The 139,683-nt window shown below is 62.6% G+C and overlaps 2 protein-coding genes across 4 annotated transcripts in view; one reads left to right on the plus strand and one right to left on the minus strand.

Moving 5' to 3' along the window:
• Positions 1–22,406: 22,406 nt before the first annotated feature.
• Positions 22,407–91,637, minus strand: ADGRB1 (adhesion G protein-coupled receptor B1; the record flags this gene model as incomplete). Of its 3 annotated transcripts, none has more annotated exons than XM_082674873.1 (30): positions 22,407–22,626; positions 23,184–23,294; positions 23,477–23,512; positions 24,692–25,380; positions 27,778–27,817; positions 29,447–29,542; positions 32,452–32,623; positions 37,810–37,895; positions 40,237–40,303; positions 41,728–41,779; positions 42,222–42,372; positions 43,004–43,106; positions 44,417–44,520; positions 50,566–50,707; positions 68,893–68,936; positions 69,818–69,920; positions 70,025–70,100; positions 70,562–70,705; positions 73,935–74,043; positions 74,753–74,821; positions 74,963–75,157; positions 75,369–75,475; positions 77,058–77,159; positions 77,373–77,537; positions 77,846–78,010; positions 78,372–78,536; positions 78,680–78,844; positions 79,200–79,310; positions 80,266–80,427; positions 90,866–91,637. In XM_082674873.1, 30 exons carry the CDS (start codon positions 91,635–91,637, stop codon positions 22,429–22,431), a joined length of 4,701 nt encoding a protein of 1,566 aa, XP_082530999.1. In that variant the 3' UTR covers positions 22,407–22,428. The 3 variants fall into 3 exon arrangements, with proteins under 3 accessions (XP_082530999.1, XP_082530998.1, XP_082530997.1); XM_082674872.1 differs by having other exon boundaries at positions 41,710–41,779; XM_082674871.1 differs by having other exon boundaries at positions 27,763–27,817; positions 41,710–41,779.
• A 41,171-nt stretch (positions 91,638–132,808) lies between these two features.
• The window catches only part of TSNARE1 (t-SNARE domain containing 1), a gene marked incomplete at its 3' end in the record, with an annotated part of 79,827 nt that continues 72,952 nt past the window's right edge, over positions 132,809–139,683 (plus strand). Inside the window, exon 1 of the mRNA XM_082675309.1 lies at positions 132,809–132,838. The remainder of the gene's footprint in view (positions 132,839–139,683) is intronic.

A 139,683-nucleotide genomic window follows, 5' to 3' on the forward strand; every position in this document is an offset into this window, starting at 1 on the left:
GCTGGCTGGGGAAGCGTGGGGCCCTGCAGAAGGTGGGCGACACTCGCACCTGGCCACAGGTGGTAGCTGAGAGGGCGGGGCCCGTGTTGCACCTGACCACCTGACTTGTTTCCATTCCCAGCGGGACACTGGCTTCACAGCCCTGTTTTTTTTTTTTTTTTTGGATCAAAGAAATATTGATTATCTTTGTGAAAGTGAGGGACAATTAGAAACCCGTCCTCACCGTTATAGAGCTTCCAGGCTTTCTTCTGTCCATGAGAGAGGAATCCTATCAGCTGAGTGGTCTGAACATGCTTTTTATTTGCATTTGAGAACGGTTGCTAAATTATCTTTCAAACGAATGGTTCCTCCTCCCACCCCCAGCCGCATGAGGAGGTCTGTCTTCACACTGGTTCATCTTTGTCTCGCTGACAAGAAAAGAGCCTCTCTCCTCATTCCAGTTTGTGTTTCTTTCCTCACTGGTGAGGGGACCCCCTTTTGGTTTAATTATTGGCCAGCAGGATTTCTTCTGGAAGCGTCCTCTCCATCCCCTTTGCCTGAGTTTGAAATGATGGTGCAAATCCTTACCAACTGAGAGATAGGAGCCTTTTATAGATTGGTAGTAATCCTTTGTTATAGATGTCACAAACATTTTTTCAGTGTTTAACCAGTAAACACTGAATATAAGGCTTGCTTGGGCCCCAAGTTCACGTCGCCAGCTCTACAAGTTCCTTCCCTTCGGTTTCTGCCTTTGCGCCATATTTAGAAAGCCTTTCTCTATCCCAGGATTCAGAGATACAAACCCCTTGGTCTCCTCTGAACATTCACGGTTGTAGTTCGGAAATTCAGATATCAGGACGGTCTGCTGTTTACTTTGGTGCGAGGAGCAGGGTTGGGATCCAGGTTAATTTGGGCCCCAAATGATTAGCAAGTCCTTGGCACCCCCTTCTCCCCTTCATCGGAGGTTCTGAGTTCCTGCCCTGCGCCGTGTCCCCCTTTCCTGGACTGGGTGCTGGTTCGGCACCGCGCCTCCTGATTGAGTCTCAGCATCTGGGGAGGCGTGGGCCCTCTGATGCTGTGTTTAGAGTTTCCTGGCTACATTCACAGCAGATGCCTTGTGCACCAAGCAGCTGGGCTGCTGTGACTTGGGGCTCCAGCTGGAGCTGGAGCCGGGAGGCCTGGCTCCTCCTCGGTGCCCCCAGCACTGCCGCTCTGCTTCTCTGGGCTCTGCAGACCACTCGGGCAGCGTGACTCTGCACAGGCCCCTGAGCGGCAGCCCGCCCGGGGAGGAAGCCCTCGTCAACGAGATCAGGACCCGGTCAGCCGTGGAGAGGAGCTGGTGTCGGAGTGCAATCTCTGCTGCGTCCAGCAGCGCGGCCAGGTGGGCCGCTGAGAGAGGCCTGTGCCCTCGCGGAGGCTCACACCCCCCCCCCCGCCACTGAGGGTGGGGTCTTCTGGGCCTCAGGGTCCACTCTGCCCCTTGGCTACCACTGGCCTCTGCAGTTCCTGAAGCCCCTGACCTCCTGGCACATGCAGGGGAAGGTTCCCCAAGGCAGGAGGGAGTCAGGGCACGAGTGGAGGGCAGGTGGGCACACGACCCCACACGTCAGTGCCCATCAGCCGGGCGAGGGCCTGGGCGCCACCTGGAGCCAGGGCCCCGGGGCCCTGGGGGCTCCCGACGACTGGGCGGCACTGGCCCACCTCTGCAGCGCGCAGGAGACTCCTCGGCTCGGGCCTCCTGCGGCTGCTCTCAGACCGACGCGAGGGGACGCCGCCCGCGCTCCGGCCCTCTGTCCAGCGTGAAGGCCTGGGCTGCCGCCGGACTTCATTCCTGTCCCAGATTCTCTGGGGGTCTGGGGCTGATGGACAGGACCAATGGGGAGGGGTCACAGCAGGGCACGTGTGCTTACAGAGGGGGACAGGCTCCAAGCATAGCTCGGCTCTGCCTCAGGGGAACCTGGCTGACGGCTGACCCAGGCACAGGAGATCTGGCTCGGGGTGGGGAGAGCTGTCCAGCCATGGGAACAGCCTGTGCAAAGGCCGTGAGGCTCGAGACAGCAGCACAGAGTGGGGGGAGTACTCTCTGCAGATACTGCAGGGCCAGGCCGGTCTCACCAGCCACATCAAGGGACTGGGCCTCTGTCCTATGGGTAGCTGGCTGCCAGGGGTCAGGCAGGGGTGGGCATGGCCAGAATCCACTTAGAATGAGCGCCCTGGAGGGTTGCTGGAGGGGTAGCATCCCGGCCCTCGCCTTACCCGTTCTGGGAACAAGTTGTGTGTTCTTTGCCTGCCCAGGGGTGACTGCTGGCCCTGGAGATTCCCAGCGGACTTGGCCTCCAGCTCCCTGTCTCAGTCCTGGTGGGGCCCTGGCTGCCCTGTGCACTCTGGTCTCTGTCCCGCCAGCCTTGGGGGTGGGGGGTCTGAGCACTGCGCTCTGCCTGCAGCTCATCAGGAGGGAGAAGGTTCTAGATGCCAGCATCCAGGAGCTCCTGGAGCCCTTGAACCTGGACTTCAAGTCTCCTTTGGAGAAGGTCGGTGCCCAGGTGGGGCTGCCAGGGCTTCCCACGGGTGTGGCTCGGAGACCCCTGGGGGGCTGTGACTGCACAGATCACCCCCCCGTTCCCAAATGCCAAGCCCGGCCCGGAAAGTGCTGGAAAGAGAACGGAGAGGCGTTGCTCATACCTTGGCAGCTCCAGGACACCCAGACCCAACCAGCGGGGCAGGCCACCACTTTCTTTGACGTTCAGATCTGTGAAAACAAAGCCAGCCAGCCATAAACCCTGCTCTGGCCTTCCCCATCCTAGGAGCCCCCATCACTGAGAGACAGCAGATGGGGAGGCAGCCAAGCAGGCACCTGGGCTGGGCCCCTGGGAGCAGACTGTGAGCTGGGAGGCAGGTGTAGATGTTAGAAGACAGGTGGGGTCCCAGGAGAAATGGGCCACCTCTGGCCCAGGGGACACTCAACTGGGGCATTGTCCAGCCCCTGAGCTGACCAGTCACTGGCTATGGCTCCCTCGGTAAAGGGGCATAATACTGAAGGGCAAGTCCGAGCTGTCGGCAGCCAGGAGTGGGTGCCTGGATCCTGGAGGGGGCCTGGGCCAGCACGCACGTTCACCCGTGTGTCTAACTGGAGCCAGTCCTGGCGCATCGGAGGAAGGGCCACGGGACGTGACACTGGGCAGGCACTGGTTTTGGTTTTTTAACAGATTTGACAGTTGAGGTATAACTGGCATACCCAAACTGGACATATTTGAAACGTACGATTTCGCACGTTTTGACCTATCACTGTGAAATTATCAGCCAAATCAAGATAATGAGCAGATCCACGACCCCCAAAACTTCCTTGTGCCACTGTGGAACCCCTCCTTCTCCCCCCCTCGCCAGTGAAACCACTATCTGATTGCTGTCACTATAGATCAGCTTGCATTTTATAGAAGCCTGTACTCATGGAATCGCACACACACAGTTACCCTTGCCTGGGGTCTTCTTACTCGGCACAATGAATTTGAGACTCGTCCATGTTGTACGTGCATCAATATCCATAGTTCACTCCTTTTATTGCTGAGCAGTATTTGATTTTATGGCTTTACCACCATTTGCCGATCCACTCGCTGGATCATGGGCGTTGGTTTTGCTCCCAGTTTGGGGCTGTTACACACAACGCTGCCGTGGGATTCATGTAAGGTCTCTGTAGAGACATATGTTTTCACCTTTGTTGGGTGAGTCCCTAGGGGTGAAATGGCTGGGTCATTTCAACCAGTTGCCAAGTGTCCTCCCACCCCTCAGGAGCGAGACTTCCTGCAGCTCCAAATCCTCACTGAGACGCGGTAAGGTGGGTCTTTTAAATTTGAGCCGTTCTAATGGGCTTGTAGTGGTGTCTCGTTGTGGTTTAAATTTTCATTTCTCTACTGACTAATTTGGGGAACATCTTTCCATGTGCGTTTTATATCCTTATATCTTCTTTGGTGAGGTGTATGTTCAAATTTTATGCCTAAGTTTTAAGTCGCTTTATTTGTTTGGCTATAATCTCTACGTGAGCCCTAATCAGTTATGTGATTTGAAAGTATTTTCTCCCAATTAGTGGCTTGTCTTTTTATTCTCTCACTGTCTCCTCTGAAGAGCAGAAGTTCTTAATTTTGAGGAAGTTCAATTCATCTATTTTGGTTTTTGGTATCGTACAGTTGACCCTCTGCATCCATGGGTTCCACATCTGCAGATTCAACCAAACTCAGATAGAAATTATTTGGGGAAAAAAATTCCATAAAGTTCCAATAAGCAAAACTTGAATTCGCCAGGCTGGCAACTATTTCTATAGCATTTACACAGCATTAGGTTACTTATTACTTATAAGTAATCTAGAGACGATGTCCAGTGTATGAGAGGATGTTCATAAGTTGTGTGCAAATCCTGCACCATTTTATACACTAAGGGACCTGAGCATCTGCGGGGGTCCTAGAACCAATCTCCCACGGATACCAAGGGATGAATCTATCTAGGAAATCTTTGCTGAACCCAAGACGAGAGATTTTCTCTATATTTTCTAAATTACGTTTTCTTCTACAAGTTTTGTAGTTTTAGGTTTAACACTTAGGTCCGTGATCTGTTTTTTTTTTTTTTTTTTGCGGTACATGGGCCTCTCACTGTTGTGGCCTCTCCGCTGCGGAGCACAGGCTCCGGACGCGCAGGCTCAGCGGCCATGGCTCACGGGCCCAGCCGCTCCGCAGCACGTGCGATCTTCCCAGACCGGGGCACAAACCCGTGTCCCCTGCATCGGCAGGCGGACTCTCAACCACTGCGCCACCAGGGAAGCCCCCGTGATCTGTTTTGAATTAGTTTTTATATGGTATATGGTATGGGTTGAGGATGAATTTTTTGCACGTGGATACCTAGTTGTTCCAGAAGCCCACTTCTCTATTGAATTAACTCTGCACCTGTGTCAAAAATCAATTGACCACTTGTCTGGTTCTGTTTCTGACCTCTTTATTCCGTTCCACTGATCTAGAACTGTCTTTATGCCAACACCACATTGTCTGCTCATGGCAGCTTTACGATAAGTCTTGGAAGTTGAGCGCTATGAGTCCTTCAACTTTGTTCATCTTTTTCAAAGCTCCTTCTGCTATTGTAGGTTCCTTGCGTTTCCATATGAATGAGAATCAGCAGACTGGCCGCTACTGAACAGCATGCTGGAATTCTGTTTCACCTCTAGATCAGTTTGGGGATAACTGACATCTCAACATTGTTTTACCTTGTGCTCTGTGACCTCTATCCACCTCTCCAGTTACTCAGGCTTCTTTAATTCCTCCAGACCATGCTTCTCATTTTTTGCATATCTTTTGTCAGATCTTTCCAACGTATTTCATGCTTTTTAGACTTTGCTGATGATATTTAAAGTTTTTATTTTCCATAAAAATTAAAAAAAGAAGAAATATTTTAATTTCCAGTTGTGCCCTGTTGGTATATACAAATGCAACTGATTTTTGTATATTGATCTTGTACCTTCCTGCAACCTTGCTCAACTCACTTATTAGCTTTTTGGATTTCCTGTAGATTCCATAGGATTTGATGCATGACTTCTGTGCGTAAAGGCAGTTTTATTTAATAAAGTCTTCCTCTCCAATCTCAGTGCCTTTTCTGTCCCATTCTTAACTTCCTGCACACGCTAGAACCTCGAGCACAGTGCTGGCCAGCAGTGGTGAGAGCAGACCTCCCATCTTGCTCCTGATCTGATGGAGAAGGCACCTGTCTTTCCGCTCAAGCATCTGCTAGTTGTGGTTTGTGGTGGGTTTTTAGAAGCTCCTCGTCAGGTTGAAAAACTTCCCTTCTGTTCTTAATTTGCGGAGAGCGTTTATGAGGGTGGAGGTTGGACTTTGTCAAATGCTTTTGCTGTATCTACTGTGATGATCGATTTTGATATGTTGTACTTTCCTTTTCACTTAGTTCAAAATACTTTCTAAATTCAGTTTAGATTTTTAAAAATTTGTTCTATGACTTATTTAGAAGTACGTTAATTAGGTTCTAGTTTAATTCCTTTTTTTGTCAAGGAAAACACTTTATACAAGTGTGAATCTTTTAAAATGTATTGGCCCAGACTACAGCCTCTGTCGGTAAACATGCTGGGCAGGCTGACAAGGGCGGTGCCTCCCACTCTCCCTGGGGCAAGCCCACGAACGCCAGCCAGGTGAAGGCGGGGGTAGCGCTGTTTAAATCTTCTGTGTACTCACCAGTTTTGTCTCTTCTATCGGTGACCGAAAGGGGTGTGGGAATCCCAGTACAGCTGTAGATTGTCTCTTTCCTGTAGCGGCATCAGGTTTGCTCCGTTTACCTTGAAGCTCTGTTCCACAGGTGTCTTAGGACACCTGTCCTCTTGGAGTAGGGACCCCAGAACCATTAGGGAACCACCATCCTCACTACGGTTCTGTTCTTTGCTCTGGAGTCAACTTTGTCTAGAGTTAATGTAGCTTCTGATGGTGTCAGCATCACAGGCCTTTTTCCTTTTAACCTATCTGTGTCTTAGAGTGGGTTTTTTTTCATGGGAAGCATAGAGTTGGGTCTTTGCTCTTCGGATGAACTGCCCGTACGGGGAGGGGAAAGAGGGTCCTCCTGTGATCAGGAGGTGCTGGAGAGGAGGTGGCCCTCCCCTGAGGAGCACTGCCTCCCGGGGACAGAGGTGTGAGCCCCACAGCACCCTGGCAGCATGAACTCAGCGGGAGAGGCTGAGGGCTTTGCAGAGCGAAGACCAGTCAGGTTGTTCCCAACTCAGCAAGGAGGGAGAGGCCAGGCTTGGGAATGGGGCCTGTCTTAGCCAGCTTGGGTCGCCGTAATGAACCACCACAGATATTGCCACTGAGATCCAGACCTCGGCAGGGCTGGTTCTCCTGAGGCCTCTCTCTTTGGCGTGTAGACAGCCATCTCCTCCCTGTGTCCTCACGTGGTCATCTCTCTGTGCGTGTCTGTGCCCTGATCTCCTCTTCTTATAAGGGCACTAGTCATACTGGATTAGGGCCGCTCTCATGACCTTGCTTTAACTTAATCACCTATTTAAAGACCTTTTCTCCAAATACATTCATATCCCGAAGTACCGGGGGTTAGGACTTCAACACAGGGGTCTTGGCGACACAATTCTGCCCATCACGGAGATGCAGGGACTCTCTAAAGGGGTCGTGAGTCCAGGGCCCGTGGCTGTTGGGGACTGGTGAGTGAAGGGCCAGCACTCTTTCCTTGGGCGCCCGTCCCCTGGACCTTGAGAGAGGCCGTCGGGGTTGGGAAGGAAGTCTCCGTGGCCAGGGCGCCACTAGCCTCTCTGGAATCTTCCTGTGAATCGGAACAGGATACCCACGGGGCTTGGGGAGTGCAGACTGTCGTCGGGGCACCGCTTCCACCCTCGCGAGCACAGCTGCGAGTGGGGTGCTTGCCGGGCCCGGGGCCTCAGGCAGGGCCAGGGGGCACGTGGGCCCCCGCCCGATGCCGACCCCATCTCTCCTCCCCCCCGGGTGGAAAGCAACTGCAGCAGCTACCAGCAGTTTCTCATGCAGGCGCTGGTGCCCCTGGACAGCCCCGACAGGCGCCTGAAGCTCACGGCCATGCAGTTCATCGGTAGGTGCCGGCCATCACCCCGCCTACGTGGCAGCCACACTTCTGGGCCCTGGGGTCCACTCCAGCGGGCAGTCCCATCAGCCAAACACCAGCCTCCTGTCCGTGCCCGGCTCGCCTGCAGGGGCACCACACCTCCACCCTCCCTCCCCGCAGGGGGAATCCTGCAGGACTGCTTCACCGATCTCTGCTTCTGCCTGAAGAAGGGTGACGTGAAGACCCTCAAGAAACGTAAGCACGGGGCCACCCTGAGCCGGGCTGGGACCCCACACAGGGCCTCTCGTCTGACGCTGGGGGGCCTCTGCTGGCTTGTGTCCAGCCTCAGCCTCTCCCGCGGGCAGGCCAGCATCTTGTCCTTGAGAACTGCTTCCGGGACAGGCCGTGACCATCCCCCGACACACACACCCCACGTGGGCCCGGGGACAGGCCGGGACTCCCCCATGGACCCCTGAGACGGAGCCCCCTGGAAGGGCAGTGTCTGCACAGACCGAGGTTTCCCGTCCCTCCATCCGTGCCTGCCCTCGGCACCACAGCAGGCCGCGCTGCGGCGGGAGTGGCCGTGCAGTTGGGCACTTGGGTCTCCACTGCAGACTTTGAGATGCTCGAGCAGGACCCAGGCTCCGTGAGCCGTAAGTTCTATAAGAGCTTCTTCGACGACATCGTGGAACCGTCCCAGCATGTGCGGATCTTCTGAGTCCGTGGCTGCTGATGGCTGCGGTTGATTTCGTCGTGTTGCGTTGTTTTTTGGTTCGGTATTAAACGTGACAAATTCCCTCCGGCCTCCCTGGGCTCTTCCCCCGCGCCCTCCTGCTGCCCCTTCCTCAGCCAGGCCCTGGCGGCCTCCCCTCCAGACCCAGACACTAACTGGCCCTGGGGCCCAAAGGGCCTTGCGACACAGGGTCCTCAGCAGCTCGGCTGGGTGTTTCCTTTGGTCGCACGAGCCAGGGACCCACCCGCGGGCACTGGGCCCAGAGCCTTGGGGGTCATCGTTGGCACCCATTCCCTGCCCCTCCCCGGCCTTTCCAGATCCAGGGATGCTTTCTCCCAACTGCTAGAAGCTTCCCACATGCTTCACGTTGGTCCAGGGCCACGAGCCTCCTGCCCTGCCCCCATGCATTTCCAAATGCACGTCCCACCCACGCCTGTCCTGCCCTCAGGGTCCTGTCTGACTCTGGAGCGTGGCCCTGGGACCCTTGGCGATCTGGTGCCCGCCTTCCACTGCCTTCTGGCCTGAGGTCTTCTCCCTGCCTCCCCAGTGCCCAGTGGGCAGTGCCCGGCCCTTTCCAGAGCGGTCCTGCTGCCCGACCTAGGCTCCACCACTTCCAGTTCGGGGTCTTCCCTCCTGCCCCAGGCCCAGGTGGGGGGCCCTCGAGCAGTGCCCCACGGCCCCTGAGCTCCCCGAGGCTGGTCTGGGAATGGCTTCTACAGCTGCTCCGAAAGCTCCTGGCCCGAGGTCATCCCTCAGTGAACGCGAATCCAATGAACGAGTGAGGACGGTGCCCGGGACGCGGTTCGTGTCTGCACGGGGCACCACAGGCCCTTTTGGGGAGAAGCACAGACGCGCCCCGGACAGCTGTGGGGAATGGACCGTGTCGAGGCCCCGGCATCCCCAGAGACTTCCACATCCAGCCAGGGCAGGGAGGGAGCTCGGTGGGAAGGGCCTGCTGTCCCCGGCCTGGAGGAGGCCCACACTGAGGGACAGGGGGTGCTGGAAGGCGCTGAGCTGGGAGCCCGTCTTGCTGCTTGAGGGGAGGGGAGGGTGGATTGTGGGAGGCCGGCTGGAAGGGCAGCTGAGGATGCCTGCCTGGGGGGTCTGGACCTGCGTCTGCTGAGGATGTGGGCCCGTGTGGGCGCTGGGCAGGAGAAAATCCCCCCACAGCCCTTCCCCAATGGAGGCCAGAGTGCTCCTCCTAACAGCGCTGGTCCTTGGGTGCTCGGCCGGCCCCACTGCGGCATCCAAGCTCCGTGTGAAGGTGGTGCGGAGGGGCGGGGGCACCAGTGCACCTGGCCGGGCAGAGAAGCTGAGGGCAGCAGGTGTGGGCCTGGCGAGGGAGCTGTGGAGAGGCGCCTGCAGCACCAGTGCACCTGGGCCCCAAGGAGGAGCAGGCCGGCCAGCGTCTGAGGAATTCCTGCTTGTCAGGGCTGGATGGAGGAGAGCAGCCCAGCGGGGACGCTGCCTGAGAGAGGAGGGAGCGGGGCAGCGTGGGGCCTCAGGAGCCGCTAACGGACGCATCTTCAGCCAGACGGGGGGCGGGCTGTGCGGAGCGCTCCCGAGGCTGGGGATGAGGAAGGCGAAAGGGCTGAGCTCTTCCCGAGGTCACTTCGGGCTCAGCAGGTGGGGACGGAAGTTTCCCAACTCCGCGGTGCACAGACTAGATGCTCTGAAGATGCCTCCCACCAAAATACAGCCAGATCTTGGATAAAGTACAGTAACTGTACTTTTTAATGTATTGCTGCCTCTCAGAAACACTGGTGTGGGCAAGTGGAGAGCAATCTGACCCCTGGACCAAACTAAGAACACACATATCTGATAACCCAGGGATTCCACTTCTGAGTTTACAAAACAAAGCAATCCCTGTCCAAGTCCAAAAGGGGCTCGTTGTGAGGATATACGGCACAGCAGTGCTGGTGATGGTGAAGCGTTTGAGAAGTGGACAGACGGAACACAGGGAAAGCGTGCCACGTAGATCCCCGCCCGAGACAGTAAGAAATAATGGACGAGAGCCAGCCCCGATCTGGGCAAGAGGGGATGAGCGCCCTCCACACTGCTGTCCTGTGAATGCAGCTGAAACTCCTGGACCACGTGCGTGGGGCAGCTCTCTGAGGACTTTGCAAAGTAAATACCAGCATGTGGATTGTGGAGCTCCAAGTACCGCTGAACTGGTGATAAATGTCCTGCTTTATCCTCTGGTATTTCCAGACCTGGATGCGTTCACCAGGTGTAGACAGAAAGAGCTTCAAGAGAAACCCTCGAGGTCTGGTCCAAAGAGCTGGAAATTGGGTTCCTACGTGGCAGGGGAAGAGGTGGGGACGTCTTAGGCTTTTGTTTGTTTTCTGTTCTCTGCCCCAGGCCCCAGAAAATCTGCAATGAGGCCGTGGTTGTGACCGAGCCTCTGGCAGTACAGGCACCTAAAAGCGAGTGTGGGGAGAGAGGGCCCATTGCGTTTTTGTTTTGCTCTTTCTATTGTCTTGGCACTTGGTGTGGGAGAAAGAACCACTCGCAGAAGGTGCACAGCAGGGCGGGAAGCTAAAAGCCCAACTTTCTAACCAGAAGGCCAGGATGGGGGTGGGGGTGGGTCCCCTAAGAGCCAGAAAGTATAGGGAAATCACACAGAGGGTGGAGTTCAGGGGAGCAAACACACGAAGTTGCATGTGCACCCTTGGGCTCCCCCGATCTCACTGTTTGCATCCGACCCTAAACAACGTACCATAGCCTTTCAGAATTGATCTAAAGGGTAGACTACTGCTCAGGTCCCAGACTTGCCAGTGGGTGATGCATACATAAGACACATCTGAATAGCTCTGGAAACCTCTCTGAACTGAAAGTGGGACCACAGCTCACAGAAAGTGGGACCAGCAGCTGATTGCCCACAAAAACAAACCCCCAAATCAACATTCTTCATGGAATCTGAACAAGACCCAGAGTCTCACAACCAAATATTTACAATGTCCAGGATGCAGTCCAAAATTACTAGGCATATGAAGAACCAAGAACATCTCAACTGCAAGAGAAAAGGCGTGCAACAGATACCAACTAAGAGATGACACGGACGTTAAAATTGTCAAAGACTTTAAAGCAACTGTTGTAACCATGATCTAAAAAGCAGTGCCGCGAACAGAAACCTAGAACAGAGAAATGGAAGACAGACGAGAGTAACATGCCAAGACTGTGGTATTGGCGGAAGAATCCACACACGGGTCAACAGAACAGAACAGAGGGCCCAGAAACAGACCCACCCAATCACACTCAGCTGAGACTCGATAAAGGGGAAAGGTCAGTGCAACAGAAAAATGATAGTCTTTTCAATAAATTGTGCTGGAACAATTGGACATCCATAGCAAAAAAAAAGAAAGAAAAGAATCCAGACACAGCCATTCACAAAAATGAACTCAAGTGGATCTTGGAGCTAAATGTAAAACACAAAACTATAAAACTTCTAGAAGTTTACATAGAGGAAATCTGGATGACCTTGGACGTGACAATGAGTTTTTAGGAAGAACGCGAGAAGCGCAATCCATGAAAGAAAAGAATGATGTTAGAGTTGTTTTTAAAATTAAAAAATCCTGCTCTGCAAATATACTGCCGGAAGATTGACGAGACCAGCCAGGGACTGGGAGAAAATACCGGCAAAACATATATCTGATGAAGAGTGTTGCCCAAAATATACGAGGAACTCAAACTCAACAATGAGAAAACTGACGCTTCCGGGCCCCACTTGTGTGAAGGTTATGAGTGACTCCCTCTAGGCCCCACCCCAGTCCTAATGGCTGCGAGAGTTATACGTTGTCAAAACTCATCAGATCCTTAAAATGGGTGAAACTTCTTATATATACATTGTACCTCAACGAAGCTGAATAAAAAAATGTAAAATTCAAGGATATACATCAGCATTAGTTATTATGCACAGAGAATGCCGTTATGTACAGCTCCATGTAATCTGTGCTACACGTTTGGCAGGATTTTTTATTAAAAGAAACTATGTCAAGAAAAAAAAAGAAAAAGAAATAACAGATCAGATGCACACATAGCAACCCAGATGGATCTTTAAGAAAAGAAGTGCTTGGTGGAAAAAAAGTAAAAAACAGAATGAGATATATAATTTAGATAAATTTAAAATATATCCCCTTGGTCATTGTACTGTGGTTATAGGAGATGCTCACATTAGACGAAGCTTGCAAAGGGTGTAAGGAAACTCTCTATACTATCTCTGCAACTCTTCTTTTTTTTTGGTTAAAGAAGAATAGTTTTTAATATTAATTAATTAATTAATTTTGCTGCATTGGGTCTTCGTTGCTGCATGTGGGCTTTCTCTAGTTGTGGTGAGCGGGGGCTACTCTTTGTTGTGGTGCGTGGGCTTCTCATCGTGGTGGCTTCTCTTGTTGCGGAGCACGGGCTCTAGGCATGTGGGCTTTAGTAGTTGTGGCGCTTGGGCTCAGTAGTTGTGGCGCATGCGTTTTGTTGTTCCACAGCATGTGGGATCTTCCCGGACCAGGGCTCGAACCTGTGTCCCCTGCATTGGCAGGCAGATTCTAAACCACTGCACCACCAGGGAAGTCCTATCTCTGCAACTCTTCTGTAAGCTAAGATTATTTCAGAATAAAAAACTTTCAGAAAACACTTCTTTTTTTTCCCCAAGAGCACTTACAAACCAAAAAAGGCACATTAACTAAATTAGGATAGTTGCTTATAGGTTGGTGGGAGGATTACGGGGATAAAAGAGAATAAATAAACACATAAATAAGCCGGAATGGGACACGCGTGGGCCAACGGTGATAACGCGCCAGACTCCAATCCTCTATTTGCGGAAAGAAGAGAGCGTTTACCGTCAACAGACTGAAGGACTCAGAAAAATGCACTTCAGGAAGAAGGAAGGAGGCATGAGATGTATCAATAAGATGACGTGCTGTGATACGGTGATTTATAGTAAGAAACATATATTTGGTCTTCCTCCTTTTCCTGGCACAGAGTTCCCCAAACCCTTGGAAATTACTAAGTGATGACAGCTTAGAGGAGTCTTTCGTATGCTAAAGAGGTGACTTTTGGACCACCAGAGGATGGGGCTGGTTGCCAGGAGAACTAACCTTGGTATCAGAGGGCTGGAACTTTCAATCCCACCCCCATCTCGGGAAGGGAGACGGACTGGAGGGTGAATCTTCTGCCAAAGGCCAGAGAGTTAATCAGTCCTGTCTCTGTAATGAAGCCTCCACACAAACCCCAAAGGATGGGATTTGGAGAGCTTCCACGCTGGTGAACACGTGGAGATTTGGGAAGAGCAGGTGTTGAGAGAGACCTTGAGAGCTCCAGGCCCTTTTCCCGTGCTTTTCCTCTGCACCTTCCAGCTGGCTGTTCCTGAGCCTTTCCCTTTTATCACAAACCAGTGATCCAGCGAGTGAAATGTCTCTCTGAGTCCTGAGAGCCGCTCTAGCGCATTAATCAAACCCGAGGTGGGGGCGTGGCAACGCTCAATCTGCAGCCGGTGGTCAGAAGCACAGGTGATGCCCTGGACTTGAGATGGGCGCCTGCAGTGTGGGTTGAGGGGGCAGCCTTGTGGGCCCGGGCCCTTAACCTGTGGGAGCTGGTGCCATCCCAGATAGATGGTCAGAACTGAGTTGAATCAGGACACCCAGCTGCTGTCTGGAGCATAGCTTGTTGGTGGTGTGGGGAAACACCCCCCTACACACCCACAAATCGGAACTGGGTGCAGAACCCGGTTAAATGGTGAGCAAAGAAACTGTTACACACATAAGCAAATATAACCAAATGTTGCTTATTGTTTTACAAAGATGATAATAGTGTCTAACTGATGGCAGTAAAAAAAAAAAAAATACAGGACGAAAATCATAGAAAACGTTACCATGTAAGCCCCAAGAAAATTATTTAAATGTTCTGAGGTCCTTGTATTGTATGAAAGGGGGTAATATATTGATAAATTTTAGTCCTTGTTAAGTTATATAACTGGTTAAATTTCAAAGGTAAGCTGAAAGAGAATAGAAAGAATCTGTACAGTTTACTGACCAATAAAAAAGTGGATTCAAACTAAATATTTTAAAAATGTAATCACTTCAAAAAAATCAAGAAAGAGGATTTTTTTTAAAAAAAGGTAGAACGAGAGCAGGGCCAATATAAAGCACTAAAGTAGATGGGACACAAGCCCAAAGAGGCCCGTGATTATAAAAAATAAGTGAAACACCAAGCCCAGAGTTCGTGCTTTATAACTGAAAAACAAGAACAAAAGAAAAGAGAGGGCGAAGGTGCGATTCAGACAACGAGGGGTGACAAAGGGGACCCAGCTACAGACACGTCAGAATCAAAAAGCAACGGGAATATTATGGGCAATTTAATTCCAATACATTTGAAAACTTAGTTGAAATAGATGAATTTCTGAAAATACCTGCCTTACTAAAAGTGACTCAGGAAGAACCAGAAAGACTGAATAGTTCTGCAATTAAATGCTGATGAGCAGGACTAGTTAAGGGAGAAGGAGAAGAGAGAGGGGGAGGGGGAGGGGAGGGAGAGGGAGGAGGAGGGGGAGGGGGAGGGAGAGGGAGGGGAGGGAGGGGAGGGTGGGGAGGGAGAAAGAGAGAGAGTGAGGGGAGAGAGAGGGAGGGAGGGGGAGAGAGAGAGAGGGAGGGGGAGAGAGGGAGGGAGAGAGAGAGAGGGAGGGAGAGAGAGGGAGGGAGAGAGAGAGGGGGACAGAGGGAGGGAGAGAGGGAGAGTCAAGAGAGGCAAATCCCTGGTGTAAAGGGCAGACAGGCGGAGTGGAGGGCGTCCGGGCACGGGGAGGGGTACGGGGAGGGGTGCGGGGAGGGGTGTGGGGAGGGGTGCGGGGTGGGCAGGTGGAGTGAAGAGAAGATGCTGTTGCCCTCCGGCCTGAGACCCGCATCAGGGCCAGGCTTGAGTGCAGGCGAAATGCACGTTCAGTTGTGCCCAGATGGCCAGCACAGTGTTGTCACTCCACTACCTGCAGGCCAGTCTTCTGTGAAGGCGGATGATAGGAGCAGCATGTGCCCCGCTGCCACCACCCCTCAGTCCCAACAGACGGTCCTGTGATGGCTCTGGTCCTCGCTGAGGTCCACCCGCTCCAGGAGCCTCTGCCAGGAGCCCTGCACTCACCGTCACCGCCCCTGCAGGCCTGGCGCACAGCAGGCACCGCGTCGATGGGCCAGTGAGACCAGCGGAGCAATTTGCCTGGACTGAGGCTGCCTTGGCTTCGAATGTCCGGAGCAGCCCATGCCCTGGAGGCCTGGACGCCGGCCTCTGCCTGTCCTGCCTCACTCTGCTGTCCCCCTCCTCTGGCGCACGCCTGGAGGCAAGTAAAGGTGGTCTGGGGACCCTCCCCAGCAGGCTCTGGGGGCTGCTCCCCCAGGTCCTCTCAGGCCCCCGCAGCTGTCGGGAGAGTGGATCCCGGGTGCCTGCTGGGGTTTGGGTTGGCCCCTGTCCTAAGGGGGACCGGACGCCCAGGCCAAAGCCTGATGCAAGACGCGGGACTCTGGAGAGACTCAGGACCAGGGAGGGGCAAGGACGGGAAACTCCAGCGAGACTGGGCCAGGAGAGCATCTGGCAGCCGAGGGCGGAGACTGCTGGGGGCTGGCGAGGGCCGGCGTGGGGACGGGACTCAGGGTTTCTGGGGCTGGCCGAGCAGCAGTCCTGGACCCAGCGTGTGACCCGGGCCACACCTCCCTCTTAGCCACTAGGTGGTGACCTGGGATGGGCCCCAGAAGGCTCCTCATTCCCCAGGGCCGGGGTCCAAGAGTGGACTTTCTGTCCTCCCAAGTGCTTGCACCCACCAGCGGGCCCCAAGCCTGTGTTCAGGCGGCCCACCTGGGTGTCCAGCTCCCGCCCCACCGCGCTGCGGGCTCAGTCTGTCCCGTCCTCCAGGAAGCCTTGGTGGCTCACGTCCCTGTCCTGGCTGCCCCCACCGGCTCTCAGGATCCCATCACCAGCCGGCCTCCCCTTCCTCTCCTCCGAAGAATCGGCACCCCAGCACCTCTCCGTCCCTCCTCTTTCCTGTCCGGGACCCCTGCCCCCCCCACCCCCCTCCGGCGCAGAGGCTGCCTTTAGGAGAGACTGGGGTAGAGTCTGTCAGCTGCTTCCCCTCTATGGGTTGGGGGACCCTTAGCCTGGAAAGGATCTAGAAGGACACAGGAGGTAAGGCGTGGGGATGGCAGATGAGGACAACTGCGAGGGGACGGGGCCCCTGAGGCCACCACCACCCACCATCTGCCACCCAAGGAACTCGCAGTGGCGGAGGGAGGAGGGAACTGCCGGAGGAGGAGGGAGCTGTCGGGGCGCTGTCTTCTGCCTCAGGCTGACTCCTGTTGGGGCGGGGTCCACATGGCTCCCGGAAAGCATTCTGAGCAACACCTCCTCCGCCTTCCTGGGCCGGCTGGGCCCCACTCCCCCGTGGCGGGCTGTCCCCATCCCTAGTCGGGGTGTCTGCTGACTGGGAGGGCGGCTGGGGCTGTGGGTGTGGGGAGGGGGCAGGAGAGGAGCCCTCCTGTCCCCTGAGCTGGGGTGAGGGGTCTGAACTTGATGGTGCTAAGATTCCACAGTGTAAAGGCAGGTTTCCAGACCAGTCAATGTAGGTTCTGTGTTTTAAATTCCGGGAGCCAGTGCTTTTTCATCAAGCAGTGGTGCCCAGCCCAGGCAGCCTCTGGGCATCCAGCCTGAGCCCGACTTCCAGGACCCCTGGGCCGCACCCCGCCCCAGGCCTGACCGCCTTCTGGGAGAGCCCCGGGGCTGGCATCCCTGGGAGGAAGTTTCTGGAGCTGCACAGCTGGGAGCTGACGTGAGCAGTGCCAGCTGGGGGCTCGCTTCCGATTCTGCTGAGGCCTTATTTGGAGGTGCTTCCGCTCCGAGTGGGGCAGCGACTGGCACAGTCAAGAGTGTTCAGAGACACCCCTCCTCTCCTGGTTATTTTTAGGGCCTGACAAAATAACTCGGGAGCTGCTGCTACCCACGCGCGGAGACGCATGGAGTCAGACTGCGGGCCCAGAGGGGTCTCAGCAGCTCAGCCCTGCTCCCCACACCGCTGCGGGGGAGACCGGGCCTCTCTGAGCAGACCCGGCCAGGGGAACGGACGCCCCAGTGGGCAGGGGTGCAGCAAGCGAGGATGCATCGGAGGACGTCCTGCAGGGGCCAGACTCACCCCCACCATCTCCTATGGGTCTGCAGGGAGGGGGCTGCGGAATTCCCGCTCTGCGGGGCGTGAGAGACCTCCCCGGCCGCAGACAGCAGGTGGCAGAGCTGAACCCTCACTTCCCTGACTGGTGCACTCTGAGGTCCGGGGGCAGCTCCAGGCAGGGCCTTGATGCCCAGCGCCTGGGAGTGAGAGGATAATGCCTTGAGCCAGGACACTTGTTGGGGCCTGGGAAGGATGGCAGGCAGCTCAGGCCTCCAATTTTACGTTTATCAGAAAGAGCGGCCTGGTCGCCTCCCAGGGCGGCAGATGGCCGAGATGTGGCACTTTCCGGGCTTCTTCAGTGTGACCCCAGCTGCCTTGTCACCTTGGGGTGTCACACAGAGAAGGTGCAGGGAGGTGGCAGCTCTCCCAGCCCTACATTCTCCCACACAGGGCCTGGTTTCAGGAGGTCACGGTGAGCTGGGGACGGATGGAGCAGGGCTGGGAAGGACACTCCCAGCTAGTGGAAGATTCTGGAACAAGTCCTGGAGCATGAAGCGCACGTGGATTTGCTGTGGGAAGCCTTGGGGGTTCCGTCTTTCCTCTTGAATGAGACCTAGAGGAGCCAGCAGAGGCTGTGGGGTGCCCTACTGGTGGTCACGGAGCAGCCCAGACGGCACTGAGGGACTGGTTGCCAGGCTGCGGGGAGGGTGAGAACTGAGTGCATGTCATCTAATGCGGACATGAAGCTTTCCCACTGCGGCATGAATTTAGACCACAGGAAGGACTTCCCGACAGAGAGTGTATTTGTGACTGCGTTGGGGCCAGAAGTAGGCACGGAGAGGCGGGTGACCAGGTTTGGCCAGAAAATGTCTCTACCTGCCTGGAGGGAGGGCCGCCCCAGGGAAGGGGGGGGGACTTCTTGGGTCTCCCTCTGCTCCTGCACTGTTGGCGTCGGTGACACGAAAGGGAGTGAGCAGGTGGAAGCCAGGTGAGGAGCTGCCTCCCGTCTCAGGAGTGTGGGTGCTGATGGAATGCCAGCACCTGGCAGCTGCCACTCCTGGTGGCTCCACCCCCAGGTGACTCAGAGGCTCTAGTCACTGTCCTTATGCATCCCTCCTTCCACCTACCAACCCATTCACCCTCCACATGCTCCCAGTCTGTGGGCGTTGGGGACAAGGTGACCTGGTGAGATCCTATTTTCAATCCCAGAAGCCTCACCATCAGCAACATAGATCATGGTGGCTGCCATCTTAGGCATAATCAGCACCAAGATCACTCAGCACCATCACTACTTCCATCTGCAGCTCCACCAGCACCACCACCATCACCAGCACCACCAGCACCACCAGCACCAGCACCACCACCATCACCACCATCACCACCACCACCACCACCACCACCACCACCACCACCATCACCACCATCACCACCACCACCACCACCACCACCACCACCATCACCACCACCACCACCATCACCACCACCACCACCACCATCACCACCATCACCACCACCACCACCACCACCACCATGACCACCATCACCACCACCATCACCACCACCATCACCATCACCACCACCACCACCACCACCACCACCACCACCACCATCACCACCACCACCACCACCACCACCACCACCACCACCACCACCATCACCACCACCACCATCACCACCATCACCACCATCACCACCATCACCACCATCACCACCACCACCACCATCACCACCACCACCACCACCACCATCACCACCACCACCACCATCACCACGACCACGACCACCACCACCACCACCACCATCACCATCATCACCTTCACCACCACGACCACCACCAGGCCCCCACCACCACCACCACCATCACCACCACCACCACCACCACCATCACCACCACCACCATCACCATCACCATCACCACCACCTTCACCACCACGACCACCACCACCACCATCACCACCACTACCACCATCAGCAGCATCACCACAACCAGCATGACCACCAAGACCTGCAGCTCCATCCACAGAACTGTTACCACCACCCTGGGCTGCACATGTCCCTGCTCGTCATGGTAACCACACCACACTTAGCCCCCCCCCCCCTTGGGCATGATGGTGCTGCTGATGGCAGATGAAGGGTAGCAGAGGACGTGTTCTCAGCTTCACCAGTGACAGGTGGCGTGGCTGCCCTTGGGTAGTCTACCCATTGAGGGGAGGATCCAGGAATTAGAACCAGGAGAGCTGGGTTCAGACGCAGTCCCACCCTCACTACACGTGAAGCACTGGCAGCATCCCCTCGCCGCCATGAGTTTCAGCCTTCTCATCTGCACATCCATCAGGACCAATGCCCTTGTCCTGCGTCGGGAGCCCAGCAGTCTGAACAGCTGGATGAATACAGAGGCAAACCTCAACCTGCAGTGGTCCCTGCCCCAGCACTGAGCACCTCACTGTCTCTGGCCCGAAATGCTGCCCAGCACAGGGCTCACCACCAGAAGGTGATGGAGGACCCGAGGCAGGGCCCGAGGGTTTTGGCAAGTCTTGTGGGAACATCCCTGGCAGGCTTCTTGCAGTGAGAGCAAGAGAGCAGAGAGCAACTTCTGTGACTGGTCACCATGCCAGGCTGTCACAGAGCATTGAACCGCTGTGAACGTGGGGCCCAGGCAGAACAAAGTGTGTGGCCTATCTCAGAAAGACACAGTCTTCTTGCAAAGAGGACCTAGGATGGAGGGGAGATTGGAGTCTGGTCACAGAATGATTCTGACCTGGTCACACCCTGAGCCCTGACCCTGGTCACATGCTGACCCTGACTTTTGTTCCATGCTGAGCCCTGACCCTGGTCACATGCTGAGCCTGACCTTTGTTCCACGGTGAGCCCTGACCCTGGTCACATACTGACCCCTGAGCCTGGCCTCTCACTAAATCCTGAGGCTGGTCCCACGCCAAAGCCCTGACACCAGCGGTTCACACCACCGGAGTCACTCCTTTTGGAGGCAGGGAGTGTGTGGTTTGGGTGCCTCTTGTCTTTTTCGTTTTTCTTTCCGTTTTTCTTTTGCACGTGGTGCTGGGCACGAACAGGGCAAGGGAGGTCAGGGAGCTGGCAAGACCTCGCGCTGGTCACTCCGCAAGGACGGTGGCGAGCCCTCTGCAGGAAGCCAGCCTCGCAGACCCTGGCCTGGTGCTCTGTGCTACCTTAGCAGAGGGCGTCGCTGGGGGCTCGGGACATCGTCCACCTGGACCCTCTGCTCCTAGGTACCCTCTGGCTTCCTTCTGTAACAGCCAGAGGACGAGGAAGCCAGCGCAGGCCACGGCCCTCATCTGAATCCCCCAGACCAGATGGGCTTGGGTTTAGAGCTAGTACAGCGCACGTGTGAGATTTCACCGAACACCCCGGGGGGAACACGCTAAAATGTGCATGCGTGCGTTTAGTGGTTCAGATGAGCTATACAAGCTTCAGTTTGGGTCAGGTCTTGCTGCCAAATCTCACCGATTTTGGCTTTTTGAAGTGTTGAGAATCGGACTCAGACATCATGTGCCCTCGTGAAGCGCTGGTTCCCGAGCGCTGGCCGCGTGTGACCGGAGGGCTTAGCATCACGTCCTCCTGCTGCTGCTGCTGTGGCCACACTTCCCTCCCTCGCTGTTGTCCACTCATGTAGGGCCACTTGTGGTCACGGTCACTCAGCCCCTCCCAGGCACGCGTGGTCACCAGTGTCTCTCTCCATCCTCGGTCATTCGTGATCACCCGCGGGCACTGTGGTCACTCACGCAGGAGGCAGCACCCAGCGGGCCCCTCCCCATCCCATCGTCACCTGCTGGTGAGGACTCTGGATGGGGGGTGGGTCACAGGCGCATCCACGCCCGGTGAGATTCCCTCAAGCTGAGCCCTGAATGGGGAGAGCAAGGCCGCCATGGGAACCCCGTGCTAGGCAGTGCCCCCGGCCTTTCTGCTGGGCCTGCCATCGGTTTCATCTTGGATCACATGGTTGGGGGCCCATAATCTCGGGGTGCTGGGCCTCCAGATGGCCCACCTGCACACCTCCTCTTTGGACAGGCGGCCTCTGTCTGTTGCCTCTCGGAGCCCAGGGGTTCTGTCTGGCTTCCCGGGGCGGGGTGCACAGCCTGAGGGGAGGGGATCTGCATAGCCGCCCTCCACCCCCAAGCCTGGAAGTTCTCCAGCCAGCTCCCTGCAGCGGCTCCGGCTGCCCCCTGCTGGAAGCACGGAGGAGAGGTGGGATCCCGCACTTGCACTCTTGGCGAGCATTTCAGAGCTCAGGCTCAGAAATGGGCCTGACCGCAGGCGGGGCGCAGTGCCCACTAGGCCTCCCCAGCCCCCCCAGACCCAGGGACCGAGGTCAGCAAAGACCACCCCCAGCCCGCCAGGGTGCTGGCTTGCGTGCTGGACAGAGGAGGGCCACACAGTGAGGACGTGGGTTTTTAATTCTTTTTATTGAAGAAAAGAAAAGGAGAGAAAAAATAGATTCCCCACCCCTGCTTCTTCCCGGAGTGGGCTTCTGGTCCTGCCCCTGGGGTGGTGTAGGTGGGAGGGCTGTGCTCTCCGCCTGGGTCTGGGGAGGGGCCCCTGGGCCCTGGAAGGGTGCGGGGGGGCTGGCTGCTTCCCGAGGGGTGGGGGGGTCTAAAAAACGGTGCCAGGCTGGCCAGGCCAAGCAGGCTGGTCCTCTGCTGCAGCAGCTCAGGTGGGCACCCCAGGGATGCTGGCCGCACCCGGCCTGGCCATTGTCCACAGCGGCCTGCCCGCCCGCCGGGGCTGGGCCGGAGGAGGGCAGAGTCTGAGGCACCTTTGGGCCTCTGGAGCCCTGTGCCCACCGGAGCCGCCGCCTCCTGTCCCGTCTGGCTCTGGTCTCAGCACTGCGGGCCTCTGCCTGGCCGCCGTCCGAGCGCCCTGAGGCCGGGGCGCGGGTCTTGCCCGCCGCCCGTGAGCGTGTCTGTGCCCGTCCTGTGGCAGGAGCGGGCAGAGCAGCATCCCTCCTCCGTGGCCCGGTGCGTGGCCGCCGCCCGCCCGCTCAGACCTCGGTCTGGAGGTCAATGATGTCCTGACCCACCAGCGGGATGGTGGCGCCTGACTTCTCCCACTCCACGCTCCGCAGCTCTAGCGGTGATGGCGGCAGCGGCTCCAGCTCTTTCTTCACCCAGGCGGGGGGCCCGTGCGCTTTTCGGAGACTCTCCCAGGGCCGCTTGTTGGGCGTCTGCTGCTTTTCTGGCTGCTGGCCGGTGGGCAGCGGAGGGGGTGAGGGCCGCGACGTAGAGACACAGAGCAGAACAGATGGGGAGTGGAGAAAAGAAGGCGAATAGTGAGGAAGGGACCAGACAGGTAGGTGCGGGCGGCAAGGAGACCCCGGCACGGACGGGTGAGCGCAGGCGCAGAGCCTTTCCTGGACCGCGCGAGGGTCGCGACCCCTGCCGTTGGGTGAGTCGGGCTGGCCTGCAGGGAAGGGCAGCTGGAGGCCGCCTCCCACCCAGCACCCCTCGCTTGGCTCTGAGTCCAGCTTACCCAGGCTCCCCCAGCCCAGCCACAACCCAGCTTCTAGATGGCCCCTGGGACAGACCCATCCACCTGCCCTGTCCCTCTAGGGTCTAGCATGGGCTGGGTCAGGCCAGTCCTTGGGAAGGGTTGAGTGAAGGAACAAATGAATGAACGAAGTAGGGCCGGAGAAAGGAGAGAAGAGCTTACCTAAGGGCTGTCCCACAGCCCCGCCCAGGCTCCGCCCCTGAGACCCTGCCCCCCACCCCTCCCCACCCTCAGCCCCGCCCTCCAGACCTTGCTGTCCGGGCCCAGCGGCGCATCCTTGTCCTTCTCCGCGGCGTGCTGCAACTTCCGGTTCAGGTCCTGGAACATGTCCTGGTGCCGCTTCCGGGTGTGCATGATTTTCTGCAGGGGGAGGAGGGGCGGCGGTCCTGAGCCAGGAGAGAGGCTGCCCTGCCCCGCCCCCGCCCAGCGTAGGCTCCTGGGGACTGGCCTCCCCGTCAGGGCAGGGTCCTCCTCCCCAGCCCCTCCCTGCCTGTTGGAAGGCCTGGGCCCAGGTAATCCGGACAGGGCACACCAGGACCCACCTCGAAGTCCAGTTCCGCATAGCGCGATTTCCGCCGCTGTGGGGAGAAGGGTTCGTGCACGCTCGCAAGCAGTTCCCCAAATCCCCCAGCCCACAAGCTCCTGCCTGAGGATGAGGGAGGCCAGGGCCCCCTCACCCCCGCCCACCCTTGGTCCTGGCAGACACACCTCTGAGTACACTGAAGCTATCGGTCTCAGTGCCCAAGCCCCCTGCAGGCCAGCCCTGCCCGGAGACACCGGGAGCCCAGCCGGGGGCCCTGGAGGAAGAGGGTGGATAGAAAGAAGGGCCACTGGACGTAAGGAAACAGAAGCCCAAGGACCCAGAAGGCAGGGGCACCCTGTGGGCGAACCCTCATTCACCTTCTGTGCCACCCTGAGGCCAGTGCCAGGGCTGGGCAAGGGTGTCCAGCTCAGGCGGCCCAGGACACGCTCCCAGGCACAAGGAGACCTGGACAGAGGGCCGTGGCACTGCTGGCCGGCCACAGAACTGGTACCCGGGGCTGCATTCACCAGAGGCCATGAGCCAGGAAGTGGGAGCCCAGCCTGGGGAGGGTGGGGCTCCCCGAGGGTGCTGGGCCTGGCTGCTCCCCACCCCGCCGTCTCCGAGCCCCTGTCCTACAGGCTGAGCAGGGCTCGGGGGTCAACTGCAGGTTTTAGGTTGGTCTAAGGGAGCCTTGCTGCCGCTGAGTGCCCAGCCATGGAAGGAACTAGACTCAAGCCGCTTCAAGTGTAGCTCAGTGTCCAGGCCGAAAGCTCTCGAGCCCTTAAGTGATGGGTGAGACCACCACCGAGGGCGACCACCTGACAAGTGGCCATTTCAGCACAGGCGCAAGCTCCCAGTCACGGTGGCCCAGCAGGCCCGGCGGTGCGGGGAGCGTGGCTGGAGAACAGGTAGATGCTGCCCCCTCCAGGCAGAGCCCTGCCACTCGCCCGCAGGGGAAGGGGAAGGGGAAGGGGAAGGGAAGGGATGGGGAAGGGATGGGGAAGGGGAAGGGGAGGGGGAGGGGAGGGGGGAGGCAAGTCCTCCCCTACACAGGCCTCAGGTTCCCTTCCTGCCAACAGGACTCATTCCAACAGGGGTGATGCCGGCCCCCGGGCTTCCCAGGCCTGGGCTCCTTGAGGGTGGCTGCCAGCCCCACCTGTGGAGCCACCGCCCAAACCCGCAGTGCCCACAACGCACCTGTCCCTTGTCCACTAGCCCCCAAGGCTGCCCTTACCTCCAGGGAGCTCGCGGACAAGGTGGAGACGTTCTCATTCTTCGTCCCGGCCCCCGTGCTGGGCCCCGGGTGGGCAGCGGGGTCCCCAGCCTCCCCCAGGCTGGGGGGCGCTGACTCCAGGGCGGGGGGCGGGGGCAGGGGCTGCTGAGGGGGCGGGGGCGGCGGGGGCGGGGGCGGGGGGGGCTGGGTGGGGGGCGCCTCGGGGGGCTGGCGGGAGGGCGGGCTGCGGGCGGGGAGGCCGGCGTCGGGCGCCATGTTGAGGTGGATGAGGCGCGTCTGGGGCATCTGGTCGATGTGGATGCTGTACTTGGGCTCCTCCTGGGGCTTGGGCCGCAGCACGGCTGTCGCCGTGGGCAGGATCACGTAGCTCGTGTCCAGGGCCTTCTCCTGGGCTCGGCTCAGCTCCGAGTCCAGCTTCTTGAAGATGTCCCCATCGCCGACAAAGGACGACTTGGGCACCCTGTCCTTCTTGAGGGTCAGCGAGTGGTTGGGGAAGTCGGGCAGCGGGCCGCCCGGGCAGCGGGGCGAGCCGTGCAGGTGCAGCTTGGACACGTTGGCCGGCAGGCTGTTGAAGTTGGGGGGCGCCTTGGCGTGGGCTAGCTTCAGCTTCTCTTCCTCGGGCACAGATGGCCGCTTGAGCGTGCCCGTGATGGTGGCGGTGCGGCAGGCTGCAATGTCTTTGTTCAGCACTGTAGGGACAGGCGAGGGGGGTCAGGGCGGCCGGAGGCGGAGGGGCTCCGGGTCCCGCTGGGTCTGACCTGCTGGCAGCTCTGGGCACCCGCCCTGTGCTCGGTGCTGCCGCAGCTTCTCTGTCCTTTCAAACAAGGCTGGGACGCAGGGGCGCCTCTCTGTCCTCTCCACAATCCACAAGAGGACAGACGACCTCCACCCGCAGTAGCTGGGAAGGGCAAGTGAGAGGCGGCCCGAGCCACCTGGAAGTGTGGGGACCCAGCCCCTCACTGTGGGCGGGACAGCCGTTCCCAGGGGCCAGCCTCTCTTCTGTTCAGCAGTGGGGACCAGGCTGCCTGGACCTCCGACCTGGGCTCAGGCTTGCCAACCGCCCGGCTCGCCCCTGCCAGTCAGTGCAGCCTGCACTGGCCCACAGAGGGCCCAGAGCTGCAGTCCACAGCCCACTCGGGGCTGATCCTCTGGAAACCCTCTCACGCTGGCACTGCTGGGTGGACAGGCCCCCACGTCACACCCTCGCCCGGCCTCCAGAGCTCACCAGCTGCTCCCCGCGGCCCACCTCCTCAGCACACACCCTCCGAGCTGCCCAGGCCGCTGGTCACTTGCCCGCCCTGGTCCTCCTCCTCCGCCTCCCCGATGGCCAGAGGTCTCGGGCCCCTTCTCTTCTCCACCCTCCGGATGCCAACACCAGCACCCAGGTCTGCAGTCCTGCTCTGCCCCCAGTCCCCGTGGCCCAACGAACCTACCATCTTCCCTGCCAAACCTGCTTCCCACCCCTCGCGTCAGGGTCAGGGTCAGGGTCAGAAAAGGCTCCCTCCCTCGCTGCCTCTCCCTTGTGTGTCCCTTCCTGCCGGCTGTCTAAGTCGGAGCCAGTGTCGAGCCCCGTGGGCCTTCCCTGCTCAGATCCAGCTGCAGGAGGCCTCCTGTGCGCTCGCCGGGGCCCCCAGCTGCCCCGTGCCGGTCCCTGCCTTCTCTCCACCCAGCACCACCCACCCACAGCTGCAGGCCGCTCACTCCTCTCGAGCCCAAGGGCCAGGCTGGGCCATGTTACTAATGACGGAGGAACTGGAGGCTCAGAGAGGCCGGTACTACAAAGGGCTGTGCCCAAGCCCCCAAAGGCCCCTAAGTCTTGGGGTCACCTCTCCTCTCAGGGAGGTTGGCTGGAGCACACAAGACTAAGATGGGGCAGGAAGGATGCTCTGTTCACCTCCTGTCCAGCCCAAGCCAGAGGTCACCTCCTCAACGAAGGCTTCCTGGGGTCCACCTGGCAGCAGCAGACACTCCCCACCCAGGGCTGTAAGCCCCTCCCCATGGCTATCTCTAGGAAAGATGCTCCACAAATATCTGACAGAGCAGAGGAACCCAAACCAGCTAGTCGTCCACAGCCCCAGACACGGCCTTCCACTGCCGCAAACGCCAAAACCAGCTAGTCGTCCGCAGCCCCAGACACGGCCTTCCACTGCCGCAAACGCCAAAACCAGCTAGTCGTCCGCAGCCCCAGACACGGCCTTCCTCTGCCGCAAACGCCAAAACCAGCTAGTCGTCCGCAGCCCCAGACACGGCGTTCCACTGCCGCAAACGCCAAAACCAGCTAGTCGTCCGCAGCCCCAGACACGGCGTTCCACTGCCGCAAACGCCAAAACCAGCTAGTCGTCCGCAGCCCCAGACACGGCGTTCCACTGCCGCAAACGCCAAAACCAGCTAGTCGTCCGCAGCCCCAGACACGGCCTTCCTCTGCCGCAAACGCCTGACTCATAAGAAACGACGCCTGCCAGCTTCCTGCTATTAGGCGGTTGATTCCCTTTTTGCACTTTCTTCCAAGAAGCTCATGGCTAGCCTGGGGCTCAGCAGCGGGTCCTTCTCACTGCTCTCCTCCTGCTTCCACTAACGGCCCCCAATCTGAAAGCTCGACCAAACCCTCTTCCATGGCTGGAGTAACAGTGAAGAAAAGGAGGCAACACAGAACATGGGCCCTTGAGGGAGGGCAGGCAGGGTGGGGGAGGCGGGGCAGGGGGCAGGGCAGCTCCGGGACTCACAGAGCTGGCCCAGCCTCACTGTCCCTACAAGGAGGCTGGTGGGCTGAGGGCTGGGGCGTGCTGAGGGAGAGGAGAGGGCCAGGGCTGGGGCGGGGGAGGCCCCAGGTGGTTCCTTCCAGCGCTAAGGGCTCCACCACCACTGGACGTGCCGCGCACCTGCCAGGCCTGAGCCCCAGGACAGTCTTCTGCTCCTGCCCCCACAGACCTGCCGGCAGCCTCAGGGGAGCGGCTGGGGGATGGGAGGCATGGAGGTGGTTGGCGGGGGTGGGATGAGGACAGACAAGCAGACAGACGCACGGAGAAAAGAAAAGGCAGGGGGCCCGGGGAAGGGCCACCTGTCGCTCTCACCTGTCAGGCGCTCACCTGATCTACAGGCCAGATCCACATCCTTCTCGAAGTCGGTCTGCAAGGCAGAGACGGGGCAGAGTGAGTCCGAAGGCGAGTGGGCAGGGCTGGGCTGCTGCCCCGCACACCGCGCTGTCTGTGGGCTGCGGGCAAGGGCCGCCCTGGAGCTGCAGCCACGCCTCGGAGCGGCGCGTATGATGCCGTGTGTGGGCGCGCGCGCGCACGCTCCTGAGGGCCGAGGGTGCCCACGGGCTGACGTGTTCACCCACAGCGAAGCCCCGTGCGCCGCGTGTGCACAGCTGTGGGCGTGTGAACGTGCACGCACGTGTGAGCACGCGCTCCCTCCAGTGCATTCGTGGATTAGGCAGAGCTCACTCATGCCCTTGGCCTCGAGTCCCTCCAATGGGACGGGGCACACAGAGGGCCCCACGCCAGAGGCCCTGCTGCCCAGGCCACCACCACCCACTGATGTGCCAGGAGGGGGGGCCTGTCCCACATCACCCCTTTGGTCCTCACCACAGACCTGGGGACGAGGAAATGGAGACCAGCTGGCCCAGCAGAGGCAGAGTGGGGTTGGGACGCAAGTGTCCAGTGCCAGGGTGGGACCAGCTGCCCCTGGGGCAGTGGCTGTAGTGCCTGCTCCAGCACCTGCCCCGTCCCAGGCTAGGAGCTGGGGGAGGCGGAAGCGGGTGGCCTCGGCCCCGCCCTCAGGGAGCTCGGCCGGTCGGGGAGCCCAGCTCGGGCCACCCCAGGCTGGAAGGTGGCCTTCTCCAGGGACTGTGGGGCCTCAGGGGATGGTGGGGCCCTCAGTCAAGCCTGGAAGTTCCTTCCTGGCAAACGCAGACGTCAGGTTGTCGGGAAGATCACAAGATCTTTGCCCAGAGGTCAGGGATCAGGCCAGGAGAAGTGTCAGGAGGTCCAGAACCTGGCTTCCTCCCACCGTGGGCCCCCGCCTCACCCTTGAAAACGCCTCCCTGAGCCTGGCTGCCGGCTTCTGCCAAGGCCCTGCCTGTGACCCTCACAACTGTCATGAGGTGGCCAGCAACCTAAAGACCGAAGGAGCACCTCCCACCTGTCAGGGGGCACCCAGCGGGCCGCAGGCATCAATGACAGCACAGGGAATTCCCCCAGCACGTTACCAACGTCTGAACAGGTGGCCTGATGGGGGTCAGGGAGGGCTGCCTGGAGGAGGTGACACCTACAAAGTGGGCAGCAGGAACAGACAAGGGTGTGCAGTGCCTGGGGCTGGACAGTGTGTGTAATGCCAGAAGACCAGGGAGTCAGGTCCTTAGAGGATCTGGTTGAGGACGAGGCCATGGTGGGGTGGGGAGTGAGTGGACAGGCTAGGGCCCGTCCCGGGTGGAGCGCAATGAGAAGTCTGGAAGACGTACCGAGTGGGGCAGGAGCCGAGATGAGGGCCGGACACCCAGAGAGTGGCGTCTGGCCAAAGGGCACAGCTGGTACCAGGGGGTAAGCTTGGGTGGACGCCAGCCCCGCCCAGATCCCTCGTCACCTGGACCCTGCCCATCCTCAAACCCTGGACTGGGGACTTCACCTCGGCGAGCCTCCGTTTCCCCAACCTTAAACTGGGCTTGGAGGTCCTCCTAATTGGGCTGCTGGGGCCTGGTGGAGACGCCCAGTGGGGGTGCCAAGCAGGGGCAGCCTGCGTCCCGGCCCCGAGCCCTACCATGAGCTGGGCGTGGCCATTCTGGAAGGAGCCCCCCGAGTCCCCGTTGCCCTCCTCCTGGCGATCCACCACGCGGCACTTCACAGCGTCCTGGACCTGCGGAGCAGAGCAGAGGCGGTCAATGGGCAGCCCGCCCCCCGCGACCGCGACGGCAGGAAGGGGAGGCTGAGTCCCACCAGGGCAGCATTTCAGCGAGGGGCAGCCCTGCCCCCCGGACGCACACGGGCCCACGTGCCGTGGGGAAGGGCCTGCAGTGTGGGAGGGGGTGCTCCCAAGAGCACAGGCTCATCAGCGAGCTGGAAAAGGGACAGCGGCTCGGGGCAGCCTTGCCAGCAGCCAGCCTTGGGGCCCAGCCTCTCCTCTGACCTTTGACACCCTCTCTATGCCCGTTTTGGGTGAAAACTCAAAACCATGGAGCCCTGGGCCCCTGATAATACGCTGCAGGCCCTCCTAGCCGGAATCTGCCGTTAAGAGCCCACTGTTGGCCTAAGTGGGTCACCTGGTGTCCAGACCTGTCCTGAGTCACCGTGACCTGCACATCCCTGAATGTCCGGGGCAAGCTGGGGTCAGGCCCCCACTCCCTTATCCCTGAGACCAGCGTGCTCCACCAAAGGGAAATGAACAATTACGGCCTCGGACTTTTCAGAGGGGATGGTAAGGGAGGCTCCAAGCGAGGGGCCGCGCAAGCAGCCAGCCCAGAGCTGGTCAACAGAAAGGAGCTGCCAGAGGAGGAGGAGGAGGCCCGTGTATCCAGGGACGCTGCCGGTCAATGCGGGCAAGAGCCACGGGCGGCACCTCCACCTGCCATGGAAGGCGCCGGGCACTGGGGGCAGCAGTGAGCAAAGTGCCCGTCCTCAGGGAGCCGATGCTTCAGAGGTCACCGAGGGAAGCAAAGGGAATAAACGAAGGGGCAGCCTGCTCAAGCACGGAGGGTGGGGTGGGCTGAGCACAGAGGGCTTCCTGGAGGAGGCGTCCTGAGTGAAGGTGGGGAGAGCTGAGAGGAGGGCTCCCAGTAGACCCACCATGGACCCCCGGACTTGGTCCCACTCACCCCGGCCACTGAGCCTGTGCTGCTGTGAGGGACTTGGTCAGAGGCAGGGCCAGGGTCTTGCCGGCCTCAGAGCTCCGGACACTCAGAGCAAACCCACCACAGGTGTGCCTTCCTCCCATCCTCGCACTTGCTGACCCGGCTGACAAACACCTGCTAAGCCCTGCCACGCGCCCAGCAGGGGTGGGCCTGCACCCAGGGGACGGCAGACGTGAGAGCACGTCCTACGCTGGCCTGAACAGCAGTTGGGGTTCCCCGATGCCTAGCGTCCCCACTCTGCCCCCCTCAGGACATCCAGGCTCTGCTGGCGCAGACGAGGACCCTGCTTGTCCACCTGCTGGAACGCTCCATGCCCCCGGGGCCGGCCTCTGTCTGCCCCTCCTGGCCCATCTTCCCCGGCATGGCCGAGCTGGCCCAGGCGGCAGGGCCCCTGAGCGTGGCCCCTGCACACAGGACCCTAGAGCTCACAGAGGGCAGACAGAGAAGTCTGGCCCGCGTGTCCTCTGGCCCAGCCCCCGCGGGCGTGCTTGGGGTCTTTATCCCGACCCCACCTTCTCGTTTCCCGATGGAGCGGCCCGGTGCTCCAGACACCCCCGCGTCCGTGCTGGCACCCGGCAAGCCCTCCCTCTGCACCTCCTGTTCTCGCTCGGGGCTCCTTCACCCGACCCCACCTTCTCATCACTTTCCGTTTTCCACCTTCCCTCCTTTCAGGGACACGGCCCCTGTCTGCCCCGTCTACTGAGCACTTCCATTCCTGCTCTTGTAATTCCTACAGGCTCTCTTTCCGTTCTCGGGGTGTCCTTTCGTCCCAGCTGTGGGCCTTGCTTCACAGAAGCGAGGCAGCTGAGAACCACGAGCCTGGGTCAGCCCCCCTCCCGCCCCGTCTGTCCAAGGGGAGCAGGCAGTAGCTGCTTTGGGGGGCTGTCCTGAGACTCCCTAATGCGAGGAGGTCGGGGGCCGGGGGCACGAGGGCGTCAACGTGGGTCTGTGAGGTCGCCTCCTCCTGGGCTGTCTCCGTGGCTCCAGTGCTGGCGGATCCGCGGCTTTCCCGGGGAGACTCTCCTCAGGCCCTCAGGACTTGAGAGTGGCCGCTCGGGACCGGCTGGACATTTGCAGGTGGTGGAAACGCCGTTTCCACATGAGAAACGTCAGGTCTTCACTCCTCCTGTCTTTCCTGCAATGGGAGCCCCTGGAGAGGGGTGGCCCGTCTCCCCCAGGTGTGAGCTGGGGGGACACTCAGCTGTTCCCAGCGTGGCATCCCCATCTTCAGCTGTGCAGGCCCCCAGGCCAGGGCCCTGGTGTCCACCCCCTGGACAGGAAGTTCCAGGCAGGGGAGGCTGGGTGGGCAGCGCTGGCTCAGCAGACAGATGCCCAGTCGTCCACTCCAGACTCTCCCTTGGCATCCGGGGACGCTCCGGCCTCATGCCCCTCGGCTGCCCTGTGCTCCCCGCTGCTCTCCCCACGACCCTGAAGCGGGCTCCCACGCGCCGACGTCCAGAGGCGTGGTTTTTCACATTCCCACCCGCCTCACATAGGGGCCCATCCCGAGCCATTGCTACCGGTCAGGGAGCAGTCGGGATGGTTTGGTAAAAACCTTCTCTTGAACCTCCTGGAGAAGCCCAGAAAACGCCAGAACGGGAGTCTCAGGTGCCACAAGAGCTGTTCCCACCTCCGGCGGCTCCCATGCTCCTGGGCCCCGGGAGGACAGAGCCCACCCGCTACCTTGGTCTGAGCCAGCGCGGGGCACCAGGGCATCTTCTAGAAGAAGCTGTCACCTTAATGAGTGACCATCCCTGGCAGCCGTGGCCGCGTGCTGGGCCCAAGTCCAGCCTTGCGGAAGAGTCTGGGCCAAGGAAGCAGCCCCTCCCCACTAGCGGGCCTCCTCCCAGAACCTTCCCGCTGCAGCACGTGGGGAGGTGGCGCCTGGAAAAGGCTGACTGCCCGCCCGTCGGCCCACCTCTCTCCGCAGGATGCAGTGCACCATCACGATGACGAAGCCCTCCAGTGAGTCAAAGACGGCAAAGAGGATCTGGAAGAGGGCGGATCGGCGGTCGGTGACAGCGAGCACGGCCGACATCCAGGTCAGCGCCAGCAGCGGCAGCACCACGCAGGAGCTCCACAGAGAGGCCCTGCGGACGGGGCGGCGGGCGGGCGGCATGAGGGCTGCCCTGGGCCCTGCCACCCACGCCGTGCCCCTGGGAGGGGCCACCCAGGCCGGGACCCGGCCTCAGCCCGACTCCCTCACCAGGGCCGGGGCCGGGGCCGGGGCCGGGGCCGGGGCCAGGCTGCCCGTCCCACCTGGGGCACATCTCCCTTGGGGCCCCACTGGGCCTTCCCTGCCCTGGGCTGCATCCTCTCCTCCCCATCCCCTTAGAGACCCTCTCCCACTCAGTCCTGCTGCCGCCTCTCCTGGGGAGCAGAGTTCTGCCCCAACACCCCCAGCTCGAGGGCTCCCAGGGCGGCTGGGGACTCAGGACGGTGGTCCCAATGGGCTGGGCAACAGTGAGGGTGGGGGTGAGATCTCTGGAAGACGAAGGTTCCTGACTGTCCAGGAGGCCCCAGGGAGCGAGGCACACTGGAGGGAGGGGGGACAGCTGGGGGAAGGGGGAAGAGGTTTCTCCTCCCAGAGCCCTCAGGCCCCCAGCCAGGGGTCCAGGGCCAGAACTGCAAGATGGCCACAGGGGAGGGCGTTTGGTGAGGCCTCTGAGCTCTGGACAGAGAGAAGCGGGGTGGGGGGTGGGGGGAAACCAGAGAACTCCTCAGGGAGAAGGAAGGAAGAAACCTGTGAGGAAAGAAGACAGATGACAGACAGACAGGGCCAGGCAGGGAGGGCATGGGGCGGACAGACAGACAGGAACAGAGACGACAGGCGCTTCCTCCTCTTGGCGGGCCCTGCTCTGCCCTCCCCAGGGGAGGACCTGCCTTTGCTCCGAAGCCTTTGCCCCTTCTTCCAAGTAGTGCTCCAGGAGCACCCCCAAGGCAGGCATGGCCCTCTGCAGTCGGCCCCTCCCTGCACCGCCTACACACATGGCCACTCTGAGCCTGTCTCCTGGTCCGCACAGCAGGGACACTACGCCAGCCAAGGGGCTGCGTGGGGACAGAAAGCGCACCCGCAGGATGCCTGAAGTACAGTGTCGGGAACCTGCCTGACCCACCCCAACCCTATCCCCGCTGCTACCACCAGTCTCAGGGCCACTGCTGCCTGAGGACCATAGCCAGGGTCAGCTCTGCCCCCCGGGCCGGCGACTGCCTGCAGGGGCTCCCGGCGTTCCTGGCACTATCACCGGGGGGGGGGCATCGGGACCCCCTCCTCCCTCATGGATCACCCTGGTCAAAAGGAGAGGCAGGAACAGGTGGGACAGAACCTCAGGGAGGCCACCAGGAAGGAGCTGGGGGCACCGGGGCTGGGGGGAGACAGGCTGGTATCCGGCCAGGTCAAGGACCCCCAAACCAGCGGGGCCTTGACCGGGGCGGGGGCAGAGGTCCCCCCCAGACTGTACACTCTGTTTCTCCACCCTCTCCAGCCTGGCTCAGCCACTGAAGCCGTGTCACCCCTGCAACTGGACCTGCAAGGGGCCCAGCCCCATGGGGAACTTCTGCCCTCCCGCCCCTAGGCAGGGCCCTGGGCCTCCACGTCCGCCTCAGCTCGTCTCTGTGACCCGGGTCCCCCGTCCCAGGGCCAGCCCCGTATCTCCTCCAGGACGCAGCCTCTAACCCTGCCCCTCCCAAGGCCTGCCCCAGCTCAGGGGACAGCTCTCCAGCCCCTGCCCGGCGGCTCAGGCCAGAGCCACCGCTCACCCTGAAGCACCCACGCCTCTTCCCTGGGCACAGCACGGGCCCCAGAACTAGACCGCGGACCGCTCTCCTCGCCTCCCCTTCCAGGGCCCTGCTGCCCCCCGGCACTGAGGACAGGCGATCCAGGCGGAGGCCTCCGGGGCGGGGTACCTGCACCTGCGGGCGTTCTCCCCTCCATACCTGCTGTGCCGCACCTGGCACAGGGCCTGAGAGAAGGGGGCCTTCCCGTGACGGCAGCCTGGCCTCAGTGTGCCCACCACGGCGGGTGGGGCACTGCAGTCTGTCTCCTCCCTTCCAAAGCAGGCCTGCTCGAGCCAGAGCCCTGGACACGGCTCCTCGTGTTCTGAGCAAGAGGCGCAGACCCCCCCCCCCACCCACCGAAACTTCCCATCCCACCGTGAGTCATCTTCCCTTGGGCCTGAGGCCTGGCATTTACTGCCTGATGCTGCAGCAGGCTGGCAGATGGCCGGGGCTTGGGGACCGTAAATTATTCAAATTCTTGCAGCCCAGCCTCTGCAGTTTCTGAAACATTTCTGCAGAGAGCTTTGTGGAGGGGTCACGCAGGTCCAGGCGTGACTGCTGGGGAGGACAGGAGGCGGGTGGGGGAGAGGCCCGGCAGCTGCACCACCCGCCCCCCTTTGGAAACTCAGATGCCTCTGGGGGAGGGGCTTTGAGTGTGGATGGGGGCAGGGGGGCGGGCAGGGCCGCTGGGAGGCTGTGTCCTCCACCCCACAGGCCTGCGTGTGTAACAAAGGAGACCCAGGGCGTCTGGGCCGTGGACCCCAGCACGGAGGAGCAGCCCGCCCTCCCGGAGGTTTCTGGCTCCACCGGACAAGTCCCCACCCCGGAACCGTGTCCACCTCTGCTCACTCGCTCCCCGCGGCCAGAATGCCCTCTCCACGGGGCCCCTGAATCCCAGGAAGCAAACAGGAGGGTCCCAGGGGACCTGTGTGTCTGGGGACAAGACGACCACTCTCGGGTCATCTGAGCCAAGGTCCCTCCGGATTTGGCATCCACCCTGGACCCCAGGTCGCACTGGCCCTGCCCTGCTCACAGACCCCTGGTGGCGGCCCGGGCTCAGCGAACAAGCCAGCTGCCCCAGCACGTCCTGTTTCCAAGGTCACGCCTGCCTCTCGCGCTCCCATTCAAATTCGTGACCGACACGCACACGCACACACGCCGCACCCCTGCACACTCATGCAGAGCGCTGCGACCCCAGCGTGACCACACGCTGATGACGGCCACCAGCTGACCGTGTTCTCGCGGCCCGAGGCCTGGCCCGGCTCCCTGCCCTCCGGTCAGTCTGATACCGCGAGGCCCCGGAGGATGGACGGGGGGAGCCTGGCCGGGGAGGGGTGGGGGCAGGGCAGGAAACGAGGTGCCAGAGCATGGGGAGGGTGGGCAGGGGCTGCCTAGGCCCCCTGGGGTGGACGGCAGAGATGACAGAAATGACAGAAAAAGCTTAAAACAAACAAAATGTAACTGAGGCGAGCAGAGCCCGGCGGGCGGGCGGACGGGCGGGCGATGAGCGGCACTAACATGGCGTTACTGGCGGCTTCGGAGGTGGCGGCGGCCGCAGAGAGGGCTCCACACTCGGCACATTTGAGGGCGCGCCCAAGGGGGGCCCGGGGCAGCTGACTGCAAGTGAAATTAAAAGACTGAAACGAAAGCAAAACTGTTCTCGCAGACACGGGGTGGGGGCGGGGGGCGGGGACAGCAAAAGCAACCAGATGGCGTCCAGCCCGAGCCTCCCCCGGCGGGGACAGGGTCCCGCGGCGCTGTGGGCGGGGACGGGGTCCTCGGGCCTCTTTCCACCTGACGCACCCGGAGCCCGGCGGGGGCAGGGGTGGAGAGCGGGGCGCCAGCTCTGTGGCTGGACGCGGCTGGCCTGAGGGCAGGGCAGGGCTGGGACCGTGCGCGTCCACGTCCAGCGGGAGGGTGACACTATCCGCCCACATTCACACAAAAAAGCAGGACATCTGGGCGCAGCCACTGTCCCTTCCCTCTGGTCGGCCCACATCTGGTCTGACCAGGCACTGCCCCCGCCAAGGAGCAAGGGGTTCGCCAGACGGTCAACGGGGGCGTCTGTGAGCTACCTGGGCAGTGGCCTCCCTGCCAGCCCTGAGCGTGTGCCTGTGCGCGTGGGCACAGAGAGCACGGGGTGCCTCCTGTCTGGGTGGGAGCAGGGCCGCTGCAGCCTCACGGGCGGGTCCGCGCGAGCTTCCGCGCCGTGGCACCGCTGCACCTGGGGACGGGGCCCAACGGGGCAGGGCCGCCCGGACACACTGGGCTCTGATTCAGCGCCCAGCCCGGCTCCACCAGCCGCTCCCAGGCCTCAGCCTCCGTCTGCTCGGCTGTGAGTGGGCACAAGACAGCAGACCCTGCCTCTAGAGTTACTGCAGGGAGCAAATGAGACGGTGCTGCGGGGTGGGCGCGCCGCGCCTCACTGGCGCCCTGACCCCTGCGCACCCCGGGGCCTCCTCCGTGTGTGACCCACTGTTCTGGGAGCACGTGTGGGTGGCAGTGTGCGCTGGGCTGGGGGGGCGGTGAGGCTGCCAATCCCCACTTCACAGACTCAGAGAAGAGGCCCAGAGAGTGTAGGACCCAGGCCCACAGACGGCCAGGACAGGCTCCCAGCCACCGCAGGCTCTCCAGGGTCACACTCCTCCCCCAAAGCAAGTTTCTAACCAGGACAGAACCCACCAGGGACCCAAGGGGAAGGATTCCAGAAGCTCTCGTTCCCGGGGAAAAGCAAGAGCAGGAAGACAGGGGGAGGGAGAGAGACAATGAGAGACAGAGACCAAGCAGGACTGGCACGGAGGGGTGGTGGAGGAGGGGGTGGGGACCCCCACGCAGACACCAGTCAGGGCAGAGGGACAGACAGAGCAGCGGGCAGAGGCGAGGTGAGGACGGCTCAGTGCTGGGGCAGGAGAGAGGGGGCCTGTCCCAGCCCACAGTTGGCCCCACCCGTGATGGCAGGGCCGCCGAGACCAGGGTGCTCCTGTCCCCTGGCAGCCGGAGGAGAAGCGCCCTTCCAAGCTTGCTCCTCCCCCAGGGCTGGGCACCACAGCCACTCAGGACCGCCCACCTGCAGTGCTGTGCGCCCTCTGGCCAGGCACTGCCCTCTCTGAGCTCAGCCTCCCAGGTGGGAGGAACATCCGGCCCGGCCCCTGCACTGTCCCCATGCTGAAGGCATCACAAGGATGGGCAGGCCACGTCCTGGTTCAGGGTCATCCAACCCCACGGTGGGGAAGGGAGAAGCCCGGGGCACCCTCCCCCTACTCTGGTGGGCCTGGGGTCTCCAAAAGTGATCAGTTCCACCGTTTCTGAGAACTTACGGAGGCCCTGCTCTGTCATGGGGCAGATGGGGAAAGTGAGGCACAGAGCAAGGCGGGGCTGGCCACGCAACCCTCCGCGCCTCCGTTTCCTACTTGCTTGGGAGGGGGGTGGGGCTCGAGGGTGGCTGGGCTCTGGGTCGTTTCGACTGCAGGTGGGGCGTGGCGCGGCGGCCCCGTCCTACCCTGCTCTCTCCTTCAGCTTCTTGTCAGTGATGCCGTCCTTGGACACGAGCTTGTTAAACACCAGGATGCCGATGACCATGTTCACCTGCGGGGCAGGGAGGGGCGGCTGTGGGGGGCCCCCGGGTCAGGAGAGGGACCATGTTCACCTGTGGGGCAGGGAGGGGCGGCTGTGGGGGGCCCCCGGGTCAGGAGAGGGACCATGTTCACCTGCGGGGCAGGGAGGGGCGGCTGTGGGGGGCCCCCGGGTCAGGAGAGGGACCATGTTCACCTGCAGGGCAGGGAGGGGAGGCTGTGGGGGGCCCCCAGGTCAGGAGAGGGACCATGTTCACCTGCGGGGCAGGGAGGGGCGGCTGTGGGGGGGCCCTTACGCTGTCGTCCCTTTACCCCGCCATCTCCTCCCACAGCCCCAGCCGCTAGGTGGGGTTCTCCGTGCCACACGGTCCCCCCCCACCCCGCCCAGGGCTGGGCACCGCGGCTCGAGCCTCCCACATGACCCATGGCCACTGGGGTCGGCAGTTTATGAAGCTGGGATTCCATCAGGGATGGAGTCCAGAGGTCAGAGGTCGGGCTGGGGTCACGGTGAGGCTGTCCCTGCCCGGAGTGGGACTGACCAGAGCAGTCAAACAGGCGAGCGGGCTGGCCGAACCACGCTGCTGGGGCACTTGTCCCACTCAGACCACAGAAGGGACCTCAGGGGACCTCCAGTCCAGCCGCCGCCCACGCCCAGGTTCGCCCCGCGTCCCCTCCTTAGCGCCCCTCGTGCGCCTTCCACACACGAGGTCGCCCAGCTCAAGCGGGACCTGACGCCTCGGGACACCTGTCTGGCTCTGCCGGGGCCACACTGCTCTCCGCACCGCGCAGCCCTTTCGGGACCTTAAGCCAGGGCTGCCACCCCACAGGCGTCTTCCCTCAATCCCCCACGCGGCACCCGGCCCTGGAGGTGCTTCTGGGTGTTGAGGCTACTCTCCTACTGCCCCCCAGACGGCCGCCTAGACAGAGAAGCTGCCCCAGCGTCCCAGCCATCCAGCTCCTCCACGGCCTGCAGGCCCTGGTCTCCCCTCCCCTCTGGCCTCCTCGCCTGCGTGGAGGGGGCTCCCAGCTCACACCCTCACTCCCCTAGGGCTTCCACTCTGCACAGAGGCTGCCTGACCCCCAGCCACGTTCCTGCGTCTCAGGCGGGGACGCGGACTCCATGGGTCCCTGGACCCAGAGGTCTGGGGAGGCCGACTCCCCGCAGCCCCACAGAGCCAAGCTCGTGGCCGCACACACACCCCAGCCCTGCCTCCTGGCCGTCTGGGTGAAAGCAGCTTTCCCGGGTGGCAGCGCTGGGGCGGGAGAGGGCAGGACACCAGTGGCCGCCGCCCCGCCTGCAGCAGGCTCTGTGCCTGCCTTTCCCTGCATGTCCCCGTGTTACGGGAGGAGCCCCGGGCAGGAGCGCACGGCGGGTCAGGACCAGCCCTGCCCTCCAGATGCTTTGTGGGAAGGGACCTGGGGGGCTCCTGCGTCTGACATCCCCCCTCCTGCCCCTCCTGGGGCGCCTGCCCTTAGAAGGCCCGGCCCACTGCCTAGTGGCATTCAAATGCCCCGCACACTGCCGCTTCCCTGCCCGCCGTCTTCTAGGAATAAAGGAGCTGGTGCCGGCTGGGGCTGGCCCACGGATTCTGCCCACTAACGCCACCCCCACCCGGCTCCCCCAACTCATGCCCCCTGCAGGCTCAGCCTCCCCTGGGTGCCCTGGGCTTCACTTTCCTCTGCCCTGTCCAGCCTGAGCCCAAGCCTGGCTCAGATATAGCAACAAGGAGGTGTGGCCCTGCCCGGACAGCAGGACTCTGCAGATGTGATGCCCTTTCCTGGGGGCAGGCAGGAGGGGAGGGCGAGATGGGCTCTGAGCCAGGCCTGGCAGAAGCCATCGATCTCGGGATACCCCCCAGCCTCGCCCTGCTCATCCGTAACCGGGTGACAATAACCCCGTGTGCGTGTGGCACTGTCTCTCAACCCTCACTGAGCGGACGTGGGCACAGCGGAAAAAACACCCACTGAGGGTCAAGCAAGGGGAGGTGCTTCCCTCCTCCGGGGGCGACGGGCTCCCCATCGAGGGAGAAGTCCCAGGCCCAGCCGCGCCCCTGCTGCCCCGGTCGTCCGCCTGTCCGCCTTCCCCGCCCTACGGTCACTCGCTCATCAAATCCGGAAGGCCTCCTGGCAGGTACACCGCCGGGGTCCAGCCCTCACGCAGAACGTGCTCAGAGAAGCACAAGGCCGCCAGCCCAGCCGCGCCTCCGCACCCCTGCGGCAGGTCGGGGGCGATCTGTGGACACCACCCACCCCTGGTGACCAGGGCAACCCTGATGGGGCAGCAGGTAAAACCCAAGTTCGAGCCAGGGGGAGGCGAGGGGCTCAGCCTGGGATGTCGGGACGGGGGTCAGTACCAGCACGACGGCCGCGGCCGGTCCCACGAAGGCATACAGCAGTCCCCCCTCCAGGGAGAGCCAGCAGCTGGGGAGGGAGACAGGCTGGTTAGCGGCCAGGCGTAAGCCCCCATCCAGTCACACCCTGGGCACCACCAGCTTCCCAGGAGGGCGGCGTGACGCTGAGAAGGGGCAGGAGGAAGCCAGGTGACCGCACGTTCTTTAGCTTCAGAACCCACGGGAGCCCCCAGGCAGCTGACAGACGAAGTTTACGGATGAAGAAGCAGGTCCAGAGCAGGGGACCACACAGCAGAGGGCCAGGCCGCCAGAGGAAGGGACCCTGACCGTCCCCCTCCCCCGACTCTCCCCCCAGGCCTGGGCTCCCCAACTTGCCTCACAGACCCTCCCCAATCTCACGTGCAGACCCTCTTTCCTGACGTGATGCCAAAATGTTGGGCTGGGTCCCCGGCCTGGACTTCCACCCACCCACTCAACCCAGGCCCTCTGCATCAGGGCCCCTGCTCACACCATGACCTGGGCCCTCCACCAGACTCGGTCACCAGCCCCAGCCTTACTTCCCCAAATCTCCTGGGCACCACCCAGGGCGTCCACAGGAGCCCTGATCCCAGTGAAGGCTGCTCGGTTTCCTGCACGGCCACACCACGTGCCAAGTGCACAGCTCTCCACCCTTCAGAACCCGGCTGCGACACCCCGCCTCCTCCTGACGCACCCCTGAGCCCGGCAGGCTGGGTGCTCCTTCCTGTCAGCCCTGGGGACGGTGTTCGTACTTCCTTCCCAGTACTCACCCCACGGGTCCTCATTCGAGTGCAGGGGGCGCCTCAGGGCCTGGTCGCGTCCTGTCCCCCTGGGGCTCTGCAGTGGGCCAGGCCTGCGCAGCCCTGCCGGCCCCTCCTCCTGGCTCTCGCTGCCCGTTCTTCCCCACATCCACAGCCATGGCCCCCTAGGCTTTGCCTCCTTTCCCCCCGTCTTGGGAAGCCACACGGCCTCCAGGATAACCCTGAGCTTCCTGGCTTGGCATTCGAGGCCCCTGGAACTGACCCAGCCGACCCTTCAGGGCCTCAGTGACTTCATCTGTGAAACGGGCACACCCACCTGCCCCGCCTGCCCAGGGGCCATACAGCCCCCCTTATCCCCACACCGGCGCAGGGGCGCATCCCCTATCGTGCGGATGGGGAAACTGAGGCTCTGAGAGGCTAAGGCATCTGTCCAAGGCCATGGAAGGAGGAAATGAGGCTCCAACCGCCCCAAGCCCTGTTTCTCTTCACCCCGCTGCCCACTGCCGGGAGGAGCTGGCTGATGGGAGGCAGGTGCCTCCCCAGGGCCCGGCCTCCAGCTCCCGGGGCCCTCACTCTCGCCCAACCTTGACTCTCTCATCTGTGAGATGGGCGCCCAGCCAGCCCTCACCTCCTAGGGCAGGGGGAGGGTCTGGGGGAGCCGTGCGGCCTCCACCACATCCCCACCGCCCCGACTCACTAGTTCATCGTGCTGTACCCTCTGGCCTTGGTAAATCCCACGGAAATGGCCACGACCAGCGCAGGAAGCCCTAGGGGAGGAGCAGAAAGAAAGGGTCGGTCTCCCCACTGCCCAAGGCCCCGCCCGTCTCAGGAAGGGGAACAAAACGCACCTCTGAAGCCCCTGAACAGAGGGTGACACTGAGCATGTGAGAAAGGGGACAGGAGGTGGACAGGATGAGGACCCACAGAAATGGGGGGGGCGCCGGATCAGCAAGTAAATGGGACGCCTGGCCGCGTCTGAATTTCAGATAAAAAATGGGAAAACTTTCTATCAGAAGTATAGCCCCAATACTGGATGGGGCGTCCTCATACCACAGAGTTATTCCCTCACCTGACATTCAAACACAACGAGGCAACCCCTTGGAGTGGAGGCCTGGAGGGAAGCTCAGAGGAGAGAGAGCTGCCAGGGGCCAGGAGGAGGGCCGGGTCAGAGAGGGGGGCCCCGCCGCCCGTGGGCCCCGTGGCGCTCACCCCAGCCCAGGCACAGGAAGCGCTTGCGGACCAGGCGGTTCCGGAGGCGGCCCGTCACGGCCATGTAGGACTGCCAGGCCTCGGTGAGCACCCAGCAGAAGGAGGACAGAAAGAAGAAGTGCAGGAAGGCGGCCACCAGCGTGCACACCACCTGAGCGGCGGGAGAGGCGGAGAGGTGCTCGCTCACCCGACCCCGCCTGCCCCGGCGACCCCGCCTGCCCCGGCGAGGGCCCAAGTCCAGCGTCCGCACAGTGACCAGATCAACTCCCCAGGTAGGACGCCAGCCAGCGCTCACCCGCTCCACCACCCTGCGACGGGCTGTGGTACATCGCGGTCCTGGTGGGTGCTTGCGCGACTCCACCCACCAATGCCAGGGACAGACACCCCTCTCCCCGGCTTCCTCACCCACTCACACATGCACCGAATGCCGCAGGAGCCCACCCAAAAGCCCCGGTGTGAGCCCACCCGCTCAGCAGCTGGTCCCCCGGAGGCCACACGGCGACAGCCTGGTACCGATGGTGGGCCGGGGCCGGGGCTTGAGCGGGCTCGTGTCAAAGCGCCAGTCCAGCTGGAGGCTACAGACACCGAGTCCCCACCCCTGGCCAGGTGACGGGCCCCTCCGGACTGAGCCACGCGGCTGCTGCGGCCAAAGGACAGCAAAGGGGTCCGCACGGCTGTGGCACCCTCCTCCCTAAGCTTCTGCGTGGAGGCTCACATCACCGCCACCGGCGCCCCCCAACCTGGGACGCGGGGGCGCGCGCGGCACAGCACAGGCTGCTTACCTTATTGCGGGTCTGGGTCTGCCCGATGAGGATGAGAGCGTTGGAGGAGATGATGGACAGGCAGAAGTTGATGAGGATGACGGACCGCTCTGAGCGGATGTACCTGTGCGAGAGGGTAGGCGGCCATGATCGGCGCCCGGAAGGGTCTCAGCTTCACAAGAACCGGGGTGCTGTGGCCACTAAGGCCAGCGCCCCCTCCTCCCTGCAGGCACCGCTGCCAGTACCAGCACCGTCATCCCCACCATCTCCAGCTCCACCACCACCACGTTCCCTCTCAAGGTCGCTGACTCCACGGGGTCCTGAACACAGCTCACAGGGAAGGAGGTGTTTGAAGACCGTGGGCCAAAACCTCAGAACCACAGCTGCCTCAGGGGAGGGGCTGGGCCAGGGGGCCAAGCACGCCTCCAGGGGATTCAGGATGGATGGTCTGGGCAGGGGCTGGTGGGGGGGGCACTGGATGTTTCCGGGTCGCTGACCCTCTAGTGCCTCTGACCTTGGGCAGGATGGGGTGGTGGGGGGCAGGAAAGCAGAGGCCACCCCTCCCCCAATGGCCACATCGACCCCTCCTCGCTGGCCTCTGGCTGACATCGTGCTGCCCTTGGAGCTGACACACTGGGAATCTGGCTGGGCCCAGCGGGTGGCTGCTGGGCGGGTGACCTTGGCTTGACCCTCCCTGTCCTACTGTCCCAAACCCCTGCTCCTCCGGGCCCAAAGTGGGACGCTTGGGGGAAGGGAGTCTGTACACACGTGTCCCTTGCCCCAGGGCTGGTGACCGGCAGCGACGGGGTCGCCCCACACCCCAGGGGCCAACACTGGTCAGACAGCACCCAGGGCACAGGGGTCTGTGAAGAGGCCTTGTGGCCTGGGGGAAAGGGTGTGGGGCAGGCGGCCCAGCAGAGACCCCCATCCTGACACTTGACCCCGGGCTTGGGGAGTGACCCTGCACATCCACGTGACGGAACAGACAACAGGCAGGGAAGTCATGATCTTGGGGTCCCCATGGTCACGGGGCAGGGTGCTCAGCTGGGGAGTGGGCTCGGGGCGCACCTGCCAGCCCCTGTGAGCGGTGGTGCGGGCCCAGCGCCATGCAGGAGCAGGCAGGCCTGGCATCCCTGGCCTGCACCTGTGCCCCCGCCATCAGCGCCACGCAGCCTCCACGGAGCAGCCACCAGGGCGGGCGGGGTGGTGGCGACGACGGAGTGACAGGTGCTGCTAACTGGGAAGCTGGGGAGGAAGGATGCTGGGTCCCTGCCCCCCACAGCTGCCCTTGATGGGAGAAGGGATGCGACTCGACCCCAGTCAGCCCCTTCCTGGGAAGTGCCTGCACCGCCCGCTCCCCTCCCCCCCCGCTCCCCTCCCCCCCCGCTCCCCTCCCCCCTCTGCTCCCCTCCCCTGGCCCGCCGGAAGCAGCACCTCCACACGGACACGTAGATGATGATGAGCATGAGCAGGGTCAGGGACGACACGCCGCAGCCCACGATGAGCGCCACCGACGGCACGATCGCCTTCTCCATGTTCTGGTGGGTTCCGGAGCCGGGGACAGAGAACAGGGTGAGGGGGCCCAGGCAGACATGCAGACTGAGGGTCCTGCAGGCCGTGGGGGACGCTGGGGGAGCCTTCCCCCTCCACCCCTGCATCCTCCACAGGCGCCCCTGCCCAGCAGCCCTCGGCTGCCCTCCTGCAGCGCTCTGAGCCCCCCCCAACGCCAGCACCTTCTGGCCTGGGCTGTCCCCGGCGAGGGGTCTCATCCCCTGCTGAGGGCAGGGTCTTTGTCTGTGCCCCGCCCCGGCCCCACTGGTAGAATGAGTCGTGTGCCCAGCCTGGCAATACGCCCCCCACCAATCCCAGGGAAGGACTCCCCCACCCTGAGTCACAGGTGAGATCACGGAGGCAGCAGGCCCAGCGCCCCGCCACGGACAGCTCTCCCCGGCTCCGTGGCTCTGCAGTTCCGGCCGCAGGCAGAAGCCACCGCTCTCTGAAAGGGGCCCAGAGCTCCAGCTGCATCTAACGGGGCACTCAGCGCCCACCCCTCCAGACCTGGCCCCTCCCTGACAGCCGCTCCACCCACAGCCTGCACCAGGCGCTCATCCACCTCCTCCCTCCAGCGGGGCCCTTCCGTCTGGGCTGGGCCTCTGCCCTCCATGCCCCCAGGCCAGCCCCTGGGCTCTTCCCCAAGCAGGAGCCAGTCTCAGAGTCTCCCATGCCACCCCACCACGGCCCAAGCTGTGTCCGAAGGCCCCAAAGGCCACCAGGTCTGGCCCTGCCCCCCTTCAGCTCGTGAGACCAGCCCCCCGCACTGGGCTGCCCCCTCGTTCCCACTCCGCGCCTGGCTCAGCCATGCCCTCTGCCAGGAAGCCCTGCCCAGCCGTTGCGTGGCAGTGCCTCGGGCCGTTCTGGTCTTGTCCCCTCTCAGAGGGGCCAACGGACCCCACTGCTCCCCACCACGTGGCCCAGCGCAGCCCTAAGCACCGGCTGGTCCTTGCTTACGCATCCCTGTGTGCCCCCCGACGTGACCGCGTGAACCACGGCCACACCACAGCGCAGCGCCCGGCACACACGGCAGGCGGACCGCGTGTGCTTGCCGAGGAATGACCCAGGTCCCTCTGTGTCCAAAACCCAAAGACAAATGGAGGGACTGGAGAGAGCGAGTGCCCAACGCTTCCAGGGCTGGAGATGACGGGAAAGCTCGGCCAGGGGACAAGGGGCTGCTCGTGGGCTTCCCCGCCTCAGAGCTGACACCTTCCTGCCCGTCCCAAGTCTAACTTGGCCGACACCCTTCAGACCCCCTGCTGACCCCAGCACGTGGCAGAGCGAGACTCCCACCCACTTCCTAAAGCCACGGTGGCCCTTTCCGCCCTCAGATGCGACCTTCCACCTTCCTTGGGAGCCTAAGGTCCCGGGGCTCCTGCACAGGGCACCCCAGGGCCCACCCCACTTGACACAGCTGCCTCCCCCCCCAACCACGGTGACCGTGCTGTGCTCTCCATCCGAGGCCTGGACTGCCCTTCCCCACACCGGAGGTACCACCTCCCGCCCCCAGGTCCCTCTGCTGTCCCTCTGTCCCAGCCGTGTCCCATGGCTGGGGGTGCCTGTCTGTCCCTGCAGCCCCGCCTCCTCATGTCTGTGAGCCCCCCGTGGGCAGGCCTGGCGTGGACGCTCGGTCAGTGTGACTGGCTGGATGAATGGAGACCAGGAAGGCAGAGGCTCCGGGAGAATCGAGAAAGTCGTTCAAGGTCACCCAGGCATCTGCGATCCCCGGGGGCCTGGCCCGGGTGAGGCGCCAGCACAAACTTCTGCGTTTCCATACAGGCGGTTGGAGGGCTCCGGGTTGCGGCCAGCACCCCTGAACTCACCCGGTAACCTCAGAGGCCCGGCCAGCCACGCAAGTCATGGGTGGCCGAGTAAGTGGCTCAGGCCTGCTTCGTGGCTGGCTCCGGCCCCGACCTCGGTGGCCATCTGCCTCCATCTGCCCTCATTAGGCCTGGCAGCCGCACGCCCGCCAGCTCGCCCACCTGCCCTCCCGTGCCCTCCTCCTCCTCTCCGCCTGGCTCATCCGTCACTCCTGACAGCCCTAGCCCTGCAGGTTCTCAACAATGTGGACAGGGGTGTCAGGGATCTCAAGGTCTTGTTGGGAGGGCTGGACCGGAGACCTTAAGGGTGAGAGACTGGTCCCAATCCACACAGAGATCAGGCAGAAGCAGGCCGGCCTCTTGCTGGAGACTGGCTCCCCAGCCAGGCTCCGAGCCACCCCAGGGCCTTTGCACATGCTGGTCCCGCCACCCAGCACTCTTCCCCTGATCTTCACACGGCTGGCTCTTCTCTCGCCTTGGCTGTCACCTCCGCACACAGGCTCTCGCTGGACATTCAAGCTGAGCCAGCCCCTCATCTCTCTGCCCGCCCCCTTGTCTTGAGTCTCTTCAGGGCACCAGCCCCTCCCCCCCCACCTTTACTTGTTTGTCATTTACGTGGTTGTTGTCAGTTTCCACCGCGTGAATTCCCTACCTGCAATCTTCTCCCAACTCTTACATGTCTCATGTGCCCTAAACACTGATTTCCTTCCTATGGTGCTGTCTTTATCCCGTCTGTGCTCCAACACCACACGTGGCTCACAGCTACCCACGCGGACGAGCCCTACTCCAACACTGCCTGACCCCTGACGCCGGGCACACGCTGAGCCTTGATTCCGGTCAGATCAGTAGCCCAGTTTCGGGCACGTCACAGAAGCGATGCCTCCAACAACTACGCCTTACAGACTGTTTACTACACGCCAGGCTGTGTGGCTGCTGTAAATACCTCAGCAGGTTCGGTCCCCACCAGGCTGAGGCAGGTGGCCTCGCCCCCTCAGATGTGACTCAGAGCAGTTACTCAACCCTCCGTGGTCACAGGCCTGCAGCGGCACAGCCGGGACCTGACACTCCGGCTGCACGCAGGCGGGGGATGCCTGCGTCTCATCCTCCTCCACTCCATGCCCACGGATCTAACCCTTCCCTGGCTCCTGGGCTGTGACCACAGCACCCCTTCTCTTCCGTCCTCTCTGGGGGCCTTGCTCTGGACTCTGGTCCCGAGACCACTCCATACCCCGAGATGCCAGCGGCCTCTGCCTGCTCAGACCGAATGCCCACGCCCCACGCACACACCCGACTCCGCGGGTGGAGACGGGCAGCATCCGCCCCCACCCACAGCCCAGCTCTCCGCTGCCACCACCCCACCTGCTGGTGGGTTATTCTGCCCTCATGCCTGCTGGGATCCCTCCAGGACCCAAGCCCACCACCTCCCAGCCGCCCAGCTCCCTGGACCTCGGGCTGAAGCTCTAGCTCGCCGGGCCCCCGCCCGCCCGCCCGCCCGCCCGCCGAGCTCCACCCGATCTTCCGCTTGCTCCTTGCCTTTCTCCCCGTCCCTGGGGCGACCATCCCTCCTCCCCGCCAAGCCTGCTGGGAACTCCTGCTCAACCCTCAGGGCCCTACTCCGCACCTCCTCCTCGTGCCCGTCTCCCAAGCTACTCCTGGAAGGAAGGAGGCTGGCGCTGAGCCCCCAGAGCACCTCCTCCCTCCAGCCTGGGCTTGTCTCCCCGTCAGACCCCGTGCCCCTCGAGGGCCCAGTCGCAGGCACTCAGAGGGGTCGGCACAGCGTGATGGGCTGCAGGCCAGCAGTCTCCCTCTCCCTCTCGGCCCTTGCCCACTCAGCATCTCTGGGGCCAGAGCTGGCTGGGAGAAGAGAGGAAGGTGGCGATGGCTCTGAGAGCAGGTGAGCACAGGCGAGCAACCCAGCACAGGCCAAGCCCCCCCCCCCCCCGCGCCCTCCCAGCATGCTCCTCTGAGCCACGCCCAGGCCTTCAGGGGGTCACAGGGTCAGCCAGAGCCCACTACTGTGCCATCGGACAGAGGAGGAAACCGAGGCTCCCAGCGGCCAGGCAGCCTGCCCTTGGTCCCAGGGCCAGTGGGTGGCTCTGTGGCCACTGACGGCTCCCGAACCCTCAGACTCAGCTGCCTCTTCTGGGATGTGGGGATGGGGTGCCCCGACCTGCCAGCCTGCGTCTCACCCTCCCGTGCAGATCAGGCTGACACCAGATGCCCCTCTGACTGCAGCTGCTGAGCGCCCTGCCAAGCAAAGCCTTGAACCCTTCAGAGACCAAAGCTCTGCCGGCCCATCCTGGCACAGGGCTCCCGTCCGCACACCCTCAGAGGCACCGCTACAGGTCAGCTCTTCCGAGAAAGGCCCCCTGGGCATCCCACTCCTCCACCCCCGAGTTCCACCAGCGTCAGCTGCTCACCCCTCACCCAACACGCTCTCCATGCCAGGTGGCCCTGGGCTCAGCCCCCGAGCGGGATGCCACCTCTCGAGGATGCAGTGGCCCTGCCACGCTCCAGGCCCCGTCCGGGAGGGTCCCTGTCAACCGGCGAAGCCCTCGCAGCCACCCGGAACGGCATGGGGCCATTTCCGTTTTACAGGTGAAGAAACCGAGGCTCAGAGAGATTGAAGGCCAGTCTAGGGTCACCGTGTGTAAGGGACAAGCCTGCATTTCAAGATTCGACTGGCACTGACCTCCTACAGGCCAGACCCTGGGTTGGGAGAGGGGATCTGGGCATGTGTCCCGCTCTGGAGCCCCCCCTGCCCCCCAAGGAAGGGCAGCCCCCAAGGCGGGCCCTGTCCTGCTTGCTCCGGCCTCGCAGGGGACCCAGGAAGTCCCAGCCCCACTGGTTGCTCCCCTGTGCAGAAAGCCATCTCCTCTGGGGAGCCCCCAGCATGGCCCCGGCTGCTGCCTTCAGGGGCGGGTCCCCAGAATCAGCAACACCGACAGTCCTGTCACAGGGACAGCCTGAGGGGGAGGGCACACTGGGATCTGGGCCAAGACCACAGACCCCTCCAGCAGAGTCACCCCAAGACTCTGAGCAAGCCCCCCACCCCAAGCCTCGATTTCCCTGCCTGTCGATAGAAGGGTTAGTGGCAATGACCTCTAAGGTCCTGTCCAGCTCTGACCCTCCAGGGGATCCTGGCTGACAATATCGCTCTCTCTCCCCACGTCCCAGAGGACAAAGGAGGGGGGCAGACTGTTCTCAGAGAGGCCTGGGACCATCTTCCACATGGAAACTGGGGTTCCATGAGCAGAGAGCTGCGCTACCCCCGTCTGACGAGGGCCAGCCACCTCAAACACCCCCAGATCGGTGTCCCACTCCCAGTCCGCCCTCCATATCTGCCGCCTGAGGACACTTCCACACCAGGCCGGGGCCAGGGGCCTCAATGAGCAAAGACTCCTACCCTTTCCCTCCTCGGGGGGCCTAGTGACCCGGCTGGGGGATCCGGTTTTCCTAGATCCAGCGAGTGCGGCTTGGCCCTGGGCAGGAGCGCCCACCAGCCCCAGTTGGCCGGCCCCGGCCAGCAAGCTGGCCCCAGATGCTGTCGCCATAGAAACTGGCAGCCCCCACAAGAATCACGAGAACAAAAAGGAGGCCCCTGAGATGATGGGGCCTTCCTGGGGAGGGCTGCCAACCTGGGCCAAGCCCAGCACCCTCTCCACCCCCGGGACCCGTACTTGGGGACGCAGCTGCCTCCAGAGCCCACGGTCCACTTGGGGTGGGTGGGGAAGGACTCCAAGGAAGGTGGCAGCTCCTCCCCCTCCGTGTCCCAGGCAGGCCAGGAGCCTGCAGCCAGCTGCGGGAAGGAACCCCACTAAGTGAAGGTGTCTACCCGCCTCTGCCAGGCCAAGCCTTCCTCCAGCCCCTAGGGCCGGGGGCCCAGACTGCCCGGCTCCCCTGAGGGTCGGCTTCCTCCAGGGTCCCAGGCCCCCAAAGAGATTGGGTGGGGGACTCACTCACCCATCAGTCACTCTCTGGGCCCCGGCCTGGCTCCTCCCAGGTCAGTCCCCAACTCCACATCGCCACCCACTCAGCTCCCACCCGCCCTCTCTAGAGGCCCGGGCCCCGCCGGCCAGGCCACGGGGGGCGGCGGGGCGCAGCCGCCCTTCCCCACGCCGGCCCCGGAGGCGACAGTCGGCCCCGGAAGCCCCCGCCCCGCGCGCCCCCGCCCCGTCCGCCCGCCCGCCGCGCGCCCGGCTGGGGTCTCACCGCGTCGGCGCTGAGCTGGGCTAAGATGGCGAAGGTGGAGAGCCGGTCACAGAGGCAGCGCGTCCGGAGGGCATCGAGGGGCACCGTGCGGCAGCCGCGCCACGACCAGGGCCCGAGCTGCGGGGGGGCGGGGGAGGAGGGTCTGGGGGGCGGGACACACGGGGGGAGGGGAGACAGGGGCGGCGTGAGCGGCTGCCGGCCGCGCCCGGGCCCCGCGTCCCCGGCCCGCGTCCGCACCTGCGCCCGCCGCCGCGCGCGCCCCGCCGGCCCTCGGAGCCCTGCGCCCCATGGCCGCCGCCGAGCCACGGGAGAGCGACTCGCGGGAGCGCGGGCCTGCGGGGCCGGCGGGGTGCCGAGCCCTGGCCCCGCGCCCGGAGAGCGCCCCGCCCCAGCGCCGGGCCGGGAGGGGCGCGTGGGCGCACGTGGAGCCGGGCGCCAGCTGGGGGGCGCGGCAGCCTGCGGTGCGCGCGCGGGCCGGGGCGGGATGAGGGGCGCCTCTGCGCCTCCGCCCCCCGCGTCGCGCTGGTGACCTTGGGACCACCCCGCTCCCACAGCCACCTCCCCCGGCCCCGATCGGCCTTCTCCCCGCTCCCCCTCCACCCCGGGGGTTCGGGGAAGCAGCCTGAGCGTGTCCCCTGCCGTCTGACCCAGGGCCCTCCTGCTGTCTGCCGCTGGGGTGGCTCTGGTTCCCTTGAAACCAGCGCTTGTTAGGGCCTCAGTGCGCCGCACTGAACTATTCTGCGAACCAGTCGCTGTTGATCTAAGTCCCCCACCCCCATGCCGGCCCACTTGTCTGGCAGCGTCCAGCCAGGGGCGCCCGCAGAAGGTGCCCATGGAGTGCCCTCCCCAGGGCCCTGGGCCTGCAGGCTGGAGGGCTCCAGGCTGGAGACTGAAACCGCTGTTCGGGAGCCACAGCTGTGAGTGGTCTCCTTCTGACCCCAGGGCCGAAAAAGCCCCCTCAGCCCCCAAATAACTCAGACCCGGTGTCTGCCCCGGGACTTTGGGGGGGAAATTCCAGGTCTCTGCGGCAAGGGTCCACCCCCGGCCCGCCCTAGATCCCTCAGCTCCAGCCCCAGAAGGAGGGAGCTGTCAGCCTGTCTCCCCCATCCCAGGCCCTCTGTATGGAAGGCGGGCTGGGGGTGTGCACTCCCAGGGGAGCCCTGACCCCCACACTCTGAGCGGGCGTCTGCTCAACACCTGGATTTGCAAGCAACCATCCTGGGCTACCTCCTGGCTGTGTCACCTGGGAAGTCAGCTACCGGCCCTAGCTTCAGTTTCCTCATCTCTAAAATGGGAAGGAGACGGTCGGGAGGTTGACGGTGGGACACCGTCAAGGCCCCCCCGCCCCCCAGCCCAGCACCTGCAAGAACGTCTTTAGGAAAGCTTAGGGTCTCAGCTCTGGGCATCCCAGAACCCAGAGCTGCTTCTGTTGAATTTGGGATGTTATACAATCTCCTTTCTGAGCTTCAGGCCCCAGGGGAGAAGGGACACACTCTGGGCCGGTCGAGTCTGCTTTTCTCTCTTCATTTTCCCCCCACGGGGAAGGGCCTGCCCCTGTTTTACAGAGGAGAACTGAGGCCCAAGGTGACAGCTAGGCAGAGGCTAGGCCCTGGCTCCGTGGGGTGCATCAGGGCTCTGTGGCATCCCTCTCACTAGCACTGGCCCCTGAGCCCATGGGGGCCAGGGTTTGGGGGGCCCAAAGCGCATCCATCGTAGGGGCCCTCATAAAGAATGCCACGGGACGGCCCCCACGGCTTCCACCTCTTCGGCTCCTGACCACGCCTCCGCCTGAGCCTTCCCACCTTGGCCCACCTGAACCCGTGCTGGCCCCGGGAGGAGCCGAGGTGTGCCTGACTACACAGCACAGCAGTGCCCAGGCAGGGCCAGGGCCAAGGCCACAGCCTTGACCGCAGCCCCTGGGATGGAGGCCAGGGGCTCAGCTGCCTGTGTGGTCCCACCTCCTGGGCCGCCATCCCGCACACCCGGCGTCCCTGGCGTGGAGTGGAGCAGAAGTCAAAAGCTATTAAGGGCCCGGTAGAGACCTCTTCTCCCCTTCCTTCCTCTAGAAAAGAAGACCCCAATGACCACAGAACCAGAAACAAGACCTGGGGGATGGAAGGATCAGGAAAGGGAGTGCGGGGCCCTGGAGAGTCCTGGGAGATCCAGCGTGGTCCCCCCGCACCCTCAGCTGTGCTGCGCACATCACACTCCTGTCTCCCCTCATCCCCCAGCACTACGCAGAATGGGCACAGAGTGCTGAGCCCCAGAGCACCCCATTCTCACTCCTGGGGTGCGCGTGCAAGCCACTGACCAGACGCCAAGATGGCCAAGGAAGTGCAGGCCAGGAGTCCCCAAGACCCAGGACGCTCCGGGGAGGAGGCCTGTGGGCTGTTCCGGCCTGGAGACAGCGCCTCCCTCTCTCTCAGGCTTGTCCACGACATTGGCCACGTGCCCGCTCCTAAGAGCAGGAGTCTGTGGCCGGCCGGTCCTGGGTTCAAATCTCAGCTCTAGTGTTCTCACAGTCCAGCCATGACGCTGCCTCAGCCCTCCTACTCTGAGTGAGGGGGGGGGGAGCCCGAACCCATATTTCTGCCTGCTGAAGGCTGCTGGGAGGGTTGGGAAAGGACAGCACCCCAAGGGCCGGGGTGAGGGGAGTCAGGCTGGCTGGGGCCGGTAGGCTGGCAGGTTCCCAGGCAGTGCTGGCGGGTCTGCAGGGCGCCAGGCTGACGGCTGCTGGCCACCTCCTGGGAGAAGTCCAGCCCAGGCTGCTGGTTCGCCCCACAGGACTCCTGCTATGGGCACCAATTAGCTTATCAGCCTCCCAGGGAGGCGACAACGAGGAGCAGGGCCCACCCTGCTAACGGTTCGGCCAGGGCCTGCCCCTGCAGCCTCAGGCCACGGAGGGCACGAGGAGGCGTCCGCCCCTGGTCCAGAGGACCAACTGCTGGGGCTGGCAGCCTGGGAGGTGGGCAGCTCCTGGGCTCACCCAGACCCTGCAGGACCTCTGCAAGCTCCCTGGCCTTGGCCCCTCCCCACTCCATGGTCCCCCTGGCTCTGGCAGGCCACTGACACGCGACACAGGGACAGGGACCCTCTCCTCGTCCCCTCCCCCACCTCACCTCAATATTAATCGCTTCCTGTGCATTTTATCGTTTAATCTTTGCAATAATCCTCAACTCAGCTGTGTAGATAGAGAAACTGAGGCTCTGAGAAGTGGTGTGATTGCCCGAGGCCACGCAGCAAGACAGCAGGAGGGCCAGGATTCCAGTTTTTTATCTGTCTGACCAGCCTACAAGGCCTACAGTATTTGAGCCACTGAACTCTGCGGAGCAAATCTGAAAGGGACCCTCAAGGATGGCCCAAGGCCCAGACCAGGCGGAGGGGGGGGGCCTGCCTCAGGCCCATCCCACACCAGGGCAGAGCTCGGTCAATGGAGCTCTCCCAGGCCATTAGCTGTGCTTTCTGTGCTGCGCTGGGCATCAGTTGAGGGCTGGCTGGAGCAGGACAGGTGGGCGGTGGTCCCTGACCCGTGGACCCTCGCTTGCATCGTAGGCACACCCTGAACTGGGAGAGGTCGGGGACCCTCAGCCCTCTTTCTTCAACAAGACCTCTAGGACGTATCCTCTTATACCCACAACATCTGGAAGTTCTTCACCGTGTCTGACCGAAATCCCTCCTGCTGCAGGTGACACCTGTTGCCATCTCTGCAACACGGGCAGGCTGTTCCCTCCTCACACACTCCCACATGTGGGAGACCATTGGTCGCCTCTCGACTGAGCTTCAGAAACTTGGAATATCTGGGGCACAGAGCCACGCCCCCTCCCAGGCCCAGGCCCGAGGAATCTGGGTCAGTGACACCCACCTGCGCCTCCCCACCCCCAGGTCCAGGGCGAGAGAAGGAGCTGGAGCCGGGGCCCCTGCCAGCACGAGGAGGGGGGGAGCCCCTCCCTGCCTGAGTTGACGGGAGGTTGCAGGGGGCCCTGGGCCCCTCAGATCAGAGCTCCCAGAGAAAGCCTGTGCCTCCCCCATCGACCAGGGCCCCCAGGAAGGTCCAGCCATCACCCACCCCTCTGCAGGCCATCAGTTCCTCACCACAGGCTCTTCCCACCCTGCTCCTAGCAAAGCCCCCGAGTCACCAAACCCAGGGGACAACTTCCCGTCCCTTTTGCTCCACTTCTGAGCTCTGAGCTGGCACCCCTCCACACGGGCCCCCACCGTGCGTCCTGACCCCGAGCTGAGACCTGAGTTTCCTCTGCCGCCCCCGACCCCTTGGACGCCTTGGGGTCAGTCCTGAACACACGGTGCATCCTCCCTCCACCACCACGCCACCCTCACCCACCCACCTCGCTCCCTGGGCAGCTGCCTCCTGCTCCGGCCTCCCCGGCCCCAAGTGCTCCTTGAGAAAGTGTGAGGCCAGTCACCGCCACGGTGAGCGCGGCCCCTCCGGTGGCTGTCCGTGCCCTGCACACCGGCCAGCTAGGCCTGGCCTGGACGGCTCTGCCTCCACGGCCACAGCCACGGGCCAGCGCCCTGGCTCTCACAGCGAGGCCGTCCCTGACCCGTGGCCTCCATCCGTGGGTCCTGCCGCCTCGGCCCGGTTCTCCCGCCACGTGTGATGGCCTGATGCTCCCACCTGCATCCTCCTCTGGGAGGGCAGGACTGGGGCCTGGCTGGCTCACCCCGCTGCCCGCACCCCAGTGGGGTCGGAGTGCTCAGCCAGGACTTGCTATGGGTGGACAAGCAAGGCCCCTCTTTACCGCTCCAACCTGGCGGCCGCCTCCAGGACCCTCCCTCCCTCCTTCCTTCTCATACCTACAGACCCATCTGCAACTGACCTTCCTTGCACGATGCACTGAGAGTCTCCCTTCTGCTCCCCACGCTGTGGCTGCCACCCTGGTGGGACCCACCACTGCCAGCCTCCGCCCTGCCCTCCACCGCCTGTCCCCACGCCACCATTTGAAATATCCCAGGACGCGTCATCCTCTGCTCAAGACCTTCCCCCGGCTCCCTCCTCACTCAGGGACCCACAGCCCCTGGGGACTGGCCACCCCCTCCCTGAGCCTCCCCGCTCTCCCCCTTGAGCCTCCCCTCCAGCCACACTCAGACGGTGAAGCCCAGCTCCCCGCAACTCGCGCCCAGTGCAGACCCGCCTCACTCAGCGCCTGTCCCAGAGCCACAGCCGTATCCTGGTGCCCAGGTGAGTGGCTCAGAGCAGGCAGCCGGGCCCCCGCCCCGCGCAGGAGACCCCGCAGGGACCTCCCCTGGGGCCCAGGCTGGGTGGGGGCCAGGGCATGTCGGAGGCCCTGGGAGGAGGCTCGGCCTATGGTGCCCCTCCGTCCCGGTCCCTGCCGTGCCCGGACGTGCTCGTCCATCCCCGCCCCGGGAGGAGGAACTGGGCACCTGAGGCCTGTTCCCACCTCTGGGCCAATTCCCTACCGGCCACTCAGAGCTGAGCTGCCTCCCCTATGAAGTGGGCATAAATCCTCCCCCACATGCTGTCCAGGGAGACCACAGGGACACAATGCCCAGCACAGGCCCCGGCACACTCGTGGGACATCAGGGGACAGTAACAGAGGGTGCGTGGAGAGCCCCCCGCCGGCCCGCTGAGCCAGGGCCTCCGGTGCATTCAGGATGCCTCCTGTCGGCCCACGAAGCAGGTGCTATTATGGGACTGTGTGCATCAGGGTCCCCTGGGGTTTGATGGGCTAATTCACACTGGAGTGTGAGTGACTCAGGTGTCCCCCCACACAGCAGAGAGAAGCCAGAGTGGGCACAGCTCACCCCAATGAGGGAACAGGGAGTGGGCAAGGTGTCTCTGCAGGCAGGGGCTTCTAGGAGCCCCTGAAAACTCCTCAGACTGGCCGCTGTGCTCCCCAAACCATGCATTCCAGGCACAAGCCCTGCTGAATCACACTTCACACATCCAGGGTGCCTACCTCCCACCTCCGCCTACTGACCTCTGACCCACAGACCAAGGCTTGTGCTGAGCCTCCTCTTCCAGGGAGCCTGCCTGGATAAGCCGTGAGTTCCTGAGTGCTGCACCTGGCTCCTTCAACAGGTCCTACCCTGCCGCCGTGCTGGGGCTCCCTTCTTGGGTCCTACCTCACCCAGCGGCTGGAGCTCATCATGACTCCCAAGCACCCCCTCACCCCCACTATCCCAGCCCTGGCAGCCCTGCCTCCATGCGCCAGCCCAGAGGAACCACCGGTGACTCAGAACGCAGGCGCCCTCTCCTGCCTCCAGAACTTGATCTTGACCAGTCCCTCTGACCACACACCCGCCTGCCCCCTGGCTGACTCAGCCTCGTCCTTCGGGGCTCCCCCGGGGCATTGCCATCTCCAGGAAGTCTCCTCAGCCTCCTGCTCTGTGCCCAACCCCCTGAGCTGAGACCTGAGTTTCCTCTGCCACCCCCGACCCCTTGGACGCCTTGGGGTCAGTCCTGAATACACGGTGCATCCTCCCTCCACCACCACGCCACCCTCACCCACCCACCTCGCTCCCTGGGCAGCCAGAGTGGGCACAGCTCACCCCAAGGTGAGCTGGTCACTGGCCTGTGAGAACCCCCAGGGCGAGCCCAGGTCAGCTCCATCCCCTCTTGGCTCAGGGCCCGGGGGCAATGCTTGTGGCGCTGGGGACCCTGGGGGATGGATATCCACCTGACCTGGGTCTTGCTGAGTGCATCGCCAGGTGAGAGCCATGCCCCCGCAGGCCTGCGCCCCTGCGCATGTGGGGCTGGCTCTCGCGCCGCTGATAGTGTCTCAGGCTGGCTTAGCATCTGTGGCGCTGTGACCAGGGCCTCCAGGGCTTCTCACGTTCCCCACGATGCCAATCTCCTGGCTCCCAGCTGGCACCAGCCACGCTCTGAGTCAGGGCTTCCGGCCGCAGGCCTGCCCCCAGGCTAGCAACCTGGCCATCCTCAGGGCTCAGCGGCTCTTCGCCTGACCCACCCCACCCACCTGGGCAAGGCCCCTGGGGCCCCTGAGCTCCCCAGCCTCGCAAGGAAGTCATCTGGCCTGGGAGGGCCAGGGCCCTGCTAAACCCCAGCCTACCTGCCACCTCCTCCCATCTCAGAGCCCGGCACCCCAGGAACCCTCCCTGAGCCCTTTGCCCCTCACTCAGACCCTCGCCTGGTGCACCTCTGGCCCAGCTCTGTCCAGCCTGTCACCTACCCCTACCAGCTGAGGGGCCAGCGCCTCGACACCCCACCCCCTCACGCTCCAGCCGCTGGTGCAGCTGGGGCTCAGGCTGGTCCATCACTCACTCATTCAGCAAGCGCGTCCCTCGCCCGCCTGCTTAGGCCCTGTGCTGGGCACTGGGCACCTCCACAGGCACTTCCCTGGCTCCAGGAGACCCCAAACCTCACCACCCTCAGCTGGCCCAGCTTTGCCTCCTCCAAGACACCCTCCCAGACTGCGTGGCCTCATGAGCGCTCCCCTCTACCCTCCACCCCGCCCTCTCATCTCCTCGGGCTGGCGTCTGACCCTGTCTGCTGCAGTCTACCTCCAACACTGTGCCATGGGAGCGTCCTGGTTCCCATGGGGGGGGCTTCAAATCCCCCAAAGAGCTGAGACCACCACCACCTTAACTGTCACCACAACCTCCACCCTCATGGCTCTCACTGAAACTACCACCAACATCAGTAACATCACCATCACCATCACCACCACCACCATCAACATCAATACCAGCACCACGTACCAGAGAAACGCAAATCGAAACTACAGTGAGGTATCACTTCACACCAGTCCGAATGGCCACCATCAAAAAATCCACAAACAATGCTGGAGAGGGTGTGGAGAAAAGGGAGCCCTCTCGCACTGCTGGTGGGAATGTAGACTGATACAGCCACTGTGGAGAACAGCATGGAGGTTCCTTAAAGAACTAAAAATAGAACTACCATATGACCCAGCAATCCCACTACTGGGCATATACCCTGAGAAAACCATAATTCAAAATGAGTCATGTACCACAATGTTCACTGCAGCACGATTTACCTGCTGTATAGCACAGGAAACTCTACTCAGTGCTCTGTGGTGACCTAAATGGGAAGGAAAGCCAAAAAAGAGGGGATATATGTACACGTGTAACTGATTCACTTTGCTGTGCAGCAGAAACTAACACAACAGTATAAAGCAGCTATACTCCAATAAAAATTAATATAAAAATACAATTACTACATTGAAAAAGAAACAGCATTACATTATCAACAGCCCCACCACCAGCATCAAGAATGACACAATAATACCACCACCATCCACATCATCAGACCATCATTACCACTGCGTCACCACCATTGCCACTACCAACACCACCAATATCATCAATACCACCACCACTTCCACTCCATCGCCACCATCCCCACTACCAACACCACCACCATCACCACCATCACCACCACCAACACCATTACCACCATCAGCAACATCATTAACACCGCCACCACCACCAACAGCACAATCATTACTACCACCACCACCACCAACGTCATCAGTACTGTCATTACCACACATCACTGCCATCGCCACTCCCAACACGATCAACTTCAACGCCACTATTATATTATCAACAGCACCACCATCGTCAGCATCAAGAATGACACAGTCATACTACGACCGTCACCATCATCACCATCACCATCATCACCACCACCACCATCATCACTAAGACAGTCATTACTCCCACCATCACCATCATCACCATCACCATCACCAACATCACCACAGTCATTACTCCCACCATCACCATCACCATCACCATCAATATCATCATAAGTACTGCTACCATTTCCACTCCATCTCCACTATCCCCACTACCAGCAACACCATCACCACCACCACCACCACCATTATGTTATCAATAGCATCATCATTACTACCACCCTCACCATCATCTCCACTACCAACGCTAACAGCAGCAACAATAACACAACCATTATTACCACCATTGCCACCACCACCACCAATCACACCATCAGCAGCGACACTACCATTGCACCAACATTATCATCACCACCACCGTCACCATCTTCACTACCATCAACAACACACCATTTCCAATGCCGTCACTCTCACCACCAATACTACCACCACCAACAGCACAATCATCACTGCCATGTCACCACCATTTCTCCATCTTTTTGGTCACCACAATTACATGATCATCATGGTCACCAGCCTCACCTCCGCTGTTAACAATACCACCCTGACTGCCATCACCTCTGAACCGGCACCATGTCTGTGGACCAACACTAGAGTGATGGTAACCCCCATCACCAACACTCAACCCGCCACGTCCAGGGCACCGTGTAGGCGGGACCCATCTTGCAGGAGGCCTCACCACCAGCCCCATCAACCATGATGGGCTGAACCCAGGCAACCACGCCATTGCCATTATCCATCCCACCCGTGACCACACCCCACCCTCCAGGCATCTCCTATCTCACCTGCCTCCCAGGATGAACCTCAAGTCCCCCATTTCCAGGTGCCTCTGCACCAAGGCCAAGACACCCACGGTCACCCTGCCCTCTCTGCCAAGTTTTCCTGTGTCTACCCCACATCTTGCCCTCCCGCACCCCTAGTCAGCTCCCTGCAGAGATGAGGACATTAGTCCCTGCTCTCCCAATACCACACCAGCAAACCACTGAGCCGCCTGGCAAGCTGGGTTTTTGTTTTTTTTTTTTTTTTTTGTGGTACGCGGGCCTCTCACTGCTGTGGCCTCTCCCTGTTGCGGAGCACAGGCTCCAGACGCGCAGGCTCAGCGGCCACGGCTCACGGGCCCAGCCGCTCCGCGGCACGTGGGATCCTCCCGGACTGGGGCACGAACTCGTGTCCCCTGCATCAGCAGGTGGACTCTCAACCACTGCGCCACCAGGGAAGCCCCAAGCTGGGGTTTTGATTAAGACTTTCCTGCCTCAGGAAACTAGCAACTGCACACCCCGAGCAGAGGGGAGAAAGTGTCTCGAGGGAGGAGGGTCACCGTGTGCCCTCCAGGCCCGTCCCAGTGGCAGGGACCCTGCAATCCCCCAGCCCTGTCCTCACCAGGCCTCTTCAAGATCACTGGGGCCATCCGGGTTCAGGGCTTTGCAGGGTCAGGACCCGCAAAGGGCTGTGGGACCCGCGCAAGCCTCTCGAGCACTCTGAACCTCAGGCCTCTTGCGTGAGGTCTAGGGCCTGGTCTGAACTTGGAGTGAACTTTTGGCAGAAGGACCAGGCCCAGAGCAGGTGCCCAGGAAGTGTCACTCTGTCCTTCCAAAACCCAGTCCCATTCTGCCTGTGCTTGATTACCTCAAGGCCAGAGAGCTCACCCCTCTCTGCTCCTAAAAAGAGGAGCTGGCGGAGGCCCCCAGGCCCACCTCTCACTGGACCCCTTGTACCCCAGCACCCCAAATGCTCTCTGCCTCGGTGCCTTTGCACATACTGCGCCTTGGGCATGGGGGGCCTCTACTACCCTCCTGCCCCGGGACTCCAGCTCACCCTTCACCATCAGCCCAAGCTCCCCCTCCCCAGGAAGCCCATTCCTAGAGGTGGCCCCTTATTCCCAGCACGTGGGGCAGCCGTGCCCCATCCCCCTGCCCCCGAGGGCACGTGCTTTGCCTGAGTGGCTCACTGCTGTCCCCCCCGCAGGCTTCTTGGAACGGGGCGGGGGTGGGGGTAACGACAGCGTCTACTTGCTGAGCATTTCCTGGTCCAGCTCCTTAACACAACAGCTCGTCAAGGAATCGCAGCCGCCCCTTGGACAGATGCAGAAACTGAGGCTCAAGGAGGCTAAAGGGCTCGCCCACCGTCACCCGTCAGTGAGAACAGGGCCAGGACTGGCGTCCAGGCTGGAGGTTAGAGCTCTGCCCCGTCCCCCATGTCACACAGGGCCCCGGACATGTGCCAGGTGAAGCACCTCCCATCTGACACGACCGCGCAGGGAGCGGATGGAACGACCCTGTGACACTGTGGGAAGAGCAGGGCAAAGGCCTGGCAGCCCGGGCGTGCGGGGGACTCTGGGAGGATGCGAGGCAGACGGGGGCCCTGCGGGAGGTGGCAGTGTCTGGGCAGGGGCAGCCCCCGCACTGACCCCTCCTCCTGGGAGGACGAAGGGGGCCCAAGTGCTGGGCGTGGGTGAGTGCTCAACCAAGGGCTGACGTCACTATGAAGACACGGAGCTCGGGAACATCGAAAACAGAAGGACAGACAGACAGATGAAATCCCTGCCAGGAGCGGCCTCGAGTACCTCTGTCTCCAGCCAGGCCTGGTCCTTCCCGGAGAGGCCCCTGCTCTGTCCTCACCTGCGCCCTCCCTGCACCAAGTGGCCCAACAGGCAGCTGTCCCCCTCCCCCTAGGCGGCCCCTCTTGGAGCCCCCAGGTCTCAGTGGAGGAGGGAACTGAGCACCCTCCCCACTTCCTGGCACTGCCCCGTGCGCTCAGGGCCCGGCACTGACCTCCCTGTGGGCGCCCCCTCCTCCCTGAGGGCAACGCCAGGCTCTCCTCCTTGTCTCCCCAGCGCCGCCATCACCAGTGCGGGCACAGGAGGCAAGGAGGAGGCGAGGCCTTGAAGGGGCCCCGCCCAGCCCCAGGCCCCGGCGGTGCCACACTCCGCTGACCCCTCGGCCACTTGACCAGGGAAGACAACGTGGTTGACTCAACCTGCCCCCACCCGCAGCTGCCCGGTGCACCCTGGCACCCTCCCAACACCGAGCCACCCAGCACTGCCCGGCGTGGCCCCTGCTCCCATCCAGCAGCCCCCGGGAGCTCAGGGCTGGCCACATCCTGTGCCTCCCCTGACCCATCAGCCCCGGCGCCTCACCCTCGAGTCTCCATGGACACCACGCTCATAGGGGCGCACACCCACACCACTGACACAGGGGCACCCAGACACACGGGGCCCCGCATTGGTGGGAAAGCACAGGGATGGGACGCAGCTGGACACGCCTAGCAGGAGACTCGTGGGCCCTGACTCCGCCCGGGAAAGCCCCCCACGCTCAGGAGACCCCCCCGACCCTCGAGCACACGTCTGTGATGCTCCCAGCCTGCTCCTAGCAACGGACCCTGCCCCCCTCCCCAGACGCGCCTCACCAGGGCGCCACTAGCCCAGCAGTGCTCTTTCCAGCCCAGCAGTGCTCTTTCCAGCCGGAAGAAGAAGAGGGCGAGGGCAGGGGCCGTTAGAATGAGCCCTCCCGAGGGCTTCCTGTGCGCCCGCTGGGCGGGGGAGGTGGCCGGCTGCATGAGGAGACCCAGGCCCTGCACGGCGGGCCTCACACTCTGCGGATACACGGAGTTGCTGCAAATGGGGGTCAGAGCTGGGAGGAAGGGGACAGGGCTGGGGATGCAGAAAAACAGGCAGAAAGGCCTCCAGGAGCAGGTGGCTTTTGAGGCTGGAGAAGAGCGCACGGGGACCACGGACAAAGGCGCCAAGTGTTCCAGCGGCACCAAAGCGGGGAGTGGCGAGGGGCCCATGGGGCGGCCGGCGGTGGCTGCGGAGCTGGGCTGCCAGCAAGGCAGTGGGGACGCTCACTGCCCCAGGTTCAGAGCACAGCTGCTGTCCCTGGGCCGTGACCTCATGGCTGTCTGTCCCTTCCAGCTCCCAAAGCCGGCAGGGAACACGCAGGCCCAGGGCTCAGACGCCCCTCGAAGAGAGGTCAGGCCCACCGTGGGCCTCTGCCAGCCCCCCTGCTCCCCAAGGACGAAGTAGGGGGCGGCTCAGAGAAGGGACGGGCGCTGGGGAAGGGGCTGGGCTGAGTCCAGAGCAGAGGCTAGGACGGGTGGGTGGTCTCGCCTCTGGGAGCAGCTCTGCACCCCTCCCCCCGCCCCAGCCCCCATCCAGGTGGGGGGAGCAGAGCACGTCTCCCCACCTCCCTCCCGTGCTCACTGGTGACGTGGATCCCGAGGCCCTACCCAGGCCACCAGGGAGGCCTTCTGTGTCGAGCCGTCTCCTACCCCATCCCCCTCCGTGTCCCCCTCTGCCGGCCTCCTCTGCCCCCATCAGGAACCAGCCGGCGTGGGAGAAATTGGGCTGGGAACCGGCTGCTGACAGCGACCTGGGGACCCTGCCAAGACTCCCTTCCGCTTGCCCCCCTCGGCCTAGCCCCTCACCGCCCTCTCCAAGGAAACCAAGGATGGGGGAGGGGCAAGGCTCTTAAAGGGACCAGGACACGTACTTGGGCAAGGACCCCAGGGATGGGCTGGGGCTGGGCCTGGGTCCTCAGCGTCCCCCAGGACAGCTGCACCCAGCAGGGCTGGGGGTCGGCACGGGCCGGGAGAGGGCGACCCTGGGCTTGTCACTCTGAGCCCCGGTCCTCAGCCGGACAGAAAGCTTGTGTGAGTAAACGAGAGGGTTCTGAAGGTGCCTGGAGTGGGCTCAGGTTTCGGGAAAGGACCCCACAGACTCTGCGGGAACATCACGCCCTCCACCAGCCTGTCCCAGCATCTGCTCTGCCGGCTCAAGTTACAGAGTAAGGGTGCCAAGCGCCCCAACCCGACTGAAGAGGAGGCTGTTGCAGGACTTCTCAGAGCCTTCATTGACTTGAGTGTGGGCCCAGGAGCACAACACACAGTGGGCATAGGACCCTGCCCTCCCTGGAGCCCACGCGGGACTGGTATCGGGCGAAACACCTCCCGAAAGAAACGCTGGCGCCGCAGGACGACCACCGTGGAGCGCGTGTGGCCCAGGCCTGGCCTGGCCTGGCCTGACGTCCCCACACCGGGCCTCAGCTACACCATTTCCAAGTGAGGGCGGAGCAAGTGATTCCCGAGGATCTTGCCAGCTCTGACTTTTATGCTCTATGTAACTCTTGTCTGTTTTTAAAAAGGAAACTGCAAAACATTTGCAGCTTCTACCAGTGAGAGATCCAGGGAGCTGTCCTTTCAGAACCACAGAACTTAACTCCAGGGATGTGCTCCTGCCCTTCATCAACCCCGTCACCACCAGCCCATCCTCCCTGCACCCATCCTCCATCCACCCACCCATCCTCCATCCACCCACCCATCCACCCTCCATCCATCCATCCACCTACCGACGTCCCCATCCTCCACCCCCCATCCACCCCTCCATCCCCCTAAACATTGGAGAATTCTGCAAAGTCCCCCTTTCCCTCCTTAACAGCCCTGCTCCCAAGGCCCTCATTGCCACTGGTCAGGCTGGCGTAGGGGTGAGGGGGTGGGGGGGGTGGCCTTGAGCCTCGCTGTGAGCAGTCGCCTCGGCTGTAAATGTTGAGTCTGTGTGTGTGTACAGCTGGGGGCGAGGTAGGAGGGGGTCTGCCCTGTGGGTGGAAGCCTCTGACTCAGACTTTCCAAGACGACTGTGTCACATGCTGGACTGTTATGTGTGGCTGGAAGAGGAGGCAGCCCTCCACGCACATGACACGTGAACGACTACACGTGAACATGCGTGATGACTCCAGATGAGACACAGGGTAGGGCTCAGCGTGGGACCAGGGTCAGGGATCAGAGTGTAACTAGGGTCAGGGCTCAGCAGGTGACCAGGGTCAGGGCTCAGCGTGTGACCAGGGTCAGGGCTCAGAGTGTGACCAGCGTCAGGGCTCAGAGTGTGACCAGGGTCAGGGCTCAGAGTGTGACCAGGGCCAGGGCTCAGAGTGGGACCAGCGTCAGGGCTCAGAGTGTGACCAGGGCCAGGGCTCAGAGTGTGACCAGGGTCAGGGCTCAGAGTGTGACCAGGGTCAGGGCTCAGAGTGGGACCAGGGCCAGGGCTCAGAGTGTGACCAGGGTCAGGGCTCAGAGTGGGACCAGGGTCAGGGCTCAGAGTATGACCAGGGCCAGGGCTCAGAGTGGGACCAGGGTCAGGGCTCAGAGTGTGACCAGGGTCAGGGCTCAGCGTGGGACCAGGGTCAGGGCTCAGTGTGTGACCAGGGCCAGGGCTCAGAGTGTGACCAGGGTCAGGGCTCTGAGTGTGACCAGGGTCAGGGCTCAGCGTGTGACCAGGGCCAGGGCTCAGAGTGTGACCAGGGCCAGGGCTCAGAGTGTGACCAGGGTCGGGGCTCAGAGTGTGACCAGGGTCGGGGCTCAGCGTGTGACCAGGGTCAGGGCTCAGCGTGTGACCAGGGTCAGGGCTCAGAGTGTGACCAGGATCAGGGTTCAGCAGGTGACCAGGCTCAGGGCTCAGAGTGTGACCAGGATCAGGGTTCAGCAGGTGACCAGGCTCAGGGCTCAGCGTGGGACCAGGACAAGGGCTCAGCCTGGGATTGGGAAACTAGGCTCCTTCAGTGACTGGGGCCCAGTCATGGGTCAGAGATCACTACTTCTCAGCTGATGGTCACTGACGGCTCTCACCCCCCACTGGCACGCCCCCCACACACAGAATTCTGCAGACACGTGAGACCCTTTCTCATCCAAACACACACAAACACAAGCCCACACCAGCACAGACCTGATCCCTGGGCACACTGGTGGAAACAGACCTGGGGCCCTGTCCCTGGTCCCCATTTCAGGTCACCTGGGAAACCCTTGGCTCCTTTGAGCCCATTTATGTGAGAAGTGGCCCCGCCCTGCGGTGGAAGGAGGTGCTGTCCCGCACAGAGCATGGGGGGAGGGCGGGGGAGGGGACAGAGCCAGCCACCCTCTCCCGTGGCCCCCCTCCCCCACTGTCAGCCTCTGGGTCCCAGGCTGTCCAGTCTGCATCAGATGCCTCGTCCCCACTCTGAGCTGGACCACAGTCCTTCTGGAGCCTCAGATTCCCCAGCGGTAACAGGAACAGTCAGCAGGGCTCCCAGGGCTGCACCCAGAACTGAACAGGGAGCTTGTGGGCAAAATGCACTTCAGGGGGCTTCAAACACAGCACAGCTGTTGTCACCTTCCCACTGTGCTCGGGGCCCTGGAGCGAGGTGCAGAGAGCTTAACAATCCCATCTATCCAGAGGTGACCAGTGGTGGGCAAAGCAGGCCTGGGGCAGTGGGTGGGCTCCCCACACCTGAGAGAGGAAGGGCAAGTGGAGGCCACGGCCAGGGGTGAGCACCCCATGGACCTGGCCGCTGTCCTTTCCCCCACTCTGCTCTCACACGCAAGCAGGCAGACTCCGCCACGGGGATGGAAGGCTGAGGCTTCTGGAGGGTGGAATCTGCCCCAGACTATGCAGCCCCAAAGGACAGTGAACTTGACACTGGGCTGGCCAGACCTCTCACGACCTGCTGCCCTGGGAGAGCAAAGGGGACGGGTCCACCTCTCTGGAAAGCAACTTACTACCAAGACCTTGAAATGGTCTGGGGGACTCAAAGACAAGGAAACAAAGAGAAATGTGAGCGGCGCTGTCCAAGCGAGGATGCTGGGCCGCTGGGTGAACCGGGCACCGCCGGGGAGCTGCGGGCAGCCTTTGAACAGCCTGTTGGGAGGGTTTCTGGGCTGTGGGGAGGGGCCTGTGCTGACATCAGGGATGGACTGCAGCCGCTGCACAACCTCCCACGACGGCCAGGGGGTCCAGCCTGGGTACTGTGAGAACGTGGGCCCTCTTTCTTGTTTTTTCTTTTTTCACCCTTTTCTGTTCTGATACCCCATTTTGTACAAAGAGTTTATGCCGCTTGCGAAATCCAGAGAAAAACAGTCGACGACAACCAAAGCCAGAAGGCCAGTTTCCCAGGGTTCCAGGGCCCGCCCCAGCTCTCCCCCAGCCCAGCTCCCGGCCCCAGACCCTGTCCTCACACCCTCAGAGCCAGAGTGGGAAATGGCAGTGCAGTCTGCCCTATGGCCCTGCACACTCCCTGCACACACAGGGCCTTTGCACTGCCTGTTCCTTCTGCCAAAATGCTTGTCCCCAGACACCCATGTGTACAGTGCTGTGTCAGGCCTCTGCTCAAACACCACCCTAGAGAGGTTTCTGTGAACCTGCTCCGAAAGGCACCTCGCCCCACCTGCCACTAGATCCACTGCCTCCACTTCTTGGCACGTGGCACGCCCTGACAGTTTCACAGGGATCTATACGTTCCTAATTTCCTGTTCCTACTCATCAGGCACAGGAGGAGGCTGAGGGCCAGGACCTTGTAGAGGAGTGCCTTCTCAGTGGTCAGTAATCACTGGGGGATAGGTGGGTGGGTGGATGGATGGGTGGATGGATGGATGGATGGGGGGCTGGATGGATGGGGGGTGGATGGGTGGATGAGTGAGTGGATAGGTAGATAGGTGGGTGGGAGGATAGGTAAGTGGGTAGATAGACGGATAGAAGGGTGGGTGGGTGGATGGATAGATGGATGGATAGATGAATGGGGGATGGGTGGATGGATGGGTGGGTGGAGGATGGATGGATACATGATGATCACATCCCTCCCCAACAGTTCCCATAGTTCCTGACACACTGCCCCTACAAACTGGCCCCATGGCCCTTGCAGCCTCCCTGCAGCCCTGCACCTCTCTAACTGCCTGTTCTTCCTGGCCACGGCCCGTGTTCCCCCTGTACCTTCCGACCTCCACACTTCTGCTCAAACTGTGCTTCTGCCCGAGACCCCTCCCTCACGTTCTCTTCAGGGAAAAGGTGTCCTCCTTGAGTGCCAGCCACTCCGGGAGCCCCCCCGACCTCCCGGGACGCACCTCCGTCACTGCACTGCCCATAGTACGAGGGACTCGCCGCATGTACCCCCTGGCCCGGGTGCTGGCCTGGGGACTGGCGGTGCCAGGGCTGAGAGAGGCGGGTGGTAACAATGACACGCAGCTCTCTGACTACCCCTTGGGGGGAAGGCCCAGCCCTCCCCAGGCCCACCTGGCCCGTCAGGAGCCAGACGTTAAGCTCTCTCCTGCCCGGTCTCCCCAGATTCTGACCCTCCTCCCCTCTGAGGGCCGCCCCCACTTTAGGGCCTTTGCAAACTCTTCCCTGTGAGTACACGAGACCCCACCCACCTTTCCCTCTGCCTCCTTGTGTCTGGGAGGACACCCTGCTCTGGGTGCCCACACGGCCCCGTGACCCCGAATCACAGTCCGGCCAGTCCAGACCAATGCCCCGCGCCCACCTGTACTCTCCGCACTGTGCGCAGGCCTGCGCCACGTGCCGCACAGGAAACTGGGCCCGGGACCCCAGAAGCCCCCGCCTCTGCTTCCTCTCTGACCCCTCTGGGTGTCACCCAGCTGCCCCGGTCAGTGGCGGCGCTCCTGCTCCGGGGGACTTCCACACCCCTCGGGACCCCTGACCGTGGACTTCCCTGGGAAGAGTGTGAGGCCGGCTGGGTGGGCCCCCTGCTGCCTCAGAGCCTGAACTAGGCGGGGAGAGACCGTGCTTGACAGACGGGGTCGGGGGGACGGTCGGAAGCCCGGAACCCGAAGCCCGTGTCCCTCCCCTACTGGGTCAGCCTCCTCCCCCATCCGCCCACCAAGTCGGGCCGAGGCCACAAAGCCCAGATGAACTTACACATCCGTCTCATCCCACAGGATACAGGTCTGGTTGGTGGTGCCCTGGAGAGAGGGGAGGGGTCAGGCCACCTGCCGCCCTATGAGCCGCACCCGAGGGTCACAGTGGGGTCCACCCGTGGGCGTGCCAGGCGCCCTCCCTCCGCTGTTCCCCAGAGACAGAGTTTTAGGAGGAGGAACTGAGGCCCAGAGCAGGGAGGGGACTGGCTCAGCCCCTAGCCCTGCTGTGTGGCTTTGGGTATCTTCTGTCCCCACTCTGAGCAGAGCTGGGCAGCAGTGGCCGAAGCCCAACTCTAGGCGCCCCGCTGACCAGTCCAGCTGAACGCAAAACGGGCTAACGCCGAAAGCCTGGGGCCGGGGGCACAGGTGGGGCTCAGCAGACACCCCCGTCCCGAGGGCTGCGGTGCGGTGACAGCAGGGTTCCCACTTGTAAGGGAGGGAAGCCAAGGCACAGAGAGGCTGAGCAAAGCCCCAAGGCCTCACAGCGGGAAAGGCAGGCCCGGCTCTTCCCACACCCTGGCCCGGCGCCGCCCTGTCCTGGCTGGGTAACCGGGGCGGCTCCCGGCGCTCGGCTGGTCCCAGGGCTTCGTGGCGCCGGCTGCTCTGAGGCCCGAGGGAAAGCCCCGAGGAGCAGGGTGTAGAGGGTCCGTGAGGCCGGGGCAGGTGCGTTTCTCAGCAGAGGACGACTCTCTCTTCCCCGAGGGAACGGCCAGGCCGACGGGGCTGGGTTGAGCTCCCACACGGCCCTGCTGGGTGACCCTGGGCAAGTCCCCGCAGCTCTGCCAGCCTGCACCCCCACCTGTCACTCGGGCGTAAAGGAGCTCTCCCTCAAGGCTGACGCGAGGTGGGGATGTGTGAGCACGCACCACACGTGGGATCAGGCAGAGGGGCACGCGCACGCAGACGTGCACACGGAGGGCACTCACGTTGTACATGTGGGCGAACTCGATCTCCAGGGGTGTGAGCAGGGAGCGGGGAGGGGGCTTCACGGTCACCGAGATGACCTTGGAGTTCAGGACGGTCGTGTTCCTGGGGGAGAGCCGGCGGGCCGTGTCGGGGTCGGGAGCCCTGCGCCCTCACCTCCCCCAGGCCTGGCCTCCCTGACCCCCACCCCGCGTGCCCGCGGTGCCCACCTCTGCAGCGCCAGGAAGCTGCCCAGGTTTCTGTAGAGCACGGTGCCCACCACGAACACGGACGAGTCATCAGCCTCTGGAAGAGAGCACCGCGGTCACCCTCCTCCCGGCCACCCACAAACCGGGACCCTGCTTGGGCAAGGGGAGTGTGTTTCCCCCCACCGACTGTGGACGCAGCACTGCCTGGAGCTGGGGGGACTGCCTGGGTCCCCCTGAGTGACTCCTGAGACCCGGGGGCTGGCAGGGCACAGTTCATCTTCCTGGGAACCAGAGTCACCTTCTGTGTGACCCAGGCAAGACCCTCTCCCTCCCTGTGGTGAGGGCGTCCATTGGTCCATTCAGCCAAGATTGCCTGGGAGTCTCCCAACACAGGGAGGGCAGGGGGGGCTTCCTGGAGGAGGGGGCAACCTGGGGAACACTGAGAAGAAACGGACGCCACCCTAGCTCTTGAAGCAGCAGGGCAGACTCCAGAAGGAACTTCCTGGGAGGTAGCCTCGGACTCTGGGGGGGCCCCTCCCACACCCCGAGGCTCCTCACCTGCCAGCCCCGTGGAGAAGACGCTCTTGGACACAGTGACCCTGTCCTCTGGCACCTTGGCCCAGTCGCCCGTGGCCCGCCAGCCCTTCATAGGGAAGCTGATGTCCGTGGCTCCGCTGGCCGGGAGCTTGTGGATGCTGAGAACTGGGGTTCGGGAGGGAGTGAGAGATGACAGAGACGAAGGGAGACAGACACAGTGAGACGCAAAGCCGGTTCACGAGAGGAGCCTCGGCCCTGGGACGGGGAGTGGGCCCCGGAGCCCAGGACCATGACACGCGGGTGCTCCCGGCTCAGAGTGGGTGCAGCGCGCATGGGGCCACCCAGCCAGGCGGGAGCCTGACACCAGCCTCCCCATGAGGTCCAGGGCCCGGGCGGCTTCCTGGTTCCTTCCAAGCCCTCAAATGACACTCCCACCCCAGCAGGAGTCCTATGGCCCTTATGAGGACCCAGGCCTGGACCCAGTCCCCGTGGCCCCAGAGGTGCCAGAGACGGGTTCTGCGGGCAGGTCTGCGGCCACAGAGGGACCCACAGGGCGTGGTGTCCACCTTGGTGCCCCTCCCTGGGACACTGGAGCCCAGCCCTCCCCCTTCGGGCTCTGCTCTGTAACAGGGACAGGGACAGATCCCCCCTCACAGGGCCGGGACTGTAAAGGGGCCAACAGATGGACCAAGGTGGAGTGGGGACCCGGGAAGGAAGGTGCTGGGTGTGGGGAAGGGCTCCACTCAGGGTGGAGGGGGACGGGCTGCGGGGACACAGCATGTACGGGGAGAGGCCAGGGCAGGGAGAGCTGGCAGCGTGTAGCTGTTTCTCCCAGCTGTGGGCGCCTGGCAGGCCTCCTGAAGACACCAGCCCCAGCGGGCTCTGTCCAGCCCCGCCCCAGGCTTCCCAGAGGTGGAGCGGCAGACGGGCCTGGGAGGACAGGAGGGGGTGGGGTGGGGTCCCATCGTCTCTGAGCCCCTTCATTCCAGGCCCACTCACTCCAGGCAGACACTGCTCCCCTCACCCAGCACCCACGGCCTGGGTCGGGGTCTGCACCGGGGCGGCCTTAGGTGTAGGGGGAAGGGGTAGGGGCTTAGGAACCAACAGCCTCACCTGCCCGGCTGTCACCTGGCCTTCCCCCAACCCTGGGGCCTCTTCCCCAGCAAAACCCCACTGACCAGCTGATGCCCACCTCCATACCTTTGCTTGTGCAGCGCCTGCCCGCACTCCTGTACCCCTCCAGGCCTGGCTTACCCGGCCGTGCCCCCTCCCCCACTGGCCGTGCCCTCCCTGCACCTGTGTGGTCAGCTCTGGGGCCCAGGGCACCTTCCCTGCAAGAGGGACGGGCGGCCCTCTCTGGGCGTCCAGCCCAGCACATGGCTGGCCCTCTGTGGCTGAGGTCCTCACCAAGGACAGAACGAATAGGCAAATTCATCCGCGCCACACGCTTCCGAACCCCAACCATGTGCCTGGGACTGTTGTAACGCTGAGGATGCAGAGGAAAGCGAGACCCTCTCCCAGAGCTGACAGGGAGCGGAGGAAACAGACAGTGACCAAGTAGAGAAGAAATAGATGGACTGTGGTCTGTTGGGCAGTGATGACCCCGGGGTGGGGCACTTCCAAACAAGGTGGTCAGGAAGTCCTCCCTGAGGAGTGGCCTCTGGAGGCCCCTGGAGGAGGTTAGGCTGCTTGGATTCCTGGGGCAAGTGTTCCAGCAGCAGGGCGTAGGGAGCGTATGATGTGTAGGGTGCGTGGGGTGTACAGGGCCTATGGGTGCGCAGGGTGCGTGGGGTGTGTGAGTATATGCGTGGGGTATAGGGGGTGAATGGGGGTGCATGGAGTGCACGGTGTGCGGGGTGCGTGGGGCGCACGGGGTGTAGGGTACACGGGTATGTGAGTATATGACGGGTGTAGGGGGTGAATTGGGGGTGTAGGGTACACAGGGTGCATGGGGTGCACGATGTGTAGGGTGTGTAGGCGTGTGGGGTACACGGGTGTGTGAGTATATGGGGGGGCTAGGGGGTGATCGGGGGTGTGAGGGTGCGTGGGGTGGGATGGCTAGTGAGGACTAATGGGAAGGACTCCAGGGCCTCCTTTGGTGACAAAGGGTGGGCCCTGAGCGCCCCTCCAGGGACCACGGGCGGGGCTGGGCGGCTGGGGAACCAGACTCCACAGTGAGGTCCTGGGCCAGGGGGGCTGAGAGCTGCAGTAGCCACCCGGTCCCATGCCCGCTCACGCAAGGCTGCATGAAAGCCCTCCCCTCTCTGGGCCACTCCCATCTCACCGTGAAGAAAGGCCCAGTCAGCCCAGCGAGGGAGGGAAGGAAGGCAAGGAAGTCCCAGCCGGCCTGGTGCCACCACTGATCCCACCTGCCAGGTGACCTCCATTAGCACCTGACCCCCCAGGCCCGAGTCTCCCCACCTGCGAGATGACGGCTGTCCCTGATCCCCTGGCCTCAGAGGTCTCCCCAGCTCTGGGGTCCTGAGCTCTAAGGCAGAAAGGCAGGGCCAGCCAGCACTCTGGGAACCCGCAGTTTAGCAAACGTTTGTCCCGGCCCAGGCAGGTCCCCAGGTGTGTGCTAAGGCAGCACAGCTGAGCTAGGGTGCGTCACTAGAGGCCCGAGTGTCTCTGCAAGGGATGTGACAATCTCCCTCCTTGGTGCTGTCAGGACCACAGCCGGGTCCAGCGCCCACTCCTGGGTTCCCCACCGTGAGGGGGAACCCTGACAATGGAGACTGTCGGGGGAGGCACCCCAAAACAGGGAGGACTTGACAAATGAGGCCCAAAAGAGCTATTTAAGAGGACGCGGATGACAATCGTTAAATGTAACTGCTCTAGTATTTGTGCCGACGGTCGCCACCGAGCTCTCAGGTCCCGGCCCACTTACTGCTCCTTCGGACCCACAAGGCCAGCGCCCCTGCCTTCCCATCAGAGAGAGTCGCTCAGTGCCACGGAGCTGGGTGGAGCCAGGCCCCTGTGACGAGGCACTTCGGGGAGCGGAGGACCACGGAGTCCTGCCTTCAAGGTCCCTGCACTGGGGGCCCCGGGGCGGGGTGGGGACAAGTACAAGTGGGCCCCCAGCCCCAGGGAGGTGGAAGCAAGGGACTGGCTGTGGCTGGGACTTCCTGGTGTGTCCCACGATTCGAGCTCTCCAGGACCTTGTATGGGTCTGAGAGCCCCTACACCGACCCCCTCCCGGGGTCACATCAGACCATCATCAGAAGACTCGGGTCTGTGCACCTGAGGATACAGAGGTCATCTTAGAACCCGGCCCGGGGGTCCTGCAGGAGGCACCTGGCGCTGCTTGTTTATAGACAAGGAGACTGACCGAACCGCCCTGCCCATGACTGCGGGGCAGGGGCCTGGAGGTCGGCGCAGCGAGGGCTGGGCTTACCCAGGTTGTCTGTCACCTGGTACGCGTCCCGCAAGTCCTTCATGCGGAAGCCGATGACGTCCACGAAGTCCTCCACCAGCCGGAACAGCTCCTTGGCGTTGGGGCCCATCTGGAGGGGAGGCGGGGGTCAGGGACATAGCGGGGAGCAGCCGCGCCGAGAACGCCGACAACCGGAGCTCAGGGTCCGCAAAGACCCCTGCGCCCCAGCAGGGACACGCCCTCTCACTGCTCTGCCTCCGCCGGCCTCCTTCCCTCGTCTGTTCCCTCCTCATCAGGGTCCTGTCGGTCACTCCCTAGCCCCGCAGGGCTCTGGACCTGACTTGGGAAGCAGACGGGGACCTGAGTCTCCATCGCCACCGTGTGCACGGGAACCCTGAGCCCAGACGGGCCGCTGCGCTCCAGCCCGGTGGCCAGGGGTCCAGCTGGGAGGAGAGCGGAGGGTCTCCGGCCACTGCGGTCCCCACTCCGGGTGCTGCCCTGGGCACAGGAGTATTGGCAGGTTCCAGGTCAGCCTGGGAGGAAGGGAGGCGGACCAATTTCTCCAGATGAGAAAACGCCACGTCCCGGTGTGTACCCCACGGCCAACACGTTTTCTCATGCCCCTCCCCAAGCCCCGCGTGGTGCGTCCTCTGACGGGCGGGGAAGCCGAGGCCCGGAAGGATAAGTGACGTCCTCAAAGTCACGAGACTGGCAGAGACTGTGCTGGGATTTGAACCCAAGACCCCACCCTGAGCTGGCCTGGGGCTCAGGGAGCCACCAGAGAGGTCCGCGCCCATCCTGCTGCTCTGGCCGCAAGGGTCCCGGACTGGCATCCCTACCAGCTGGGCCTCCTCCCACTTGTCCCGGTTCTCCTCCGCCAGCAGGTTGCTGATGATCTGGACAAAGTTCTGAAAGGAAGAGGGAGAAAGGCCAGTGAGCAGAGGATGAGGCACAGAATCACGGCCCAGACGTGACCAGGGTCAGGGCTCCATCTGCGGTCAGGGCTCGGTCTAACGCTGAGGGGGAGGACCGCCCTCCTGGGCGCCCACCTGTACATCCCCCGGGGTGGGGCTGTAGTACGCCCTCCGGAAGATCTCTGTCATGTTCCTCAGGACATCGATGGTGGAGAGCAGGTCCCCGCTGTAGCTGGTCCCGTCCTGGGAGATCTCTACCAGTGTCTGGATGACCTCGGAGACCCCCTCTCCGGGCAGCCCGCGCTGAGCCTTTGCCAGGTGCTCCCGGGTCTGGGGAGATGGAGGGTATGAGTGCCATGATTCTGCAGGTACCAAGGACCTCCCATGCCCAGAGGGTCCTCTGCAGCCCGCAGCCAGTGGCCATGGCTGACTCACGTCCACAGGGTGTGCCACTGGGGACACAGGGCTATGTCTGAGGACGGAGGGCAGAGGCGAGCCCTGGAGTGACGGGTGGGGCGGGAGACCCCGGGGCCGGCCTCACCATCATCTGGATGTTCCGGTAGTCGATGGAGACACAGCGGATGTAGGTGGGGGGCTCCCAGTAGGCGATGCCCACCTCGTCCAGCTCACAGCGTCGCAGGATGAGGCCTGCGGAGACGGTGGGTCAGCTCCGTCTCCCACTTCTCTGGTAGATGCCCGTGTCCCGGGTGGGAGGCCCACCCCCGGCTCCCAGGCACAAGCCCCTCTGGATGAGACCCTGCAGCCCTAGGGGCAGGCACTCGCCTGTGGCCTCATTCCAAGAGCAGAGCTGGCGTGGGGGCCAGGCATCCCTTAGTTTCTTTCACTCAAAACATTTCTTTTTTCAAGTGTGTGTTTGTGGCTCTGTTTTGTTTTGTTTGGCCGCGTGGCTTGTGGGATTTTAACTCCCCAGCCAGGGATTGAACCCCGGCTCTCAGCAACGAGAGCTCGGAGTCTTAACCACTGGACCGCCAGGGAACTCCCTCACTCGAAGCATTTCTGAGCAGACGCCACAGGCCAAGCACTGGCACCTGGCAGGAGCCAAACCTGCAGGCATCCCACCGGCGTGGAGGCAGAGCCCTGGGCCGAGTGAGGGACTTCAGTGTCCAGCCCAGGGCCTCTCCTCGGGCCCCTTCCTATCCAGAGCCCCAGGGAGAACCCAACGGCCCGGCCCCTGCCTAGCTCCACCCCTGGGATCAGGGGGCCCCCGATGGCCCGCGTGTGCTGCGGACACTGGGCAGCCTCGGGGCTGACTGGCATCAGGTGTCGACGGCCTGGAACACAGGCACAGCCTATGACTCAGAACTTACTCCCAGGGAGCCAGGCACAGCTGTGCACACACAGCGGTGATGACCTTAGGGAACTGCCACAACCCTGTCACCCAACAGGAGCCACGGGGCAGGACAGGACACCACACCTGCTGCACAGCATGGCGCAGAGTCCAGACGAGAGGCTGCACATGCAGACAAGAGGCCAGGGGAGTCACACCAGTCCGTGACGTGTATTTATTCATTTGGCTTCCCTGTATTTGTAAGACGCTACCCAGAACATGTATTATTCTGGGTAGGGGGGCTACAACCACAGCTGGAAATACACAGCCTCTACCACGTGGACCAGCCCTGTCGGGTGGTGGGGAACTCACAACACACTTGTTTTACAGAAGGAAAACCAAAGTTCAGAGAGGTTAAGTCACTTCCCGGATGTCACACAGCAAACAGGGGTACAAAACTGCATGCACTCCTCAGATAAGAGGGGCAAAGAAAACCAAGCCAAGCTTGATGCGTCCGGCCCCTTCTGGGAGCCCACCCTGCTTCTTCCACACCTCCCATCACTCCACAGGGCTGCACGGGGATTAAGATGACCGTGTTCAAAGCCAATTTCCTACTTAATGGCCCCCAAGCCCAGGGCAAGTGTGTTAATTCCTCTGTGCCTCAGTTTCCCACGTGTAAATGGGTGACTTTGTGGGACATCGCACTAAAGGGCTTCATGCTGGCGCTGGCTCCTGGTGAGCTCTCAGGACGCGGCGGCCCCGGACCCCCGCCTGTACTGTGCCAGCCTCTGTGTGCACAGGGCTGCCTGGGCAGGGTCTGGGCCACGTGCCCTGAGCTGACAGCTCCGTGGGCGGGCCTGAAGGGGCATCTCGGTGCCTCCCCTGCACCTCTGTGAGGAGAGGACAAGAGCCCCGCACAACACCTGCCCCACCGGCCCTCACCTGTGGCGTTGCGAGGACACCGCACTGCAGCCACCTCTCCGGCCGGGGTCTCCTTCCAGATCACAGCGCCCAAGCTGTCCTCAGCGCAGATCTCATGCGGCTCTGCCAAGGGGCTAGACACGTGAGTGGGGGTGGGGCACGGGGGGCGGGCCGAGACCTGGCAACAGGGTCAGGAAGGCTAAGGCCCTTGCGAGACATCTACCCTCACGAGGGGGAGTCCTTCCCCAGCAGAACTAAGCTCCAACCTCCCTCCCCCGCCACTCAGGAGGCCCCTCCCCAGAGTCCAGCGGTGGGGTGGGAGTGCGGGACGCTCACCGGGACACCGCTGGGCACTGCACTGCCGGTATTCATCTTGTGGGCCCCGGCAGGCTGCTCCCCCGAAGAAGGGCCCCAAGCAGGCGCGCTCCCGCCGCTGCGTGCCACCTCCACACGTGACGCTGCAGCTGCCCCACGGCGTCCAGGCCTGCCACTTCCCGTCCACTGTGGGACACGGCCATGCACAGAGCCACGAGGATGGGGGTGAGGAGGGTGCGGACACAGGGACGCAGGGGCAGGAAGCCACGAGGAGAAAGAAGTCGAGACCCAGGGCGGGGAAGCCAGAGCCCAGACTGATACAGGATCAGACAAATGCCTCCTGTGCACTGGTCCCTCACGGTCACCCCCCCGCCCCCCACACCCCCAGGGCCGTGTACAAGGGCCCACCAGGAGCCCCCCGAGGTCTCACCCCTCCCGAGTGGCTCACGCCCACCAGATCCCCCCACCCGCAGGCCCTGGAGCATGGCCCTGACCTGGACACTGCTGCAGGAAGCAGTCTCGCGTTTCCACCCAGTGGCCCTGGCACTCGGCGCCCCCGTACGAAGGCCCGTTGCACTCGCGCGTGCGCTGCTGCCGGCCCTGAGAGCAGCTGGCGGAGCACGAGCTCCAGCTTGACCACTCATTCCAGTTTCCATCCACTGCCCGGCCCAGGGGAGGAAGGGGACAGGAAGGCAGCGTGAACACCCAGGGCCCACACCCAGCCTGGGGCACAGGTGTGAACACCCCACAGGTGTGCCCCCCCCCACGAAGTCTGAGGCATGGGTGTGACACCCAAGAGGGCCCATCACCCCAACGCCCACGGTACGCGAGTGAGAACGCCCCAAGGTCTCCAGCCTTCAGCCTGATCACAGCCTGAGCTTCCAACCTGAGCCCCCTAGCAGGTGGGTCTGAGCGGGCAAAGCGGGGCTCCCAGGGCAGGGCTGGCCGGTGGCCCACTGGGCCCTTCCCTTCCCTTCCCGCCCCTGTCCCACCTCACCCAGCGCCCTCCCTCTCACCTACCAGGGCACAGAGCGATGTTGCAGAACTTGGTTTGCTTCTCCGGGCCCTCACAGGGGTTGCCTCCAAACTGGGGTGGCCTGCAGGTGCGCGTGCGGTCCCGGAAGCCGCGGCCGCAGGTGCTGGAGCACAGGCTCCAAGGCGACCACTCGTCCCAGGCGCCATGCACTACGGAAGGAACAAAGCACTCTGCGACCCCTGTCTGCCCGAGCCCGCAGCCCGGTCACCCGCCCCTGATGCCCCGCCCTCTGACCCGGACGCCCCGCCCCCTGCTCCTGTTATTCCCCCGCCCCCCACGGCGCGCCGCCCACCTGGACACACAGCGGAGTTGTTGCACAGCCGCTGCTCCCGCAGGGGCCCGCTGCACTGCGTGCTGTAGGAGGACGACACACAGAAGCGCGTGCGAGTCTGCCAGCCCTCACCGCAGGTGCTGGAGCACACGCTCCACGGGGACCACTCCTCGGCCGCGGGGTCACCTGTGGGCCCAGACCTACAGCATCACAGGCCTGCTGCTGCCCCTGCACCCGAGCTACGGTCAGACCGTCAGGCGGCCGCAGCAAAGCCCTTGAGCACCCCACCCGTTTTTTATTCTCGACAGTCCCCTTCTCCTCACACCACTTCCCCTAAATCCAGTGTGCCTGGAGACAAGAGCCTGGCACCTGAGAGGTTAGTCTAATTATGGAAAATTATTACAGTCATTACTTAGAAGCAACAGCAATTAATAACGTATAGTACTTGCCCAAAGACCTAGTCCCCTGAAACCAACTTTCCCCACTTCCCAGGGTTTTAGTGCATTTGCGTTGTCAGCCCCGCCCAGCCGCTGCCACTCACCTGTCTGCGGGGCAGGAAACCCAAACTGCTGCAGCTCGTCTCCCAGCTCCTCGCGCCGCCGGGCATCCGTGGACCGCAGGGACTGGCTCCGGGAGTTGGTGCGCCCGGCGGCTGCAGGGCGGGTTCAGGTAAGCGTCCAGGCCGTGGCCTGCAGCCCCCGCCCTGCAGCTCTAGAGGGGCGCTCTCGGCCCTTGGTCCCTCGGTCCCCAGCCGCAGCGGGGTCCGGGCTTGTCAGCACCAGGGCCACTTGGCCGCACCGGACAGGTGGGAAACTCGGGACCAGGGCACCCTGGCCTGGCGCCAATCCCTGTCTGGTCCAGTCTCCCCTGCCCTGCGCCCCTCCCTCTCTTCCTCCGGGGCCCGCAGGAGTCACCTGCGGGTCAGCACGTCTGAATGGCTACTGCTCTCCGCTGCTGAGCATCCCGGCAGCGATCCTGCCCCCCGCGGCCCAGCCCCGACACCCCAGGGCCCTCTCCAGGCTTCGGAGATGAGCTCCTCTCCCCAGGAAAGTTCGTCGGGGAAAAAACAACCCGAAGAATGACAATCTCATTATAACTTGATTTAATTTTATGGAAGCAGCTAAAATATGCATGAGGTCATTAGAGAGCCTTATTAAAGAAATACATCCTGGAGGCAGCATCCGGCTGGGACAGTCGGGTCTGGCCAGGGCGAGGGATGGCGGTGGCGGAACAAGCCCCTCAGCCGGCTTTCCACGTGCACCCCAGAATTCCCAATCCACAGTTGCTAAGAAAGGCCCATCCAGTCCTAACACCGGGTCCCACCCTTCCTCCTGGGCCCTTACTTCTACTGGTCCCGCCCCTGGAAGGCTCCACCCTCTGACCCCGCCCCTGTCCCAGGTCCCGCCCCTCGTAGCCCAGGCCTTGCCTGGCCCGGCCCCGCCCCGAGCGCCCTCACTCCCTCCCTCCCCTGGCCAGGCCCTGCCCGCCCCTCCCCGCCCTTTTCCCCGCCCGGCCCGGCCCAGTCCGGGTTCCTGCCTCCACCTGACCCCGCCCCGAGCCCCTCCCTCCCCCGGCTCCGCCCGGGACCCGCCTGTCCGCGCACTCACGGCCGCAGGCCTTGCGGTTGCACAGGCGGCCCTCCTCCAGCACCCCCTCGCAGCCGCCGCCTTCAATGCCCGGTGCGGGCAGGCAGGTGCGCGTCCGCGTCTGCAGGCCTCCCCCGCAGTCCCGCGTGCACTCGCCCCACAGGGACCACAGCTTCCAGCCGCCTGGTGGGGACCAGAGGGCAGGGGTCAGGGCCAGGGGCAAAGGGCTGCGCTGTCTTTCGGGGAGTGACCTCTAGGGGTCTCCCAGGCAGGGATCCGGGGCACAGCAGCCCCTGCGAAGAGGCCTCCGCGTCGGAACCAGCATAGCACCCTGGAGGGTCAGCTAGGAGGCAAGTGTGGGCCTGGACGGGGTTGGTGATGGAGTGTGAAGCAGAGGCCGACAGGGCCGGGAGGGGCAGAGGTGCCAGGCAAGTTGTGGTCCGGGGCCCACCCCACTTCTCTCTGGAGTCTCTGTGCTCTCCGGCTCTGTCTACAGGCACCTGGGCCAGGGTCTCCACTGGCTTTGAATCCAGGTCCCCAGTGTGGGGCTGGACACAGAGCTGGAGCCCCAGGTGGGTCTGGAGAATGAATGAATGAATGAATGAATGACACCCCTGCCCACCCCAACGGCTGCCTTATATCGAGGGCCGGGTGATGGGCTGGGGGCAGAGGGGCTCTCCTGCCTGGCACCGAGCCTCGCGCCCTGCTGAACCCCCTCCCCATGGTCCTCAGTCCAGTAGCCTCTGAGCCTCAGTTTGCTCATCCCCCCATCCCCTGCCATGACCCATGTGCTCATTCCCCCAGCTCCCGCAGGGACACCAGAGGTGACCGAGGTCCCACCCCTGGTAGCCGAGTGGGGTCTCACACCCAGGGCCCCGCCAGACGGAGCGTCCCCCAGACCCAGCAGACACTGGCTGCTGAGGGCCTCCAGGCCCCTATGGCCACCCTCCTTCAGCCCTCTCAAGGGTCTTCTCCATCCCGGCCCCGTCCCCCCAACCATCATGACCTCGTGCCCCTGAAGTTCTGAGCCCCTTGGTGGCCCCAGTGCCACCAAGGACACTAAGAGGGACAGCCTCAAAGTACTGGGGAGCCATTGAGGGGTGAGAAGCAGGGAGGCCACACATCTTGGGCCAGAGCTGGAGGCTGCACTGATTCGCTCAGGAAGGGGCCGCTTCATCCAGGCTTTCTGTTCAAAGGCCACACTTAAGGTGCCCAGATCACTCCTGCCTCGAGGGACTCTGGTGCCGCCACCCCATTTGTCCTGGAGAACCCCAGGGCCCCTACACTCCCAGCATAGCAGGGTCAGGGCAGACTCAACAAGGGCACGCAGCCTCACCGAGCACCTACTTTGCGCCGGGCACCCTGCACACAGCCAGCCCCCCGACACGGCACCCATGTATGAGGAGGCGAGGAGATGGCATTGCCAAGGCCCAGCACTGGGAGCTGCACTAGAGCTGGGCCACTGCCCCATGCTGCCTGCTCACCCGGGGCTGGAGCAGGGGAGCCAGGCTGGCCGAGGGCAGGTCACACCTGGCCCAGCAGGAGCGTCCCTGATGCCTCCTGGAGGCTGGCTTATCTGGGGAGCACATAGGGTGGGAATGAGGACTGTGCAGATCCTGGAGGGTGGGCACTGGAGCCGAAAGGCCAGGTTCACATGGTGGCCCCAGCACCCACGACCATGGGATGGTTAAGTCCACCCTGCCCTGGCCTCACACCCCTCGCCAGAGGACGAGGGCACTACTTCCTAGGACTTACACCTGTGAGGGTAAATGGCAAGAAATGGCTGGGCGACGACAGGTGTGGGCGTCACTGGGGTCGGAGTCGATCCCAGAGAACTCTGATTGGCAGCAACTTGGGCGTCCAGGTGCTCTGGTCTGTGGAGGGCCGCTTGAAAGGTGCCAGAGCCCCTCCCAGTGGTCCCTGCGCCTGTGCTGGGAACCGACCAGCAGGGGGCGCCGGAAGCAAATGAACGGGAGGCGGGGGAGGGAGCCCAATTTCCCCAGTTTGGAAGGCGGGGCTCATTTCTCCCTCCACGCCCCCAAGCCCTTGAGGAATCTTCTCTCCCCTTGCAGAACCCACCCTCCCATACGTCTCACTTCCCCCTGAGCCCAGAGACGAAGAGCATCAACGGGCCAAGGGCACACAGAAGTCAAGCCTCCTGTCCTCCAGACTTGCCATGCTGGTGGGTCACGCAGGTGGGTGGGGCAGGTGGGCGGGCCGACGCACCCAGACAGGGACCCGTAGCGGGGGCCGGCTCGGACCTTAATCGCTGTCGTCTGGGGGTGGGCGTGGACCCGGCTCTGCCCCTCGCGCACGCGCAGTAACACTTGGTTCCTAGCCGTGCAGCGGCGGCCCAGGGAGGAGCTTCTCACTCTGTGGGAGCCCGACTGAGCTTTGCAGGGACCCTTGCTTCAGGGGGCCGAGGGGCCCGGTTCTGAGCCCCTTCCTGGGTCTGGGCGTGACGGCTTGTGCTCCCACAAGGGAGGCCTCTCTGCTCCCATTGTTCAGATGGGAAGATCGAGGCCTGCCCTAGTGACGGGATGCGCGTACTCCCCCAGTTACGAGGGGGCCGAGCAGGAATCGCCCAGGTTGTTGGACCCGGCCCATACACCCTTCAAGGACGGTTGCTTCCCTCAAGGCCGGCTCTCAGGGCGGCATCCTGGGCAGGCGAGTACTGACTCCCCCACCCCTGTCTCCCCCACTCCGTGCCAGATGCCTCAGGAACCTCGAGTCCCAGTCCACCCAGGAACCAAGTGCTCACCCCACTTACAGCAGAGCAAACTGAGGCTCAAAGAAGGGTGGTCCAGACAGTCAGGGGCTGGCGATTCCCCCCCCCCCGGAAGGAGGATCTGCCCTAGAGTTGAGGAGGCATGGAGGCCCGAGCCTCAGAAGACAGGCGCCAGGGTCCCCAGGGCTGAGTAAGAACCAGAAGTATGGAGGACGCTACACAAATACGACTTCCTTGTGGACAGAAATGTCCATGCCCTGGGGGTGAGAGACAAACAGGCCAGGGCCCCGGGGGAGGGGGTGGGGAGCCCCCAGGTGCACACGGCAGGACTGGTGGGCAGGACTGGTGAGCGGCTCGGCCCTGAGGCTGCGCAGATATGGGGCCCTCACTGCTGCCACTCTAGGCGCCTTCACTCTGGGGACCATCAGCCCCGCAACCACGCTCACCTGGCAGGTGCAGACAGGGAGGCCAAGTTACCCACCGGACGGACAAGGAGAGGAGCTGGGACTGGACCCATGATCAGATTCCAAGCGCTCCCCCTACACTGCCCCCCAGGCAGAGGCTGCCCGCCAGGACCACCCCCAGCCTGGCACTCCAGGCCTCAGTGGTCTCACCTGCTGAAGCCACCCTGTCCCGTCATACTGAGACAAAGGAACAGGGAGGCCTGGAGTCCAGGGAGACAGGCCTGCCGGCAGGGACAAAGTGGACACGTCCTGCCTGGCCCCCCTTGCTGCCCCAGCCCAGCCCCCGCGCGGAAGCCTGAGTGACGCGGAAGCTGGAAGTGGGTGGGAGAGAGAGGGTGTCCATGCTGGCTAATCGCGGGATGCCACTTGGTTCCCATGGCAACTGCCGCAGAGCTCAGTCTTTCAGGATAGACTCAGGTTAGGCCTCCGCTGCCAAAACACCCACAATTTCAGGGCTGGTTACCTTGGTGACCCAGGGGGTGGGGATGTGGTGGGGGGAGGGGGAGGAGAGGAGGGGTCATATCGGGAGAGGCCAGGCAGGGGGTCCACTGGCTCAGAGCACAGACTGCCCCCCAGGCCTAGCCCTGACCCTGACCACACACTGGGCCTTAATCCTCTTCACAGATTGCCTTCTGATCCTGGACACAGGATCCCTGATCCCCTGTCACATACTGAGCCCTGATCCCAGTCACGGACCGATCCGACCTTGGCCGCACTCCCACCACCGATGAACACTCGGTTAATGGTAGCTGCTATCTTTGTTATCATTTTTATTTTTAACGTGTGTCCCCCCCACGGCTGACACCTGATAAATGTTTGTCAAGCAAATGCAGCCACGACCAGGGAATTACCCAGGCAGGGCTCCTGGGGCCCGCAGAGCTGGGCACAGGGGAACTCAGGCCACCCTTTCCTGGGTGGCCACGGTGCTCCTGGGCCGGGTGGGCTTTGAGGGGGCAGCAGAGGAGTGGGCAAGGCTGGGGGGTGGGCTGCCCCTCCAGGCCCGGAAAGAAGCCGCCATTCTTCCCGGGCTCAATGCCCCCTCTGTCTGGAAGCCTCATTTCCATCTCATTAAGGGATGAATAGAGCCAATTAATGGCCGCCAGGCAGCCTTGGCCGCCCAGGAGAGAGAGCACACGGAGAGGGGGGCTCCTGGCCCCCTTCCCACCCTGGTGCCCCAGCCTTCAGGCCATGGCCTCCCTGGTCCCTGCGCCCTCAGTCAGCTGGGATGAGGGCGCTAGGGGGGAGGCCCTCTTCCCGCTGGGCCTTCCCGCCTCCTGGGTCCCCTTTGGAGGAGGGGAGCGGTGCACTTCCCGTCTCCTCCAGCAGAGGTCTCCCCAGTCTAGCAGGTCAGGCAGCACCCGGCTGGGGGGTCAGCCCCTGCCCATTTCCGCCCCGCCCCTTCCCCGACCGTCAGGCCGGGTTCCGTGCACATCCACCTCGGCGAAGTCCAGCCCCTGTGCGGACCCCTACCCCCCACCGAGTGAAGGTGTGTACTGCGGCATGCAGGCTCCTCCTCTCAGCCCCCTACATGGATGTGCAAATGAGGACCACAGGGAAACTGGACAGCTCCCTGAAGCCCCTCTCCAACCCAATCCCCAGTCCACAGCGCCCCTGGCTCCACAGGTCCAGACCTGGTGCATCCTTCACCAAGGCCTGCAGCTCCCACTATCGGGGCCCGAGTGACCAGCAGTCTGCCCAGCTGCCGCAGGCACCCCTGGATCTCAGGACGGGCTGAGAGCCGTGCCCACTGCCCACGGGGCCACTTGCCAGAGAAGGAGGACAAGGGGGTCTCCTCCAAGCGTGGCAGAGGCGCCAAGACCCTATGAGCAGGAGCTGTGCCATCCCTGTTTTCACAGAAGGGAAGCTGAGGGGCGACTTGGCCCCGTCTGCGGGGTTGCTCACTTTCTCAATGCTGCTTTCCCTGAGCCAGGCAGGTGCCCCCTAAGAAGGGTGCCCGTTACAAGCTCAAAGGGCTGGGTCCCACCTGGCTTTGCCCTTCGGCGCTGGATGACCTGGGCAGGTCTCTTCTCCTCCCTCAGCCTTGGCTATACGGCCGACAGCGCTTCTCCCCACCTTTTAGGGAAGTGGGACCCCAGCAGGGCCACAGCTTCCAGTCTCCCTGGCCACCGGGTGGTGTGGGGTGAGCTCTGGCCTCTCGTGGCAGTTCCTCTGTGGGTGATGCCCCGTGCGTACTTATTGTTTTCATGGGGTCACATCTTGCTATTTCCATCTGGAATGGGGGCTGTCTACAATGGAGCCTGAAACCTTGTTTTCCAGATTTTTCTAAATTGCCCCTTGTGCAAAAGCGCAGCTCCCCTGGCTGGGATGACAAACCCAGTCCTGGCAGGGAGGCCCTAACCCTTCCTACTCCGACCCCGACCCTGCTCCCCACCCCCAAGCGCCCAGTTGCCCCCAAACTCCAGAGACACGCCCTTCCCCCTGGGATTCCCCACTCGTCCCTCCCCCCAGCCCAGCTCCCCTCCACAACCTGCAGGCCCCAGAGAGGGCTCGCAGCCTCCCCCTGAGGGAAGTTGTGGGGCATTTAGGGTTGGAAAGACTCCAAATCCCTCGGGGGGGGGGGTTTCAGGGCAGGGGCGCCCCAGCTGAGAGGCGAGGGGCCTGGAGGAGGCGGGTGGAGCGCTCGGCATCTCCCCTGGCGTGTGGCCTTGGGCAGGTCACGGCCCCCAGGCCGGCATCGCGGCCCAGCACACGCCCGGGATGTCACACACTCACACGCTCGGGCTCCAGCCCACCCCCCACCCCCCGCCCCATGCAGGCATATGGAGGGGGCACATGGGCACACACACACAGGGACACACACACAAGGAGACACACGCACGCTCACCCCCAGCCCTCAGGATGCGGCTTCTTCATTATCTTACATGTCACTTCTGCAATAAAATTCTTTAATTAAAACGTGAATATTTAAAACAACCCTTGAGAGAAACGGCACATCTCACCAGAGGCAGAAAAACGCAGAGAGACTCTGGGAGGGGGAAGGAGGGACAGCCCGAGAGCACGCGGGAGCAGGCAGGCAGCGCAGAGGGGCAGCCGGCGGGGCAGGGGAGAGGGAACAGTTGCTCTGGCCTGAGGAACGCTTGCCAGTCGGATGCGTGACGTGGCCATGTGGCATTTGGACAGGCCGGGCGGGGGCAGGGCTGAAAATGGGCCACGGGCTGGCCTGGGCCTCCTGCTTGCTCCGGCTCCGGCTCCGTGGCTATGGAGGGACGCGCCTGACCCAGCCTCCCCTGGCATGCGTGAGGGGACGCAGCTCCCTGGGCACAGGCTCGGCAGGCAAGATACGGGGTCTGGATCTGCTGTGTGTCTTCTGAATTACTGCTGGACCTCTCTGGTCCGTATACCACCCCACCCCTACGCACACATGAACACACACACACACACCCTCTCCTTCTTGCAGGAGAAGCCCCAGGCAGGACCACCAGGTGACCAAGAGCTGGCTCTGCTCTCTGTCTCCCCCTTACAAGCTGTGTGACCCTGGCTGCTGCCTTAACGTCTCTGTGCCTCCTTCCACTCAACAAGAATTAATCAAGGGCCTGCTGTGTGCCAGGTACTGGTCCACACACGGGGCTTCGTCAGAGAGCAGGGCAAACTCCCCTGCCCTGTGGTGGGTACATCCTGGCAGGGGCGGAGAATAAGGACACAGGAAATTCTCCAGTGCTCACAGGCGATACCGTGTGGGAAGAGAGAGAAAGAGGGAGAGAGAGAGAGTGTGAGGCGACAGCAGGGCTGCGGCTGCTGCCGCTTTCTGCAGCAGGGCCAGGGCGTCTTGAGAAGGTGCTATCTGGGCAAGCACTCAAGGGAGGGAGCCCTGTGGGCACGTGGGGAGGGTGTTCCAGGCCAGGGAACAGCCCATGCAAAGGCCTTGGGCAGGGAGGTAGGTGCCTCGCTGGGGAGCCATCTCTGGGCAACTGGCAAGAGTTAACTGGTTAAGATGTGGGTGCTTCCTGCACAAAGGAAAACGCAGAACGCGGCTACTGCCACTACTAAGATCAGGTTTACTCCCAAGGTCTCAGAAGCATCAGGACCTTCTGAGTCCAGGGCATGGGCACGGGGTCTGAGCTGCCTGTGGGCCTGGGCGACCATGTCCCGTGCCCCCCGCCCCGCAGAGTCGAGCTCCTCGCTTCATGGTGGCAGCCCCAGCCCTCATGCCCTCCGAACTGTCTTCCACGAGACTGCCAGCCCTGCCTCGTAGCCTGGACTTCCGCTTTGTCAGGATTGCTGAAATCGGCTCGCACAGAGCCAGCCTAACACACACACACACACACACACACAGCAAGTACATACCACAAGTGCACACCTGCACATGCTCACATGCACACGCGCACAAACACGACGCACTGCACACAGGCACGCACACATGTATACACCAACCATACACTCATGCACAGACTCACACACATGCCCGATGCACTGCACACACGCACACATACACCGTGCACGCACAGCACACATACTGGCAACGTGCATGTGAACACACATAATACATGCCGTGTGTACACACACATGCACGCATGCATACTTGTACACATGGATGCCTGAACACACACATGCTCACGTAACACACGGCACACATACATGCACATGGACGCATGAGCACATGCACACACACACGCACGCCTGCCCACCCCTTTCCAGCACCAGTTCCAAACATGCCCATTCTCAGAATCTCTGTGCAAGCCCGAAGCACCCAGCTGTGGTCTCCAAACAGCTCCGCTCCTCCAGTCTGCCTCTTTGCCCCCCAAGCCCTCTAGATCCTCTACCTCATAGTAAACACAGATAGTGGCATTTCATCACTGACGTTGCTTCTGCTTAGAAACACTTTCACCCCAGTTCTCATTCCTCATAACAATCAAGAAAAGAAGACTTTTTACTCTTTCCATTTGAAAGACAAGGCCCGGGGACACAGCGAGTGTGGGGCGGGCTGGGATTTGAACCTGACCTGGTCCTATCCTGGGGCGCCAGGTCCCAGGCTCCCTCTCAAACGACATTCCCACCAGATGACCCACGGGCCTGTCACGGTCAGGTCCCGCTCTGTCCTCTGGATCTTCCACCCCAGCCCGGTCCTCCCCGCCACTTCCCCACCTCGGCCGAGGTCCTCACTCCTGGCCAGACACCTGGGAGGGGTCCAGCCGTCTCCTGCCTCCACGCCCACATCATTTGCATCAGCAAGTCCGTCAGCTCCACCCCCCCCCAAGCTCCTCCCCCTTCCTCCCACCCAGGCCAGCGTCTGCTCCCTCCTGGATGCCTGCAGTGCCCTGTCCCTGCCCCGGATTCCCCCTCTGAGTCAGACATTGCATGTACAGCCCCAGCGATGTCACCCTTCTGCTTAAAGCCCCCCATGGCCCTTCAGCTCTCATGATAACATGCAAACTCCGGCCAGGAGGCCTGTCCACCACCGTACCCGACTCCAGCAGCAGGGCCTGCTCCCTCCAGCACCAACGTCACAGCACCACAAGCTCCTGCCACTTGCCACACATGTATCACACCAGCCCCGTCCCCTTGACCTTCTCCCGGAAGCTCCACACGGCTCCAGCTGTACCAGGTATCTACCCGGCACGGTCACTGCCCCGAGATGCGAACAGAGAGCAGCTCTTGCGCTTTGGTTTCCAGTGTGGGCCAGGCCCCAGGGCAATCAGGTCTGAGGTGACTGAAGAGTCCCTCACAGCACTCAGCACTCTGCCAGCGAAGACGCTGAGGCTCAGGGGCAGGTGACCACTGGGGAGTGGCCGGGCGACATGTCCGGCCAGGCCCCTGCCCCACTGGTCCTCCTGCATCCGCCCACCTCCCAAACTAGCCGCCGGCCCGGCATCTCTGCTCCATCCTCCTCCCTGCCACACCCTGAGGACCACTCCCACCACCACGCTGCGGGGTCTGCCCACGCCAAGGTCACAGTGACCTCTACCTTGCCCAGCCCGAAGGTCAGCCCTCCCAGCCTCCCACGCCATCGCTGGGGGCCCTGACACAACTGATGGAAGATGGGGCTTTTCTGCCGGCTTCCTGGACACCACACCGCCTCCACCTCCCGGGGCGCTGCCCGCCTCTTCCCTCCTCTCCTGATCCCCTCCAGCTATGCTCACCGCTCCACGGAGGTTTCTAATCTGGGATCCACGGCCCGGGGCCCATGAATAGAACCATGTTCCAGGATAGCTGGTTTCCTCTGTAACCCCACGTAGCTTCTCTGATGCCTTTACAGACGTCACTCGGAGGAATCCATCGGCCTTACTGGCTCCGGAGACACCAAGAGCCCTGGACCATGTCACCTGGTCTCATGGTGACCTGCCCGCATGAACGCCCAGCCCAGCCTGGCCCCGGACGCCTGGCACGCTGTCTGGTGTCTCAAACTCCACGTTCGGTGAAGAGCTGTCCCCTGACGCGGCCCCAGCCTCCCGAGACACCCTGGGCGTCCCGCTCCAAGCACGCACAGGGTCTCCCTCCTGCCCGATGCCAGGGGGCCCGCTCGGTGTCCCATTCCACTGATGGCGCCCTCCTGTGCAGGTGGCCGTCTCACCGGGAACCCAAACTGCTAAGAAGGTGGGACCAGCTGAGCACACGCCCAACCCCACCTTTGCCCTGCCCTACCCTCTGACCCGCACGGGGCTCACCCGCACCCCTCCCAGAACCTCGAACATGGCCCCCTGACCTCCAGGTGACATGCAGCCCCGCCACCAGGGTCCCTCCCCCTGCGGTGTCTTCACCACCACCTGACGTGCCTGTTTCTTGTGTTTTGCCGTTTAACACCGCCCAGACCCAGAAGGCAGCTCCACGAGAGCGAGAGCGAGAGCGAGAGCGGGGCTTTTGTTTTGTTTTGTTTTGTTTTTGTTGTTTCTTGTCTTCCTTGCGTGTCCCCGGCGCCTAGAACACCTCACAGGCGCTGGGTAACTAACTGCTGCTTGACGGTTTGCATGGCTGTAACCATGTGCAAGCCCCACACTGCATCTCCTTGACCACATGAGTCCACTCTGCTCACTTTTTCTCCCGTGTCCCAGGAGGCCCCTGCAGACCCCGGCCACAGGCCACAGCAGCCTGCTGGCCCATGAGAATGGTCCTGCCTGCGAAAAGGGAGGGACTGGGAGGGACCCTCCCCGCAGCCAGGAATCTAAAACTCCCTCATCCTGGGAGAAATGAGACCCGCTCTTCCTTCCTTCCCTCCCTCCCTCCATCCCTCCCTCCCTTCCCTGAGCACTTAGCAAGCACCACCCATGAGGCAGGCACCCCAGCACCCTGGGGGCCAGAGGCAAGCACCCAGGCTGCCCATTCTCAGCGAGCCTGCAGAGAACTTCTCTCTTTGCACTTGGCTTCCCCGAAGTGCTCGGGGGATCGGTGGCCAGGGCAGCCCTGCAGAGAAGACCCTTCCCACCCACCGTATGCCCAGAGAGCCACCCCAGGGCCTCTCCTAGCCGTCACTCACCTGGAGCGCCATCCCCGCCCCGGTCCTGGGTCAGGCTGGTGAGGCAGTTCTCGGGGCCACCAGCCACGCCGTCCCTCAGGCAGACATCCCCGCGAGGCACCAGGGAGCCGGAGGCAGGGTCGCCGGTGTCCCCGCCCAGGCAGGCACAGGGGGTCTGCATGATGCCACAGGGGTGTGAGCTGCGGCTGCCAGCCAGACAGGCGTCCAGCCAGCGGCACAGCATCTGGCAGGCGGCCCGGCTGGGGTTGCGGTTGCCCACGACCAGGTACTCCACAGAGAAGTCGTCGCTGGGACCGGGGGGCCCGTCCTGGGGCGCGGGGCCGTCGTCCTGCGGCGGCCGCTGCCGCTGCATCTGCAGAAACTGCTTGCTGGCCTGCAGGAAGGCCAGGGGCGCCGAGGGGTCGCAGAGCCTCAGCACCTCGTCGAAGCTCTCCACGCCCAGGTAGGTGCGTGTGGACTCCAGGAAGGAGTCGAACTGGTAGGTGCGGACGCGGCTGGGGCCGCTGCAGGAGGGCGCCTTGGCCACCTTCACGTAGAGCGTGTAGCGGCGCGGGTCCGGGTTGCGCAGCGTCCAGGAGCAGCGCGAGGCGTTGGCCGGGAACACGGCGGCTGCCGAGAAGTACCCGAAGAACTTGCCCTGCACCAGCGTGGCGCACGGCTCGGCCCCGGGCCCCGCGTCTGTCCCCGCGGCCGTGCCCGCCTGGTGCCCCAGCAGCAGCAGCAGTGGCCCGAGGATCCAGAGGGCGCCCGGGGCGGCGGCCTGGCCCCTCATCCTAGCTCGCGGGGCCGCCAGGGTTCCGCCGGCTGGGCAGGCAGGCGCGAGCCAGGCCTTGACATGCCAGGGTCCGGCAGCAGCGAGCGGAGCGGGCCGGGGCCGGGGGCAGGGCCTTCAAGCGAGGGCAGGAGGAGGAGACGGCTTCAGGCGACTGAGTGGGCAGGGGCGGCTCCTACCGTCCGGGGCCCCAGTGCCTGCCTGTGGCCGCCAGCAGCAGCTGGAAGAGAAAGAGCAGAGAGGGTTCGTGTGAGCCCCCGGGGGAGGCTGGGACTTGGCACGCTGGGGGCAGTGCCCGCCCCGGGCTCTGGGCCCCCGACACAGGCCCTGGCCTCGCTCTCAGGCACCTGCTCTGCCCACCTGTCTGTCTGCCACCTGCCAGCATGTCCACCTGCAGGGGCAGGAGCCAGGGGCCGGGGCCCCTCCTCCCCCACCAAGCCTGAGCAGGAAGCGGTGGGCTGCCCTGGCCAGGGCCGCAGGCCACAGGGGCCTCGGCTGTGCCCGTCTGGCTGGGCAGCCTGGCGTGGCTCCACGGTCTCTGGGCCCGACCGCCTGCCGTGGGGTGGCCACGGAGGCCATTCTGCCCCTGGGCCTCTGTGGCCTCTCAGACCGTACCCCTCTCCAGCCCTCTTTCAGGGAAGCATCTGCAAACCCAGCCAGAGGGGAAGCAGGGCAGGGGAGCAGAGGAGACAGGTCATTCCTGCCGTTGCCCAGCTTCCCTGCAGCCCCGCCCCTCTGGGCCTTGCCCGGTGCAGGTGCAGAGACCCCTGCCACTTCTGCTTCGTCACAGCAGGAGTGACCAGTTTTTGGGGGGTGAGGGTAGGATTGGTGCCCCGTCTCTGGGTCTCTGGCTGTGACTGTGACATCCACCCACCTCCTATTGCCCCCCCTTCCTGCTCACACAGCCACTCAGGTGCCCCCTTTGGCCCACCAGCCATGTTCCTGCCAGGGAGCCTCCCTCTCCCCGCCCCGGAGTCACCTGCCGCCACCGGGACCAGGCTTCGGCCTGCCCCTCCCCACTTAGCCAGGCCGCTCCCTGCCTCCCATCTCACGATGAGGAAATCAAGGCTCAGACGGGGTCACAGGCAGGGGGCGGCAGTACCCACACTTGAACACCCCCAGATTGACCCCAACCTTGTGGCCCTGGGGTCACCTGCGCTGCACCAGCAGTGGGCACTGGCTGCGTGCCGCCGGCTCACACCTGGGGTGGGGGCAGCTCCCGGGCCAGGTCAGCAGGGACACAGCGGAGCCGTCCCGGGCCCAGGGAGCCAACGCTGCCCGTCCTGACGCGCCTCCACGTGGACCCTGCAAAGCTCCTTCTGCCTAAACCTCAGCTTCCCCACCCTCCCCCCAGAGCCCCTGCTGGGCGTCGTCCGGGCAGCAGCAGCTGAGCATGTGGGCAAAGGGGGGGGAGCCACGGCAGCCCCCCGCAGCCCGCCTGGCCTGGTGCCGGCGCCTCGGCTCCGCCGACCGTGCGCACGCCAGCCGCCTGCCCACAGGGACCCGCTGCTTCTCGCTGCCTGGGCCCAGCTGGCCGGCGACACAAGGTCGGTCACTGCTCTGCAGTCCCCTCCTGGCGTCCTTCCTGGCAGGCCTCGTCGGCAGAGCAGGGAGCTGGCGTGGGCGGCCTCGGGCTGGCCAGGATGGCTGGACACGGGCTGCCCCGCTCATGGCAGCGTGGACTCGGCCAAGGCCCTCACTTCCCAGCCTCATTCTCCCGGCATGAGGTCAGCGCTGGACCTGCGGGTTTACCCAGAGATGGGGCAGCAGGCACCCGCGGCAGGGGCTCCGGATCACCAGGGGCGGCCCTGTGGGGCTCTTCAGTGGCCAACGCTCAGGTCCCCTGAGGAAAGGACTTGCAGACCCCTCATGCAGACCCTGCACTTGGCCCCTGCCTCCAGGAAGCCCCTCTTCTGGTCGCGCCTCTAGGCCATCCGGGGGCCAGCCTCGGACGCCAGCATAGCACAGCCGCCTGCCCTGGCCACCCACTGCCATGTGTGGGAACCGAGAGGCTGGGGCCAGGGTCCCACAGTCAATCCCAGACCTAGGAGGCTGCCTGCAGGGGTGGCCATGGCATCCGAAACCTCACCTGAACCCCAGCCCCGGCTGCAGCGCCCCCTCCCTTGGTCCCAGGCTGGGACCTAATGCAGCCACCAGGCCCCCATCTGGGGCCCCAGCCCCGGGACAAACCCTCTCCGATGCCCCGGAGAATCCCAGGTGGAAGTCGGCAAAGCCCAGCAGAAACCCTGATCACAGTCGGGCGTTTCCCCAGCACCACCCTGACCCCCGCCACGCGACAGCCGACTCCTTCTGACTCATCCCCCTTGACCTGGGGTCAAGGCCACCCCAAAACACAGCACCTTCCCCCAGAGGGGCCTGCCCGGTCCTGAGATGGCCCAGGCCGGGCCCGCACTCTCCCCTCCCCACCCCAGCCCCTGGCGGCCCACGCCACAGCCCTCCCGTGTGGAATGTGGGTACAGCCTGGCGCACACACCCGGCCTCAGGTGTCTCAGACACTCAGCCTCAAGGCTGCACAGCTGCCTCCACCACCCTGTGGGCTCGCAGGCCTGGAGGGGCGTCCCAGCCAGGCCCAGCGTGGAGGGAAAGCACAGGAGAAGCAGGGCTCGTGGCGGGGAGGGGACCAATGTTGGGCTCGATCCTGCGCGGGGCACTCTGTCTCCGTAGGAGCAATCCTGGGGCCCCTGCTATGGCGCGGTTGTGCGGACGGGCACGTGGGGGCCACAGACGAACAACCCTGGTGGGGGCTTGCTGGTGCTGGGCGCCTGAGGCAGGGTCTGGGCCCAGGTCTGCCGCACAAAGCCCCTGCCCTCTGAGAGCTGGCACTGCCCTAGGCCCGGCAGAACCGGCCCTGATCCTGCCCCTGTCCCAGGGCCCGCGGGAGCTGGGCCGAGCCGGGGCCCTCCTAGCATCCCTGCTGGCTGGCCCTCATCCACGCCAGCTCACTCCGCTCCTTGAGGGCCTGTCAGGGGAGCGAGGCCCAGCCCAGGGTCCCGCACAGCGGGCGAGAGGGAGAAGCGAGGATGAGGTGCAGGGCAGCGCCCCGTTCAGAACTGCCCCGTAGAAGGGCGGCAGCACAGGGCTTGGCCTGGGGGCGAGGAAGGAGGCAGGGCAAGGATGTGCAGGACGCAGAAGAGAGCGGCCCCGGCCCCGGCTGGGCGCTGCGATGTGGAGGCGACGCTGCTGGCCTGGACCCTGGGGAGGCGCCCATGGGGACAGGGGCTAAGTGGCAGCTCAGGACGCCTCACCCCCGGGACTGAGGCTCTGGTGTGAGCCTTCGACAGGCTCCTGGGGCCAGGAGACGGCCTGGCAGGGCCCGCCCATGGGGTGTTCACACAGGGTTCCACAGCGCGGACCACTGGGGCACCAGGGGCCAGGCCTCCTCTACGTCTTGAACAGCTCCACACCCCGGGCCTTGGGCAGGGCTCTGCTGGCCAGAACGCTGCCCCAGCTCCGAGTCTGAGTGCCACAGAACTGGCCTGGCCCTGCCTCTTCTGGCTGGGTCTCGGGGCAGAGCTGGGCAGGAGGCCCAGGCCGTCAGCACGGACAGCTCCCGTGCCTGCCAGCGGTCACTCACCCTCCACCTGCCCGCACCCCACACCCTGCCCTCCGCCCCGCCCCCAACAGACCCACAGGTGCTTTCCAGAGGCTGCGGCCTCTCCATCCCCATTAACTGCCTGCCTGAAACGCTCCAACAAGGCCTTGGATAAATGGCTCAGAGGTCCCCTCTAGCCTTGGTCCGGGGGACGCCCGTGTCAGGCCCCAGGTCACACAGCCGTGGTGGAGGCCGCCCAGTTGAATCCATCCCAGGCCCGGGCAAGCAGAGCTGAGACGGGGTGGGGCGTGCAGGGGAGCCCCTGACCCCACCTGGCACCCAGGGATAGTGTCCTGGAGGGGGCAGTGCTGGGGAAGGGTCCCGGGATGAGGGGGACAGCATCGATCTTCACTGGGGGGATTCCTCTGACGGGGGAGGGGGCACACAGGGGAGGCTTGTGTGGTGTCTGGGCCGGGAGGGTGGTCAGAGGACAAACAGGGTCATGGAGGTGACCAGGCTTCTAGCTTGAGCATGTGGGTCATAGGCGGTGGGGACCCTCGCTGAGCTGGGGGGAGTAGACGTGTGCCCGTACATGTGCACGCACGTGCGTGTGCAAACACCTATGTCTCTGTGTGCGCACATGTGTGTGCGTGCCTGCACTGTGTCTGCACACACACACACGTGTAGTAGCACGCTTGTACAAGGCTCCCAGCAGAAGGAAGGCTCAGCTTTTAATCATGGGATGTGCAGGGCAGTGGGACAGGGACTGGGGCTGGGAGAGGAGTGCTTGCCTGGAGGGGGAGCCCATGGCCAGGACGGAGCCCCACGGAGGCCAAGGCAGGGCCTCAGAGAAGGGCCAGGCCGGCAGAAGGCCGGCTCCACACTGGGTGCAGGTGACTGGGGCTGTGGCTCCCCCGGGCTGGCTCACGCCTGCTCCCCTCAGCCACACCCAGCGCCCAGGCCTCCGCTGGGGGTCAAACTCTACAAGCCTGGCGACCACAGGTGAGGGGCCTGGAGGAGGCTCCTGGCCTCGGGGCCGGGGTCCAGCGAGGCTGCGGGTCGCTCCTCTCCAGAGGTGCTCACGGGGGACTGTCTCCCTGGGGCTGCAGGCCCCCTGTCTGGTCCTTGGGTTCCCATATCCCAACCTGGGTCATTGCGGCATCCATCACCCCCTGCCCATCTTGGGGTCCCAAGGACGGTGGCCAATTAGCACCCAAGCCCCCTCAGGCCCCCGCCTCTCCCATCACCTTCTCAGGGCCAAACTGCCCTGCTGCAGGGAAACCCTCCTGGTGTCTGGCCCCCATCCCTTTGGCCAGCCTCTGCCCCGAACCTACCACGCGGCCTCTCAGAGCCTGCAGGGTGGCCTCGGGGTGAGGGGTGGGGGACCCCAGAGAGCCGGCCCCGGCAGGCGGAGGACGGGGATCTGGAGTCACGGCGACGAGAGAGGGAGACGGTGGCTGGTTACTGAGCGCTGACCGCACACGGGACCCCAGGAGGCAGGAGCAGCAGCGGCCCCACTTCACAGCTGGCAGGGTCGCCGCCCGCTGAGGGGTGACGCGCCCTCCTCCCACCACCGTCCCAGACGTATCTGCGCACGGGGGACCATCCAGCCCCTGGCCTCGATCAGAAGCCCTGGGCGCCTCAGGGGCGTGGGCTGGATGCCCACCCATCAGCCTCCAGAAGCCTCCAGCCTCACCTCAGTCCGTGGGATACCCCCCCGCCCCCACCGCCACCTCACCGCAACTGTCCAACACACAGGCCTGACCCAGGCCCTGCCTCCATCCCTCCCCACCCACCCCAGGCCGCCAATGGCATCCCCCGACACCAGCCACAAAAGGCGCTCTGTTGTCCCGCCCGGCACTCTGAACAGTGCCCGCCTGTGTGTCCTGGGGAAGGCTGCACTGGGGGAGGGGCGCGTGGGCATCCGTGGCTCGGAGCCGGCGGCCGGGTGGGGCTGGGAGAGCACGCAGGGGAGGGCCCCCCGGGGGCACCTGACCGCCCAGCGGGGGCCGCCCTCCTGGGCCGTGGCAGGTCAGGCCGACAGGCAGAGCCTCCGTTCATGAGCAGAGCTGGGGGCGCCGCTCGGAGATCCTGCCCCCAGCCCTCCTGACTGGCGTGTGGCGCACCCCAGGCCTCCCCCAAGGAGGCCCCGGCCATGTTCCACTCACAGCAGAAAGGTGGAGCTTGACAGAGAGGTATCCCCCGGGGCGGGGAGGGGCCGCCTGGGCGGGGCTGGGCTGCCGGCAGGGAGGCCTCCTTCCCCTGCCTACCTGCCTGCCTGGGCACAGGGGCTGCCAGGGGAATCTGGCCGGAGGCCAGGCAGAGCTCCCCAGGAGGAAACAGAAAGGTGCCCCGGAAGGCGCACTGCTGGGGGGAGGGAGGGCCCCTGGCTCTGCTCCAGGCCTCCCCGTGCACACCCTCACCCTCATCACACCTCTTCTCGCCCAGGAGCCTGTTACCCCAAACCACCTGTAGGCCTTGAAGACACCCCGTGCCCTCAAGCTCCCGGGCTGCCCCCGCTGCCCTGGCCCCTGCCCAGCAGACACCCACCTGTCCTTCAGGACACGGGCCAGATGGCTGTCCTTCAGGACACGGGCCAGATGGCTGTCCTAGAAGCCTTACCTGAGCCTGCCGGACCCCTCCCGCTCTGAGCTCCACTGCGTCCTGCGCCCCGGGCATGCACACACGTGGTTGCATACACACGCACACGATGCCCTCGCGTGCACACAGACACGCTCTCTGGAGAGTCCCAGGCGGGGACAGTGAGAGCGTCTGCCCCATCAACTGGGGCAACCCCCGGAGCGGGGAACTCTCCTGAGGAGGGGAGGCTCCTGAAATTCTGGGTGTGACATACGTCACTGCCCTCTCCCCTCTGTGTCCCCCTGCTCGGTACCCAGATTAAGCCCCTGTTCCCAGAGAGGGAGACACACCTTCCACGCCCGCTCAGCGGCTGGCCTACAAGTGATGCCCACCCACACCCCACGCCAGGATCCGTGCCTGAGGTTCCCAGGAAGGGGGGCTCATCCAAGGTCACCTGTCCAAGGCCACACGGGGAGGGTGTGAGGACGGTGACAAGATCGGAAGAGGCGGTCAGGAAGGGCCCTGGCGGCCGGCAGACAACACTGAGGTCCCAGGGACGTCCCGGATAGGCCTGGCCAGGTGGGGACGCAGAGGTCCTGACAGCATGGAGTGGGGAGAGGGGGGATGACAACAGAGGAAGGGGGTGCTTAGCCTGGACGTGCTTCAGGAAACCCAGGCCTCCTGGCTCCTGACGTCCCCTGTACCCACCCTAATGGTGCCAGCAGCTGTGGCAGGACTGGCCGTCCCAAGACGTACCTTGGTACCTGGTGCCCAGAGGTATCAAGGCTCCGGACCTGGGCCTCCCCGAGACCCACGGGGCGCCCTCTCCCCTCTCTCCAGGACGGCCGAGGTGAGCGAGGGTGGCAGAGGGCGGGCCCGGAGGAGAAAGGGCAAGCCAACCTGCAGCCCACGGTGAGCGCCGGGGAGGTGGACCCCAAGACCGGGACAGGACTGCGGAGGGACCAGTGTGCGCGCGCGGGGGCGCCTATGCACGTGTGCAGTGCGTGAGGGAGCGTGTGCGCGGCAGCAGGGAGGGTCGCCGTGTACGGGGTGAATGTGTGCAGGTGTGCACGTGTGTGCGTGGAAGGCTTTCCGGAGGCGCCCCTGCGCGCTGGGACCCAAACGGTCAGGGCTCTGGCGGGGAGCAGGGACAGCGCTCTCTGTGTTCTGAAGGCACTCGCATCCCTCTGGGACAACTGGGCCCTCCCCGAGACCTGCACTGGCAGCCCCGCCCCCCAGGGCGGCACCCTCCCGCCTGCGGTGTGCTTTCCCCGGCGGCGCCCGTCCTCCCCTACCCTGGGAGCCAGGAGGACACTGGGACGCAGGGACGGCTCCCTAAGAGATCTGAACCCAGGGGTTTACACTCAGCTGAGGCCACAGGCCCTGGGGTCTCCCTGCGAAGCCCCGCCCTGCAGGGGGCGGGCCTTGTGCCTCTGTCGCCTGCAGCTGCGCGGAGGCAAAGGCCTGGAATCAAAGTTCCAATGGGAAGCTCTTCCCCTCTCTGGCCTTACTTTTCCAACAACCGTAAATGGGCAGTGGGTGGGAAGAGGGGCTCTCCCGGTGCCCTGCAGCCCCAGGGTCCTCGGAGCGACACCATGTCCCCGGACATGAATGTCTACCTCGGGGCCCAGACTCCAGGGCAGCGCACGCTCGCGTTCTGTGCTGTGCTGTGGGCTGTTTGTGGTGCACACTGATGGGGCTCTCGGGTGGTATCAGGGTGATGGCTGTTCTGTGGTGACAAGTGAAGTCTGGAGTCCAGTGCAGTTGTGGGCGGGGCAGCCCCATGCAACCTGGCTGCCCCTAGGAGCACCCGCTATCTTTGGCGTGTCCATCAGGCCAAGTCATCACCTCTGTTTACACCACCCCGTGGCCCCCACCACTCCCAGGACATAGCCCGAGGCCTACAGGGATCTGCGGTCTGGCCCCGCTCCCTCTGAAGCCCTGGTCCTGCCATTCACCTCTTTTCCAGCTCCTGTCTACGCCTCACACCTGCCACAGGGCCTTTGCATGGCTGGTCCCATACTGAGACCCTCCTCATCGTCACCACCACCACCGCTCTTCTCCCAGCTTAGCTGCCACTTCCCCGTGGAGGGTTCTCGGGGAGCCCCACCTCTGGGCTCCTGCAGGCTGCTGTCTTCCACCCCCAGGGTCCATTCACTGAGCCGAGCAGGGTCTCCTTCCTCCCGTATTCCCACCAGCCTTCACACCGGGTGGGGGGCATGCCCTCTTCCTCGTCGGGGCTGCACCACTAGTGCGACTGTGTACACGTGGGCACCCACACATTCAGTATGTGTGTGCGTGCAAGCTGTGCACAGGGGTATCCAGGCCGTGTGTGTTTACACAGAAATCACAGCTCTGACCGATGGCGCAGCTGCAGCCGTGGAGGCTGGAGGCCAGAGGGTTCCAGAGGACAATGGGATAGTGTGGGTTTGCTGGCTCGGATAGAGTTAACAAAACCCTCCAGGTTTGAGGTTTGGGGGGCGGGGTTAGAGCTTTACTCCCAAGGGTCCACCTCTTGCACACAGCCAGTTACAGGACCTGCCACAGGTAAAATGTGGTGCGGTTAAATACTGCCATCCAGGGCGCACATTCACACAGACCCGCTCCGCGCCACACACACACACACGTGGCAGTTTGCATGCCTGCCCACACATGCCGCCAGCCTGCCGGCCGGACACACACCTGCACGCGTAGCACACATGTACACAAACATGCTCCTCACGCCCGTGCACAGGGCACGGAGGTCCGGGGGCCAGGCGAGCGTGGAGAGACACAGGTCACAGCGCTCCCGCCCAGACGCGGGAGCGGAGGGACCGGCGGCACCGGCGAGAGGGCGGGGGCGGCCAGGGCTGCCCAGGATGGGGCGGGCGCCTGGGCCACGGAAGAGACGGAAGGGGCGGGCAGGCGGCCGGCGGCGCGGGCGCCCTCTCTCGGCCGAACGCGACAGCGCGCCGCCCTCCGCCACCGCCACCGCAGCCCTGCGCCCGCCGCCCCTGCCTGAGCTGGAGGCGTCCCCAGGGGGCGGGCTTGGGCCCCAGGACTCGTTCCGGAGGCGGGGCCGGACCGGGCGGGCCGGCCAGGGGGGCGAGGACTCCACGGGAGGTTGCTCGAGCCCCGCTGCTCGTCTGGCTTTGCCGGGTCCGCCTCGTGCCCGTCCCCGCGGCCGCGCGTCCGCAGGCGCCCAGCTGCCTCCGGACCCGGCCGGTCGGGACGCCGCAGACCCAGCACGCTGCGGGCCCAGCACGCTGGACATCGGGACGAGCGCCGAGGGCCTGAGCCGGAAGGGCTCCGAGACCCCCACCCTCGCCCCCATTTCACGGACGCGGCCACAGAGGTCCGAGAGGGGCCGGAGCCGGACAAGGGAGGGCTCGACAACTTGGCTGCGTCCCCTCCCGGCCCAGGGTCTGGAGGAGACCGGCGTTATGCCGAGGGCGACGAATCGTCTTTTCCGCCCCCGCGCGGGAGCGTGGCGGGGACAAGCGCCCTTCTCCGGGATCGGAGGCGGCAAACTCCCTGCTCGAGCCTCCGCGCCGCGCCCGCCCGCGGAGCCGCGCGCCGCCCTGGCGCATTCCCGCCGGCCTCGCGCTCGGCCCCCCGCCGCCCGGGCTCCGGTGATCCCAGGCCGGCCCCCCCCGTACCCCGCATCCAGGAGCAACAAGTCTGAAAGCAGCGCCGAGCGCCAGCAAGCTAGCCGGGAGGAAGGGCACCGGGCCGGGCGCGGGGCGCTCCGGGATCCCGGAACGCGCGCAACGTCCGCCTCCGGGGACCGGGCGCGGGCAGCGGGCTCTCGGGGCTGACTCGGTGGGCGGCCCACACCCCCTCCCAAGGCCCTGACTCTGCACGGGCGGGGGCGCGCCCAGGAGCCCCCGCCCCCTCCTTCGCCTGCTTGACCTTGCTCGGGTACTCAAAGCAGGACCCGGCGGCACCCGGGCGTCCGGACGCAGAGTTTCGCTGCCGCCTGCGGTAGTGAGGGAGCGGCTCTCTCCCTCGCTGCCTCCGCGGCGGCGGGGGTCGCCAAGAAATGGAAGGCTTCGGGTTCTAGGAGACGCTCTGGCCGCCTCCTCAGACCCCAGATACACCGTATGCCACCTCCGGATGTGAAAAGGGACCCCAGCCTCCCGTTTGCCCTCTCCACCCTGCCCGCGCGGCCGCTGCTCGTAGGGGGCGTGTGTCTGTGTAGTGGCGGAAGGCACTGGGGGTCCCCGTAGGTCCCGAAGGTGGGTTGGGAGCGCAGACCTCCCGGCTCCCTCCCCACCACGTTTGCCAATCCGCTCCTCTGGGGCGTGGGTGCGCGCCCCCTGCCCACCCACACACCTGCACACCTTTCAACTCCTCGGTAGTTGCCGCTAAGGAATCCTCGACCCAGACCCGGGGGAATGGGACGTGTTGGGGAGCGCGCGGAGGGAAAGGGTGCTGAAGGAGGGGCGGGTTAGGACTCGTCCGGTCCCATCCTGCCTCCCTGCGCTCCAAGAAACTTGGAAGCCGAAAATAAAAGTGGGGAGGGTAAGGTGCCCAGCGGGCCGGGGTTTGGGTGCCTGAACGGGCGCTTTCTCTAGGCTGCCTGGGAAGTGACCCCAGCAGGAGCCGCCGCGGCCCGGCAGAGGTACTGGGGCTGGGAGCCGCATCCTCTGACGAGCCTTCCTGGCCACCTTGCTTCGCGGCGATTTTCAGCTCCGCCGCCCCCTCCCGAGGCAGGCCCGAGACGCGTTCTGCCCTGCCCAGGGGGCCGCGGAGACTAGTGGGAGAGGGCACCCGGCCGGGCCCAGAGCCCCAGCCTGCCCGGGAGGGGGCGGGGGCCAGGCTCATTCCTCGAGGCAGCTCCGCGCGGCTCCAAGCGAGCGCGGCGGCCGCGGAGGGCCGGCGGCCTCCGCCCGCTGGGAATGGGGACCGAGGAGTGCCCGGCGCCTGGCCTCCCCGCTTCCCGCGGAGAGGGCACAGGGCCGACCCAAAGTTCGGAGCGGCTTATCCGCGCGGCCTGTCCGAGCGAGCGGAAAAGAAGCCGAGAACGGAACGAGTCAGGGCTTTCGTGTGTGTGGAGGGGGGCGGACGGGCGCTAGGGTAGCCCTCCGCCCGATCTGGGGATAAGAGAACCTCCGGGGAGTGTCCACCGCCAGTGCCGGGTCTACCGTGAGGCTTCGAGGGAGGCACTGTGCGTGGGGGAGGACATCTCGGGCCCCTACAATGTCTGTAGGGGCTCTGGCTGTGATGAGGGGAAGGGGGACACACTGGGGTGTCCCTCCTGAACCTACCTGGGTCTGCGTGTGGCTGTGGGGACATCTGGGGCTCCCTGAGGCCCCTGCCAGCGTCCGTATGTGGTGAGGACACAACGGGAACGCCTTCCCCAGCCTGCCCTGGGTCTGTGCCTATGACGGGGAGGGGGTGTCTTCCCCAGCCTGGCCTGCCACCCCGGCCAGGCTGCGTGTGTGTGGACTGGGGGCAGGTGAGCAGCGCCGAGGAGCCTCTCCCACGTCCAGGTCGCCCCCTCCTCAGTCTCCCAATGCGGGCGCGCGGAGACCTGCCAGATTCCGTCGCGGCCGCTGGAGGAGGCAGGGGGCGGGGGGAGAGGGGGGTCCAAACTCCCGTGCTCCGAGCGCAAACCTCGGAGCTGCGAAGCTCCAAACGGCGAAGTTAAGAAGTCCGGGCGTCCGCCCCTCCCCCGGCCCCCTCCCACCCTCGCTGCACCCCCTCTCGCCGCGCCCCCAGCCCCCAGCCGCCCGCCGGAGCCTTCCTTACCTTCCCGGCAGCAGCGGCCCCGCTGGCGAAGACTTGATCCGGCGAGTTGCAAATACCCAGGAGCGCCGCGCCTCGCCGGCGGCCGAGCCGGGCGTCCGGGCGGACGGGGGGGTCCTCCTGCCTCCGTCGCCCCCGGCCCGCTCCAGGCCTAGCAGCGACGTCCCCGGGAGCGCACCCGCCGGCGCGCGCAGGCCCCCTCCCCTCCCCCCGCCTGCCGGCGCCCCCCGGGCGCCGGGGAGGTCCGGATGCCCGGGCTGCGGGCGATGCGGAGCGCGCGGGCCCGGGCCCGGCCAGGACGCGGCGCGGCCGCCTGTGTTCCCGGCTCGCCGGCTCCACGCTCGCTCCGCCGGGGCCGCCGCCAACGCCGCGCCCGCCGCCGCCTGCGCCCGCCGCTCCCTCTCCGGCCGCCGCCGCCGCTCCGCTCCTGTCGCCTGCCCCGCTCCTCTCGCCTTTTTTCCCCTTCCTGGGGGGGGGGGGGCGAGCCGAGCCGAGCCGAGCCGGGGGCGGGGCGGCGCGGGGAGGAGGAGGAGGAGGCCGAGGACGAGGAGAAGGAGGAGGAGAGAGGCGAGCTGCTTCCCCCCACCGGGCTGCCGGCGCTCCCCAATCTCTCCCTCTCTGAAACTGGATCCCGAATCGGGAGCCAGAGACTGCATTACGGATTACATCAGGCTTTATAGAGCTTCCAGATCACACATTAGAGGGGAGCGCGAGCGGGGGGCGGGGTGTGGGGGAGGGGAGAGAGATAACGGGGTTGGGGGCACGGGTAAAACGCACACAAGCGCGCACACCGAGGAAAGCCCAGCTCCTGCCCCATGCAGCAGGAAAACCAAGAGTTGGGTCTCAGCCCTCTGCCTCTTCCAGGAGCCGAGGAGTGGCTGCCGCTGGCCGGCTGGATAAATGGATGGGTGGATAGGTGGACAGGGGGATGCATGGGTAGACAGAGGGCAGATGGATGGAGGGAAGGAAGTTATATGGGGTTGTGCGTGAACAATGCACAGAGGTCCATGAGAGGATGGGATGTGTGGAAGGGTGGATGAGGTAAGTGGGTGTAGATTGAGGAGGTGCTCCGGAGGCTGGGTGGATGGACAGATGCCTAGAGAGACGGGTGGGACGGTAGATGGAAGGGTGGAGGGTGGGTGGATGGATGGAGGAAAGAGGCGGCTGAGGATGGGCAGGGTAGGTGGGTGCATAGATGGATGGATGGCACATGAGTGGAGGGCTGAAGAGATGGGGTGGGCCGTGCAATTAGAAGGGTGATGCATGGATAGGTGGATGAGAGTGGGTGGGCGGGTTGGATGGAAGATGGAATGAGTGATGGGCAAGAGACAGAGTCAGAGGCACAGACTCTGGACCCCATCCAAGAGGGTCAGAGGTTGGCGGACGTGGGAAGGGCCAGTTTGAACTGCCCAGGTTGGATTTGTCGAGTCTCCTCAGGGGTACTCTGTTCTGAGAGATGCTGAGGGAGGGGATGGGAGAAGAGCCAAGGGTTTGAAAGTGAGGTCCAGACCACCATTTACCCTGTGGAGCTGTCCTCAGCCATTCCATCCACATTCACATCCTCCATGCATCCTCCTTTGACTTGGTGACAGTGAGGACATCCCAGTCGCATATTTAGATTTTGTTTTCCATAAGCTGATGGAAATGGCCCCTTTAGCTGCTTCATCTCCCATCTTAAAGTGACAACAGTCCCTCTTCTTCTGAGACCTTTGGCCAGATACCCATAGGGGGCCTCCCTAGAATGAAATACAGAATCTTGGAGGAATGACCTCAGGGAGATTACTTCAGGGTCCTTCTCTACCAGGATGTTTATGCCTCCCAGCCCCTTGCTTCTTTTTCATAACTTGTGGTCCACTCTGAATGCAAAATCTTCTTTGGGTCCGCCTGAATATCCAATACTATATACATTTATCATCTTAGCAGTCCACTAATGCCTTTGCTGCCCAAGCCCAGCATCTGGTCCAACCGTCTGCTTTTCTCAGCTTCCTCCCAGGAGGCTCCAGCAGGGTGTCATCACTGTCACCACCAAACATTAATCCGCAATCATTGTCACCATTCTCAACCTGAATGTCAGCAGCCACCCCCACACTGCTCTCTCCATGACCATTGCCACAACCCCCGAACAGAGCCACTACATCAGCGCCACAGTCAGCACCATCTCTGGTCACTGCACATTGCTCCCCTCATCAGGTGGAGCTCCGTCCAAACCAGTCCCTCTCGAAAGGCCAGCCTGTGGCCTAAGCCTCTAGGGGTGTCCTGAGGGGCTGGTCGGAAGAGCTAGGGAGACACAGATCCCAAGGCAATTGGGAGGGCAGGGGAGGCCCCTTTCCCAGTCAACCTCCAGGCCAGCCTTATTCTTCCCCCTCCCTCCCGGGGAAAGGACCTTCTTCCCAAAGTCTTTGAACTGGGGGAAGAGATGGAGGTGGTGCCCCCGGCGGGGTGGGGGTGAGGTGCTGCCCCATCTGCGCCTCCCACCCTTCCTAGCCCAGATCCTCTCTGCCCGCTGCCCTTGCTTCCATCTCCTCCCTGCACTAGCAGCTCGTGGCCACCAGGGGTCCTCTGGTATTCGGCCACAAGGCCCCGCCAAGGGTGCCGGTAGCTCTGAGTCAGGATTTCAGCTGCCGCTTTGCCACCAACCTTTCTCCCGTGGATGGGGGAGGATAGCAGCCATCCCACTCCTCTGCTTTGGGACCCCCGCCTGGGGTTCCCAGGGCAAGGCTGGGACCCCCTCCACCCAGGCCATCCAGCGCAAGGTGGTGTCCCCTCAGACGGGGCTTCTCAGCAGGGCCATGTCTCCCCCTCCCTGCTCTGGGACTCCTTGCCTCTCTCCATTACTTGCCCCTTTTAGAAAAGTGTCCCCTTGCCCCAGTTCCTGATCCAGACCCCAGACAGTTCCCCCTCCTAGAAGCAGAGGTGCCTAACTGCCCCCATGCTCCTCCTTGAGGAGGGAGCAAAGTCAGCATGGCCCCTGAAATTCCAGGGCAGGGCTTCTATCCACTGCCCCAGGCCCACACCCAGCTGAGTGCCCTGAAATGAACAGAGTCACACCGGCCCTGCTGCAGCCTCAGTGTCCCGATGGGCGCGTGAGTACCGGGACGGAAGGGTTCTGAAGGTTTCTTGCAGCCCAGACACCCCAGGATTCTAGAACTCTAAGCCAATGGCTACTCTTCCAGAGATTTGCTACCAGTTTACATCCAGCACCCTCCACCAAAGCTTGTGCAAACCCTTGACCATCTCACAGCCACCTGAGGGCGGGGCCACAGCTTGAAGAAACCCAGAGTAGGCTTAGCACAGGACGTTGAAACTGACGATCCCCTGGCAGGTCAACCCTACCCAGGTTCTAGAACTTCTTCCCCCAGCCGCAGAGAGCGCATGACATTAAAAGCCCTCTTCATGGCCATGAACCAATCCCTCACCACAGCCACTGACTCACTGATCACTGACCCTGGTCACACATTGACCCTGACCGTGGTCACACGCTGAGCCCTGACCGTGGTCACATGCTGAGGCCTGACCCTGGTCACACACTGAGCCCCGACCCTGGTCCCATGCTGAACCCCTACCGTGGTCCCATGCTGAACCCCTACCCTGGTCCCACTCTGAGCCCCTATCCTGGTCACACTGAGCCCTGACTGACCCTGCTCACACGTTGAGCCCTGACCCTGGTCACACTCTGAGCCCTGACCCTGGTCACACACTGAGCCCCGACTCTGGTCCCATGCTGAACCCCTACCCTGGTCCCACTCTGAGCCCTGACCCTGGTCCCACTCTGAGCCCTGGCCCTGGTCCCACTCTGAGCCCTGGCCCCACTCTGAGCCCTGACCCTGGTCACACTCTGAGCCCTGACCCTGGTCACACACTGAGCCCCGACTCTGGTTCCATGCTGAACCCCTACCCTGGTCCCACTCTGAGCCCTGACCCTGGTCCCATGCTGAGCCCTGGCCCTGGTCCCACCCTGAGCCCTGACCCTGGTCCCACCCTGAGCCCTGGCCCTGGTCCCACCCTGAGCCCTGGCCCTGGTCCCACTCTGAGCCCTGGTCCCACTCTGAGCCCTGGCCCTGGTCCCACTCTGAGCCCTGGTCCCACTCTGAGCCCCGCCCCTGGTCCCACCCTGAGCCCTGGCCCTGGTCCCACTCTGAGCCCTGGTCCCACTCTGAGCCCTGGCCCTGGTCCCACTCTGAGCCCCGTCCTCATGGCAGTCTTACGCATCCAGTTCTTTATTCCCAGGCCTGAGTGTCCACGCTCAGGCATCCCTGAGGGGTGAGAACCAGGAACTCTGTGGGGGGCTGGGAGGACCCCCAGTGGAGCAGCAGGAAGCATTCCTCGAGGCCCTGTCTATTTCCAAGCATTTTCGTATAGGACAGTCCTCTCCTCAGGGGAGAAGGGGGGATCTACGTGCGGTCGCGTGCGGAGCAGGTGGTCTAGAACCAAGCTCCCTTACTCCTGGCTCCTGGGACAGAGGTGGAGCGAGAGCCCTTAGCATCTGGCAACCCTTCTCGGGCCTTCAGAGGCCACGTGGGGGCTGGGCAGTAGGGGACTGCACAGGATTCCCAGCCTGGGGACATTCGTGGTCCTCTCCAACCACTCTGTGAACTTTGCCAGCCAGAGTTGGGGTGGCGGGCGCTGAGCATGGTGAGTAATTAGCTGATTCACATGCACATAATTAGTTGTGGATGCAACATGCCATGATTAGCCTCCCAGCCAGGACACAAAGGACTTGCACTGCCACTCAGCAGAAGCGAGGACCCGCCCTGTGGTAGCTCTGCCTTCTGGGTCCCCCCTCCTTCCCAACCCCACTCAGCCCTGGTCCCTTCAGGCTGTGCAACTGTGAGGGGAGGAAAAAGAGGAGGGATGGTTGGGGAGGAAGGACAGCAAGGCCAGGGGCTCCCAGCTCCTCCGGTTAACCACGGGTTCTAAAGGATGAAGCTCAGAAGGGCGCCTCCTCCGGGAAGTCCTCCATCCTCCCCGGTGATCTCCTCATCGGCAGGCATGGCCCCTCGCTGTATCCCGGGAACACACCAGACACATCTCAGCCCATCCACAAAGTCAGACAGTCCGAGACCCTCCCTGGGCCCAGTGACAGTGACGGGACCCTTCACAAGGGGCTCTGCATGCCAGGGCCAGCCCAGAGCTGGGTGACTGGGCCAGCACACGGTGGGTCTTGGGCAGATGTGCCGCAGCTTCCATCCCGTGAAGTCCACAGTCCTGCGTGGACCGTCACCCTTCACCAGCCCAGGCCAGGTCTGGACACACAGCAGCGACCCAGTTGTGGTCTGTGTTCTAGCAGACTAGGTTCAGGGCCAGGCCAGCGTCAGGGTGAGTTACCAGGAGGTGGGCAGTGAGAGGGCCCAGGGAGGCCGACCTCCCCTCCCACCATCCCCTTGCCCCTCTCCCCAGGCTGCCTGCCTCTGGGCCGGGGGCGGGAGTGGCAAAGAGCAGAGAAGGCCCGTCTCCAAAGATGGCTCTGCAGAGCTGTCCAATAGAATGGATGGTGGCCACGTTCTGTGTTGCACCGTCCAACACATCCACCACTGGCCACGTGTGGCTCCCGAGCCCTTGAAATGTGGCTTGTGCGCCTGAGGAACTGAATTTGTAATTTTACGTACTTTAGACTAATTTCACTTTAAACAGCCACGTGTGGCTGGTGGCTGCCCTATCGCAGCTGTGGCCGGCCATCCCCGCCGGGGTCTGGCATCCGGGAGTCCTGAGGCTCCCTTGGGAGGGCGAGCACGCGACCTGCGGCTCCAGGCTCGGCCGCAGAGCTGGTGAGCCACCCAGCATCTCTCCCCTCCACACATCGGGGGTCCAGGTGAGCGTGGGGTGTCCTCAGGGCGTGCTGGTGCAGTGGCTGCAGTCAGACCGGAGGCTGGGTTGTGTCCTGACTGCTCCACTTTCTAGCTGTGTGACCTCAGGCAACTTACCCACTCTGTGGCTGCTTCATCTATAATGGGGACGATAATAGTACCACCTATGTGGTCTTTGTCAGGATTAAATGAGTAAATCAAGGAGGGCCTGGCACAGATGGCAAATACCAATGGAGGTGTGGGCTCCACGCCAGAGTCCCAGTTTTCCTGCTCTCTGGTGCCAAGCTTCCTGGCTGGGGCCCAGCTCCTGCCCCACGCCCACTTGCCTCCCTGCCCTGACTCAGCCCAGCCCACAGGACAGGACCCCCTCCCTGCAGCCCCTTGGGGTCAGGCGGCATGACGGCAGCAGACGGCAGTTGGCTGCCCACGGCTTTGTTCCCTGTCTGGCCCCAACGCCTTGAGCTCCTGCCACCCGCCCCCAGTGCCGAGGAACGAATTTCCCGTGGACCACTGTGCACACCCTCAGTGTGGCCCTGGCCCCGGGGGTCCTCTGGGGCCACCACCCACGCCCGGGCTGGCTGGCTGAGTGATGGGCCTCGGGAGTGGCAGGGCAGGAGACAGGAGGGAAGAGCTGGCCCATGATTCCAGCTGTCACAACCTCAGCCCTTGGAAGCTCCTCCTACGCCTGACCTTAAGCTCTCTTGCTGCAGCACGGGCCTCGGCGCTCCACCTGCTCCCCGCTCACCACCTCTGCCTAAGGCCCTGGAGAACAGCAGGCCTGCTGGACGCAGAAACCTCAGGTTGAGGGTCACTCGGGGGGACACCAGGCCTGGAAAGACAGAGTTCCCTTCAGCTTCTGTGGATGGCATCGAAGCCATGGGGGCACTGGGGTGTGGGCACCCAGGAGAGGGACATGCCTCCTGAGCGGGGGAGCAGGTGGGCAGAGGTGAGGGGCAGATCGGCCAGTCTTGCTCTGGACCCTGCCAAGCCTGCCTCTGCGGCCGAGGCTGCCCTTGTCGGCTGGGCGGCGTCGTTTCTTTGAGCTCTCCGGGAAAGGCTCAGAGTGGCGAAGGCGCTGGAGGGTCTCCATCGGGCGGGACTCAGGCGGGCTTCTGGGGGAAGGAGGAGGAATGGGGCACTTGTTTGGGGGACTCAGGACCAAGGTATTGGAGAGTTTCGTCCACCTAGTCCTCAGACCCGGGAAAGTCTGCGCGGCCAACCGTGCCCTGCAGCTTCTGCCGGGCCCACAGCCCGTGCCCTGCCCGCAGGACCCGTCCGCAGGCCCAGGACACCTGGCTTCCCGGCCATGGGGCTGAGCCATCTGCCTTCTCCCGGGGAGCCCGGGGCGCCCAGGGCGCCAAGCTTATGTAACCCGAGCGTGCTGCCCACTCCTCGGCACCCCTCGCCTGCCCTGCCCTCGCTGGGGAGGACGAGGCTGGGATAGTTTCAGACTATTTTCAACCACTCATTGTCACAACTCTTGACTGAGAACCAGGTGCGAGTGGCGGGTTTCCCTCCCCACCCCCCACGGGGGCCGGCAGAGGAAATGCAGGTCAGGGAGAGGTGCGGTGGCGCCAGCCCACAGCTGCACTGTTGCTGCTCTGGGGACCCGGGGTGGGGCCGGCTGGGGACGCCCAAGGGCCTTCACGGCCCTGCCAGTGGGCAGCCTGAAGGCACCCTCCTGACATGTCCTCAGCAGCTGTGCTGGCCAGCCCACTGCATGCCCATCTCCATCTGTAACCCCCAAAGGCTGCAAGACGTGGGGCCATCCTGGAGCTGGGCAGCTCGTGGTTCAGAATGGTGATGCGACTGGCCCAAGCTCACACAGCCGGGCACTAGGGTTGGCACCGAAGCCTCACTCCGACCAGGTGCGACCGAGACTCATGGACTCGTTCTTCAAAGGGGGTCTTCAGGATGGACAGGGCAGAAAGGGAAGGAGGGTCGTTACACGCAGTTCCTGCCTCCGGCCCGGGACACTTCTGAAGCACCACTTCCAGTCCTCACGACGTCCTGACTGAGCCCTGGTCCCGGGCGTACTGATCCCTAGTCCATATCACAGACTGAGCCCTGACCCTCCCCAGGCACCCCTGAGGGTGACTATCAACGGCCGCCATTTGACTGGCCTCCTCGGGCGCCTCCCGTGGGCCTGGCACCTGCTGACACCGGGCCAGTCCCCACGCCACCCCTGCCGCCCCGGTTCCCAGAGCAGAGGCCGTGTGGACTCAGGGCCTGTGCCAGTAGCCGCCCGGCTTCTGTCAGGCCTTCCCCTGGGCTTAGCAGGCCCTTGGGACTGAGGACGCCGCTCTGCTCTCGGAGCTTTCAGTGGAGGGAGATTAAGCATTGAATAAACCGTGCAGTGAAAATCAGTGCAGACAATCGCAGAGATCACAGAGCCAAGGGAGCTGAGGCTCGAGGCGGCCCAGCGGCTTTGCACACCTCCCCACCACACCTGGCGCCCCGCGGGCTCCAAGTGGCACGGATGAGACGTTGGCCCCCCTGCAGGCGCAGGCCGAGTTCTCCCCTGCAAGCTGGTGCCCTGCCCAGGCCCCCAGGACAGGTGCACGACCCCACTCTCACCACCTCTGAGTGCCAAAGAGGCCCCAGGTGTCCACAGGGACCCTGGACACCACCTCAGCCTCCACATGGGTCCTCCCCTGCCCCCCCCCCCCCGGGCTCTGATGTCCCATCCCCGTGGCCCCATCAGGAGGTCTCACTAGCTGACACTCAGGACACAGCCCAGCCTGGGTGGTGGGTGGCCAGACAGACAGACATGTGGAGGGTGGCAGACATGCAGCTCCACGCCAAGGCTTCTCAAGGAGTGGCCTCGGACCCCCGGGGGTCCATAGGGTGACACTCTGCACCGTGAGCTGGGACTGCGGGGCCGTGGCCTCTTGTTAGTCTCTCTCCTGGAGCCCAAGTGCCGGTGGTGGACACCAAGTCCGGGGCCTGCAAGGGCCCCCAGGGAAAGTTGGAGGAAGGACAGAAGGGAGGAGAGAGAGGAGGGCGGAGTGACGGGGACGGATGCCACGTTTGAGACGAGGGAGGGAAGCTTGCAGCTCCGGAAGACGCATGGATATTTTGTGGAGCAGAGACAGGGCGAGAACATGGACCTGCTGGGTGCTCTGTGACGTGTGGTGTTTCCAGGCCCCTCCTTCCGCCTGGACCCCCACAGCCCTGTCCCTCCACCACCTGTCCTGAACAAGAGCCAGGGCAGGGCAGCCCAACCAGGACCAGGTAGGGCCCTCCCGAAGGAGGAGAGGGAATTTGCTTGTTCATTTGCATGTTGTTTGCATTCCAGTCAAAGGTGGCGTCAATCTTCCAGCTCCTGGGGTTGGTTCCTGGAACCTCACACTCCCAGGACCTGGTAAGTGTGTGGTTGCTGGGAGGGGGGGCAGAGAGAGGGGCTCAGCTGGGAATGGAATCTCCGTGCTGAGAAGAATGCATAACATTTGCTCACCACTTTCAAATTTACGTAACACCTTCAAATAGTTCAATTTATTTCACTCTCAAAACAACATCGAAAAGTAGTGGGGTCATGGAGCATAACCCTGCTCTCAAAGGGCGGGGAGCTGAGGCTCAGAAATGACAAGTCAGTTGTGCGAGGCCACATGACAAGCAAGGACCCCGGCAAGGATCTGGATCCCACAAATCCTCTCCTGCTCTTCCCGCCGACTCCTCATAGCCCTGGCTATCCAGCTGCCTGCTCTGACGTACACAGTCCTCTACCCAGAACCGAATGCGGGAGGAGAATGGTGGTGGTGGTGATGGTTCTGGTGGTGCTGGTGCTGGTGGTGGTGATGGTGCTGGTGGTGGTGATGGTGATAGTGGTGATGGTGGTGGTGATGGTGGTGGTGGTGGTGGTGGTGGTGGTGGTGATGGTGGTGGTGGTGGTGATGGTGGTGATGGTGGTGATGATGGTGGTGATGGTGGTGGTGATGGTGGTGGTGGTGGTGATGGTGGTGGTGGTGATGGTGGTGGTGGTGGTGATGATGGTGGTGATGGTGGTGGTGATGGTGGTGGTGGTGGTGGTGGTGGTGATGGTGGTGGTGGTGATGGTGGTGGTGGTGGTGGTGGTGATGGTGGTGGTGATGGTGATGTGGTGGTGGTGGTGGTGGTGGTGGTGGTGGTGGTGATGGTGGTGGTGATGGTGGTGGTGATGGTGGTGGTGGTGGTGGTGGTGGTGATGGTGATGGTGGTGGTGGTGGTGATGGTGGTGGTGGTGATGGTGGTGATGGTGGTGGTGGTGGTGGTGGTGGTGATGGTGGTGGTGATGGTGGTGGTGGTGGTGGTGGTGGTGGTGATGGTGGTGGTGGTGGTGATGGTGGTGATGGTGGTGATGATGGTGGTGATGATGGTGGTGGTGATGGTGGTGGTGGTGGTGATGGTGATGGTGATGGAGATGGTAGTGATGGTGGTGGTGATGGTGATGGTAGTGATGGTGGTGGTGGTGGTGGTGGTGGTGATGGTGATGGTAGTGATGATGGTGATGGTGATGGTGATGATGGTGGTGGTGGTGGTGATGGTGGTGATGATGGTGATGGTGGTGATGGTGGTGATGATGGTGATGGTGGTGATGGGGCTGGTGGTGCTGGTGATGGTGGTGGTGATGGTGATCATGATGGTGATGGTAAGGACAGTGGTGATTCTGATGATGTTGAAGAGCGTGGGCCTGCCTGGTGTGGATGACTCATGAAGCCAAAGTCAGGAATCTGTGCCTCTTTCCTCGAAGATTCTGGAGCCAGTGGCTGGCTTATTTTATGCCTCTGTCCTTCTGCCTGTGGCTAGTCCACCATCCCCTCCTCATCTGGAGCTCTGGGAGGGTGGGGAATTGCTCCTTTCTCAGTGCTCTCCCCATATCCTGTTCTCCCAGGCAGCCCCCTCAGGCTGTGCTGTCTCTCTCAGCACTCGGGTGGCATGGCCTGGGCATCCTTATTTCTTCGTCTGTCTTGGCCCCTACCTCGAGGAGCTGCCTTACTTGGCCAGTGTGTGATGAGTAGATGCCTGAATGAGTCCAGATGTGGAGATACGATAAGACAAGGGAGCAGCTCCTTAGACCCCAAGAGCCCTCACCACTCTGCGGCCCTCTTCCTTACCCTGCCCATGACCATGTCCAGGGCCAGGCAGGCACCTGCTCCTGCCCCTCTCTGCCCCCGTCCTAGAACCTGGCTCCCCAGGGCCCGCAGGGCTCTGTTGGTTCCAGGTTCACTGCTGGTCTCAGCCTTGTGCACACACACTGGCACACAAACGCAGACACCAACCCCCACCCCCCCACTCACACACGATCACACACACCCACATCCACACACGACCCAGCACGCAGGCCCAGATCACGCTGCCAGGCAGAGCAGAGCCAGCCCGGGGGTCTGTTCTCCTGAAGCCAGGATGTGCTCACCCTGCTGCACCCCATGTGGCCTTGCATGCCACCCCCGAGCCTCCACAGGGTCCAGCCACTCTCCTTATGGGTGTCACCCAGCCGGACTTGTACATTCCCAGGGAGGGAGCTGTGGCTGCAAAGGATCCTTTCTGAGAATCAGCCAACTTGAGCGCCCCTGGGAGCTGGCGGGGTCAGTACCGCAGGGAGAGAGAAAGGGGGGCCCATTCTCCCTGAGCAGGTTGGGGTTGGTCCCTAAACTCTTCAGACGGGCTTAGATGTAGACTCTGCCACCTTGGGAACCAACCCGCTGAGATGTTTGCAGAGGGTCCAGGAGGAGCTCCACTCTGAGCCTGCCACCTTTGCTGGTCAAGGAGCCCCATGGCCCCCCATGAGCCCCTGTTCCCTTTAGGGAACGCTGCGCTTGCCCAGAGCCTCCAGGGCTGCTGGGTCATCAGCATTTTACACCTTCATGGTGAGGAGTTAATAGATGCATTTTTCTCCTTTGAAACTTATATCACTTTTTTTTTATATATATATATCACTTTTTTTTAAAAAAATTATTTATTTATTTATTTGGCTGCGCCGGGTCTTAACTGCGGCACGTGGGATCTAGTTCCCTGACCAGGGATCGAACCCTGGGCCTCCTGCATTGGGAGCATGGAGTCCTAGCCACTGGACCACCAGGGAAGTCCCTATATAACGTTTCAGGTATGCTGATAAGTATGGGGGGGGCAACAATTATGGGGGAGCCCCGGCCCAGGACCCAGCTTCATCAGAGCTTAGTGTTTGGCCTGAGATCTTTCTGGTTTTAAGGGGAGAAAACCTCGCCAACGTGGACAGGTTCTCTGTGACTTTCCCAGCACACATGGCCCCTCCTCTGCCTGTGTTTGAGCCAATCACACCTCTGCCTCGTTCTTTACATCTCCGGGCGGTACGCACTGATCCAAACAGTGGACTGACGCGGTCTATGGGCCCCTGAGACATGGGTGAGTGGTGTCCCAAGCTAACTCCTTTCAGCAATTAACTCAGCTCTGTGGGGAGAATGCACACGAAGGTTGTAGCCCAGTGCTGCCTCATCCTCCCGGCCACGAGATGCTCCATCCTGGATGGGGCCACAGGCCTTGTATCCATCCTCTCTCCCATTCCCGGAACTTCCGTTTCCCCAGGTGCGGCTCTGTGGACAAGCTTCCAGCAGGGCCTGGCTGCCGTCTCCACAGCAAGCTGGGTGGAACGTCCTGTGGGTGACCCCTTGGTGCACGGGGTGGACTTTCTCTGGGATGTGCATCCAGGAAGAGAAGCGCTGGGCCAAAGGGCCCATGAAGCTTGAACTGTCCAGTGTGGATGAGCCCTGGGGCGCACACACCCTTGGGGAGCTGGCTGTCACCTCCCCTGTCCTTGTAGCAGGTCCTGCCTAGGGGCACGAATGAAATCTCACACGGTTGCCATTCGTCATCTCCTGTCCCTCAGGTGTTCCGTCGGCTTTGGAAGCTGAGTGGGAAGGGACAGAGATGGGCAGGTTGGAGCAGGTCATCAGTGAGGACCTGGAGAGGCCTCAGACCCGCTGCCTGGAGGCCCTGGGACTGGCAGAAATGCCCAGGCCAGCGCAGGCCAGGCCCTGGTCCAGGTGTAACCCAGATTCAGGTTCCTGCTCTGAGCAGCGGTGGGAGTGGCAGCTGTGACCCGTGAGAGAGACCCCAGGGCCTGGGGGCTTGTCTTCACTCCCACTGCCTCAGCTTTAAGCACACAACCTTCCTGGCTTCAGAACCCCATCTTCCAACACAGCTCATTTCTGAATCCCTGGAGCCCCTCCTTCCTGGCCAGCCAGACACTTTTTGGACCAATGAATGAGCAGATGACCCATGAATGCATGAATGAATGAATGAAAAACAGACTAGCTGGAGAAGACTTCACTTGGGAGGCAAGATGTCCACTGACTTAGGGATGTTAAATCACCTCCAGCCAACTGCTTAAGGTAATGGGTTCCAACATGGTCTTTGGGCGAGTGGGGGTCTGAGGTCCCCCTGGGTGAGCCCTCCAGCCTCATCAGAGCCAGGCCTGGCCAGGGGACACAGGGCTGGGGCTCCGGCTTCCCGTCCTCTCAGGCACCCTTGCTTCAAGCAGGCCGGGTGCCACCCCTCACCTGTCACCTGTCAACTCCTGTGACCTGTGGAACGTACGGCCAGGCCCAGCAGCTTGGTGGGCAGGGGAGAGAGAGCAGAGTGGCAGGCCCCAGGCCGGGGTCAAGGATGGCAATGCAGTCGGGTGTCGGTGGTCTCCAGGGAGGTGACAATGGCCTCTGAGTGGTCTGAGAGGAGCCACCCAGAATGAGGTCCGCCTTGCTGACCAAGCCCTGCAAAGGGGAGGAGGGGCCAGAAATATGCCCACGGAGACCAAGAAGGGGCAACTGCTACCGGCCTGGGGGCCTCTACCCGCTCACCTGCTGACAGGCCCTCCTGCGTACATGGCCCGGCCCTGGAGAGAGGAAGGTGAGTGACGCTGGAGCCCTCGGGCTGGCTTTTCGGGGCCAGTGCTTGGGGCCAGGAGCCGCCTATGGGATTCCTTGGCGGTGTCCTGCGGCCTCTCCAGGAAAGGACACCACTGGGGGAGGGCACTGCCACCTGTCCCAGGCCTGCCTCCTGGGAACGCGGCCCCGAGCCCTCTCCCCACGCAGCCCCTGGCAGTGTGGGCGGGGGCCGGCGTGCCTGGTGAGCTGGAGTGTGACTCAGCGGAGGTGCATGCCAGTGAGTGGCGGAACGTTGCCTGCCAGACTAAATTAGGTGCCTCAGAATTAAAACTACATGTTTATTCTAACCGGTCGAGGTGTTCGGAGGGAGATGAAAGGGAGGGGAGATGAAATATTACAAACTAGATGATTAAGACTGCAGCGAGGTGCGTGTGCTGGGAAGGGAGCCGGGAGGGTGAATTGTGAATCCCCCTCTCGTGCCAGTTTAGAGTGAGAAAAGGGAGTTTGACACAAAGGGGAAAGAAATAAACAGGAAACCAACACCCAGCCCAGCCATCCGAGAGGGTGCGTTAGTGCTCATTCTGGGAAGGGGAGCGGCCAGCTGAGCGCACAAGGCCCGGGCACCGGGCGGGGGGAGTGCGAGCCCGGACAGCGCCGGGTGAGGCTCACCTGGCACCTGGAGCAGGGCCCGGCCGGCCGCAGGCTCCGAAGAGTATAATGTGTACTGGAGGGTCCCGCGCCCCGAGGGAGAGCTCGCCATCCGTGGGGAGGGGAGGGCAGGAGGGTGATGCCGCCTACGGGCCTGGTGAAGGTGGAGCTGGCGGGACAGGTGTGCCGCTGGCCGCCTGTGCCCTTCTCCCCGGTGCTGCTGCCACAATGTGTGACGCGACAGAAGTAAAGCCGGGGGTGCTGGGGCTGGCAGGGTGGGGTGCTTGTTACGAGGAGGAGGGCATGGCGCCAAGGAGATGGATGGCAAGGTGGCTGGTGGATTGGGGGCTGGGTGGTGTTGCTGTCAGGCGGGTGATGGGAGTCCCCAGCCGGGGCGGGGCTTAAATCCTGGCTCTGAGCCCGAAAGGTCATGAGGCCTGGGGCCGGTCACTTCACTGCTCGGTAGGTCGTCTGTGTTGCTCGACCTCTGACTTTTCCTGTTTCTGCAGCCAGACTCTTCCCCGAAGGCAAAGGCGGCAGGGGTGGGAGGGGACGTGGCAGGCGGGGCAGGGTGTCTGGTGGAGCTGACGGGACAGAGGGTGCGGAGGCAATGAAATGGAGGGTCCGCCCTGGCCCGGGATCACCCCGGGGCCTGGCATGAGGGGCTGCCTGGTCCGGCTCCTGCCCAGGACAGACCCAGAGCTTCTCAGATGAGGTGTGGGGAGAGAGGGGCCTAGGGGACACGCCCAGGGGCCATCTATAAGGAGAGCAGGCCAGTGCGTGTGTGTGCGTGTGTGCACGTGTGTGCATGTGCATGTGTGTGCGTGTGTGTGCATGTGCGTGTGCGCGTGTGTGCATGTGTGTAAGGAGTGATGGTCTCAGCACACCCCCACCCCCATCCCCAGAATCACATTGCACCCCGGGGGCGGCATCCCGAGTGCCATGGGCGGCGATATGGGTCACAAACAGGGTCGGGGCTGTGCAGCTTGTCCCTCCTGGGCTGACCTCCTTAGTGCCCTCGGCGCCCGCGACCTGCCGGCCCCAGATTTAGACGCGTGAAGATCAGCAGCTCCCCAAACCCTGAGAAGGTGGGGAAGGCCATTTCCCAACTCATAAAAGGAGAAAAGACACAGGGCTTCTCCCCGCCCCGCCCCCTCCCTGCCCTTGGAGCCAGAGCGCTGATCTGCAGGTGGGTGGTGCCTTCACCTATGTGCCCACCCCCCAAAGCATGGCACCCCTGCCTCCTGGTGCAGCCAGCCGGCCTGGACCCACCCTGCCAAGAGCGGAATCTGGGTTTCCTTGGAGGGGAGGGGCTCGGCTCCTGGGACCTCCACTGGCGCCGAGGTCCCCTGGGTCCTGGGAAGGAGCTGTCTGGCCTCTCCCAGAGCCGAGATCAGGGCCACAGCAGAGAGCTCTGGGGCTTCAGTTCCACCGTCCCGAGTCTACGTGCCAACCTCCTGACTTGCGGAAGCCTCGCTTCAGAAGGCGAGGGCAGTGGGCACCGTCCCGGCATCGGGCGAGGTGGGGCAGGGCCGCCCTGACTGGAGGGCTTCTTGGTGTGTCCACAGCCCACGTGTCCTGCTTTCCTCAGAGTCCGCGAGGGAGACGGGACACTCATTTTGCAGACGCGTGGTGAGAGGTGACGCGGTCTGAGGATCTGGACTGAGCTCAGGCATTGCCTGGAGGGTAGGCACTGAGCTGGATTTCCTGACATCTGCCCCTGGCCGCAGCTGTGCCCAGAGTCTGGTCAGTGACCCCTACGGCTCTGCCACAGTGGGGGCCTGAGCGGGGTGGGCAGATCACCCCTCAGTCCAGGCCGGGCCTGGGCCCACCCTGTGCCACCCCCAGTGCTTCTGTCACGGCTGACTCTGGAGGGAAAGCAGGTGTATTGGCACGTGACTGTGTGTGCAACCCACGTGTGCGTGCATGTACACTGGTGTGTGCACACACGATACGCAGTGCAGGTGCGCATGCACAGAGGCACAGGCACGCACACCACACCCATGCATACGTGTGCACCCACGTGTATGCACACGGGCAAGGCCACAGGTATGGTGCACTGCACAAACACAGCCGGCGTGCACACGTGTCACACACGCGGACACTCATGCATGTGAATGTAAACACAAATACACGAGGTCTGTGCAGACCTCACTTGTATAAGAGCGCGGGCACGTGGCTTTGTCACATGTATGTGTGCCTGCCTGCCACGTGCTGTGGCCAGACGAGGGAGGAGTGGCAAATCTGTCTGCCCTGGAGAAGCTGGTGTTTGTCCACCACAACTATCAGGATACGAACAGTCTCGTCCCCGCCAAAACTCCCCCAGGCTACCCGTCCGTGGTCACGCCTTCCCCTGACCCCTCATCCCTGGCCACCACGTGTGTGTCCTCCATCACTACAGTTTTGTTCTTTCGAGGCTGTCCTGTCCGGGGACTCACACAGCTGCCGAATTCTGAGGCTGGCTTCGTCTGCTCCGCGTAAAGCTGTGGCGATCCACCCGCACTGTTGCTGTTTTCTTTTTCCTGCTGGTGACCGTTCCACTGCACGCAGGTACCACAGCTGGTTTAACCATCATCCTTTGAAGGACATCCTGTTATTTCCAATTTGGGGTTATGACAAATAGGTGCTATGAACACTTGTGTACAGGTTTTTGCGAACATGAGTCTTGGTTTCACTTGGGTAAATTCCTAGGGTAGGTATCCACTTACCAGGAATCTTATGGGCCCCGCATTATGTGTACGTCTAACTTGATCAGAAACCACCAGACTGTGTTTCAGAGTGGCTGTCCTAGTTTACATTCTCACCGGCAGTGAACGTTCCTGTTGCTCGACGTTGTCAGGTGTGGTTGGTATTCTTTATTTCAGCTGTTCTAATAGGTATGAAGTGGTATCTCAGCACGGTTTGAATTTGCATTTCCCTAGTCACTAGTGACGTTGAATATTTTCCCATATGCCTGTTTATAATCTGAATATCTTCTTCGGTGGTGTGTCTTTTCAAATCTTTTGCCCTTTTTATTCCCTTAACTTTTTATTTCAAAACCATGATAGACCCACAGGAGGTTATGAAATTTCCACAGAGAGAGAAATCCTTCATTTGGGAATGTCTTCATTTCACCTTCATGCCTGAAAGGTATTTTCCCTGGACATAGAAGTCGGAACTTCAGCTCTTTCTTTCAGCGCTTGGGAAATACTGTTCTCCTTCTGTCTGGCCTCCATGGTTTCTGATGAGACAGCAAAGCCGTCTGGGTAGTTTTCCCCTTATAAATAATTCGTTGCTTTTCTTTCTGCTTCATTTGTCTTTAGTTTTTAGCAGTTTGATCTTGATGTGTCTGAGAATGAATTTCTTTGGTTCGTGGATCTTCCTGAATCTGTAGGTTTACGTATTTTACTAAATTTGGGGAATTTTCAGCCATTCTTTCTTCAGATATTTTTTTCTGCATCACAATTTTTTGTTTCCCTCTGGGACCCCAAGCCTGTGAAGATTAGACCTTCTGATATTACCCTACAGGTCCTAGAGCTCTATTTTTCTTCTTTAAATCTATCTTCCCCTCCTGCTCACGTCAGATACTTTCTATTGATCTGTGTTCATGTTCACTAGTAATTTCTTCTGGCATCTCCGTTCTGCTATTGAATTCATACCCTGAGTATTTTTACTTTGGTTATGTACCTTTACTTTGGTTATGTATTTTTCAGTTGTCATGTCTCCATTTGGTTCTTCTTTATGTCTTTTTTTTTTGCTAAGGCTTCCTATATTCCTGTTTATTTCAAGACCATTTGCCCTTACTTGTTGGAACATTTTTATAATGGATGCTTTTAAGTCTCTGTTTGATAATCCTGACGTCTGTGATATCTCAAGTTGGCTCCTGTTTATCATTTTGTTCCATGAAAAATGCAAGTTGTGATTTTCCTGTTTCTTCATATGCCAAATCATTTTGGATTGTATCCTAGAAATTTTGAATATTATTTTATAAGGCTCTGGGTATGTTCTAAGTCCTGTGGAGATGTATGAAATAGACACTTAGACTTTAGCAGGCAATCAACACAGTTGGGTCCAGGCTGCAGGTTCCGACCCATCTTCAGGGGTTGTGATTCCCACCTCAGGTCAGAGGTTCGAGCATTTCAGTGCTATTCAGATCCGTCCTGTGTGAGCATCCAGTGGACATTCTGGGACTGGGCGGTACCTACCCTGAAGCTAATTTCTCAGAATTTTTGGCTCACCGTTTGGGGTCCACGCCCGCTTAGCTTGGGGCTGATCCTCAGCGATCATAAACAAGTAAGGGGGCACTTTTCCAAGCCCCCTCTCTGTGTTCTCCCGATCGCTTGTTTCCTGGGATGCCTCCCTTTGGTCTTCTGGCCGAAGGATGGGGTTTTCACTAGGACACTCTGCTATCTACTTCCCATGTCTGTGTCCACATCCAGGACCAAGTGGAGTGAGGAGGGAGTGAGAGACAAAAAAAGTGGGTCCACCTGGCCTTCTTGAGAGCACAGCTCCTGATTAGGGAGGGAATCTCCCCTCCTTTAGCCCACTTAATGCCCTCGGGCCTACTGCTGTTGCCGTTGCCAAGCTGGCCACTGCAAGGACTGCCTGGGGGCTGGGTGTGGGACTACAGAGAAAAGAAAAATAAATTGGGCACCTCTCCCACTCTCTTTCAGTGTTAGGAGTCCTCTTCTTTGAGCCATAAGTAGGGGGATTTTCTTTGAACTCTCTCTGGTGGCACTGATGCCCATTCCAGACTTCAGGCGGCCTTGATCTAAGCTGGAGGACATGAGGGAAAAAGGGGGGAACTGGCCAGTGAGTTGAGGGTGCTTCAAAGTCCAGTTTTCTTCCCAGGCACCTGCTAACCTTTACTTGTGAGAGCCCCTCACACTGCTGCAGGCGCTCCTTCTGGGTTTGCAGCCACGATCAATGAGGGTGTGTGTGTGCCTGCACCGTCCTACTCGCAGCTGAGCCCCCAGAGACTTTAACACCAACCTCCCTTCCCCACGGCCTCAGCCTCTGGGGCCCCCCACCTGTCTCCAAACGGGAGGAGAAGGCAAAAGGGGATGGGGTTCCCCCATTTAATTATCTGTCTTTCCAACACAGAGGAGTCATAGACCCTCCATCTGGGACACTAGGGAGGGCCTAGGCTTGACCCGCCAAGCCAAGCATCACCCCACGCGCAGAAGGCTGGGGTGAAGCGAGCCAGGCCACACGACAGGGTAGGCAAGATGCGAAGCCCTCGCTGGCCACTCGGCCTGAGTACGGCTCCCAGAGTCATCCGGAATTCAGGAAGGACAGGTGGGAGGAGAATCATCGTCTGACCTCCTGAAGGTTCTTGGACTCTCCCTGCACTGCCTAAAACTAAACTTCCCTCCTCGACCCTTAAGAAAAGCCTTTATCTTCTCATGAGATGCTGGCCCTCTGTGCCTTTAGATGTTTGTTCCAAAGTTTGCATTCTTTTCTGTCATCAAAGGGGTGGAAAAACCAAACGTCCATTAGGTGAAGGACAGAATTCCCAGGCCTGAGAGCTGGTGGGCCTCGGGGGTGGGGGTGGGCGATGGGGCCGAGTGTTGGTGACTGCACAGTGATGGCAGCAGGGGGGACGTGAGAGCTGGTGGGCCTCCGGGGGTGGGGTGGGCGATGGGGCTGAGTGTTGGTGACTCTGCACAGTGATGGCAGCAGGGGGGACGTGAGGTGGCACCACGCACAGCAGTGACCGTGGGGACAGCGGAGTTGTCGGTGGTCCCATGGTGACGGCAGGGATGGAGCCCGCGGTGAAGTGAAGGCAATGGCTGACGGTGGTGCGGACATTTGGACCCGCGCCCAGCAGCGGGATCCCCACTGTCACAGTCACCGCACGCCTGGTGCGTGAGCCCGACCTGACTTCAGACGGTGGAGGCTGGACGGTGACCACGCCTGCCTTGTGGGACCCGGACAGGAGTTTGGCCTAAAGCTGCTGGGGCTGTCGGGTGGAGGGTATGGTCTTCTGCCCACTGCATCTGTCCTCCGATTCCTCCCGCCCCTGCCGGAATCAGGAGTGGGGACGGGCCATCACCCGGTAGGATCCCTTCACAGTCTGGGGTGGGGGACGGGAGGTGGTGGTCCACAGCCAAAGTCCCGTCTCTGGGTCCTGAGAGATTTGCCTGCTGGAAGTTTACTGTGGAAAGCAGACGGGAACAGCTCCTGGGCTGGCGGGGGGTGGCTGGCCCGAGGGAGAGACCGCACTAGGTGCCCTCGACCCAGAGACCTCAGCTGGCCTCACAGGAGGGGGGACGACCCTGTAGAGCTGTCCCAAACTGGGCCTCTGCAGAGTCTATGCACCAGTCCTGGGCTGTGGGCTGCCCTGCGTTGGACGGCAAGGAGGCTCCTTCCAGCCAGGCTGGTCCCACAAAGGGAACCGGATGGGGCTGGCAGCACCCTAGCGCTGGAGAGCCGGTGCCTGACCTGAAGGAGAATCAGGGGGTGTGTCCCCGGAAGCCACTGCAAGCCCCGTGACCCGGGGTGGGGTCATTGCTGACCTCACTCCTCCCAGCTCCTCCCCAACATGGTGACTTCATGGGGCTGAATTCAAAGCAAAAATAGTTGGTGGGATGGAGCTGGAGAGGAAGCTTTACCCCTGGAGGACAGGCCCCCAGCCTTCGACAGGGAGGGCCAGCAGGGTGCCCACCTTCCGCACAGAACTGCTCTGGTTGATCGTGAGGGACTCGCCAGGAGAGTGACTCGGAGGGGATCCAGACCCAGCGATGCTTGCTGGGGACACTCTCACAGGCACCCAGGTTCCCAGACAGGACCTGAGCGCTGTTCCTCCTGGGGTTCCAGGACCGTGGGAGACCTCCCACTTCGGGGCCAGACTGAGACCCAGCCTCGGCGCGCGCCGAGCCCTGAACCTGGTCACAGGCTGACCCTGGTCCCAGTCTGAGCCCCTACCTCACTGGACAGCCCAGTGGCACAGTCCTTGGCCACAGGGAAGCCTGGGGAGGAGAAGCAGAAGGGCAGTGGTTATGGGGACCCCACCCTGAGCTGGGCACGTGGCTCTACTGACATCCACCAGCAGGTCCACACCTTGTCCTGGGCCCATGTGCCCCTACTCCCTCCCCACTGCCCCCGAGACCCCGACTCCTGGCGGGAGAGGCAGGGACCACGCACGCTCGCGGTGCTGCACGATGACTCCTGCAATGCTCCCTCACTTTATTTTTATCCCCATCAAGCCCTATAAATACAGCAGTGATCACCAAATACAGTCAATGTGCCCAACGCCTCCTGCCCGCGGTGTTGCCACCCACACAGCCGGGGGCCCGGGGCAGAGGGACAGACACACGAGGCTCTAGGGGAGGTGCGGCAGGTCCTCAGCTGGGAGCCCTGGGACAGACCCCGTCTCCCCCACAGTGGACATGCTGGCGCCTCTCGTCTTTCTTCTCATGTGTGACGCCAAGGACATTTTCTTTCCCTGGGATCTCTGGATCTCAGTTTTTCCATTAGAGAAATGGGGGTGACAACCTGAGTGGACATCGTATGTGGTCGTTTCCCCACGCCCAACGCCCACTCCTGGAGGGGACAGGGGCTTCTCTGGTTTCAGTCTCTTCTGTCCCCAGTGCTTGGTCAAGACCCTCTGTGAATGTTCGTGGAGTGAGTGGATGGATGGATGGATGAATGGAAGGAAGGAGGGATGGGTGGGTGGGTGGGTAGATGGATGGAGGACAGGAAATAATGGCCCCACTGAGTACATGATGGGGTCAGTGCAGCCCCTCCTCACGGATGGGGATCTGTCAAGGCATGGAGGGAGGAGGGGCGCTGCAGCTCACCTGCAGGACTGGTGGGAGGTTCCCAGGCAGGGGCAGGACGAGGGGCCCATAAATCCAGAAAACCAACGTGGGTGCTGCTCCCCCGCCAGGAGGCTCTGCTCTGTCCCCCGAGGTGACGGTGCCCCCAGGTGAGACCTGGAATCAAGGCCAAGGTCTTCTTTTTCCAGATGGGAAAGGAATGTCCGGAAATGCTGATGTGGCTCAGGACATGGGGGTCAAGGTCAGGCTGGGGCTTGGTCTTCCCTGATCTCACCCCACTGACCACCATTCCTGGGCCTGGCTGGCCCTGCAGGGGCCTGGGCACTTGTCCCCGGGGCACCGCTAAGGGCTCGGCCTGAGCCGGGCACAGGGGAGCCGCTCTGGCACCGTGTGCCGCCCCTCCCCCAGGTTCCCCCATTACACGGGGACTGTGCTGGAGCCCCACGCGGCTGGCCTCTGTAATCATGCCTTGTTAAACACCCACCTTGATGGAAACAGGGGAGACGCCTGGGTTGTCTGCTCCATGGTCAACACCAGGATAACTCCACCCAGTACCTGTGCACTGCCCAGGGGGCTCCAAGACCCTCATCCCATGGCCTCATAGGCCCTGGGAGCTCCCTGCAGATAGGCCGAGGAAGCAGCCCACTGTGGTCCAGCCTGGATTCCCTTCCTCTAGGCCTCCTTGACTTCTGAGGGGCCAGAGACGCTGTTCGTTCTGGTGTCGGACACCTCCGAAGGTGAAGGCGCGCAGGGCCCACCAGCTCCAGGGAGAAGCCCCCAGCCATGCTCTTAAGCCCCCCAGCCCACCTGTTTTCAGAGCACACAGCTCGGCCAGGGGGCAGGTACCCGAGAGGGAGGAGGGATGGTCATGGGTCTGCGCTGAGAGGGAGCTGATGGAGCTCGAGGGTCGTGGGGACCCCAGGAAAGGGGACAGACCATCGTAGCAAGGGCAGAGCCCCCAGCCCTGGGGATGTCAGCAGTCAGAGGAGGAGGGAAGGGCATCGGACGGGCAGGCTCCAGGCCCAGTTCTGCCTCATGGCTAGGCAGCCTTGGGGGGCCACCTCCCTGCTCTGGGGCTCAGTTTCCCCCAGAACAGGCCACATGACCTCCAAGACCTCTTCAGCTCAGCCACTCCATCTGTCACTCATTCACTCACTCATTCATTCCTTCCATTAACACACAGTGAAAAGCAGCCACGTGACAGATGCTGCCGACAGGTCGCTCTCTGTATGCTGGGGTTGGGGGCGGGGGTAGAGGCGTGGACAGTGTGATCAGTGCTGTGAAGGAGGCAAGCCCGGGGCCGGGGAGCTCGGAGGAGACCCCAGTCCCAGGCTGAGGTGCAGGTGTGTGGGAGGGACAGCTTGAAGGATGGGGATGTCACCTCCCAGGCAGAGAGACCCGGCTGGGCACAGGTGAGAGGATGCACCTGGAGAGTTAGTGGCCGTGGGCTTGCGGCAGCGTCCGGCAGCCCCTGGAGTCTGCTCTCCCACTCTGCTACCTCGCAGACCCCTCTTACTTCATCAACTACCCGGGAGGTGGGGCTGGCGGGTGCTTTCTGCCCACACACAGCGCTGTCGTGAGGTTTGGCAGTTCACTTGCCGGGAGGTGTCCCTGGAAGCACAAAGTGTTTTGATTTTGTAAAATGCAGTTCTCTCTGAGCTTTACCTTTGCTCGTTAGCATCTCGTTACCGCGGTTCCCTGCGCGTGGCGGGTGGGGATGGGGAGGAACACACTGAAATCAGTTCTTGACTCTGTGAGTGTGAGAATGTGTGTGACTCTGTGTGAGTGTGTGGGACTGTGTTTGTGTCAATGTCAACGTGTGCAGGGAGGAGAGGAGGGGGAAGCAGGCAGGAGACCGGGCAAACCCCCATGTGTTAGGTTTGGGATAGGAGTTTGGGCAGAATCCGACACAGGAGGTGGACATGGTGACCTTCTTCAGCAGCCACGTTAGATTCATACCGTTCCTGCTGGCAAACTCCTACTCATCCTTCAGCACCCAATCCAAATGCCCCTTCTCTGGGAAACCTTTCCAACACCCTGTTTCCTCATACAACCTTCTAACAACAGACTTACAGCCCAGGAGGTGATTCTTTGGGCCTGTCTGTCTCCTTCTGCTCCTCTGAGACACCTTGAGGGTGGCATCCACATGCTCTTGGCCCTGGTATTTGGCACTGGTGCTCAGCACGCACCCAAGAGATCAATGACAAGTCAGACAGGCCATGTGCTCACACGTGCCCAGGGTCTCCAGCGGACCAGGTCTGGGCTAAGGGCAGTGAAGGCTTCGCAGGCGTTGGCCCCCACAAGCCTCACGTCAGCTCCACGGAGCAGGGAACACTGTGATCCATGCCGCAGATCTGAGGAAGTCAAGGCTCAGGGCAGGTGTCGACGGGCCGCCCCTGCTGGCCAGTGGTAGAGCCGGGGGAGGCGCTGCAGGGTTGGTGGCCAGTGTGGCCAGTGATCTGGAGGCCCAGCTGGAGGGAGAAGAGGGACAGGGAGAGGAGAAGGAGTCTGTCTGTCCCTAAACAGAGACTTGGTACCAAAAGAACAAGGTGCCACGTGTGCAGAGCACCTCAGAGGAAATCAAGGCGGGGTGCGGGCAGCAGCCACGTGGGTCCCGGCATGGGGACGCCTCGGGCCAAGAGAACTCACCACACTCCTCCCAGAGGAGCCCAAATGCAGGCCCAGCTCCCAACACCCTACCTGGGGGTGAGCCAGACCCACGCGGGGTGCCGGAGGGGCCCCCTGCTCCCCTCCCCCTCCCCTACGCCCCCTGCTCTTTACTTCTCTTCCTCCCCCACCTGCCAGCTCCTCATCCCAACTCCCCGAGCCCCTGGGAAACAGCGCTGGGCTGACGCACCCCCTTCCCCAAACCCCAAGTGCTGTCTGGGGCTCGGCTAGCGGTCCAGGCCCTGCAGAGGCAGTGCCTTTTCCTCTGTCTGCTTCCTGTAGCCCCACCTTTGTCCTCTCCTCTCACACTCAGTAGCCCATGGGTGAGAGAGCGCCTCGGCCCGGGGCCCTTCCCTCCTGGGGCCTGTCCGGCATCAGCTGGAGGCCCTCAAGCTGGTGGAGCTCCTCTACGTCCTGGTGACAAGGGGGATGACGCAGGACAGCGGGGCAGGCTTGGTGCAGCTGGAAAGAGGCGCCCTCACTGCTGCTCCTGGTCTTATGTCTGGGGCCAGCCACGGGGCCGCCAAACTGCCCAGGAGGCCACAAAATGTGGGTGTGTCCTGGGCAGAGAAGTAAGCACCAGTGAGCACTGGCTGCCTTGGTTGGTCCCCAAGGTGTCCCCTTCAGTGTCTGTCTTCCCGTCCATTCTACTCTCTCCCCCCACGTGAGTACCGCAGGCTGCCCAGGGGCTGGGGGTGTGGCCAGCACGCTTACGGCCCTCATGGGCTCCAAGTGTCACCTGGGCGCAGGTGTACTGCCCATCAGTGCACACACCGGGCACAGGTAATCAGGCCAGATTGCGTGTGGTGGACCTTAAAGGGAGAGGTAGACGAGACCCTCCCTAAAGTCCACTGGGCTGGTCTTCGAGCCCACGGCCCATGATCTGAAGGCCACTACATGCCCATGATCTTAAGCCCCGAGGGGTGCGGGCTGTGATGTAGAGGTAGAGCCCTGGCCTGGGCGTCAGAGACAGGCCTGGGGCCCCAGGGCTGCTGAGGCCCCTTGTGGACCTGTGTGTGCCCCTCGCTGCCAGGGCCAGGTTCCCCACCTGTGGCTGAGGGAGCACAAGGGGTGGTCTGAGCGGCAGGGGCTCTGAGGCCATCAGCGGCTGGAGAGGTCAGGACGCCTCCACACAGGAGGTGTGACAGTGGCACACGGATGTCCACAGGCTCCCTGCCTTCCTGCTGGACACTCCCAACTCACCTCCCAGAAACGCTACCCCTCAAAACTCCCCTGTGCCAGGCCTCCTTGGACTTCCCTGACCCCCAGCCCCCGTTGGATCCCCCACGCCCCCGTTCTGCTCCTGCACAGCTTTCACCCAGGTTCCCAGTGCACATTTGTGCGTTTTGTGGCCTGCGTGCTAAACAGCAAGCACTGTGACAAGGGCTGTGTCTTGGTGGAGACTATTAGATGGGCCCCATCCTCCCCTTCTTACTTGGTACAAGAGCCCAGATGGCCGCTGGGAACATAGTCCTCAGGAAGACGACATTTCCTAGCCTCCTTTGCAACTAAAAGTACCCAAGGGACCCAGTTTTGGCCAAGAGGGGTGGTGGTGGTGGGGTTGGGGGGGTGTAAGCAGATATGGGGTGTGCAGTATCCAGGAAGTGTCCTTAAAAGGATGGGATTGGGGGTGTGTGCATTCCCACTATCCAGTTCTCCTTCCTGATGTTGGAAAGCAGACGTGATGGCTGGCACTTACACAGCCATTTTGTGCCATGAGGCAGAGGCCCCATTCGAGGGTCGAAGGAACAAGATTAAAGGAGTCCAGGGTACTGATGATTGTGAGGCCCACCCTCCCAGCCCTATGGCCTATTTGGACTTGAATGTGTACCACTGAAAGTAAATGTTGATTGTATTTAAGCCACTGTTATTGGGATTTTCTGGCATTAGCAACCAAATCTAATTGTGTGGCATCCCCAAGGCCTAGCATGTTGCCTGACATCAGAAGGTTGTTGAATGAATAAATGATGGCAAACAGGATAAGATTTGGCAAGAGGAGAGGGGGACGCTGTGCCAGGTAGCAAGCCTGGGTGCTGGGTGACGGACAGACAGACTGGCTCCTTGGGGTGTGGAGATGCCTCCTCCCATGGGGGTGGGGAATAAGCAGGTTCTGCTACTTCCCAGGAGGGGCGGCAAACTCCTCCTTCACAGAGGTTAGCAAAGACGACACTCAAGTGCTCCTGTCGTGGAGTTTCTTTCTTTCTTTTTTTTTTTGCCACTCCTGCTTGGTGATAAATACCTTGGGAGGCTGCTAGGAGTCTCATGTGGAGTCAGTTTTCTAAGCGCCTGAGACTGGTCTCGAACACTTGGGGGTGAGGTGCTTGTGTTGGTCAAGCCCCCGCTAGGTGCTGGGCCTGTGCCAGCCCTTTCCCAGCACATGTCCCCCAGTGACACTGCCCCGTACAGGTGACAGGTGACAGGGTAGCGGTGCGCCACCCTGCCCCTCCCATGCCTGCTCTCCAGCCGGCTCCCACATCACCGCTTTGAACACGCCCGGAGAAGGTGTCACTGCTCAACATCACACAGCAACACAGGGATAGGTTTGGTGTTAAAAGAGAGTAGGCTCTGTGGGGACACAGAGTGAACACTAGGCCCCCGTGAGTGCAGCTGGTGTGCTCGCTGACTTGTCATCACTCCCCGAGGCCACACCACATACAGGGTGCCCTGCTGAGCGCCGAGATGCAAATTCAACCACATGGGCCTGCCCTCAAGAGGCCTGTTGCACGGTGGGCAGGTCACAAGCCTAAAAGGGTGGTCGTCACGCCTGGATGCGGTTGTACGGGCTAGGAGGGGTGCCAGCAGCAGTGTGGAGGAAGCAGGGGCTTGTTTCCTCTCTGATGAGCGGGTACAGCTGGGGCGGAGGCTCCACCATGCAGCTGCTCCCTGTCCGCAGCTTGGGACCCACCCCTTTGCTCCCCAAATGGCTGCTCTCCTTGGGAGACCGTGCCCGCATTCCAGGCTGGAACAAGAGAAGGCAGAGGGCTAGCTGGCTACTTCGGTCCCTTCTGGGTCTGAAGACTCACTGAGTCCTCTGCCGTCTTCCTCCGGGCCAGCACTACCTTGCTGCCTTGAACAAAATGGGTTCTGTTGGGAAGGGACAAAGGGGGACTGGGCCGCAGGGATGACCTGCTCACGGGATTTGATGGAGGAGGGTCTGTGGTGAGTGAGTGAGGGCTGCCACGTGCTGGGTCGGGGTGTGGCGGGGCAGAGTGGAAGTGTAAACACCTTCTTCCTCCGGACGGTGCTGGGTGGGCTGATTTCCCAGAGAAGCTGACCTGGGAGCCGGTCTTCAGGGGATAGACAGGAAGGGTGGGGGAGGGGAACTCGCTGCAGACCCCAGGTTCACAGTGTTTGACCCAGGGATCTGGTACCACCACGCAGAAGCCCAGGTGGCTACCCCTGTTACAGCGAGCGTTTCTGGGGTCGGCTTTGGTGGGCGTTTCATGGAGGCTTCTTCTGAAGACCCCGCGGGCACAGCGAGGATGCAGTGCAGCGGGCAGATGCCCCGTGGGGGCTGCGGCAGCTTCTTCCCTCCGCTCTTCCTCTGGGGGTCTCTTGGCCATCCCCTTGACCCTCACCCGTCCGGGTCCTGATGGAGGGGGGGCCGTCTCTCCTGCTTCTCCGAGGGGCGGTAGGGGCCCTCGCCCCAGACTAGGGAGGAGGCAGCAGGTACTGAGCACCCGCCCCGGGCGGCCCTGCTTGCGCTAGACCACCCGGTCCGCAGCCCCGGGGCACCCGCTCGAACCGCTGGGTAGGCGGGAAGCACACTCTGCAGGTGGTCGTCGGGGAGGAGGTGTACTTCGCTTTCCCCTCCTTTCCTCCACACCCGCGCCCGCTGAGGGTGGGGCGTGGCCGGAGCACCCTCAGACCCCGCTCTCTGCAGACCCGTCCCCTGAGGGCCCTCCGCGGAAAGGCTTTGGGGTGTGGTGACGATCCCGTCTACTCCCCCGCTGGCACGGACCAAGGCGTGGGGTCCGCAGGGCACGGCCCCTCCCGGCAGTGCTCAGCGGCCGCCCTAGACCCGGGCGCTGGCCCTTGTGCCCTCCGGACCCGAGTCCGGGGCCCGCACGGCCACTGCGCCGCCGCGGCTCGGCCTCTCAGACCCCTGAGATCCGGTCGGGCCTCTGAGGCGGGGACCGCGCACTCCGCGTCTGTCACCCCCGTTCCACAGATGGGGGTACTGAGGATCGGGGGTGCGAGTAAGCCGGCCACCTACAGGCCCGGTAAGGCGGCGGGAACGGCTCGGCCCAGCCCGGCAGGCCGGGACGGCGCGCCCTCGGTGGCCCTCGAGGGCCGCGGCCCTGGGTAGCCGCGGGGCGCTCCCGCCGGGCGCAGGCTTTCTGGCCCCCTCCGGCCGCCGTCCCAGGCCGTTTCCGCCGCCCGCGCGGGGCACTCTGGGACTTGTAGTCCCAGGGCTCACGCCGTCCTCAGCTCGTCCGCGGCTCGGCGGCCATTGGCTGGCGCGAGGCGTCGGGGCCGACGGGGCGGAAGGGGGGCGGCCTCGAGGCCCTCGCCGGCGCGAGAGAGGCCGTCACGTGATGTTTGGGTGCCGGCTCCGCCCCCCGTACCGCCCCTCCCTCCGAGAAAGCACGGAACGCGCCCGGGAGCCACCGAAGCCCAGGTGAGGCAGCGGCGTGCGGTGGTGCCGGGCCGGCGGGGGCGGGCCGGCGGGGGGAGGCTGGCTTGGCTGGGAGGGGGCGAGGCCGGAGGCGGGGGCGGCGGAGGCCGGGGCCGGGAGGGGCGCGCGGGGCCCGGGGTGGTCGGGGGCGGGGTGGGGCGGGGCCCGCGCGGCGGGAGGGCCTCCGGGAGGGGCGGGACCGCCATGGGAGGGGCGGGGCCGAGGGGCAGGGTCGTGGGAGGGGCAGGGTCTCGGGGGCGGAGCGCTCGCACCGAGGCCCGGGTGCACACCTGTTGGGCGCCAGGGACGCTGCTCATCACCAGCGAGCGGGAGGCAGCCCTTGAGGGAGAGCCGGACACGATGTGCCTCCTCTCCGCTCCTTTCTGCCTTTTCTCTACGTTTGGCTTAAAACGTGCCTCTGGGGCACGGAGGGTAGGGGCCCTCCCTCCCGTCCAGCTTCCAGGTGCCTCTGATCTGTGCTGCCCCCACGGAAGCCCTCCAGGGGCTTCCTGTTGGGAGACTCACGTTTCACTCCTCCTTTGCCCTCTGGGCTCTTTGTGCGCCGTCCAGTGTGGCGGCCACTAGCCAGCGCGGCGCAGGCATGGAACACTCCGGTCATGGCAGAAAATTCTTTGGGTCGAGCTGCTGGACTAGATGGGCCTGCTGCCATTGCAGCCACACCTGGCCTCTTCCTCACTCACCCTCTTCCTGCCCTTGTCTTAGTTCCTGGTGGGATGGCAGCTCACCATCTTTACGGCAGGTCACAGCCCACTTTGCTGACCGCCCTCTCCTACCAGTACCCTGGTTCAGGTCCTTTCTCTTTTCCTTCTCAGCACTTCATGTTTTGTCACTGTCGCTTGTTTGCTTGTTTTCCGCTTTATCTTGGGTCCCCAGGAGGCAGGGATTGGGACTGTTCCTCACTATAGCCCCAGGGTGGACAGTGTCAGGGTGAGGTCCAGGTGAAGTATGTCAGTATTGGAGGGCTTCAGCCTATTAAAATGGTACTTCTGAGTGGTCAGCCTCATATGTTGTAGGTCCTCGGTAGAAACCGGCGCAGCCTGCCCAGGACAGTGCAGGAGCCCAGTTGTGACTGCAGTAGCTGTGGGAGAGTGGCAGTCCGAGAAGGCTTCCTGGAGGAGGCGGAGCTTCCTGGGCCACCTGCACATTTCTCTCCTCCTTTGATTGCTCTGACTGTATCCAGGCTACCTTCTCTGGGCGCTCCTCTGCAGGGCCCTGAGGTGGGCACCTATACACGGGCACTGCCATCTAGGGGTTTGGGGGCTCATGGGCAGATAGGAGTCCTTAAGTCCCCTCCTGCAAGGTGAAGGTCGGGACCCTGTTCGGGACCCTGTTCCTGCCTACTGCTCCAGCCACACCTTCCACCCACTTGCTTCGTGTGCCCTGCCGGTGCACAAGCCCTTGTTTCCTGCACAGCCCATGTCTTTTCTCATGTCTGTGCCTTCCACTTGGAATGCCTTGTACTCCGGTTCTCTTTGGACGCTTTCCTGTCCCCTTCCTCTCCTGGGTCGGTTCACCCACGTTATGACCACGGCTCACAGCACACAGCACCTGTCTGTGTTACTGAGAGTTTCGTTGCTCTGACTAGTGTTTGGACTAGTGTTTGGGAGAAGCAAACTGTTGGCCAAGGCTTAGATTTTTTTAATGCGCACAGGCATATCTGTGGCTGTTGGGTTTGTTTTGATTGTGTTATTTGCTACAAATGGAATTTAACCTGGGTGGCTCAGTCCAGCCGTCATTCTTTCTGTTCTTTGAATTGTGATCTGTGCCATGTCTGTAATGACGGACTTGCTGGGCTGTGAAGGTAGGCCGCCTCTCGGATTCCTCTGTTTTCTGCCAGAACGTTCAGCACCGCCTGGCTGCTAAGTGTTTGCTGGACCCCTGAATGAAGGAGTGGGTGACATGAGACTAAGTGAAGCGGGAATGAACAGCGGCAGACCCGAGGGAGGCAGGTGAGGTATGGATTTGGTGCTGGTCCCAGGAGGGCCAGCCTGTGCCGCGCTGAGAGTCACTTGAAGAGCAGCCGAGACAGGGCTGTGGGGAGCAGGGACCAGGGGTCTGACGTCTGGGGTCTGGGCCGGACCACACGAGGGGTCTGTGGCTAGAGGTGTGCGCCCCCTCCCAGCCCGCAGAGTCCAGGCTGTCGGCCCCTGGGCTCCGTATCGTGTGGCTGGGTCCACGATGGTGGTAGCAGTGCCGTGGACCTTTCCCTGGCGTGATTGCTGGCTGGGGAGAGCGGGGTCTTCCTGGGAACCGGCGCGGCAGGCTGCACACAGTCCCAGCAGCCCTGCGCTCCCGCCTCCAGGAGAGGGCAGCCCGCCCCGAGGTGGACGCAGGAGAGCAGACCAGGCAGTCGTGCTGACCCTGTGAGCCCCCATCTCGGAGCTCCCAGTCGATAAAGTTTTATTGTTTTCTTTACGTGGGTTGATGGAAGACTGTCTCATTTTCTGCCTCTTGATGTCCCCCATGGGAAGGATGGGGACCCAGCCCTGACTGCGTCAGCATCCTGGTACGAACAGTGAAATCCTGCGGACACAGCGTGGCTGAGTCTCAGCTGTGGGGTCCTGAGTCACGTTCCTCATTAGCACGTCCCCGCCCTCTGTCCTTTCTGATCCCGCAGCCACCGGGAGGTGGTGGCATCCGCGCCATCGCAGAGACACAGGCGCTGAAGCTCTGGGAGGGGCTGTGGAGTCAGGGGGTGCCCGGGAGGCTGGTGCAGCTGCTCCTCTTCTGAGCAGCCCTCCGGCTCCAGAGACTGCTCTCTGGCCTGCGTTTGAGGTGGGTTAGCGGGAACCCAGGAGAACTGGCCATCGTCAGCCTTTTGTATCATCATCGTGATAGTCAGCACCGTTTATGGACCTAGCACCTGCTAGGTTCCTCATATTCCTAAGATCAGCACACTTTCCGGGCTGAGTAACTTACCCGGAGTCACAGGCGCGTAAGTGAGCGGCCAGGATTTGCCTCCAGCACTCTGGCTCCAGAGCCCGCCCAGCCTTCCTGCTCTGCTGCTTCCTGCGAGGACCAGATTGGAAGATGCCACCGCCCCAGAGGATGCCTTTTGAGTTGGAGAACGACTTTGGTAGTGGTGATGATTATACTAATAAAGACTTTATCCTGACTTTCCCTCCGTATTGAACTGATGTTCTAAAGGAGTGCCTGGCACGGGTCGAGGGCGTCAGGGAGTCCAGCTCTGGAAGTGTGGTATCTCTCGTCGGGGGCGGGGGGTCGCGGCTGGGCTGGAACTTGGAATTCTTGTTCCCAGTGTGGCCGGATGAAAGGGGGTTACAGTGAGCCCACCATTGGCCATGGCTCCTCTCTGGGACCTGTGGAAAGGAGTCAGGTCCTTAGGGCTTTGGGACCAGGTGCCATGCTCGGGCACCTGTCTGTCCACGTCTGTCCTACTGTTGCCCGAGCCAGACCCTGGATGTGGTCGCGGGGTCACAGGCTGCGCCTGCACCAACTAGGAAGCTGGATGTTAGGGGTGCGGGGTGGTGGGGAAGGAGGGCGGTGGGATGTTTTCTGGGGAAGACAGGGGGCAGGCACCCCGGGTGATGGCAGGGGCATCAGAGCTCTGTTCAGGGAGTCGGCGCCAGACAGAGCCGGCCAGGGGCAGCCCCCCCGCCTTCCGCCCCAGACACCGCTGGCTGGCTGCCTTCCACCGGGAGCCATGATCTGTTCCTGCCAAGTATTCGGAAAGGGACACAGTTTTACACCGGCAGCCCGGAATCAACCTCTCCCACGTGAACTCGGCACAGCAGCCCCCTTCCCGGGCCTGGCTGCCCTCTCAGCACAGGCTTTCGGTGGCGGTACCACCGAGGAGCTGGATCCCCGCCTCGGGTCTGCCCTCCTTCCCCGCTACGGCCTCGCCCACAGCCAGGGTGCTAATGAGCCTGGGCAGGTGGGAGACAGGCCTGGGCTTGGGAGGTGAGTCGGTTCTGTGTCTTCCGGGTCCAGGGTCCGGAAAGCCTTCAGTCGCAGGGCGGACGTCTGGCTGGTCCGCAGCCTCCAGCCTGGACCCCATAATCCCCTCTCAGTGTCCTGGCTCTTCTGGCCCGGGGGCCGCTCTGGCGTGTTTCCCCGGCTGACATGTCTTAGGGCGCCCATCTGCAGCATCAGGCCGCCTCTGCCCTCGGCCTTTGCAGCTCTCACGGTGTGACCTGAATGTCTCCCCAGCCTCTGGTCAACCTGCTGGGCCGATTTCTCGGCTGCCCAAGGCTGCCCTCTGGGATCAGCTTGGCTGCCCCTCTGGCTGGAATGGCCGGGCGCCAGCGCCCCAGGGGACGTCCTCCGACCGGTCAAGGCTCAGGTCTGTGCTGCCGTGTGGAAGCCTGGCCCGTCCTCGGGGGCCTGGCCCAGGGCAGGGGAGGGGCTGCAGACTGATGGAAAGCCTTGCGTGGCTGCTTCCTCGTTTCCTTGTGGTCATTTGGTGTCGGGCTCCCCGTGTACTCTCCAGGGCCAGGACCCTGTCTGTCTCTGTGGCCCAGCACAGGAAGAGCGCACAGTAGGTGCTCGATAAATGCTCATGTAAGCACAAGCTAGCTATTGGAAAGGGGTATTTCTCAGCTCTTTCAGCTGGTTTCTGGGCATCTGCCGTGCCAGGGGCCACCTGCATCTAAGGTGGGCCAGCCGTGAGCAGGTGCTTCACATGTGTGTCCTGGCTCCTCGGAGCAGAAGGGAGACGGCAGCTTGCAGAGGGTGGGTTGTAGCTTGCAGGGGGCGGAGCTGTGTGGGGATGAGTCTTCCAGGGCCCTGCAGGTGGGTGGCACGTGGAACATGCTGTAGGGACCCTGAGGAGCGGGGCCGCAGCTCCGAGTGGAGGATGTGGTGGTTTTGGTGCCACTGGTCAGAGCAGGGAAGCGGGGCAGTCATTTCCTCTTAGACCTCATGAGGTGATGCCTGTTTTCCCAAGGCCACGAAGTGCAGAGCGGGCTGGGCGTAGGACCTGGCGTGTCCAGCCCTAGAACCTGGGCTTTCCCACTCTGCCCCACAGCGTCACCGACCCAGGGTTGTGGAGAGCTGCTGGACCAGTGGCTTGAGGGGGTCCCGGAACTGGAGGGGCTCTAGTCACCCCAGCTGGCAGCATCCTCTTCCTTTAGCCAGAGCAGCTCTGATCTCATCCATTTCACCTGGACCTTCTGAGGATGACTGTGTTTGAAGGAAGGATTCTGTAGCTGGGAAAATCTCTAAAGCTGGTTCAGCCCTCATTCTACACCTGGGGAGGCAGGGCCAGAGCCGCCTGCTGCTGTGGGGTGCGGCCTTGCCCTGCCTCTTCCGCCTGGCAGCGTGTGCCGCTGCCCACCTGCAGGAGGGGCTGGAGGCCCGTGGAGGGGGGCCCCACAGGCAGCAGGCGGGGTTCTGTCTTATGGGCCAGGAGGGCCAGGTGGGCAGGAGTGAAGTCAGGCAGCAGGTGCAGGAACGGATGTGATTGGATGGACAGAAGTCTTAATGGTGTAGGGTAGGTCTTGCTGCGGTAACAAGTATCCCCCAGGTGCCAGCAGCTTAAAACCACAGAGTCAGCTTTGTGCATTGGGAAGGACACCCTTCCTCGCCGGGCTTCCCCTTTTCCTTGAAGGATTGCCCTGTGCTCAGACAGAGGTTGAGCCCTGTGGGGTCACCTCCCTTGTGGCCCCCATGTCCCAGGAGGCAGGCACTTGGGAAGCAGATCAGGCTGGATATGTTCTCTGCTCTGGCCACTTGATGACCTCGGGCATGGAGATTGACAGCCCAGTGTCTTTGGTTTTTGTTTTTTTAATTATTAAACTTTATATTTTGAGACATTGTGTGTTCACATGTACAACTGTAAGAACTGATTCTGAGCCTTCCTGTGTACCTTTACCCAGTTTCCCTAAAGGCAGCGTCTCACAGAGCTGTAGCACCGTGTCACACCCAGGATACCAGCAATGGGTGCAGTCAGAATGCAGGCTGTCGCTGTCACCTGGTTGCCCTTTTGTAGCCACACCCCCTCCCTGCTACCTTCACCCTCCTGAACTCCTGGGAAGCCCCAGTCTGTCCTCCTTTTTTCTTATGTCATTTCAAGAATGTTCTACAAATAGAATCATACAGTGTGTAGCCCTTGGGGACTGGCTCTTTTCATCTGGTGTGATTCCCCGGAGGTTTCTCAGGGTTGGCACATGTACCTGTAGTTTGTTTGTGTTGATCACCAAGTCCTGCTCCATGGTGTGAACGGAGCACGGTTTAACTGTTCCAGTGCTCTTGCACTTTTTGAATAGTGTGTATGGTTCAAAAGTAGAAACACATGAGGAAGCATCCAGTAGAAAGTTGAAAGTCTCCCCATCCCAGCCGGCCCGGTCCTTGTCTCCACATGTGACCCTGCTCTTGGTCTCTTATCTATCCTTCCAGATACGTAAGAATGCGATTATCTACCACATACAAATCTACACTTTGATATTTTTCCTTTTTCTGTCACAAGTCATGTTATAAATTTCTTCTCCACCTTGGTTTTAATTTTTTCCCCCACTAACCAAAACGTCCTGGAGGTCTTCCTATATTAGTACAGAGAGCTTCTCCTTTTCTCGTTGACAACTGCAGAATATTTCGAGTATGGGTATGTCAGAATCGATTTAATGTAGTCTTTTGTTGATAGAAATTTAGGTTATTTTCAGTCTTTGCCTATTACAGAATGAATGACCTCTTCGTATGTCATTTGATGCATGTATGTAGGATGTATGCTCTGAGTGCAGGTGCTGGGTCAGAAGACCCAGACTTTCCTCATGAGGACACACCCTGCCAGCCCCCCTCCAAAGGGGAGGCACTGGTCCACATACCCATGGAAAGCTGTCGGCGCCCGTCCCCCAGCTGCTCGCATGCTG

The sequence above is a fragment of the Grampus griseus genome (genome assembly GCF_964374135.1).
Source record: "Grampus griseus genome assembly, chromosome: 17".
Lineage (NCBI taxonomy): Eukaryota > Metazoa > Chordata > Mammalia > Artiodactyla > Delphinidae > Grampus > Grampus griseus.